General features: G+C 48.4%; 1 protein-coding gene across 4 annotated transcripts; it reads left to right on the forward strand.

Moving 5' to 3' along the window:
- Positions 1-9,781: 9,781 nt before the first annotated feature.
- On the forward strand, positions 9,782-78,909 carry LOC147098152 (urokinase plasminogen activator surface receptor-like). Of its 4 annotated transcripts, none has more exons than XM_085971345.1 (10): positions 9,782-9,884; positions 18,945-19,064; positions 20,045-20,182; positions 21,556-21,693; positions 43,267-43,410; positions 44,911-45,030; positions 45,612-45,749; positions 47,163-47,294; positions 75,457-75,591; positions 78,718-78,909. In XM_085971345.1, the coding sequence occupies exons 1-10, from the start codon at positions 9,836-9,838 to the stop codon at positions 78,771-78,773; spliced, it is 1,170 nt and encodes a 389-aa protein (XP_085827471.1). In that variant the 5' UTR covers positions 9,782-9,835; the 3' UTR covers positions 78,774-78,909. The 4 variants fall into 4 exon arrangements, with proteins under 4 accessions (XP_085827471.1, XP_085827470.1, XP_085827472.1 ...); XM_085971344.1 differs by lacking the exon at positions 9,782-9,884 and adding an exon at positions 14,062-14,189; XM_085971346.1 differs by lacking the exon at positions 9,782-9,884 and adding an exon at positions 14,062-14,189 and having other exon boundaries at positions 18,945-19,055.
- The last annotated feature ends 65,270 nt before the right edge of the window (positions 78,910-144,179 follow it).

Consider the following 144,179-nt stretch of genomic DNA (forward strand, 5'->3'; position numbering starts at 1 on the left):
GCGAAGACATACGGGCTATTGAAGCATCTTCTATCACCAGCTAAACCGGCGGATCAGACTTTCGCTAATATTGTTGCTGTCCTGAAGGATCATTTGAACCCCACACCGCTGATGTTGACGGAACGATTTAAATTTTATGCGAGAACGCAACTGAAAGAGGAAAGCAACGCGGAATACATGGTTGAACTGCGTAGGCTAGCGAAATACTGTCAGTTTGGGGAAAATCTGACAGAGGCACTGAGAGACAAGTTCGTGTGTGGGTTGTCGAAGGAAGGAACACAAAAGCGACTGCTCGAAGAGAATGATCTTACACTTGATAAGGCTGTCACTATTGCAGCATCGCATGAAGCCGCAGCGAGAGGCACTGCAGAAATGCAGCTGAAGACAGCGGTACTCAGCGTAGATCAAATGGCTTCGGGTACAACGAAATGTTATCGTTGTTGGGAGACAACACACGATCAGAACCAATGCTGGTTTAAAAACCAGGGCCTAGAAATTCAGTCGCGCCACTTTTGGGGCGCTAAAGTCGGGCGGGCGCTAAAGTTAGCGCCCGCCGGAAAGTGTAGGCCACTTCACCGAAATTCAGTAGATTTGTCCAAGGAGTTTGGGCGAGCGCTGAAACTGGCGTTGCACTCCTATCTTTAGGCGCTAAGCCGGCGGTGCGGACTGATAACGCCGAGGCCGGGCGCAGCACAGGTGCGGTCATGTTTTGATTGACAGCAGACACCCTGACGCCGGCCAGCTCTTAAAGGGGGTAGGGTCGACTTGGTCTGCTGCCACGCCCTGGATAGTGGAGCCCTGCAGCTAGGCCTGAACACTGCTGGTGGACCCAAATAGCGCCTGAAGCCATGCAGAAGGCCCGTGAACGAGCGCAGCGCTTCTCAGAGCATGCTTTGAGGGTGCTGCTTAAGGCTTTTGAAAAGAGAAGAGAGATCTTGTGCCCGGACAGTGGCAAGAAGGCTCCCAGGAGGCAGTACAGGAGAGCCTGGAGGGAAATCGCCCACAGGGTGTCATCCACCAGCGATGTCCCGAGGAGTGCGGGCCAATGCCGCAAGAAGTACAACGACTTCACTCGGATGGTCAAGGTGAGTACCCTTTCCAGTGTCCTCCTCATCCTTGCATGTGCACCTCACATTATGGGCAAAGGGACCTCAAAGGCCTAATGGCCAGCCCTCCTCCAGCAGCTATGGCACTGGCATGATCATCAATAGCACTTTCTGCACTTTACACACTGGCCAAGCTATTCGACCATGGGAGGCAGTGCACACAACAACAGGGCCCCACACTGGCCAAGCTATTCGACCATGGGAGGCAGTGCACACAACAACAGGGCAACACACTGGCCAAGCTATTCGACCATGGGAGGCAGTGCACACAACAACAGGGCAACACACTGTACTTAGAGGCCGTCCTTTCTCTTGCAGGCCAAGCTGGCGAAGGATATGAAGAGCCGGAATGTCACCGGGGGAGGCCGTGGCCAGTTCCAGGAGCTCAGCGACCTGGAGGAGCGCGTGGCTCGACTCATGCGTGGCCGGGTGGTTGGCCCCGCTGCTGTTGGAGATGCCGACCCTGTGCTGGGCCCCAATGGTAAGGACATGACCGTTTGGACCTCTTTCGTTCCCCTTGCGCTTCAGATCTACATCCTTTGCCACTGTCCGACCAATGCGCATAATGCCACCACTCATGCCTCCCTCGCTGACGCCCTGTCCTCACTCTAAAGCTACTCTTGTGCCTTCCTGCTTTCAGCTGGTGAGGAGGCGGTCCATGAAGCTGAGTGTGCCAGTCCCTTGGAAGAGGAGGACGTCGAGGGCCAAGAGGAAGGCGGCACATCGGGGGAACCCTCATCCGCGCCAGGGGATGGCAATGGAGGGGACACGTCTTGCCTGGAGGAGAGCCAGGGGGAAGTGTTGCAGGGGGGTGCAGCTCCTGGGCCCAGTGGCGTCCAGGCACGCGGGAAGGGTCGGGCAGCACGGCGGCCTTCACCCCAGAGGGGGGAAGTGTTGCAGGGGGGCGCAGCTCCTGGGCCCAGTGGCGTCCAGGCATGTGGGAAGGGTCGGGCAGCACGGCGGCCTTCACCCTAGAGGGGGGAAGTGTTGCAGGGGGGCGCAGCTCCTGGGCCCAGTGGCGTTCAGGCACGCGGGAAGGGTCGGGCAGCTCGGCGGCATTCTCCCCAGATGGAGAGTCCGCCCTCCAGTCCGGAGACAGTCCTCGCCCAGGAGGTGCGCCTCCTTGATGAAATGTCCGCGGCCTCCGAGCGGCGCCACAACGAGTTCATGGGGGTTGTGGGACAGTTGCCTCAGGCCATTGAGTCCCTGGCTCATAGTGTGGCCGCTTTCGGGGACTCACAGGCCAGGGGTGTGGAACAACTCGCGGCAGCACAGGCCAGGGGTGTGGAACAACTCGTTGCAGCACAGGCCAGGGGTGTCGACCAACTCGCGGCAGCACAGGCCAGGGGTGTGGAACAACTCGTTGCAGCACAGGCCAGGGGTGTCGACCAACTCGCGGCAGCACAGGACGCGAATCGTGAGTTCATGAGTGGTGCCGTGCAGACACTGGCTGATCTGATGCGGGCACAGAACAGGGCAGTTCGGGCACTCACTTCTGCCACACTCGCTGTGACACGGAAGCATCGACAGAGCACCCGCCGCCCTGCTGCAGCACAGCGGTCTGGCCTCCACCAGATTGCTGCGCTTGCTGCAGTGCCAGCCCGGCCGAGTGCCTGTGTCTCTGGCGACCAGCGAGCGCCTGGCATCAGCCAGCTTGCCCCCATTGCTGCAGCCGCCACTGCCACTCCCCCAGCCAAGGTGCGACGAGCTGCTGCAGAGACTGATGCTGCCCAGCCACAGCTGCAGCAGTCAGCAGCCGGCCCCTCCAGGGCCGGACCTCGTCTAGGCCGACCCCCAAGGGCATCTGCCGATACGCTTGGTGCCCCTCAGGAGCCTTCCCCCAGCCTTCCAACACCCACAGGGCCCAGGTTGAGGCGGAGCAACAGGTCGGGCAGGGGCCGGAGAAGCCTGCACAAGGACTCGCCCTCTCGGCACACCAAGTAGAGGGTGTGGCCAACTGTTTTTTTTATATGGGGGTGTTTGTGTTCTGGAGGGGGGGGGCTTATTTTGGAAAGGCCGAAGATGAAGGCCAATTGGATTGACAAGTTTTGTTATTCCTCCCCAGGTTGTGGGAGTGAGATATGTTTTTCACTGTTTTTTGGGGGTCTTGTCTGTTTTTCTGTTTCATGTGGGAATGGCCCTGAGTTTGTTAAATAAAGCTTTTTATTTATTCAGCTTGTCCAGGTGTCATGTTTCAAGTGGTTGTTGCGTTAACCGGCTGAGGGCTTGCGGAGCGGCTGCATTCAGGTGCGTTCATTGCCACAAGCCATTCCCTGACAGGGGGCCTAGAAGTGTCATTCAATAAGCCGCTGGCAGACGGCCCTTGGACCTTGTGGCTCCCTTCTGGGCTGGTACTCCTCATCCTCCTCCTCCTCCTCCTCATGGTCCTCGTGCTCGTCCTCCTGAGGTCGTGGCCCAACGTGAGGTGGCAGTGCCTGAGTCCTGCGGATAGCCAGGTTGTGCAGCATGCAGCAAATGACGATGAACTGGGAGGCTCTATCCGGCGAATACTGTAGAGATCCGCCGGATCGATCCAGGCAGCGGAGCCGTTGCTTCAGGACGCCAATCATTTGCTCTATGATGTTCCTTGTGGCTTGATGGCTTTCGTTGTATGCCTCCTTCGCAGGGGTCCTGGGCGCGCGGAGCGGGGCCATGAGCCATGTACACAAAGGGTAGCCCTTGTCCCCAATAAGCCATCCCCTTGGTGGAGGCTGTGCCTCGAACATGTCAGCCACGGTAGTCTGGCGCAGGATAAATGCATCGTGGCTGCTTCCTGGAAAGCGGGCATTGACAGCTAGGATGCGCTGCCTGTGGTCACACACCAGCTGTACATTAAGGGAATGGTAGCCCTTCCGGTTGCGGTAATCCTCGGCATTGTCGATAGGTGCCCGCATAGCCACATGCGTGCAGTCAATGGCGCCCTGCACCATGGGGAAGTTGGCGATCCTGGCAAATCTGACTGCATGCTGCTCCTGCCTCTCTAGGGTCATGGGGAAGGAGATGAATTGTTGTCTCCTTGCGAAAAGGGCATCGGTGACCTGCCGGATGCAGCGATGCATGGCAAACTGGGAGATGTTCGCTATGTCCCCAGCAGCGGCTTGGAAGGAGCTGCTTGCATAAAAGTTCAGAGCCACCGTGACCTTCACTTCCACCGACAGAGAGGTCCTGCACATCAGCTGTGGATGCAGATCTCTGTGAAGCAGCTGGCAGATCTCTGCAACCACCTCCCTTCTGAAGCGCAGCCTCTTAACACAATGCACGGCAGTCATGGTGAGATAGGACACCTGCTGCCGGTATTCCCTGAGTGGGTAAGGCCTACGTTGCCGATGCCTGATGGCCCCTCTGTGTCTAGGCATGGCTGGCACTCTCACACAGCATCTGCGAGCCCTTCGCACATAATGCTGGAACTGAGGGTTGGAACCCCATGCAGCCCCCATAATGAACTTGCAAACAGTGAAATCACAAAGAGTCAAATTTCCAAGCTCTGGCCAGAAGCCAAAAATACCTCTCCTATGTTGTCCCAAATCAGTAAGGTCTGTTCCTTGGTCTGTGTCCAGAAATCCAAAGCACTAAAGTCATTGCAGCAAAATGGCTGGCCTTTATAGTTCAGTGAAAGTGCCCTTTAATTAGCGCTCCCCGAGGCCCGCAGGGCCTCTGCTGCGTTCCACTTCACAGTTCTTAACAGCGCCACGCCTACATTGGGCGGGCGCCACTGAATTTCTGGGTTGGGGCGCACAAACAGCGTTGCACGACGAAATGACGTCATAAGCTGCGCGCGCAGCTGAGCGGGCGCTAACACTTTGCGCCGGCGCTAAATGTCAACTGAAGTTGGGGCGAGGCGCAGATCGCGCTGCGCCCGGGCGCTAAGCGCCTAGCGCTGGAAATCTACCCCTCTTATGGCATTAACGGCTGGCGAACGCAACTGAATTTCTAGGCCCAGGAATGTAGAAAATGTGGCAAGCTTGGTCACATAGCTAAAGTATGCCAGTCAGGAAAGAAGGTCAGCAACAAAAAGTCACCACAGAAAAAGTACAGAAAGGTACATAAGGTGGCTGTGAAGAGTTTGGATGAACAGAATTCGGACTCAGACTCCAACAGCAAGGAACTGGGTAGTCTGAAAATTCACACTGTGAGTAAGGAAACTGACCGACAAACTATCTGGGTCACACTGCAGATTGCGGAAGTCCAAGTGAAGATGGAATTGGACACCGGACCGGCGTTGACGGTCATGAATAAGCAAGATTACAAAACGTTATTCAAACATATTCCCCTACGGGACATGAAGATAGTATTGCAGACGTACACGGGGCAAAAAGTATACCCCATCGGAAAGATAAAAGTCAAGGTGAGACACAAGGGCAAAGAACACCAAGGAATGGACATATATGTACTACCCGAGGGAGGTCCACCACTTCTGGGACGGGAGTGGATCAGGAAAATAAATATGGACTGGCACTCCCTAAACGCAATAACGGTAGACTCCGGGAAGAAAGATGTCAAACCTGAACGATTGTCCAGAATATTGGATGAGGCTAAAGAGGTATTCCAACAGGGACTGGGAATACTGAGAGGAATTAAGGCGAAAATCAAGATTGCAGAACATGCAAACCCAAAATTTTTCAAAGCCAGATCGGTACCTTACGCGATACGACCTGCTGTGGAGGCTGAACTGGAAGAGCTTGAACGTTCAGGGGTACTGTCTAAGGTGGACTGGAGTGAGTGGGCCACGCCCATTGTTCCTGTCATGAAGCCTTCATCGAGTAACAAGCCAGGGGAACCGGGAAAGGTCCGCATCTGCGGAGACTTCAAGATCACAGTTAATCCGGTGCTTCACACGGTACAATATCCGCTTCCGCGGATTGAGGATATCTTTGCTTCATTGTCTGGCGGGAAACACTTCACCAAGATAGATCTGGCGCAAGCGTACTTACAGATGGAAGTTGAGGAAGAGTCGCGCCAGTATCTCACAATCAACACGCACAGAGGCTTGTATCGATATAATAGACTGGTTTTTGGAGTGGCTTCGGCTCCAGCAATTTGGCAGAGGGCCATGGAACAGGTCTTACAGGGAATTCCAAGCACTCAGTGTTACTTGGACGATATCCTAATTACAGGAGAGGATGAGGAGGAACACCTCGCAAATTTGAAACTGGTGCTCACCAGGTTGAAGGAATATGGCCTTCGAGTTAATCGCCAGAAATGTGAGTTCTTCCAGAAACGGATCTCGTACTGTGGTCATGTCATTGACCAAGAGGGGCTGCACAAGTCACCTGACAAGATCGAAGCTGTCGTGAAGGCCCCCGCTCCGGAAAATGTATCCCAGTTGAGGTCGTTTCTGGGGTTGATTAACTATTACCATAAGTTTCTGCCAAATCTATCCACGGTGCTGCACCCGCTGAATGCTCTGTTGCGGAAAGAAGTACCATGGAAGTGGAGCGAGGACTGTAAGAAGGCCTTTCGCAAAAGCAAGGCATTGATCACCTCTGAGGAAGTGTTGGCTCACTTCAACCCAACGCTACCTCTTCGTCTCGCTTGTGATGCTTCCCCTTATGGTATTGGAGCAGTACTCTCACACAAGTTGCCAAATGGCTCGGAAAGGCCAGTCGCATTTGCATCCAGATCATTGACCTCCGCTGAGCGCAACTATGCTCAGATAGATAGGGAGGCTCTCAGCCTTGTGTGGGGAGTGAAGAAATTCAATCATTACCTGCAGGGCAAGAAGTTTACACTGCTGACAGACCACCAGCCGTTGGTATCCATATTCAACCCTAACAAGGCCGTTTCCACTATGACAGCGCAAAGGCTACAAAGGTGGTCCATTTTCCTAGGGGCACACCAATATGACATCGAATACAAAGGGTCCAAACAGCATGGGAATGCTGACGGGTTATCGCGCCTACCGTTGCCAACGGTAGAAGAGGCGCCTACAGTGGACCCAGTGGAGATGTTCCACTCAACCATAGTGGAATGTCTACCAGTAACCAATTCTACGATCGAAAAGGAAACAAGAAATGACCCGACTCTCTCACGAGTCTACGATTTAACGGTGAAGGGATAGCCAGCACATGGCGAACCAATGTTGCCAGCATTTTCGCAAAGAAGAGAACAGCTGTCAGTGTGCCGAGGAACTTTGATGTGTGGATCCAGAGTGGTGATTCCACCCAAACTCCAGCATAAAGTGCTAAAGGAGCTTCACGAGGGGCATCTAGGTGGAGTGAAAATGAAGAACCTCGCCAGAGCGTTTGTGTGGTGGCCAGGTATCGATGGAGACATCGAAGAAATGACCAAGAGCTGTCTGGGATGCCAGAAGGTCCAAAACGCCCCACCACAAGCTCCTCTGCATCCATGGGAGTGGCCCTCATCTCCATGGCAAAGGGTACATATCGACTTTGCTGGTCCATTTATGGACTCAATGTTTTTAATCGCGGTGGATGCACACTCCAAGTGGCCGGAGGTAATAAAGATGTCCTCCACCACCACGGAAAAAACCATCACAGTATTAAGGACCATATTTGCCAGGAATGGGCTGCCGGAACAGATCTGTTCTGATAATGGACCGCAATTTGTGTCCGAAGAATTCAGGAAGTTCTTAAAAAGCAATGGGGTTAAGCACTACCCATACCATCCCGCTACCAATGGATTAGCTGAAAGGTTTGTCCAGACCTTCAAGAAGGCCATAAAGGCCATGGGTAATGAAGACATAAATCTACAACATAAGGTAGATAACTTCTTGTTGGCGTACAGGAATGCAACACATGCGGTCACAAACCAAAATCCCGCCATGATGTTTTTCAATAGAAGACTAAGATGCCGGCTGGATTTGATCAAGCCAAACGTCAGAAGGGACGTAGAGAACCGGCAATTTCAAGGCATGAATGAAAGGCCAACTAGAACCTTCCAGATAGGTCAACAAGTTTTGGCCCGGGAATACCGTACCGAGAAATGGCAGCCTGGAACTATTTGCACACGGCTAGGACCGCTGATGTATACCGTGGACATTGGTGAAAGCATAATAAGGCGCCATGTTGACCAGATCATAGAGTCATCCGAAAAGGGACAACCTACTCCACAACTCTATACGCCTAATGATGAAGCAGAGACACCCATAGTATCTACCTCCGATCCGGTGATACTGGAATCAGATGAACCCGACACTGGCATTCAAGCCGAATCGACCTTGCCAAAAGAACCTACTACACCACCGAAAACTACTACACCACCGAGGCGTTATCCGGACCGAGTCAGGAAGCCTCCAGAGAGACTGAATCTGTGAACTGTTTTTACATGAAGTTGTGTATATATGTTATGATGTTATATTTAATGGGAATATATACTGTTAACCTAAAAAGGGAGGATTGTAGTGTATGTAACGTTCCACCTTTAAGAGAACTATTTTAAGGGTTGCACTACTTTATCTTGGCTACTGTATACTGTAATACCGTGTAAGGATTTATTGGGCAGTTCCACCCTGACCTTCAACCAGTAAAGTCCTGTTAAAGTTTTCTCTTGTGGTCTGTGTAGTAATTCGCAATATAACACACAGTCTTAACACTGACCGTGCAGCGTTCCCTCAGTACTGGCACCTGGAGTATCTGCCTGGATTATGGACTCAAGTCTTTGGAGTGGGACTGCTAACCCACAACGGTCTGATTCTGAGGCGACAGTGTTACCCACTGAGCCAAGGCTGACACAGTTTTATTCCAATTAGAAACCTGCAGCTAAACAGGTGTAAACTCGAGGAAATAATCTCGATAGGGCACCAACACACTCCACGGCACTTCTCAGATTTCACTGAGCAAGGACAAGTCCCTTGTATCAGCTCCCATTCCCTGCATCAGTCCTATCCCTTGTATCAGATCCCATTCTCTGTATCAGATACAGCGTTGTATCCATCCCCAATCCCTGGAGGAGGGGGAGGAAGTGGAGGAGGAGAAAGTGGAGGAGAAGTGGAGGTGGAGGAAGTGGAGGAGGAGGAGAAAGTGAAGGAGGAGGAAGAGTATTAAGAAGAGGAAGTGGAGGAGTAGTAAGAGGAGGAGGAGGAAGTGCAACAAGAAGTGGAGGCAGTGGAGGAACAGGGAGAGGAAGGGTGGCTGCAATGTGGACAGCCCATTTCTGCCCGGACTCTGCGTGATCAGATTATTCACTCATCCAGTACCTGAATTGAGGTAACAGATATGTGGAGGGGCGAGGCCATAGAGCGATTTAAACACAAGGATGAGAATTTTAAAATTACCCACAATCTCAAGGCAGGAATAGAAAGAGTTAGACGGTCAGAACAGACCCTTCCAAGTTGGGGCATGAAGACCCTTAAAGTGGGGAATAGCACCGGCCACAATGCCGGTGAACTCTTTGTTTTACACACTGTCCCTTCAGGCTGTTCCAGGGCAGGAATGAGCTGGGTCCCACCCAGTGACCCCAATCTCCCAAGACAAGTGTCCCATTGCACCAGTGTAACTTTAATCTCTTGTACAATAACCAGCCCATGCTCTGGGTGAGTGAGGTAATCAGTACAGTAGTAAATTATTGTGATCTGATTTGAAGGGAGTTTGTTAATGATTACCCTAAACCACCTTGGCAAGAACACAAGGAAGTAATGGATTCTGGATGCTGGAGGCGGTGAACATTCTCACCTATATATTTACCGACTGCGAGACACAGTCTGTAGAGCTGTGAGGAGAAGAGGTTTGTGACACTGGTCTGCAGGAAGAACACCAAAAGTCAAAGCAAAGATGAAGTTGTTCCCTAGCATTTTCATCATTTCTGCTCTCATTACTGAAGGTGAGACTTTTTATTAAATGGGTCACTTATTAATCTCTTTCAGCCTGATTATGTCAATAGAACTGTTCGCTAGTGGTACCATATAAATATTTACAGCAAATAATGCTTGATTCCCATATGGGGTGTGTGTTACTGCAACGGCCGATGTGCCCTTGAAATACGGGTGATTTATTAACAGTAAATTCTAGGGATGTGGGCATCGCTGGCAAGGCCGGCATTTATTGCCCATCCCTAGTTGCCCCTTGAGAAGGTGGTGGTGAGCCGCCTTCTTGAACCGCTGCAGTCCGTGTGGTGAAGGTGCTCCCACAGTGCTGTTAGGGAGGGAGTTCTAGGATTTTGACCCAGCAACGATGAAGGAACGGCGATATATTTCCAAGTCAGGGTGGTGTGTGACTTGGAGGGGCCGTCTTTTGATGATACATTAAACCGAGGCCCCAGCTGCCCCCTCGGCTGGATGTAATGGTTCAAAAGCCACTGTTCAAAGAAGAGGAAAGTTTGATTTCCCAGTGTCCCGGCCAATATTTATCCCTCAACTAACGTCACCTATCTGGCCATTTATCTCATTTCCCTTTGTGGGACTCTGCTGTAGGCAAAGGCGGGTATATGGCGTTAGGTGACAGATCAGCCATGATCTCATTGAATGGCAGGACAGGCTCAAGGGGCTAAAGGGCCTCCTCTTGTTCCTATGTTCCTAAACTGACTATCGCCTTTCATACCAACATTAGAACAGAAGAAATAGGATCAGGAGTCGGCCATTTGGCCCCTCGAGCCTGCTCCGCCATTCAATAAAATCATGGCTGATCTTCTACATCACCTCCACTTTCCTATCTATCTCCATATCCCTTGGTTCCCTTAATATTCAAAAATCTATCAATCTCTGTCCTGAATAAATTCAACGACTGAGGCTCCACAACCCTCTGGGGTAGAGAATTCCAAAGATTCACCACCCTCTGTGTGAATAAATTTCTCCTCATCTCAGTCCTAAATGGCCGACCCCTTATCCTGAGACTGTGACCCCTGGTTCTAGACTCCCCAGCCAGGGGGAACATCCTCCCTGTATCTACCCTGTCAAGCCCTGCAAGAATGTTGTATGATTCAATGAGATCACCTTTCATTCTTCTAAACTCTAGAGAATATAGGCCTAGTCTACTCAATCTGTCCTCATAGGACAATCCGCCCATCCCAGGAACCAAATCAGTCTGGTGAACCTTCGTTGCTCTCCCTCTTTGACAAGTATATCCTTCTTTAAGTAAGGAGGCCAAAACTGTACACAATACTCCAGGTGTGGGCTCACCAGGGCCCTATATAATTGCAGTAAGACATCTTTACTCTTATACTCAAATCCTCTTGTAATAAAGGCCAACATACCATTAGCTTTCCTAATTGCTTGCTGTACCTGCATGTTAACTTTCAGTTAACCGCGCAGGCCACCGACCAGGACACGGCGGTGCTGCGGTGGCAGGGCACTGCGTGGAAAGTGGACACATTAATGAGCCGGCAGTGTTGGACGTCGATGGCGCAGAAAAAATCGGCCCCCAGGATGGCCTGTGAGACCTTGGCTGTAATAAAGTCGCAGACAAAACGTTTACCGTCCGTTTCCCGAACGTACGCATGGCCGCGCCATTTACTGCCATGAGGGAAGGCCCTTGGCTGCCGGATAGTAGGTCCAGCTTTGAAGCTGGGAGGATGCTGTGCCGCCTGTGTCGCACAGGAACCGGCGGCCCGTAACGGAATCCGTAACCTAAATGAGTTTGCCCGCTGAGCCCGCCGCCATAGCTAACTTGCTGTGCTTGTTGGACCTTGTCATCCGTCCGGGAGGACGCGGGCTTGTTGGAGTTTTTTGTTGTTGTTTTCTTGAGGGAATCTGTAAGGAGGCCGACAGCATCGAGCTTTGGCGCCAAAACGGGCGTGGTACGCGCACCATCCTGCTGGGGGCGGGCTGGTTTTCTCTCGCGTGGGGGAAAAGCGCCTCGCGGCTGCACAACATTGCTGAGTAACAGTAAATATCTTGTCTGCCTCTGCAGCGAGTTCAGCACCGTCTGTGATGGCAGTGTTGGCCAATGCCGCCTGAACCGGTTCGGGTAGCTGGCAGAGGAAAAGCTCACGGAATAAAAAACATTGGGGTTCCGCGCCCAACAGCGTGAGCATTTGACTCATCAGCTCTGACGGTTTTGAGTCCCCGAGGCCGGGCATGGAAATAAGCTTGCGTGCCCGCTCCGACTTATTAAGATCAAATACCTGTAGCAAACGGGCTTTAAGCGCTTCGTACTTGCCCTCCTTCGGTGGGCTGCCAAGGATGCTGACGACCCGCGAGGCCGTGGCACTGTCGAGAGCGGCAACCACATAATAATAACGGGTCGAATCCGTTGTGACCTCCCGGAGAGCGAACTGTGCTTCTGCCTGGAAAAACCATGCTGCTGGCTGCTGTTCCCAGAACTGCGGCAGTTTAAGGGCGACGGCGTTCGTGTTCATCCTCGAGGAAAGTTGTCCGACGAGATCGGGGTCACCAATGTAGGAACGGAGGTTCCTAGCTGAATAAAGTATTCGACTCGATGAATCAAATCAACAGGTTTTAATGAACAACGAAGTTAGCAGGGAAACTACAGGAGAAACGGTACACAGGTCTATACAGCTTGCGGGGCACTCGACGACTACTGGAAGATTCTGGAAGCTGACGTCATGACGTCATCACGTTCTTCGCGCCACTGGTGGTCACGTGAGCAGCGTCATGATGTCATCACGTGGAGTGCAGGAAAACACCATACAGTAATTTTAACAGGCAGTTTAAAGGTTCAGTCCGTGGTTGCACTACGCTGTAGTTAAAGGGATTATTAATAATTGTTCTGAGACCCTTGGTGGCTCTGCCACAAGAGAAAGACAAAGAGAAAGAAAAAAAATCCCACAAACAGCAAAGTGATAAATGACCAGATAATCTGTTTTAGTGATCTTGATTTAGGGATAAATATTGCACCAGGAACTCCCCTGCTCTTCTTCAAAATAGTGCCATGGGATCTTTTACGTCCACTTGAGAGAGCAGATGGGACCTCGGTTTAACGTCTCCTCCAAAAGACGGAAACTCTGACCGTGCAGCGTTCCCTCAGTACTGGCACCTGGAGTATCTGCCTGGATTATGGACTCAAGTCTTTGGAGTGGGACTGCTAACCCACAACGGTCTGATTCTGAGGCGACAGTGTTACCCACTGAGCCAAGGCTGACACGGTTTTATTCCAATTAGAAACCTGCAGCTAAACAGGTGTAAACTCGGGGAAATAATCTCGATAGGGCACCAACACACTCCACGGCACTTCTGAGATTTCACTGTGCAAGGACAAGTCCCTTGTATCAGCTCCCATTCCCTGCATCAGTCCTATCCCTTGTATCAGATCCCATTCTCTGTATCAGATACAGCGTTGTATCCATCCCCAATCCCTGGAGGAGGGGGAGGAAGTGGAGGAGGAGAAAGTGGAGGAGAAGTGGAGGTGGAGGAAGTGGAGGAGGAGGAGAAAGTGGAGGAGGAGGAAGAGTATTAAGAAGAGGAAGTAGAGGAGTAGTAAGAGGATGAGGAGGAAGTGCAACAAGAAGTGGAGGCAGTGGAGGAACAGGGAGAGGAAGGGTGGCTGCAATGTGAACAGCCCATTTCTGCCCGGACGCTGCGTGATCAGATTATTCACTCATCCAGTACCTGAATTGAGGTAACAGATATGTGGAGGGGTGAGGCCATGGAGCGATTTAAACACAAGGGTGAGAATTTTAAAATTACCCACAATCTCAAGGCAGGAATAGAAAGAGTTAGACGGTCAGAACAGACCCTTCCAAGTTGGGGCATGAAGAGCCTTAAAGTGGGGAATAGCACCGGCCACAATGCCGGTGAACTCTTTGTTTTACACACTGTCCCTTCAGGCTGTTCCAGGGCAGGAATGAGCTGGGTCCCACCCAGTGACCCCAGTCTCCCAAGACAAGTGTCCCATTGCACCAGTGTGACTTTAATCTCTTGTACAATAACCAGCCCATGCTCTGGGTGAGTGAGGTAATCAGTTCAGTAGCAATTTATTGCGATCTGATTTGAAGGGAGTTTGTTAATGATTACCCTAAACCACCTTGGCAAGAACACAAGGAAGTAATGGATTGTGGATGCTGGAGGCGGTGAACATTCTCACCTATATATTTACCGACTGCTAGACACAGTCTGTAGAGCTGTGAGGAGAAGAGGTTTGTGACACTGGTCTGCAGGAAGAACACCAAAGGTCAAAGCAAAGATGAAGTTGTTCCCTGGCATTTTCATCATTTGTGCTCTCATCACTGAAGGTGAGACTTTTTATTAAATGGGTCACTTATTAATCTCTTTCAGCCTGATTATTTCAATAGAACTGTTCGCTAGTGGTACCATATAAATATTTATAGCAAATAATGCTTGATTCCCATATGGGGTGTGTGTTACTGCAACGGCCGATGTGTCCTTGAAATACGGGTGATTTATTAACAGTAAATTCTCGGGATGTGGGCGTCGCTGGCAAGGCCGGCATTTATTGCCCATCCCTAGTTGCCCCTTGAGAAGGTGGTGGTGAGCCGCCTTCTTGAATCGCTGCAGTCCGTGTGGTGAAGGTGCTCCCACAGTGCTGTTAGGGAGAGAGTTCTAGGATTTTGACCCAGCAACGATGAAGGAACGGCGATATATTTCCAAGTCAGGGTGGTGTGTGACTTGGAGGGGCCGTCTTTTGATGATACATTAAACCGAGGCCCCAGCTGCCCCCTCGGCTGGATGTAATGGTTCAAAAGCCACTGTTTGAAGAAGAGGAAAGTTTGATTTCCCAGTGTCCCGGCCAATATTTATCCCTCAACTAACGTCACCTATCTGGCCATTTATCTCATTTCCCTTTGTGGGACTCTGCTGTAGGCAAAGGCGGGTATATGGCGTTAGGTGACAGATCAGCCATGATCTCATTGAATGGCAGAACAGGCTCGAGGGGCTAAAGGGCCTCCTCCTGTTCCTTTGTTCCTAAACTGACTATCGCGTTTCATACCAACATTAGAACAGAAGAAATAGGAGCAGGAGTCGGCCATTTGGCCCCTCGAGCCTGCTCCGCCATTCAATAAAATCATGGCTGATCTTCTACCTCACCTCCACTTTCCTATCTATCTCCATATCCCTTGGTTCCCTTAATATTCAAAAATCTATCAATCTCTGTCCTGAATAAGTTCAACGACTGAGGCTCCACAGCCCTCTGGGGTAGAGAATTCCAAAGAGTCACCACCCTCTGTGTGAATAAATTTCTCCTCATCTCAGTCCTAAATGGCCGACCCCTTATTCTGAGACTGTGACCCCTGGTTCTAGACTCCCCAGCCAGGGGGAACATCCTCCCTGTATCTACCCTGTCAAGCCCTGCAAGAATGTTGTATGATTCAATGAGATCACCTTTCATTCTTCTAAACTCTAGAGAATATAGGCCTAGTCTACTCAATCACTCCTCATTCGACAATCCCCCCATCCCAGGAACCAAATCAGTCTGGTGAACCTTCGTTGGACTCCCTCTATGGCAAGTATATCCTTCTTTATGTAAGGAAACCAAAACTGTGCACAATACTCCAGGTGTGGCTCACCAGGGCCCTATATAATTGCAGTAAGACATCTTGGCCTAGAAATTCAGTCGCGTTTGCGCCCACTTAGGGGCGAAAGAGTGGGTTGCGCCGGAAGTTTTTTAGTGCCCGAAATTAAGTTGGTCCCTAACAGCGGCATTAGCCGGTAGCGCTGCGCCGGCACTGATGACGTCATCAGTGTGCGCAGCGCCCCGGTTCCAACGCGATTCCGTGCCGAAGTCCAAATTCAGTTGCGGCCGCCTCGCCCGCAGCGGCCGCAAACAACGTTTGAAAAACGGGGCCTTGCAGCTCCGAGAGGCCGGCGCATAAAGGTGGAGGGGCGGCCGGCCGCTTTCGCGGCGGCCGCATGGCCGCACCTCCCTCCCCGGACTCCTGCACCACCCCCCCGCGGCATTGCTGTCTGACTCCTGCGAGCCCGGCACTTCTCCGTGGTGCCAGGCTCATTTGCCGGGGGAATCCAGCGGCGATCTCACGGCTGCAGGCAGCTCCTCCTTAAGAGAAGGAGGAGGCCTGCAGTACCCCAGCCTGCCGCACCGCATCGGGTGGCGCAGCGGCAGCTGGACGCCTGAAATAGACTTTCATCGCCCCAAGCGAGGCGGCCAAACCCTGCAATAGCGCCCGCCTCCGTCTTGGCCCGTCGCAACTGAATTTCAGGCGGGCGCTACGGGAATCCGGGCGAGCGCTAAATTTCGGGCGCTAAAGACCTGGCGGGGCCTTACTGAATTTCTAGTCCCTTTACTCTTATACTCAAATCCTCTTGTAATAAAGGCCAACATACCATTAGCTTTCCTAATTGCTTGCTGTACCTGCATGTTAACTTTCAGTGATTCGTGTACAAGGACACCCAGGTCCCTCTGAACACCAACATTTCCCAATCTCTCACCATTTAAAAAATACTCAGCTTTTCTATTTTTCCTACCAAAGTGGATAACTTCACCTTTCTCCACATTATATTCCATTTGCCATGTTCTTGCCCACTCACTTAGCCTGTCTATATCCCCTTGAAGCCTCCTTGCATCCTCCTCACAACTTACATTCCCACCCAGCTTTGTATCATCAACAAACTTGGATATATTACAATTGGTCCCCTCATCCAAATCATTGATGTAGATTGTGAATAGCTGAGGCCCAAGCACTGATCCTTGTGGTACCCCACTAGTTACAGCCTGCCAACCCGAGAATGACCCGTTTATTCCTACTATCTGTTTTCTGTCCGTTAACCAATCCTCAATCCATGCTAGTATATTACCCCCAATCCCATGAGCCCTAATTTTGTTTAATAACTTCTTGTATGGCACCTTATCGAATGCCTTCTGAAAATTCAAATACACCACATCCACTGGTTCCCACTTATCATAGAATCATAGAATCATAGAAAATTACAGCACGGAAGGAGGCCATTTCGTCCAACAAAGACAATCGTGGGGTTACACTTGCTACCTTCCTATCCGCGCGAACCATTCTGCAATCTATGGAATTTTGGAAACTGACAACCAATGCATTCACTATCTCTATTGCCACTTCTTTCAAAACCCTAGGATGTAGGCCATCAGGTCCAGGGGATTTATTGGTTTTCAGTCCCATTAATTTCTCCAGTACTAGTTTTTTACTAATACGAATTTCTTTCAGTTTCTCATTCTCGCTGGACCCTTGTGGGGGGGAAAAATTCAGTTGTTTGCACCTCCCATTAGCGCCTGAAGAGGGCGCTAATGGGGCGTAAAGCAACTAGTGCCCGGGCACGGTGATATTTGCGCCGCTCGCAAAATTAACTAGACATTTTGCGGTGGCGCTAAACAGTACCGCCATGATCTCCTGCGCCGGCACATCAGTCGAGTGCGCAACGCCCCGGTAGCACCCCGGAATGGATATTGAGTGGCACCCCCTGCCTTAGCGCCTGCCGCTAGCAACGACAGGTTGAGGGGAGCGTTTTGCAGTCAGGAAGGGACTGGGGGAGCGCTATTTAAAGGCGACTGCTTCCTGCCTTTTTTTGTTGGTGACATTTTTGTACCACGCATTCTGAGAAAGAGAGAGAGACTTCTGGAGAGATTCAATGCTGTGTGATTGAGTTTCGGGTACTGAGCAGCACTTTGCAGGTTCATTTTGATTTGCCCTTCCTTGCTTTGCCAGCGCTGTGAGATAGCGCCTCTCTCCTCGGTCTTTGTGCCTTAAGACAGATGTGAAGCACCTGATTTAGCGCTCCAATCACCTCCAGGGGTGATAAAAGCCAAGATTTCCATCGGAGGCAATAATTAGCGCCAGGCGCTAAACTTTGCGCACGGCCGATAATAGCGCCCCAAACAGGACGATACTGAATTTTTCCCCCATAGAGTCATAACGACCCATCGAGTCCGTGCCGGCTCTCTGTAGAACAATCCAGTCAGTCTCATTCCCCCAGTCTATCCCCATAGCCCTGCAAGTTTTTTTCCCTGCTTCCACCACTTCCGTCGGGAGCGAGTTCCAGGCCCTCACCACTCGCTGCGTAAAAAAGCTTTTCCTCACGTCTCCCCTGAATCTCTTGCCCAAAACCTTAAATCTGTGTCCCCTAGTCCTTTTACCATCAACTAGTGGGAACAGCCTTTCCCCATCTAGCCTATTCAAACCCGTCATAATCTTGTACACCTCTATCAAATCACCCCTCAACCTCCTTTGCTCTAATGAAAACAAATCCAGCTTCTCCAACCTGTCCTTGTAGCTAAGATCCCCCATCCCCAGAATCATTCTGGTAAATCTCCTCTGCACCATCTCAAGGGCCTTCACATCCTTCCTAAAGTGTGGTGACCAGAACGGGACGCAATACTCCAGTTGTGACCTAACCAGTGCTTTATAAAGGTTCAGCATAACTTCTCTACTTTTGTACTCAATACCTCAATTTATGAAGCCCATGATCCCATATGCTTTGCTAATCACTCTCTCAATGTGTCCTGCCACCTTCAGGGACCTATGCACAATAACTCCCAGGGCCCTCTGTCCCTGCACACTCTTTAAAACTGTGCAATTAAGTGTAAATTGCCTCTCCCTGTTCCTTCTGCCAAAATGTATCACCCCATACTCCTCTGTATTAAATTCCATCTGCCACTTGTCTGCCCATTCTGCTAGCCTTTCTATGTCCTGTTGCAGTAGATTGGTATCATCCTCACTGTTTGCCACAACCCCAAGTTTGTTGTCATCCGCAAATTTTGAATTTCTACTTTGTATTCCAATGTCCAGGTCATTTATATATATATTAAAAAAAGCACAGATGTATTTAAGGGGAAGCTAGATAAACACATGAGGGAGAAAGGAATAGAAGGATATGGTGATAGGATGAGATGAGGTAGGGTGGGAGGAGGCTCCTGTGGATCTGTTGGGCTGATTGGCCTGTTTCTGTGCTGTACTTTCGATGTAATATTCTGAGATTGTTAAATTAGGTCCGTTCAATGTGACTGGAACAGTGACTGATTGTTTCCCTTGTTTTGTTTGTTGCAGCCTTGGCTCTGAAGTGTTTCAGTTGTACGGGTCCACCTGGAAAATGTGAACAGAAGGAAGAAGTCTGCGAATCAGGATCGAAAGACATGTGTTCCACAGCGACATTAACCAGTACAGTTGGTGAATTTTCCTCTTTTCTTTGCCTCCGAATATATTTAATTTCTAGTGAGCTGGCATAGGAAGGACAGAGGCTTCCTGGAGAGGCGCTGAGGAACAAAATCCTAGGGGTAGAAATTCAACCTGGAAGGTAGCACAAAACGGGCGGTAACCCGTCACTCGCCTGTTAGAGACACCCCGCCCGATACTCATTGAAGTCAATGGCACGGAATATCGGGCGGGCGTATCACAGGCGGCCACTGGGACTCGGGCCAAGATGAACTCAGTCTGGCCCCTGGTCACTCTGGGCGGCTGGGTCCGTGTGGCCGGCTTGGTGTAAGGAGAAGCGAGGATCAGGTCGTCCAGGGCACTTGGATGTGAAGTGCGGGCGGGATTGGGGGACTGGGACATGGACAGGAGAGGAGGGAAGAACAGGAGAAACAATTTAAACATAACAGAAATGAGATGGATGGCGGGAGGGAGGCTGCGATAAATAAAGGAATGTCTGGATAAATAAAGGGATTGACAGTTAAATAAATAGATAACTAAATGCATAAAGTGTAGAATGAATAACATAGAAGCAGGAGTAGGCCATTCAGCCCTTCGAGCCTGCTCCGCCATTCAACGAGATCATGGCTGATCATCCAAACCCTAGCACCCGATCCCTACACCGACAGCCATCCCACCCAAACCCTATCCCTGTAACCCCGTAACCCCACGTATTTAATCCCCCCTAACACTAAGGACCAATTTTTATCATGGCCAATCAACCTAACCCACACATCTTTGGACTGTGGGAGGAAACCGGAGCACCCGGAGAAAACCCACGCAAACACGGGGAGAATGTGCAAACTCCACACGGACAGTCAGACAGACAGACAGACAGTCACCCGAGGCCTGATTTGAACCCGGGTTCCTGGCGCTGTGAGGCATCAGTGCTAACCACTATGCCACCGTGCCACTATGCCACCGTTAGAAGATGCAATATGTTCTCTCTGTTTCAGGTGGAAAGATTTACAACAGCTATTTGAAAGGCTGTGGAAATTGCTCTGAATCCTTTTCCTACAACTTCGGTTCTATGATGGAGAACCTGGAATGCAGTTCCTGCAGTTCCGATTTATGTAATAATCAGACTTTTCCAGGTAAGCTGAGACGCACAGTAACCGATTGAGGCGCTTAGGTGAATCTGGTTAATATCTCTATACGGTATATTCCTGTAACACTAAAATCCTCCTGGAACATCGCACTGAGTCTCTGCAAATTTAGGAATGATCCAAATTGTTTTTCCTATTGTGTTCACCAAAGGGAAATATTAATGCAGATGAATGGACCCCTCTCCCATTCCCGACATCATAAAGGACTCGGAGATGATCTTAGATGCTGAAAGCATAGTGCAATTTTGGTTTTCTACTGATAGGTCTCCTCCTGTCCCCTTGCTTTTCTTGCTGGGCTATTAGCTATTGGACTTGTAGCTATAAAACTACTGACGTTCTATTTTTTATTTTGTATTAATTATTTTTATTAACATTAATATTAAGTTTTAATGGAGTGGGGATAATTGGATCACTCTTTCACAGAGCCAGCAGAGGCGCGATGGGCCGAATGGCCTCCTTCTGTGCCGTGTCATTCTATGAGATTCTACCTCGCAGCAACATCAGTGTCCCATTTCCCATTAACACATCAGGCTCTTTATGACATCTCTCGCTGAGAGTCAGCTTAGTGTCAATTAGTGAGAAGTCTGAGGCAGAGTTGCGTTCAGGAATGGGGCAGGTGTCTTTCCCCAGGAGGGTTACGGTCTGGGAGAGAACAGATTCTCCCCACATCAGGACGGGATTTGTTCCAACCAAGATACCTGAGCTGGATCCGAATCCATTGCTCTGCATAAATCGCACTGCGTTGATTGATCATCAAGCTGAGCTTCTCATGGATCGATCTCAATTTCTACCAATCCCAGTGTGATTAAAATAACCCAGCTTCAGTTAGGTGGAGAGCGTAGAGAAGCTGGGATTGTTCTCCTTCGAGCACAGCAGGTTAAGGGGAGATTTGATAGCGCTGTTCAAAATTCTGAGGGATAGAGGAGACAGGGAGACACTGCCTCCACTGGCTGGAGGATCAGTAAGCAGAGGACACAGACTAAGATAATTTGCAAATGAACCAGAGGGGAGATGAGGAGAATTGTTTTAACAGCGAGTAGTTGTGATCTGGAATGCACTGTCTGCAAGGGCGGTGGAAGCAGATTCAATCCTAACTTTCTAAACGGAATTGGATAAATCCTGAAAAGGAAAGAAAATCAGTCCCATGGGGAAAGAGCAGATGGAGTGGGATTAATTGGAGAGCTGTTTCAAAGAACCAGCACAGACATGATGGGCCTCTTTCAGTGCTGTGTGATTCTAGGTAGCTACTTATTAATTGATTCATTATTAATGAAATTTAAAAATGCAATGAATCTGGAGATTCTTCATCTTCAAGTCAATGCTTTTGGGATCCTTAATATTCTGTGTTCATCTTTCATCAGAAAATCCCCCTCCCAATGGCCTAGAGTGCTTTGGATGTTATAATGATTCACCTGAAACCTGTGCCAGCAAATGGAGCATCGTGAAATGTGTCGGAATTCAGGATCGCTGCATCAGTGCTTCCTCTACACAGTCGTTTCGTAAGTTTAACTGGTAATATGTCATGGTAACAGCGGGTGTAATGTCCGTGTGTAATTGAGACACGGACTGCAGAAGTTGGTTATAACAGGTGTTTACTGAATGGAGACAAAACTGGAACTACTATACAAAGTTACTACACAGGCTTATATACAGGGGTGGTCACTATTGGTACTGCAGTATGTAAGGGGTTTTCCTCAAGAGGTTTCCCTGAGGTTTCTCTCTCTAGAGGCCTCTCTCTCTTGCACAGTAAAACTTTGAGTGGTTCGACCCACTCACCCCTTAGATTCTATAATCTGGACTTAGGTGCAGGAACTGCAATGCAGAGAAGACTGTTGTAGACCAAGTTTGATGAATAAAAATGAAATTTTATTGCAAATGGAAAAATATCAAATCAAATGCAACAAAGACAAGAGTACGGTACATGGGAGGGAAAAACAAATACAAACAAATCATAACGACATTATACTAACTAAGGCAAATATAGGCATCTTATAGTCTACAAAGATCATCATGAAATAAAGAAACACACGGAACATCGAGGGACAACAACTCATGTTAATTGTACCCTTAAATCCACCCCCTTATTAAACCTAACTAGATCTGATTGTGAAGGGCCAGAAACATGTTCACCAATCCCACTAGGAAGTGCAAGGTTTTGAAAACGAGACTGCTGGGGCTGCAACGACTGTCCGATTTTAAACTGTCCTTTTTCTCCGCTCTCTTTGTGACTGTCCGAGCTTGTTGATTCAAGCTTCCTCCAACGTTTCCTCCTCAAGTTGCGTTCCGGGGTGCTGCGTCCTGGTCCTGTGTCTCAACTCGTCCAAGCTGTCCCTGGGGTCGTTGCCCCTGTCGAGTCGTGTCCCACTGCTGTGTCCTCCAAGCTGCTTGTTCAACTTGCCTCGAGTGTCGCTTCCAACCCGGTGCTGTTAAGTCTGTGTGTTATAGTGAGAATTACTACACAGACCACAAGAGTAAATTTTAACAGGTCTTTACTAGTCGAAGGTCAGGGCGGAACTGCCCAATAAATCATTACACAGCACTTATATACCGGTGTGGTCACCACCGGTATTACAGTATACAGCAGCCAAGATAAAGTAGTGCAACCCTTAAAATAGTTCTCTTAAAGGTGGAACGGTTACATACACCACAATCCTCCCTTTTTAGCTTAACAGTATATATTCCCCATTAACATAACATAATAACATATATACACAACTTCATGTAAAAACAGTTCACAGATTCAGTCTCTCTGGAGGCTTCCTGACTCGGTCCGGATAACGCCTCGGTGGTGTAGTAGTTTTCGGTGGTGTAGTAGGTTCTTTTGGCAAGGTCGATTCGGCTTGAATGCCAGTGTCGGGTTCATCTGATTCCAGTATCACCGGATCGGAGGTAGATACTATGGGTGTCTCTGCTTCATCATTAGGCGTATAGAGTTGTGGAGTAGGTTGTCCCTTTTCGGATGACTCTATGATCTGGTCAACATGGCGCCTTATTATGCTTTCACCAATGTCCACGGTATACATCAGCGGTCCTAGCCGTGTGCAAATAGTTCCAGGCTGACATTTCTCGGTACGGTAGTCCCGGGCCAAAACTTGTTGACCTGTCTGGAAGGTTCTAGTTGGCCTTTCATTCATGCTTTGAAATTGCCGGCTCTCTACGTCCCTTCTGATGTTTGGCTTGATCAAATCCAGCCGGCATCTTAGTCTTCTATTGAAAAACATCATGGCGGGAGTTTGGTTTGTAACCACATGTGTTGCATTCCTGTACGCCAACAAGAAGTTATCTACCTTATGTTGTAGATTTATGTCTTCATTACCCATGGCCTTTATGGCCTTCTTGAAGGTCTGGACAAACCTTTCAGCTAATCCATTGGTGGCGGGATGGTATGGGGCGGACGTGTAGTGCTTAACCCCATTGTTTTTTAAGAACTTCCTGAATTCTTCGGACACAAATTGCGGTCCATTATCAGAACAGATCTGTTCCGGCAGCCCATTCCTGGCAAATATGGTCCTTAATACTGTGATGGTTTTTTCCGTGGTGGTGGAGGACATCTTTATTACCTCCGGCCACTTGGGGTGTGCATCCACCGCGATTAAGAAGATTGAGTCCATAAATGGACCAGCAAAGTCGATATGTACCCTTTGCCATGGAGATGAGGGCCACTCCCATGGATGTAGAGGGGCTTGTGGTGGGGCGTTTTGGACCTTCTGGCATCCTAGACAGCTCTTGGTCATTTCTTCGATGTCTCCATCGATACCTGGCCACCACACAAACGCTCTGGCTAGGTTCTTCATTTTCACTCCACCCAGATGCCCCTCGTGAAGCTCCTTTAGCACTTTATGCTGGAGTTTGGGTGGAATCACCACTCTGGATCCACACATCAAAGTTCCTCAGCACACTGACAGCTGCTCTCTTCTTTGCGAGAATGCTGGCAACAGTGGTTCGCCATGTGCTGGCCATCCCTTCACCGTTAAATCGTAGACTCGTGAGAGAGTTGGGTCATTTCTCGTTTCCTTTTCGATGGTAGAATTTGTTACTGGTAGACATTCCACTATGGTTGAGTGGAACATCTCCACTGGGTCCACTGTAGGGTCCTCTTCTACCGTTGGCAACGGTAGGCGCGATAAACCGTCAGCATTCCCATGCTGTTTTGATCCTTTGTATTCTATGTCACATTGGTGTGCCCCTAGGAAAAGGGACCACCTCTGTAGCCTTTGCGCTGTCATAATGGAAACGCCCTTTTTAGGGTTGAATATGGATACCAACGGCTGGTGGTCTGTCAGCAGTGTAAACTTCTGGCCCTGCAGGTAATGATTAAACTTCTTTACTCCCCACACCAGGCTGAGAGCCTCCCTATCTATCTGAGCATAGTTGCGCTCAGCGGAGGTCAATGATCTGGATGCAAATGCGACTGGCCTTTCCAAGCCATTTGGCAACTTGTGTGAGAGTACTGCTCCAATACCATAAGGGGAAGCATCACAAGCTAAACGAATAGGTAGCGTTGGGTTGAAATGAGCCAACACTTCCTCTGAGGTGATCAATGCCTTGCTTTTGCGAAAGGCCTTCTTACAGTCCTCGCTCCACTTCCATGGTATTTCTTTCTGCAAAAGAGCATTCAGCGGGTGCAGCACCGTGGATAGATTTGGCAGAAACTTATGGTAATAGTTAATCAACCCTAGAAACGACCTCAACTGGGATACATTTTCCGGAGCGGGAGCCTTCACAACAGCTTCGATCTTGTCAGGTGACTTGTGCAGCCCCTCCTGGTCAATGACATGACCACAGTACGAGATCCGTTTCTGAAAGAACTCACATTTCTGGCGATTAACTCGAAGTCCATATTCCTTCAATCTGGTGAGCACCAGTTTCAAATTTGCAAGGTGTTCCTCATCGTCATCTCCTGTAATCAGGATATCGTCCAAGTAACATTGAGTGTTTGGAATTCCCTGTAATACCTGCTCCATGGCCCTCTGCCAAATTGCTGGAGCCGAAGCCCTCCAAAAACCAGTCTATTATATCGATACAAGCCTCTGTGCGTGTTGATTGTGAGATACTGGCGCGACTCTTCCTCAACTTCCATCTGTAAGTACGCTTGCGCCAGGTCTATCTTGGTGAAGTGTTTCCCGCCAGACAATGAAGCAAAGATATCCTCAATCCGCGGAAGCGGATATTGCACCGTGTGAAGCACCGGATTAACTGTGATCTTGAAGTCTCCGCAGATGCGGACCTTCCCCGGTTCCCCTGGCTTGTTACTCGATGAACGCTTCATGACGGGAACAATGGGCGTGGCCCACTCACTCCAGTCCACCTTAGACAGTACTCCTGAACGTTCTAGCCCTTCCAGCTCAGCTTCCACAGCAGGTCGTATCGCATAAGGTACCGGTCTGGCTTTGAAAAATTTTGGGTTTGCATGTTCTGCAATCTTGATTTTTGCCTTAATTCCTCTTAGTGTTCCCAGTCCCTGTTGGAACACCTCTTTAGCCTCATCCAATATTCTGGACAATCGTTCAGGTTTGACATTTTTTTTTCCAGAATCTACCGTCATTGCTTTTAGGGAGTGCCAGTCCATATTTATTTTCCTGATCCACTCCCGTCCCAGAAGTGGTGGACCTCCCTCAGGTAGTACATATAAGTCCATTCCTTTGTGTTCTTTGCCCTTGTGTATCACCTTGACCTTTATCTTTCCGATGGGGTATACTCTTTGCCCCGTGCATGTCTGCAATACTATCTCTGTATCCCGTAGGGGAATATGTGCGAATAACCTTTTGTAATCTTGCTTATTCATGACTGTCAACGCCGATCCGGTGTCCAATTCCATCTTCACTTGGACTCCTGCTATCTGCAGTGTGACCCAGATAGTTTGTAGGTCAGCTTCCTTACTCACATTGTGAATTCTCAAACTACCCAGTTCCTTGCTGTTGGAGTCTGAATCCGAATTCTGTTCATCCGAACTCTTCTCAGCCACCTTATGTACCTTTCTGCACTTTTCCTGCGGTGACTTTTTGTTGCTGGTCTTCTTTCCTGACCGGCATACTGTAGCTATGTGACCAAGCTTGCCACATTTTCTACATTCCTGGTTTTTAAACCAGCATTGGTTCTGATCGTGTGTTGTTTTCCCACAACGATAACATTTCGTTGTACCCAAAGCCATTTGATCTACGCTGAGTACCGCTGCCTTCAGCTGCATTTCCGCAGTGCCTCTCGCTGCGGCTTCGTGCGATGCTGCAATAGAGACAGCCTTATCAAGTGTAAGATCATTCTCTTCAAGCAGCCGCTTTTGTGTTCCTTCTTTCGACAATCCACACACGAATTTGTCTCTCAGTGCCTCTGTCAGACTTTCCCCAAACTGACAGTATTTCGCTAGCTTACACAGTTCAATTAAATACTCCACGTTGCTTTCCTCTTTCAGTTGCGTTCTCGCATAAAATTTAAATCGTTCCGCTAACATCAGCGGTGTGGGGTTCAAATGATTTTTCAGGACAGCAACAATTTTAGCGTAAGTCTGATCCGCCGGTTTAGCTGGTGATAGAAGATGCTTCAATAGCCCATATGTCTTCGCACCCATTGAGTTTAGTAAGGTTAGTGCTTTATCTTCATCTGATATTTTATTTGCCTTACAATATATCTCTATGCGTTCTACATACGTGGCCCAATCTTCAACATCGGGATCGAAATCGTTGATGTTACCACGCTTAGGCATCCTCGCAATCTTCTTGAGAAACAAAAAGAAATTTTTCTTTTATTTTTTAAATTTTTTTTTTCAAAATGGCGGTTTCCCGCGCTTGACTTCTTCCCCCGCCTACGAAAATGGCGGCTTCCCGCGTTTGCCTTTCTCCCCCGCTGGCTGTAATGGCGATTGCCATATTGCTGCGTTCGCCCTCCCCAGCGGTTTTCAAATCGTGCCTCCCAGCCCCTCTTGCAGTCCGGTCCTTTCCCCCGGCTGCGGCTGAGTTCTCCGCGGTTTTTTTTTTTTCTCCCGCGCCTTACGCTGACCCGGTCGCTGCGCCTCGCGGCCTCGGTAGCTGCCCGGCCTTTTTCACCGGTCGCGGTCGAGCTCTCTCTCGACGCTGTTGCGTCTCCCAGCCCGCTTGCAGCCCGGTCTTTTACACCGGCTGCGTTTGCATTCACCGCGGCTCCCGTGCCTTACGCTGCCCCAGTCTCAGCGCCTCTGGCCCCGACTTCTGTCCGGCTCTTTTCCCCGGCCGTGGTCGAGTTCTCCGCCCTTATATCCTCCGTTTTTCCCTCCCCTACTTCACAGCCAACGTGGCCGACTTGCTGCTCGTCGCTGATCGGCTTACCCACCACTGTGATAGAAGGGATGATCACTGCCTGTTGCTGATGGAAGACTTCGTGTCAGGATTCTTCCTTTGCTCTTCAGACCTGCGTCTTTTCTCAGCAGGATGATGAGGGCGGATGCCTCCTCTCAACGCTCGTCAACTGCCTTGGATGTATCGCTGCCGCAGGGTAAGATCGTACTCGTCGCCACTGTTAAGTCTGTGTGTTATAGTGAGAATTACTACACAGACCACAAGAGTAAATTTTAACAGGTCTTTACTAGTCGAAGGTCGGGGCGGAACTGCCCAATAAATCATTACACAGCACTTATATACCGGTGTGGTCACCACCGGTATTACAGTATACCGCAGCCAAGATAAAGTAGTGCAACTCTTAAAATAGTTCTCTTAAAGGTGGAACGGTTACATACACCACAGGTGCTTCTGCTTGTCTCAACTGCTGAAAAGTCTCTTCAGTTATACCTTTCTTCCTGAGGCTTCACTTCCCGCCCAAAATCAGGTGAGTCTTTGTTTTAACTTTTGGTGGGCTTTGAGCACAGCGGGGCAGTTATTATATTTTAAATCATTTTAAGCGGCTGGTAACAGGCCCATCTCTGGTTTGAAATGGCTTTCATTGTTGTTAATTTCGTGCTGATCCTGTTACCGAGCCCTTGGTGTTGTCCTCATGAATATGTTATTGTCTCTTTTGTCTGGGTCAACATTTAGATGGCCTCTGTCTCCAAGCATCTAATCCATATGCATGCCTGTGGGTCTGGCTTTTTTTTTCTCTCAGAAAACAGCTTCCAGAACTTGCTATGGGTTCAATCCACATAGTTGTCTGAGGTTGTGCAGGAACCAGTTTAAAGTGTCCCAATAAGCTGGTCACATGATACGGTGGCCATTTTGTATGCCCCCCCTTTTCTGGGCTTCTTTTAAAACAGTCTTTAAAATCATGGCCTCTTCTGTCCATTGATCCTTATTAATATGAAATCCAATTTTGTGAATCCTACAAGTATACAGGGGCTGCAGAATATAGTTCCTTCTTCAAGGTACATGCACTACAATTCCTCCCCTTTTAGCTAAACAGTACATAACATTCGATTAATAATTAAATAACATATTTACAATTACAGTTGCTATATACATTAGCTGAAGTTAAGCAATTATAAATTCAGTCTTTGAGGAGGCTTCCTGATTCTGTCCGGATAACACCTCTTTGGGGTATCAGGTTCTTCTGGCAAAGTTGATTCGGGATCAACGTCGTTGTTTGGTTCGTCTGCTTCCAATATCACCGATTCTGAGGTAGATGCAATTGGTACTTCGGTTTCATCACCAGGTGTATAGGATCGTGGTGTAGATTTGACGTTTTCCAGTGACTCTAGAATCTGGGCAGCATGGCGTCTTACAATGCTCTCTCCAACGTCCACGGTATACATTAGAGGTCCTTGCTGTGTGCAGATCGTTCCTGGCTGCCATTTCTCAGTGCGGTAGTCCCGGGCCAAAACTGGTTGACCTATCTTGAAAATCCTGGTTGGCCTTTCATTCATATTCTGAAACTGCCTGTTCTCCACATCTCTTCTGATGTTTGGCTTAACCAAATCCAAGCGGCATCTTAGTCTTCGATTGAAGAACATCATGGCTGGAGTTTGGTTGGTAACCACATGTGTCGCATTCCGGTAGACAAACAAGAAGTTATCCACCTTGTGTTGTAGGGGTATCATTACACATTGCCTTGATAGCCTTCTTGAATGTTTGAACGAACCTCTCAGCCAATCCATTGGTGGCTGGATGATATGGGGCGGATGTGTAATGCTTAACACCATTGTTCTTTAAGAACCTCCGGAACTCTTCAGACACAAACTGTAGTCCATTGTCGGAGCAAATCTGTTCAGGCAACCCATTTCTGGCGAATATGGTTCGTAAGACTATGATAGTTTTTTCTGTGGTGGTTGAGGACATTTTTATTACCTCTGGCCACTTTGAATGTGCATCCACCGCAATTAAAAACATCGAGTCCATAAATGGACCAGCAAAATCAATGTGTACCCTTTGCCATGGAGATGAGGGCCACTCCCATGGATGTAGAGGGGCTTGTGGTGGGGCGTTTTGGACCTTCTGGCATCCTGTACAGCTCTTGGTCATCTCTTCGATTTCTCTATCGATTCCCGGCCACCACACAAACGCTCTGGCGAAGTTCTTCATTTTTACCCCTCCCAGATGACCCTCATGAAGCTCATTGAGCAATCTATCCTTCAATTTGGGTGGAATTACTACTCTGGATCCACACATGAAGGTTCCTCGGCACACTGACAGCTGTTCTCTTCTCGGCGAGAATGCTGGCAACAGTGGTTCGCCATGTGCTGGCCATCCCTTCACCGTTAAATCATAGACCCTGGAAAGTGTCGGGTCATTTTGTGTTTCCTTTTCTATGTTTGCATTCGTCACAGGTAGACATTCGACTGTGGTCGAGTGGAATATCTCCACAGGATCCACTGCAGGTGCTTCTTCCACCGTCGGCAACGGTAGGCGCGACAATCCATCAGCATTCCCATGCTGTTTAGTTCCTTTGTACTCGATGTCATATTGGTGTGCCCCTAGGAAAAGGGACCACCTCTGTAGCCATTGTGCTGTCATTATCGGGACGCCCTTCTTAGGGTTGAAAATGGAGACAAGAGGTTGATGATCAGTGAGTAGAGTAAATTTCTGTCCATGCAGGTAGTGATTGAACTTCTTCACCCCCCACACCAGGCTGAGGGCCTCTCTGTCAATCTGGGCGTAGTTACGCTCGGCTGCAGTTAACGAGCGTGACGCAAAAGCTATTGGCCTCTCTGAACCATCAAGGGATTTATGTGACAGTACCGCTCCAACGCCGTAGGGAGACGCATCACACGCCAGTCTTATCGGTAGTGATGGGTTATAGTGAGCCAATACTTCTCTTGAAGTGATCAGGCCTTTACACTTCTGAAAGGCCCGCTTACATTCATAGCTCCATTTCCATGCTACTCAGTTTGTAGCAGGGCGTTCAGTGGGTGCAGAATTGTGGACAAATTCGGCAAAAACTTGTGGTAGTAATTCACCAATCCGAGGAATGACCTCAGTTGCAATACATTTTCAGGCGCTGGAGCATTAACTACCGCTTCAATTTTGTCAGGGGACTTATGTAACCCCTCTTCATCAATCACGTGGCCACAATACGATATTTGTTTCTTAAAAAACTCGCACTTGGGGCGATTGGCTCGTAGCCCATGTTCTCTTAGTCTAGGGAGCACCTGCTCTAGATTGGCAAGGTGTTCACTGTCATTTGTGATGCTTTGGAGAGGGTGCAGAGAAGATTCACCAGGATGTTACCTGGGATGGAGCGCCTCAGCTATGAAGAGAGGCTGGACAGGCTGGGGTTGTTTTCCTTGGAGCAGAGAAGGCTGAGGGGGGACCTGATTGAGGTGTACAAAATGATGAGGGGCATAGATAGGGTAGATAAAGAGGAACTTTTCCCCTTAGTGGGGGGGTCAATAACAAGGGGGCATAGATTCAGGGTAAGGGGCAGGAGATTTAGAGGGGATTTGAGGAGGAACTTTTTCACCCAGAGGGTGGTTGGAATGTGGAACTCAATGCCTGAAAGGGTGGTAGAGGCAGGAACCCTCACAACATTCAAGAAGCATTTGGATGAGCACTTGAAATGCCATTGCATACAAGGCTATGGACCAAATGCTGGAAAATGGGATTAGACTGGACAGGGATGGATGGGCGGCGCAGACACGATGGGCCGAAGGGCCTCTTTCTGTGCTGTAAAAACTCTATGACTCTATGACTCTATTTTTACCTGTCACTAGGATGTCGCCCAAGTAACACTGAGTCCCCAGAATCCCTTGCAGGACTTGTTCCATCGCTCTTTGCCATATAGCCGGAGCTGATGCTACTCCGAATACCAGTCGATTATACTGGTAAAGTCCTTTGTGAGTGTTTATCGTGAGATATTTCCTAGAGGATTCTTCAACCTCCATCTGCAAATATGCTTGCGCTGGGTCAATTTTTGTAAAACGTTTCCCTCCAGATAGTGAGGCGAAAATATCTTCTATCCTCGGAAGAGGATACTGTAATGTGTGAAGGACTGGGTTCACAGTCACCTTGAAGTCCCCACAGATGCAAACCTTCCTTGGCTCCTCAGACTTATTGTTTAACGTTTTCTTCATGACAGGAACGATGGGTGTCGCCCACTCGCTCCAGTCTACCTTAGATAACACGCCTGCATTCTCCAGATTCTCCAGCTCTGCCTCGACGGCTGGGCGAGTTGCATACGGTACCGGTCTTGCTTTGAAAAACTTGGGAATTACATTCTCTTCTATTTTTATCGAGGCGGTTACGCCTTTAAGAGTTCCCAGTCCTTGTTGAAACACCTCTTTAGCGTTAGCTAAGGTTTTTTGACAATCGACCAGGTGTGACGTCGTCATCCTTTTTACCAGCCACAGTCAGTGCCTGAATGGAGTGCCAGTCTAAACTTATCTTTCTGATCCATTCACATCCCAATAATGGTGGTCCACCATCTTGCAGTATGTACAGATACAATTTCTGTATTTCCTTGCCGTTGTATTCGACAGGCACCCTTATTTTCCCTCTGGGGTATACTTTCTGCCTCGTATATGTCTTCAAGACAATGGATGTGTCTTTCAAGGGTATGTGTGAGAATAGCCGCTCATAGTCTCGTCGATTCATGACGGTCAGGGCTGATCCTGTATCCAATTCCATTTTGACTTGGGACCCTGCTATCGTGAGGGTGACCCAAATGGTTTGATGATCCTCTTTTGTGATTACATTGTGTAGTTTGAGACAGCTTAGTCTCTTGTTCCCGGATTCACTATCGCTCTTCTGGTCTTCGGAAATACTATCCGTCATCTTTTGTACTTTCCTGTACTTTTCCTTAGTAGTCTTTTTGTTGTCGTTAGTCTTCTTCCCGGACCTGCAAACTCGTGCAATGTGTCCCATTTTTCCGCATTGCCAGCATGTGGTCCTTGGACCAGCAGTCCTTCTGGTCATGGGTTGTTCTGCCGCAGCGATAACATTTTTCAAAACCCCGTGTCATTTCATGGGTGCCGTATTCCTGTGGCTTTTGCTGTATTTCCGCAGCTCCCCTTGCTGCTGCTTCATACGATACTGCCACGCTGAAAGCCTTATCTAGCATCAGCTCTTTCTCTGAGAGTAACCTCTTCTGGGTTCCTTCACTCAGGAGTCCACAGACAAATTTGTCCCGTAGGGTATCTGCCAGTCCTGCTCCGAACTGGCAGTGCTTTGATAGCTTGCGTAGTTCCGTAAAGTAATCAGCATTGCTCTCATCTTTATGCTGATTTCTCTTGTGGAATTTAAATCTTTCTGCTATCAGCAGCGGTGTAGGATTTAGGTGTTCCTGTAGGATATCAACAATTTCGTTAAAACTCTTCTCCATCGGTTTGACTGGAGTGATCAGGTTCCGCAATAGGCCGTACGTTCTTGCGCCCATTAAGTTTATTGTACCGATGCCTTTTTCTCATCGGCTACTTCATTTGCCTTGCAATATACTTCGACTCTTTCCACATACGTGGTCCAGTCTTCTATTGCATTATCGAAGGCAGTGATATTGCCAGTCTTCAGCATCTTGGAGATCTAAGATGGCGCCTCCCGCGCTTTGCCTTCTTCCCCGATTGAACAAAATGGCGCCTCCCGCGCTTTGCCTTCTTCCCCGCTGGCTTAAGATGGCACCTCCCGCGCTTTCTGTCTTTTCCGCTGCTGCCAGCGCTGTTGCTGGCGTTTTTATGCCTTGATGGCGACGCCCTATTGTCTTCGCGCACTTCCCCCCCGCGCTGCTGCCAACGCCACTCTCCGCGGTCCACGTGGCAATTTCTTTTTCTTTTATTTTAATTACTGTTCCCGTCGTCAGAGCAGACCCTATGGGACACTTCCCTCCCTCTTCTCGGGTCTGTACGCTGCCCGGCTTCGTAGCACCGGCCGCACCCTGTGTGCTCCACCCTCTCTCTCTCTCTCCTCTTCCCGACAACACTGCTCGGCCCCGTTGAAAAGCCACCAGATCGAGCTCTAGCCCGCCGCAGCCCAGGAAGGATCAGTGTACTACCTGCCACCAGCCCGATTAGCTGGAACACCATAGACTGGATAACCAAGCCCAGCTCTCGACAGCCTCTCCTGCAAATCTTCGAATTCGATGAATCAGAGGGTGGTTGCCCATGGTCGACGCCCATTTCTTCTGTTTGTTTGTTTTTGTTTTTTTTTCTGTTTGGATTTCTTCCTTCTGGCTTCGACCTCTAATAACTTCGCTTCAGGGATGGATCCCCGTGAGGTGATGCAGAACTGTAGGTAAGTTCGGATCTGTTCATCGCCAATGTAATGTCCGTGTGTAATTGAGACACGGGCTGCAGAAGTTGGTTATAACAGGTGTTTACTGAATGGAGACAAAACTGGAACTACTATACAAAGTTACTGCACAGGTTTATATACAGGGGTGGTCACTACTGGTACTGCAGTATACAGGGGCTGCAGAATATAGTTCCTTCTTCAAGGCATATACACTACAGCGGGAAATGTTTCATTGGTGTTAGGGGGATTCCTCGTTTGCTGAAACAGATCTCACGGTGAGATGAATGTAAATCAAATTCAGGTGGGATCTCCATGTCAGTTACAAAATGTAATTTCCAGTGTAGTTGTAAGGATGTTAATAAAATGCCTAAAATTTAGCTTGCACCTGATCCATCTCTCATTACCCAGTCCATCGCACATTACCAGTCCCACAAACAAACCAGTCATAGCATGGGCAGTGTACACGACTGAGTGAATTAGATAACATTCTCCTGCTGAGGGTCATCAGAGATAAAGACATGCACCGAAAAATTGAAACTAATATCACCTTGTTAACACATCCATTAAAACATAATTAATACACACAAAACCGATTTCACTTGAAACGTTGACTCTATTTTCTCTCCACGGATGTTGCCTGGCCTGCTGAGTTTTTCCAGCATTTTCTGTTGTTATTTCAGATTTCCAGCATCCGCGGTATTTTGCTATCGTATATATCCCACAGTATGTGCATATGTATATATCACAGTGCATATATGTAGACAAAAGCAAGGGCAGTATTTATTGACCTCCCCTAATTGCCCTTGAGAAGGTAGTGGTGAGCCGCCTTCTTGAACCGCTGCAGTCCGTGTGGTGAAGGTACACCCACAGTGCTGTTAGCTAGGAAGTTCCAGAATTTTGACCCAGCTGCGATGAAGGATCAGCGATATACTTCCAAGTCAGGATGGCGTGTGACTTGGAGTGAAACTTGGAGGTGGTGGTGTTCCCATGTGCCTGCTGCCCTTGTCCTTCTAGGTGGTAGAGGTCACAGGCTTTTGAGGTGCTAGGAGGCTAGAACAGATGAATGCGTGGCTGGAGAGATGGTGCAGGAGAGGAAGCTTTAGATTCCTGAGGCATTGGGACCATTTCTGGGGAAGGTGGGACCTGTACAAGCCGGACGGGTTACACCTCAACAGAGCCGGGACCAATATTCTTGCGGGGAGGTTTGTTAGTGCTGTTGGGGAGGGTTTAAACTAGCTTGGCAGGGAGATGGGCACCAGCATATAGGAGCAGAAAACAGAAATAAGGTGCATAAAAGAGTGATTGTGTTGGATTGTACTAGAGTGGGTAGTGCTAGAGGCGGCAGTAGTTCCATATTAGATAGGAGCAGACTAAGAAAGACTACGAAAAATTCAAAAATGTGTTTAGAATGCATGTACATAAACGCACAATGTGTGGTGAATAAGGTTGGTGAACTACAAGCACAATTAGCCGTGTGACAATATGATTTGAGGCAATAACGGAAACGTGGTTTAAAAACGGTGAGGACTGGGCACTTAATATTCAAGGGTACAAGGTGTTTAGAATAGATAGGGAAGGAAAAAAGGGAGGTGGGGTGGCAGTGCTGATTAAGGAAGATATTGTAGTGTTGGGAATGGAGGATGTTCTTGAGGGGACAAGGACAGAATCCATTTGGTTAGAGTTGAGGAGCAAAAAGGGTATGATCACGCTATTGGGGTTATTCTATAGGCCTCCAAATAATGAGAGGGAGGTAGAGGAGCAAATCTGCAGGGAAATCACAGAGATATGCAAGAGCTATAGAGTGGTGATATTGGGGGACTTTAATTATCCAAATATCAATTGGGATAATGCTAGGGTAAAGGGCAAGGAGGGGGAGGAATTTCTGAAATGTGTTCAGGGGAAGTTCCTTGACCAATATGTTATTGGCCCAACTAGGAAGGAGGCATTGCTGGATCTGGTGCTGGGGAATGAGGTGGGCCAGGTCGACCAAGTGTTTGTGGGAGAACACTTGGGTACGAGTGATCATCGTATCATAAGATTTATGATTAGCAATGGAGAGGAGCAAGGAACAATCTAGAGTGGATCTTCTAAACTGGAATAGGGCTAACTTCAGTGGGATACGAAAGGATCTAGCCAGGGTAAAATGGAACCAAAGACCGACAGGAAAAACTGTAACGGAACAATGGGTGATCTTTAAAGAGGAGATGTTCCAAATACCGGCTAGGTACATTCCAACAGGCAGGAAGGGTAAGGGAACCAAAACAATGTCTCCTTGGATGACAAGGGAGACAGAGAAGATGATGAAACAAAAAAAAGGGTGTATGATGAATGTCAGGTGAATTCTTCCAGGGAGAGCCAGCGCAAATACAATAAGTTGAGAGGGGATGTAAATATGAAAATAAGATTGGCAAAGAGAGAATATGAGAGTAGAATGGCAGTCATAAAAATCAACCCAAAAATCTTCTACCGGCATGTAAACAGTAAGCAAGCAGTAAGGACAATCCTAGTAACTACAGGCCGGTCAGTTTAACACCAGTGGTAGGTAAAGTTTTAGAAACAATAATCAAGGAAAAATTTACAGGCACTTGGAGAGGTTTAAGCTAATTAAGGAGAGCTAACACGGATTTGTAAAAGGCAGATCGTGTTTGACTAATCTCATTTAATTTTTTGATGAAGTAACAGAGAGGATCGATGAAGGGAATGCAATGGATGTTGTCTACATGGATTTTTGGAGGGCGTTTGACAAAGTACCACATAGAAGGCTGGTTAACAAAATTGAGGCTCATGGAATAAGTGGGTCAGTGGCAGTTTGGATAAGGAATTGGCTTAAGGACAGAAAACAGCGAGTTGTGGTAAATGGCTGTTTTTCAGACTGGAGGATGGTAGACAGTGGAGTTCCCCAAGGGTCAGTGCTGGGGCCACTGCTTTCTTTAATGTATATAAATGACCTGGATATTGGAATACAAAGTAGAATTTATAAATTTACCGATGGCACCAAACTTGGGGTTGTGGCAAACAGTGATGATGATACCAATCGACTGCAACAGGACATAGAAAGGCTAGCAGAATGGGCAGACAAGTGGCAGATGGAATTTAATACAGAGAAGTGTGAGGTGATGCATTTTGGCAGAAGGAACAGGGAGAGGCAATATACACTTAATGGCACAGTTTTAAAGAGTTTGCAGTGACAGAGGGACCTGGGAGTTAATGTGCATCGGTCCCTGAAGGTGGCAGGACATATTGAGAGAGTGGTTAACAAAGCATATGGGATCTTGGGCTTCATAAATTGAGGTATTGAGTACAAAAGTAAAGAAGTTATGGTGTATAAGATTATGACGGGTTTGGATAGGCTAGACGGGGAGAGGCTGTTCCCACTAATTGATGGTACAAGGACTAGGCGACACAGATTTAAGGTTTTGGGCAAGAGATGCAGGGGGGATGTGAGGAAAAACCTTTTACGCAGCGAGTGGTGATGACTTGGAACTTGCTGCCAATGGAAGAGATGGATGCAGAGACACTCAATGTTTTAAAGGGGAGACTGGATAGGCACTTGAGGGAAATAAACTTGCAGGGCTACGGGGATTGAGCGGGGGAATGGGACTGACTAGATTGCTCTACACAGAGCCGGCATGGACTCAATAGACAGTATGGTCTCCGCCTGTGCCGTTATGACTCTTTGTGGGAAAAATTCAGTTGTTTGCGCCTCCCGTTAGCGCCTTAAGAGGGCGTTAATGGGGCACCAAGCAACTAGCGCCCATGCACAGCGATGTTTGCTCCACTCACGAAATTATCTAGACATTTTGCGGCGGCGCTAAACACTACCACCACGATCTCTTGCACCGGCAGATCGTGATGTCAGTCGAGTGTGACCGGATATTGAGTGGCGCCCCCTGCCTTACCACCTGCCGCTAGCAACGACAGGTTGAGGGGAGCGTTATGCTGTCAGAAAGGGACTAGGTGAGCGCTATTTAAAGGCGAACACTTCCTGCCATTTTTTGTTGGTAACATTTTTGCACCACGCATTCTGAGAGAGAGAGACTTCTGGAGAGATTCAACGCTGTGTGTAGGAGTTTTGGGTACTGAGCAGCACTTTGCAAGTTCATTTTGATTTGACCTTCATTGCATCAATTTAGAAGAGACAGTGGGGGCTGCACTCTGAGATCTTTCCCTGGGCCTCTCCATTGTTCTTTCCAGCAGATTTGATGTACAGGTCTCTCCAGGCCGAGATTCAAGGCTGCAATGAGCAGGATGTGGATGGAGAGCAAGATCGACCCTCCCCTTTAAGAACTGACCGCCGCCAGTATGTCTGTGTTCCATTGCTGACTGACATCACATGAGCTTCACCAGTGCTCTGAGGTAGTGCCTCGCTCCTTGGCCTTTGCGCCTTAAGAGAGGTGTGTAGCGCCTGATTTAGCACTCCAATCACCTTCAGGGGCGATAGAAGCCAAGTTTGCAGTCGGAGACGATAATTAGCGTCAGGCACTAAAGTTTGCGCACGGCCGATAATTGCGCCCCAAACAGGGCGATACTGAATTTCTCCCCCTTTGACACTAAGCCTTGGCGAGTTGCTGCAGTGCATCTTGTTGATGCTACACACTGCAGCCACGGTGCACCGGTGTTGGAGGCAGTGAATGTTTAATGTGGTGGATGGGGTGCCAATCAAATGTGCTCATTTGTCCTGGATGGTGTCGAGCTTCTTGAGTGCTGTTGGAGCTGCACTCATCCAGGCAAGTGGAGAGTATTCCATCAGATTCCTGACTTATGCCTTGTAGATGGTGGAAAGGCTTTGGGGAGTCAGGAAGTGAGATACTCGCCGCAGAGTACCCAGCCTCTGACCTGCTCTTGTAGCCACAATATTTATGTGGCTGGTCCAGTTAAGTGTCTGGTCAATGGTAACCCCCAAGGATGTCGATGTAGGGGGATTCAGTGATGGCAATGCCATTGAATGTCAAGGGGCGGTGGTTAGACTCTCTCTTGTTGGAGATAGTCATTACTTGGCACTTGTGTGGCGCGAATGTTGCTTGCCACTTATCAGTCCAAGCCTAAATGTCGTCCAGGTCTTGTTGCATGCGGGCATGGACTGTTTCATTATCTGAGGAGTTGCGAATGGAACTCAACACTGTGCAATCATCAGCGAACATCCCCACTTCTGACATTATGATGGAGGGAAGGTCATTGATGAAGCAGCTGAAGGTGGTTGGGCCTAGGACACTGCCCTGAGGCAGCTTCTATGGGCAAGAAATTCGTATATTTACTGCCACATGTTAGCAGCAGCTTCTCGAGAAAATGGCGGCCGCCGCTCTTGCACCAATTGGAGGTGGTCCCCGCTGTGGCCGCCATATTCATGGGGCCCTTTGCGCTGCTGGTAACCGGCAGCGTCCTGTAACAAAAAATTGCGAGCTGGTGACTTAACGTCACCTACGTGAACTTCAACCCTAGTGCTCAATTCAGCGCTGGGTCCTAAGCACGCCAGGTTAACGTGGCCTAACGTGGCCTGCAATCAGACTGACAGACGCTGGCAGGGGTGAATTCTGCAGCTGTTAAAGGGACACACACATCAATCAGGTAAGTTTGAAGGGTTTGGACTTGGTTTTTTTGGACTTCAATGAAGTGGTAACTTGCTGCAATATAGGTGAAAAGTTTTTTAAGTGTTTTGGGAGTGCTGCTGGATGCTTGCAAGGGCTCGGATGGTAAGTGATCTCCTTTGAAAAGACAGAACATGCTGCGAATACTCAGCAGGTCGCGCTATATCCATGGAATTCACATCTCAGGTCGACATGCTGCCTGACCAACTGAGCATTTGCAGCATCTTATGCTGTAATTTCACATTTACAGCATCCGCTTGCAGTGGGAAGAGGAAGACCCAGAAGTGGAGGAAGCCGAAGAGGAGGAATTAGCCGGAAGGATGTATCCCAGAGAACCCGTTTGTGGCCGGGATATCCGGGATGGAATCATCCGCCTGCGGTCCCACTGGCTGGGCAGGCTACCTCTTCCTGTTGACCCACTGGCTGCATTTCTTGTGTGTGTGAAATGAGGAAGACACAAGGGTGGAGTTGTGGTGATGGGAGGGCAGGAAAACAAGAGGTGCAGGCCAGGAGGATAATGTATGAGGATTCCAGCATCTTTTATCCTTTCAGCCCTGCCGCTGGCCAAGGGCTCAGCCATGCCCCTGCCAAGAATGTCCTGCACCTTCTCCTCCAAGGGGGTGAGGTGAGGCTAGGAATGGGAGGTGTGCCTTGTGATTGGTGCAGATTGTTGGTAGGTGAGTGATTGGGGGTGGGGGTCGTGCATTGAGCAGTGTGTGAGGCTATTGGTGCAGTTGGTAGGAGACGGCTTTTGAAGATGCATTCACTGACCTTGACCACTGGTCTGAGGTCATGAAGCTTCTTTGGGCACTGGAGCCAGGTGGTGGGGGCGACACTGCTGGCAGTGACAGCCTTGGTGATGTGGTCCCATATCGTCCTTTCTGGAGGCCTTCCTGGCCCCTGTGGGTCGAGGCCTGTCTTGCAGTGTTGACCCCCTGCACAAAGCTGGAGTGCTGCATGTGAGACCCTGGGTGCCCCTTCCCTGGCTTGTTGGGCTATTTGTGTTAATGCTGAGGCAGTTTCCCATTTGTTCAGTTTAGGAAGGTAAATTCAGCTATAAGAACTGAATACTCACATTTGGAACTTCTTTAAAATATTGAATATTTGTAAAAAAAAAAGGCAGGAATTGCTGAAAATGTATTGAATCAGTGCAATTTATTTTGCCTTGCTTCAATGTGTATGGCCCCTTTAAATTTCAGAGGCCATCACTGCCCACAATGCATTGCAAGCATCACAGCCTCGCACACAGACGCTCGGGGAAGCAGCAACGTTAAACCAGCACAACCAATTAGTCCCGGATCCCTCGTGCAACACCATCAGGATGTGGCAGCGCCTAAGGTTAGCGCTGCGCCCCCTAACTCCATGCCCACCCACCCACCCCCTCCACCCACACCAATTTAGGTCGGTTAGCGCTGCGGCCATTTCGGGCAGCCGTTAACGTCAGTTGGCGGTGACACCGACTGCTTTGCTGGCAATCACCAATTTTTACTGATATAATTTCATGATATCCCACAGAGTGTGTTATAAATACATCTATCTATTATTATTATTTGTTTATATATAAAAGGATTGTGGTGTCTGTCTGTGTGTATGTCCGGACTTAACTCAAAAGTTATAGAGTGTACCTACACATATGTTATATCAAAAGAAAGCTTATGATTAGGGGAGTGTCATAGGCATATGTACTTTTTGGTCAGATAAAAATTGTTCAGACAGTATACAAAAAACATTCAAAAATCCGCTCATTAGCGGTTGGCCAATCATACGGGGGAAAATCCATTCATTAGCATTGAGTGACGTGAAGGTTGACCAATTCTATGGGGGGAGCGTGCTGCGTCATGGGGGGCATTTCATGGCATGTGTGGGCGGGGCCTAATCCTTCAAACTGCCGTTAGTGCGGGAGCGGGAGCTGAGCTGAGGTGAGTGGCGGCCATTAAAGACCGGCCAGGCCTGAAGCTAAATAAATGGTAATGGAGGTGAGGAAATTGTTGGTTCCTTAGTATTGATTCAGGAATTTCTCTCTCTCTCTCTCTCCTTCCCCCCCCCTCTCTCTCTCTCTCTCTCCTTCCCTCTCTCTCTCTCTCTCTCCTTCCCCCTCTCTCTCTCTCTCCTTCCCCCTCTCTCTCTTGCTGTGAGTGCGGGACCGGGGAAAACTGGGGCTTTCCAACGAGCCGTCCCCGACCGAAAGCGGACACGGGAGTCCGGAGTGAAAGGCGTTCGACTGCCGCCCGGCCAACCGGGTCCAAAGGCCCGCCTGGTTAAACATGGGGAACCCCGGGTTCGCTTCGCAGCGATGGGCACCCGGCCTCCCGGTGTCAGACTGACTCCGTTCTGGTACCCAGGTGAGTCGGGCCGGGCCTGAGGCACTAGGCCGCGCACGGGGGCTCGGGCTAGAGCGGGAGCTCAGTTGAGGTGAGTCGGGCCGGGGCCTGAGGCGCTAGGGAGGGAGAGGGGGAGGGAGGGAGAGAGAGGAAAGGAGGGAGAGACAGGGGGAGGGAGAGAGAGAGGGGTAGGGAGGGAGAGAGGGAGGGAGAGGAGAGGGGGAGAGGGAGAGGAGAGGGGGAGAGGGAGAGAGAGGGAGAGGGGAGGGAGGGAGAGAGAGGGAGGGAGAGGAGAGCGGGGAGGGAGGGGGAGAGGAGGAGAGAGAGAGGAGAGAGAGGGGCAGGGAGAGAGAGGGGGGGGGAGAGAGAGGGGAGAGAGAGAGGGAGAGGGAGAGAGAGAGGGTGAGGGAACTTCCCGCCGACCTCACAAAATTGCGGCCACCCTTCTTCACCCGCCGGGCTCTGAGTCCAGCCCCTTCCCCGGGGTGTCTTCCTCTCTTCTCTATCTCCTTCCCTCACTCTCTCCTTCCCTCTCTCTCTCTCTCTTGCCTTCCCTCTCTCTCTCTCTCCTTCCCTCTCTCTCTCTCCTTCCCTCTCTCTCTCTCTCTCCTTCCCCCTCTCTCTCTGTCTCTCTCTCCTTCCCTCTCTCTCTCTCTCCTTCCCTCTCTCTCTCTGTCTCTCTCTCCTTCCCTCTCTCTCTCTCTCTCCTTCCCCCTCTCTCTCTGTCTCTCTCTCCTTCCCTCTCTCTCTCTGTCTCTCTCTCCTTCCCTCTCTCTCTCTCTCCTTCCCCCTCTCTCTCTTTCCTTCCCCCTCTCTCTCCTTCCCCCTCTCTCATGGCAGAGGTTTCTTCATTTCCTGAGATTGTATCTTTTATTTCCCTATTCAACTCATACACTGAAACTTTGTGAATAATGTAATATCACTCCTGGGTGCTTGGGAAGAGTTCTTCAATCCCAACAGTTTCATAAACAGTTTTATAAACATTGCACAGTTTTCATTTCCCTCGGCACCGTTGGGCACTCCAGCTAGTATTTATATATATCCGACAGTGTGTGTGTAATTATATATAAATATCCAACATTGTGTATAATACATAAATATCACACAGTATGTATACATATATATATCTCACGGTGTGTATATATGTAAATATATATCCCACATTATACAATATATATGATATCAGTGATCTGAGCAATTCGCCTCCAGGTTAGTGGCCTCTCTGGGGTCAGAAACCCATTGTTCTGCTATACTAAGAGCAGGGCTGTCCTGTAAGTTTGTATCCAGTTTGACATGAGTAGAAACCCGGACAAATTTATTTCAGGTGGGAGGTTTGCACGGAGTACTGAGGGGGGTGACTTGTCCTGTAAGTGTGTACCGGGCCTGTACCCCAATCCCAGTCATTGGAGTTTGTGTTAAAATAAGTAAAGGTTTCAGTTGTGTGCTTGGATACTGTGCAACGTCTATAATCACAATTCCACAGGGGAGGTGTGGTGAGTCGATGCTCTATTACACAGACATACAATAAATGACCTGTGTCTTTCTGTTAACAGCACCTGCTCCACTGAATGTCATCAAAGGTTGTGTATCCAAGAAAATTTGCGAATCTGATAACCCAATTGATTGGGGGATCCCAATCGCTCCTAACTCCACCTGTTGTAAGGAAAAACTGTGCAACAAGGGCACAAGGCTTCCAGGTAACAATAACGGGCAGAGCAATCCAGTCAGTCCCATTCCCCCGCTCTATCCCCGGAGCACTGCACGTTTATTTCCCTCAAGTGTCTATCCAGTCTCCCGTTGAAAACATTGCGTGTCTCCGCTTCCACCACTTCCGTCGGCAGCGAGTTCCAGGTCATCACCACTCGCTCTATAAAAGTGTTTTTCTTCACATCCCTCCCAAATCTCTTGCCCAATACTTTAAATCTGTGTCCCCTAGTCCTTGTACCATCAAGTAGTTGGAAAAGCCTTTCCCTGTCTAGCCTATCCAAACCCGTCATAATCTTGTACACCTCTATCAAATCACCCCTCAACCTCCTTTGCTCTAATGAAAACAAATCCAGCTTCTCCAACCTGTCCTTGTAGCTAAGATCCCCCATCCCCAGATCCATTCTGGTAAATCTCCTCTGCACCCTCTCAAGGGCCTTCACATCCTTCCTAAAGTGTGGTGACCAGAACTGGACGCAATACTCCAGTTGTGACCTAACCAGCGCTTTATAAAGATTCAGCATAACTTCTTTACTTTTGTACTCAATACCTCGATTTATGAAGCCCAAGATCCAATATGCTTTGCTAACCACTATCTCAATATGTCCTGCCACCTTCAGGGACCTATGCACATCAACTCCCAGGTCCCTCTGTCCCTGGTCATCACCATTGGCTGCATAAAAGGTTTTTCCTCACATCCCCCCTGTATCTCTTGCCCAAAACCTTAAATCTGTGTCCTATAGTCCTTGTACTATCAACCAGTGGAACAGCCTTTCCCCGTCTAGCCTATCCAAACCCTTCATAATCTTATACACCGCTATCAAATCACCCCTCTGTGGCCTAAGCAGTTCTTGATAAAGGTTCAGCATAACTTCTTTAGTTTTGTACTCAATACCTCTATTTATGAAGCCCAAGATCCCATATGCTTTGTTAACCACTCTCTCAATATGTCCTGCCACCTTCAGGGATCTATGCACATTAACTCCCAGGTCCCTCTGCCCCCGCACACATTAAAACTGTGCCATTAAGTGTAAATTGCCTCTCCCTGTTCCTTCTGCCAAAATGCATCACCTCACACTTCTCTTTATTAAATTCCATCTGACACTTGTCTGCCCATTCTGCTAGTCTTTCTACATCCTGTTGCAGTAGATTGGTAACATCCTCACTGTTTGCCACACCCCCAAGTTTGTTGTCATCCGCAAATTTAGAATTTCTACTTTGTATTCCAAAATCCAGGTCATTTATATATATATTAAAAAAGCACAGATGTATTTAAGGGGAAGCTAGATAAGCACATGAGGGAGAAAGGAATAGAAGGATATGGTGATAGGATGAGATGAGGTAGGGTGGGAGGAGGCTCTTGTGGATCTGTTGGGCTGATTGGCCTGTTTCTGTGCTGTACTTTCAATGTAATATTCCGAGATTGTTAAATTAGGTCCGTTCAATGTGACTGGAACAGTGACTGATTGTTTCCCTTGTTTTGTTTGTTGCAGCCTTGGCTCTGAAGTGTTTCAGTTGTACGGGTCCACCTGGAAAATGTGAACAGAAGGAAGAAGTCTGCGAATCAGGATCGAAAGACATGTGTTTCTCAGCGACATACTGGTGTACATTTGGTGAATTTTCCTCTTTTCTTTGCCTCCGAATATAATTAATTTCTAGTGAGCTGGCATAGGAAGGACAGAGGCTTCCAGGAGAGGCGCTGAGGAACAAAATTCTAGGGGTAGAAATTCAACCTGGAAGGTAGCACAAAACGGGCGGTAACCCGTCATTCACCTGTTAGAGACACCCCGCCCGATACTCATTGAAGTCAATGGCATGGAATATCAAGCGGGCGTATCACAGGCGTCTGCTGGGACTCGGGCCAAGATGAACCCAGTCTGGCCCCTGGTCACTCTGGGTGGCTGGGTCCGTGTGGCCGGCTTGGTGTAAGGAGAAGCGAGGATCAGGTTGTCCAGGGCACTTGGATGTGAAGTGCGGGCGGGATTGGGGGACTGGGACATGGACAGGAGAGGAGGGAAGAACAGGAGAAACAATTTAAACATAACAGAAATGAGATGGATGGAGGGAGGGAGGCTGCGATAAATAAAGGAATGTCTGGATAAATAAAGGGATTGACAGTTAAATAAATGGATAACTAAATGCATAAAGTGTAGAATGAATATTAGAAGATGCAATATGTTCTCTCTGTTTTCAGATGGAAAGATTTCCAAAAGATATTTGAAAGGCTGTGGAAATTGCTCTGAATCCTTTTCCTACAACTTCGGTTCTATTATGGAGAACCAGGAATGCAGTTCCTGCAGTTCCTATTTATGTAATAATCAGACTTTTCCAGGTAAGCTGAGACGCACAGTAACCGATTGAGACGCTCAGGTGAATCTGGTTAATATCTCTATACGGTATATTCCTGTAACACTAAAATCCTCCTGGAACATCGCACTGATCTTCATTCTCTCTCTTCACAACGCATTGAGTCTCTGCAAAGTTAGGAATGATCCAAATTGTTTTTCCTATTGTGTTCACCAAAGGGAAATATTAATGCAGATGAATGGACCCCTCTCCCATTCCCGACATCATAAAGGACTCGGAGATGATCTTAGATGCTGAAAGCATAGTGCAATTTTGGTTTTCTACTGATAGGTCTCCTCCTGTCCCCTTGCTTTTCTTGCTGGGCTATCGTTTCATTTGGACTTGTAGCTATAAAACTACTGAAGTTCTATTTTTTATTTTGTATTAATTATTTTTATTAACATTAATATTAAGTTTTAATGGAGTGGGGATAATTGGATCACTCTTTCAAAGAGCCAGCAGAGGCGCGATGGACCGAATGGCCTCCTTCTGTGCCGTGTCATTCTATGAGATTCTACCTCGCAGCAACATCAGTGTCCCATTTCCCATTAACACATCAGCCCCTTTATGACATCTCTTGCTGAGAGTCAGCTTAGTGTCAATTAGTGAGAAGTCTGAGGCAGAGTTGCGTTCAGGAATGGGACAGGTGTCTTTCCCTAGGAGGGTTACGGTCTGGGAGAGAACAGATTCTCCCCACATCAGGACGGGATTTGTTCCAACCAAGATCCCTGAGCTGGATCCGAATCCATTGCTCTGCATAAATCGCAATGTGTTGATTGATCATCAAGCTGAGCTTCTCATGGATCGATCTCAATTTCTACCAATCCCAGTGTGATTAAAATAACCCAGCTTCAGTTAGGTGGAGAGAGTGGTGAAGCTGGGATTGTTCTCCTTCGAGCACAGAAGGTTAAGGGGAGATTTGATAGCGCTGTTCAAAATTCTGAGGGATAGAGGAGACAGGGTGACACTGCCTCCACTGGCTGGAGGATCAGTAAGCAGAGGACACAGACTAAGATAATTTGCAAACGAACCAGAGGGGAGATGAGGAGAATTGTTTTAACAGCGAGTAGTTGTGATCTGTAACGTAATGCCTGAAAGGGCGGTGGAAGCAGATTCAATAGTAACTTTCTAAACGGAATTGGATAAATCCTGAAAAGGAAAGAAAATCAGTCCCATGGGGAAAGAGCAGATGGAGTGGGATTAATTGGAGAGCTGTTTCAAAGAGCCAACACGGGCACAAGGGGCCGAATAGCCTCCTTCTGTGCTGTGTGATTCTATGTCACTATTTATTAATTGATTTGTTATTAATGAAATTTAAAAATTCAATGGATCTGGAGATTCTTCATCTCCAGGTCAATGCTTTTGGGATCCTTAATATTCTGTGTTCATCTTTCATCAGAAAATCCCCCTCCCAATGGCCTAGAGTGCTTTGGATGTTATTATGATTCACCTGAAACCTGTGCCAGCAAATGGAACATCGTGAAATGTGTCGGGATTCAGGATCGCTGCATCACTGCTTCCGGCACACTGTGTAAGAGGTTTTTAGTTCTTTTGGACCGGCTTAAATTGACGACAAGGTCACTGATTTATGACAAGTTGGAGAAGTTTATTAAAGATACAAATATATATATCTGAACAAAACTAGGCCGCAATTAACTCGTTCAGACAGGCTTTGCTTCCCATATATAGCTTTGGACGGCGAAGTGCGCTGACTCGACTTGGTGCCTAGTGATGATTCCCCATTCTTCCCGAGCTCCTTATTCCCCATTTCTCCTTTCTCCGCTGTGCCTGCCAGCACGCGGCTGCTTCTTTTGTTCAGTCTCCAGTGCCTGGCCCCCTTGTACACAATCCTGTTGAGCCCGGTGATTGGTTCCCAAGCTGCATGATCACCCTCCGATTGGTTCTCCTTGCTCCGGCACCGACCTCGTCCAATGGCGTCCTTCCAGGGGAATTTCAAAGGCAAGCTCGCCTCCTTTGTTCTAACCATGCTGTCTCCAGCACGGACTCCTTCAAAGCTCACAGTTCACAAGTTCATATTCGAGAGCCTGTCTATCCTCATACATGCATTCCTAAACAGTAATTCATCAGCCAGTTTCTACACATAAACTTTGATTAATTAATAAATTCCTACGCAAATTAATTAATTCCTAACCACACTCACAACAGATACTTTGTAAGTTTAACTGATAATATGTCAAGAACGACAAAGGAATTCTGCCCCCCTTGAATTCTACTTAATTAAATTGGGCGGAGATTAACCCTTCCCCATCTAACGTTAATAAAATGCCTAAAATTTAGCTTGCACCTGGGAGGGGAGGGGGAGGGGGAGGGGAGGGGGAGGGGAGGGGGGGAGGGGGAGGGGAGGGGAGGGGGAGGGGAGGGGGACGGAGGAAGGGGAGGGGGGAGGGGGATGGAGGAAGGGGAGGGGGGAGGGGGAGGGAGGAAGGGGAGGGGGAGGAAGGGGAGGGAGGAGGAAGGGGGAGGAAGGGGAGGGGGAGGAAGGGGGGAGGGGGGAGGAAGAGGAGGGAGGAAGGGGAGGGGAGGAAGGGGGGAGGGGGGGAGGAAGGGGGGGAGGGGGAGGAAGGGGGAGGAAGGGGGGGAGGAAGGGAGGGGGGGAGGGGAGGGGGAGGAAGGGAGGGGGGAAGCGGAGGGGGAGGGGGGGAGAGAGGGGGAGGGAGGGGAGGGAGAGGGGGGGAGGGGAGGGGGAGGGGTGGGGAGGTGGGGGAAGGAGAGGGGGAGAAAGGGAGGGGGTGAGCCAGCAGACCCTCTCCCCTCTGCCGCCCCATGCCGAGTGCAGCGCCCCGGTGAGCCCGAGCCCCGCCCTCCCGAGGCCGGGCTTGAGACGGCCGATTGCGGCTGGCCGGGCCCGGTTGCCTTGGTAACCCTCCTCCCCTCTCCGCCTCCCGATCTCTGGGACCGGGCCTGGGCCTGAGCGGCTTGAGACGGCCGATTGCGGCTGGCGAGCCCGCGAGCCGATTGCGCGTGCGCCGTGCAGCGCGAGCGCGAGCGTGAATGAAGCGCGAGGAGCTTGCAGTGAGCCCAGCCAGCCTTTACCAAGATGGCTGGCTGCTGGTTCGGAATCGGGCCCAGCGGGATGGCCGGTGCGTAGCTCGGGCGTGGCTGGGCAACAGACGCCCAGGCTTCGAGGCCTGCCTGCAAAAACAGTGAAAGGTAGGAAAATTATAGAGGTTAGAAAAAAGATTTGCAAATGAATTAACTTTTTTAAAAACAATTTGTGTTTTAAAAGCAACTTTTTTTGGGTGGAAATGTAGATTTGAAAAGAAACACGCAGAAAGCGGGAAAAAGAAATGAAAAGTTTGGAATCAAGATGGCGGCGACTCACCTCAGTTCAGAACGATAAGGCCCGCCCACACACGCACCGATTGGTCGACCATCAGGTCACCGAAGCGTAGGATTGGTCAATCGTCCCGTCACTCGACTCTAGGGGGGCCCGCCCGCACGCGCCAGGAACCTGCCCCCGCCACGCAGTGATTGGTCGACCGTCGGGTCGCTAGACCGTACGATTGGTCGACCTCGACATCACTCAATGCTAACGAGCAGATAATGAGCAGAATTTTGAAAGTTTTTTGGATACCGCGGGCACAATTTTTGTCTCACCGAAACGTAAATATGCTTACGACCGTTCTGGAATCGTAAGCTTTCTTTTGATGTAACACACGTGTAGGTGCGCTCTATAACTTTAGAGTGTATAGCCGGACAGACAGACAGACAGACAGACGGAATGACAGACAGAAGAACCGCCATATATATATAGATAGATAGATGTGTGTATGTATATATCACAGTGTGTATATGTACACAAAAGCAAGGCCAGCATTTTTATTTCCAATCTCTAATTGCCCTTGAGAAGGCGGTGGTGAGCCGCCTTCTTCAACCGCTGCAGTCCGTGTGGTGAAGGTACTCCCACAGTGCTGTTGTTAAATCCGTGAATCTTGAGGTATGGTGTTCTTCAATAAATAGACGGAGACGGCAGATGAACAATCAACAGGTGTTTACTGGATGAGGGTATTCTAAAAACTAACAGTACAGATCCCTACTCAGGGTTTATATACAGGTGTGGTCACTGCCGGTACTACAGTATACAGGAGATGTAAAAGTAGTTCTCCTCTTAAAGGTACATACACTACAATTCCTCCCCTTTTAGATTAACAGTACCATAACATTCACTTAACAGTTAACACTTTTAACATGCACATTAACTGAAATAGTCCATTTATAAATTCAGTCTTTAGGGCGGCTTCCTGATCCTTTCTGGATAGCGCCTTTCCTGAGTGTCTTGCTCTTGGTGCGGAGGCGATTCTGGCCCCCTGTCGTCGGTTAGTTCATCAGCTTCCTATGCTACTGTTTCTGGGGTAGATGCTACCGGTATGTCGGGTTCATCACCAGGTACGCGAGACATGGGGTTGACTCGTTCCTGTGACGCTAGGATCTGGTCGACATGGCGTCTCACAATGTTCTCCCCAACATCCACTGTGTACATTAGTGGACCCCGGCCGTGTGCATATCGTTCCTGGTTGCCATTTCTCTGTTCGGTAGTCGCGGGCTGTGGTAAACCACTGTCATACCTGTCTGTGTCTGTATGTGTATTCCACTAGGTACAGGTCTGGACATGCCTCGGCTGACTCCTCCCACTATTCCAGGTATATAAGTGACTACCTCCCAGTCCCTTAGTATTCTGGACGGGTCGACCACTCGAGACTAGACCTTCATTCTTTAGTTAATAAAAGCCTGATTGTTACTCGCTCAACTTCAGTCTTTTGAGTAATTGATGGCGCATCACGGGCCAAGACTGGTTGTCCTACATTGAAGCTCCTTGTCGGCTTCTCATTGATGTGCTGGAATTGCTTATTCTCAACATTTCTTCGTACATTTGGTCTAAGCAAATCCAGACGAGATCTCAACCTTCGGTTAAAGAACATCATGGCCGGGGTCTGGTTGGTAACTGCCTGTGTCGTATTTCTGTAGGCTAACAGGAAATTGTCCACCTTATGCTGCAGTGGAATGTCGTCATCGCACATGGCCCTTAATGCCTTTTTAAAGGTTTGTACGAACCTCTCAGCCAATCCATTTGTGGCTGGATGATACGGGGCGGATGTGTAATGCCTTAACCCATTCCTTCTCATAAATTTCCAAAACTCTTCGGACACAATCTGTGGTCAGAGCAAATCTGCTCTGGCAAGCCGTTCCTGGCAAATATGGTCCGTAGGACTGCAATCGTTTTCTCCGTAGTGGTGGAGGACATTTTGATCACCTCAGGCCATTTCGAGTGCGCATCCACTGCTATTAAAAACATTGAGTCCATGAATGGACCAGCAAAATCAATATGCACCCGTTGCCATGGAGAGGAGGGCCACTCCCATGGGTGTAGAGGGGCATGTGGTGGTGCATTTTGGACCTTCTGGCATCCTGAGCAGCTCTTTGTTAGGTCCTCGATTTGTTGATCGATCCCCGGCCACCACACATAAGCCCTAGCAAGGCTTTTCATTTTCATCCCTCCCAGATGGCCTTCGTGAAGCTCATTGAGCACTCTCTCCCTTAACTTGGGTGAAATTACCACTCGGGATTCACACATCAATGTCCCCTGGCATATTGACAGCTGGTATCTTCTGGATGAGAATGCTGGCAACAGTGAGTCGCCATGTGTTGGCCATCCCTTCACCGTCAAATCATATACCCGAGACAGTGTCGGATCATTTCGGGTCTCCTTCTCTATATCCGCGTTAGTTACTGGCAAGCGTTCAATTATAGTTGAATAAAATATTTCGACAGGGTCCACTGCTGGTACTTCCTCCACAGTAGGCAGTGGCAGGCGTGATAGCCCATCAGCGTTTCCATGCTGTTTCGTGGCCTTATACTCTATTTCATATTGGTTCGCCCCTAGAAAAAGGGACCATCTTTGTAGCTGTTGCGCAGTCATCACCGGAACGCCCTTCTTTGGATTAAAGATGGAGACAAGTGGTTGGTGGTCAGTCAGCAAGGTGAACTTCTGCCCATGCAGATAGTGGTTGAACTTTTTCACTCCCCACACTTGGCTGAGAGCCTCCCTGTCAATCTGGGCGTAGTTGCGCTCGGCTGAGGTTAGTGACCGAGACGCAAAGGCTACTGGCCTCTACAAACCGTCCGGGAATTTGTGCGACAGCACCGCTCCAATACCATAGGGTGATGCATCACATGCCAACCGAATTGGTAGTGCTGGGTTGAAATGAGCCAACACCTCTTTTGATGTGATCAATTCTTTGCACTTCTGGAAAGCTCATTCCACTTCCATGGTACCACTGTTTGCAGTAGGGTGTTCAGTGGGTGTAATACTGTAGACAAATTTGGTAAGAACTTATGGTAGTAGTTCACCAGCCCGAGGAACGACCTCAGTTGTGACACATTTTCCGCTGCTGGAGCCTTGACTACTGCCTCAATCTTTTCAGGGGACTTATGTAACTCCTCTTCATCAATAACGTGGCCACAATACGAGATCTGCTTCTGGAAAAACTCGCATTTGTGGCGATTAGCTCGGAGCCCATATTCCTTCAATCTAGTGAGCACCTGCTCCAGGTTGGCGAGGTGATCACTGTCATTTTCGCCCGTGACCAGGATGTCGTCCAAATAACACTGGGTCCCTGGAATCCCTTGCAGGACTTGATCCATTGCCCTTTGCCAAATAGCTGGAGCTGATGCTACCCCGAACACCAGCCGGTTGTATTGGTAGAGACCTTTGTGAGTGTTGATCGTGAGGTATTGTTTTGAGGCTTATTCTACCTCCATTTGCAGGTACGCCTGGGCCAGATCAATCTTAGTGAAGCATTTTCCTCAAGATAGCGAGGCGAAAATATCTTCAATCCGCGGAAGCGGATATTGTACTGTGTGAAGGATTGGGTTCACTGTCACCTTAAAGTCCCCACAGATGCGAACCTTCTTTGGTTCCCCAGGCGTATTACTCAATGACCTCTTCATTACAGGAACGATGGGTGTAGCCCACTCGCTCCAGTCCACTTTGGACAGTACTCCTGAACGTTCCAAACCTTCCAGCTCTGCTTCAACGGCTGGGCGGAAGGCCTTAAAAAACTTTGGGCTTGCATTTTCCTCTATTTTGATCAAATTATGTAGTTTCAGACAACCCAGCTCCTTGCTTCCGGAGTCTGTATCAATTTTCTGTTCGTCTGAACTACTCTCCGTCACCTTATGTATCTTTTTGTACTTCTCCTGTGGAGATTTCTTGCTGCTGGTTTTCTTTCCCAACCTGCAGACTCTTGCTATGTGTCCTGCTTTTCCACACTGTCTGCACACTTGGTCCTTGAACCAACAATCCTTCTGATCGTGTGTTGTTCTGCCGCAGCGATAACACTTCACTGCTCCATATGACATTTCATTGGTGCCATATTCTTGCGGTCTCCGTTGTATCTCTGCAGCGCCCCATGCGGCTGCTTCGTGTGATACTGCCATGCTGAAAGCCTTGTCCAGCGTAAGATCCTTTTCTGATAGAAGCCGTTTCTGGGTTCCTTCACTTTGAAGCCCACACACAAACTTATCCCTTAACGTATCTGCTAGTCCCATTCCAAACTGGCAGTGTTTCGATAGCTTGCGCAGTTCCATTAAATACTCAGCATTACTTTCGTCTTTATGCTGGTTCCTTTTGTGAAACTTAAATCTTTCTGCTATCAGCAGCGGTGTGGGGTTTAAGTGGTCCTGTAGGATTGCCACTATGCTTTCAAAATCCTTATCCACTGGCTTCTCTGGGGTTACTAGGTTTCGCAGTAAGCCATACATTTTTGCACCCATGGAATTCTACAATACCAGTGCTTTCCTGGCATCTGGCACTTCATTCGTCTTGCAGTACACTTCAATGCGTTCTACATATGTCGCCCAATCTTCGATTTCATTGTCGAACGCTGTGACACTGCCACTCTTCGGCATCCCTGGGTGTGGTTAGACTGGCTAAAATGGCATCTCCCGCGCTCTCCCTTCTTCTCCGCTGGCTCAAAATGGCGTCTCCTGCGCTTCCCTTTCTTCCCACGCTCGCCCTTCTTCTCCGCTGCGGCTTCAAAAATGGCGTCTCCCGCGCTCTCCCTTCTTCTCCGCTGTGGCTCAAATGTCGTCTCCCGGGCTTCCTTTCTTCCCCCGCGGATGCTGCTCAGCCCTTGAGCACTGGCTGCGCTCTGCGCATTTTCCTGCTCGCCCCTCTCATTGACGCCGCTCGGTTCTGAACCCCAGCTGTGCTTTACCCTCTCTCTCTTTTTGTTTTCCGTCAACGCCGCTCGGTCTTCAACCCCCGGCTGCGCCCTGTGCGCTTTACCCTCTCTCTTACCCCGTCGATGCTGCTCGGCCTTTTCTGTGCCGTCGGTCGGCTCCAGCTGCCACTGTCCGGGAAGGGTCTGCACCGTACCTGTTGCCAGCCTGTTGCGCTGGATCATCGTGACTGGAGAACCAAGCCCAGCTCTCAACAGCCTCCCCTGCGATGCTCAATCTCTGCTGGATGACTGGGTGGTTGCTCGTGGTCTACGCCCGTGCTTCTGGCCTCGACTTTCTTCCACTGTCCTCCAGGAGTGAATCCCTGGGAGGAAATGCAGAGTTGCAGGTAGGTTCGAATCTGCCTCGTTGCCACTGTTAAATCCGTGAATCTTGAGGTATGGTGTTCTTCAATAAATAGATGGAGACTGCAGATGAACAATCAACAGGTGTTTACTGGATGAGGGTATTCTAAAAACTAACAGTACAGATCCCTACTCAGGGTTTATATACAGGTGTGGTCACTGCTGGTACTACAGTATACAGGAGCTGTAAAAGTAGTTCTCCTCTTAAAGGTACATACACTACAGCTGTTAGGGAGGGAGTTCCAGGTTTTTGACCCAGCGATGATGAAGGAACGGCGATATACATCCAAGTCAGAATGGTGTGTAACTTGGAGGGGAACTTGCAGGTGGTGGTGTTCCCATGCGCCTGCTGCCCTTGTCCTTCTAGGTGGTAGAGGTCGCGGTTTTTGAGGTGCTGTCGAAGAAACCTTGGCGAGTTGCTGCAGTACACACTGCAGCCACGGTGCAGTGGTGGTGGAGGAGTGAATGTTTAATGTGGTAGATAAGGTGCCATTCAAGTGGGCTGCTTTGTCCTGGATGGTGTTAAGCTTCTTGAGTGCTGTTGGAGCTGCACTCATCCAGGTAGAGTATTCTATCACACTCCTTACTTGTGTCTTGTAGATGGTGGAAAGGCATTGGGGAGTCAGGAAGTGAGATACTCGCCACAGAATACCTTTACTCTGACTTGCTCTTGTTGTCACAGTATTTATGTGGTTGATCCAGTTAAGTTTCTGGTCAATGGTGACCCCCCAGGATGTCGATGTAGGGTATTCGGTGATGGTAATGCCGTTGAATGTCAAGGGGCGCTGGTTAGACCCTTGTTGGAGATGGTCATTGCCTGGCACTTGTGTGGCGGGAATGTTGCTTGCCATTTATCAGCCCAAGCCTGAATGTCGTCCAGCTCTTGCTGCATGCGGGCACGGATTGCTTCATTATCTGTGATTGGAACTGAACACTGTGCAGTCATCAGTGAACATCCCCACTTCTGACTTTGTGATGGAGGGAAGGTCATTGATGAAGCAGCTGACAGTGGTTGGGCCTAGGACACTGCCCTGAGGCAGCTTCTATGGATGATAAATCATATATTTACCGCCACCTGTTCGCACCAGCAATTCTCGAGAAAATGGCAGCTGCCGCTCTTGCGCCAGCTGGAGGTGGTCCCCACGGTGGCCGCCATATTCATGGGTCCCTTTGCGCTGCTGCAGCGCCCTGTAAAAAAAAATGGCATGCAAGCAGGCTGACAGACGCTGGCAGGAGCAATATCTGCAGCTGTTAAAGGGACACACACATCAATCGGGTGAGTTTGAAAGGTTTGGAACTTTTTTTTAAATTTATTGAAGTGGTGGCTTGCTGCAATATATGTGAAAAGTTTTTTGAGTGTTTTGGGAGTGCTGCTGGATGCTTGCAAGGGCTCGGTTGGTAAGTGAATGCCTTAGAAAAGACAGAACATGCTGCGAATACTCAGCAGGTCATGCAACATCCGTGGAGTTCACAACTTAGGTCAACATGCTGCCTGGCCAACTCAGTATTAGCAGCATCTTATGCTCTAATTTCACATTTATAACATCCGCTTGCAGAGGGAAAAGGAGGAAGCTGAAGAGGAGGAATTAGATGCAGGGATGCATTCTAGACAGCCCCTTTGTGGCCAGGATATCCGGGATGGAATCATCCACCTGCAGTCCCACTGCTTCGGCAGGCTACCTCTTCTTGTTGACCCACTGCATTTCTTGTGTGTGTGAAATGAGGAAGACACAAGGGTGGAGTTGTGCTGACGGGAGGTTCTGGTTAATAGTCAGAGACAGGACGGTGTGACTGCAATTCAGGCAGGTAAGCGGAACCCAGGTGCAGTGCTGAGGGAGCCTCAGCCTTTGCCCTTGTCCAACAGGTATGAGGTTCTTGCTGCCTGTGTGGATGAGGGAAAAGCCTGCAGGATGGATAAGCAAGCTGACCATGGCACCATGATGCAGGAGGCCATTCAAGTGGGTGGAGTGAAAGGGAATGTAGTTGCGGTAGGGGACAGTATAGTCAGGGGGCTAACCCTGTTCTCTGCAGCCGTGACCAAGCGTTCCGAAGATTGTGTTGCTTGCCTGGTGCCAGGGTTAAAGACATATCCTCGGGGCTGGAGGAGAATTGAAGTGGGAGGGGTAGGATCCAATTGTTGTGGTCCACATAGGAACCAACGACATAGGTAGAACTAGGAATGAGGTTCTGCTGAGGGAGTTTGAGGAGCTAGGTCCCAAATTAAAAAGCAGGACCTCAAAGTTAATATTCTCTGGATTGTTTCCTGAGCCACATGCACATTAGCATAGGGACAAACAGATTAGAGGTTTAAATGCGTGGCTCAAAGAGTGGTGCGGGAGGAAGGGGTTTCGGTTCATGGGGCAATACCAACAGTACTGGGAAAGATGGAGCTGTTCTGTTGGAACGGGCTTCACTTAAACCGGGCTGGGACCAGTGTCCTGGTGAACCGTATAACTATGACAGTAGATAGGGCTTTAAACTGATAACGGGGGCGGGGCGGGGCGGGGCGGGGGGATTCAGGAAAGAGTAAATTTAAAAGCAGCGAGAGCAATGTCAAGGCTCTGGAGCAGAGTAGAGTTTTGCATCAAAATAAACAGCGTGGGTCAGGGAGGGACAAAGAGTAATAAGACAGAGAGTAACAAAGATAATAAACATAGAAGATAGGAGCAGGAGTAGGCCATTTGGCCCCTCGAGCCTGCTCTGCCATTCAATGAGATCATGGCTGATAATTCAAATTCAGTACCCTGTCCCTGCCTTCTCTCCATGTCCCTTGATCCCTTTAGCCTTAAGAAATACATCTAACTCCTTCTTGAATATATTTAATGAATTGGCCTCTACTGCCTTCTGTGGTAGAGAATTCCACAGGTTCACCACTCTCTGGGTGAAGAAATTCCTCCTCATCTCTGTCCTTATCCTTAGAATGTGACCCCTGGTTCTGGACTCCACGACCATCGGGAACATCCTTCCTGCGTCTAGTCTGTCTAGTCCTGTTAGAATTTTATAAGTTTCAATGAGATCCCCTCTCATTCTTCTAAACTACAGCAAGTATAAGCCCAATCGACCCAATCTCTCCTGATAAGTCATTCCTACCATCCCAGGTATCAGCCTGGTGAATCGTCGCTGCACTCCCTTCATGGCAAGAACATCCTTCCTCAGGTAAGGCGATCAAAACTGCACACAATACTCAAGATGTGGTCTAAACAAGGCCCTGTACAACTGCAGCAAGACATCCTTGTTCCTGTACTCAAACCCTCTCGCTACGAAGGCCAACATACCATTTGCCTTCTTAACCGCCTGCTGCACCTGCATGCATACGTTCAGCGACTGGTGCACAAGGACACCCAGGTCTCGTTGCACTTCCCCTTCTCCCAATCTATCGCCATTCAGATAATAATCTGCCTTCCTGTTTTTGACACCAAAGTGGATAACCTCGCATTTATCCACGTTATATTGCATTGGCCATGATTCTGCCCAATCAGCCAACCTGTCCAAATCATACTGGAGTTTCTCGGCATCCTCCTCACAGCACACACGCCCACCCAGCTTTGTGTCGTCTGCAAACTTGGAGATATTACATTTAGTTCCCTCGTCTAGATCATTAATATATATTGTGAATTGTTGGGGTCCTAGGACCGATCCCTGTGGTACCCCACTAGTCACTGCCTGCCACTCGGAAAAAGACCCGTTTATTCCAACTCTTATTCCAACTGTCTGCCAACCAGTTCTCTATCCAAGTCGATACCTTGCCCCCAATCCCATGTGCCTTAACTTTACACGCTAATCTCTTATGCGGGACCTTATCGAAAGCCTTCTGAAAGTCCAAATACACCACATCCACTGGTTCTCCCTTATCTATTTTACAAATTACATCCTCAAAAAATTCCAGCAGATTAGTCAAGCTCGATTTACCTTTTGTAAATCCATGTTGACTTTGTCCGATCCTGTCACTGTATTCCAAGTGCTTTGCTGTTACATCTTTTATAATGGACTCTGGCATTTTCCCCACTACCGATGTCAGGCTATAATTCACCGTTTTCTCTCTACCACCTTTTTTGAATAGTGGGGTAACATTAGCTACCCTCCAATCCATGGGTACTGTTCCAGAGTCTATCGAATTTTGGAAGATGACCAGCAATGCATCTACTATTTCTAGGGCCACTTCCTTAAGTACCCTAGGATGTAGATTATCAGGCCCTGGGGATTTATCGGCCTTCAATCCCATCAATTTCCTTAACACCATTTCCCTACAAATACTAATTTCTTTCAGTTCCTCCCTCTCATTGGACCCTATGTTCCCTGACATCTCTGGGAGGTTATTTGTGTCCTCCTTTGTGAAGACAGAACCAAAGTATGTATTTAATTGGTCTGCCATTTCTTTGTTCCCCATTATAAATTCCCCTGATTCTGACTGCAAGGGACCTACACTTTACTTCACCAATCTTTTTCTCTTCACATATCTATAAAAGCTTTTACAGTCAGTTTTTATGTTCCCTGCAAGCTTACTCTCATACACTATTTTCCCCCTCTTAATTAATCCCTTTGCTGACTCATAAACTGCTCCCAATCCTCAGGTTTACTGCTTTTTCTGGCCAATTTATATGGATCTTATGCTATCCCTAATTGCCCTTGTTAGCCACGGTTGAATCACCTTTTTTGTTTTATTTTTATGCAAAACTGGGATGAACAAATTCTATAGTTCATCCATGCGATCTTTGAATGTTTGCCATTGCCTATCCACCATCAACCCTTTGAGTGACATTCCCCAATCAATCCTACCCAACTCACACCTCATACCATCGTAGTTTCCTTTATTTAAATTCAGGACCCTAGTCTCTGAATCAACGACTTCACTCTCCATCTAAATGAAGAATTCTATCATATTAGGTCCTTGCACAACAAGATTGCTAATTAATTCTTTCTCATTACATAATACCCAGTCTAAGATGGCCTGATCTCTACTTGGTTCCTCGACATATTGGTCCAGGAAACCATCCCGTATACACTCCAGGAATTCCCCCTCCACAGTATTGTTACTAATTTGGTTAGCCCAATCTATATGTAGATTAAAGTCACCCATGATAACTGCTGTGCCCTTATTGCACACTTCTCTAATTTCCCATTTAATGCCATCCCCAACCTCCGCATTACTGTTTGGAGGTCTATATACCACTCCCACTAACGTTTTCTGCCCCGTGGTATTTCTCAGTTCTACCCATACAGATTCCACATCATCAGAGCTAATATCCTTCCTTACAATTGTGTTAATCCCCTCTTTACCCAGCAATGCTACTCCACCTCCTTTTCCTTTTTGCCTATCTTTCCTGAATATTGAATACCCCTGGATGTTGAGTTCCCAGCCTTGGTCACCCTGGAGCCATGTTTCCGTAATCCCAATCATATCATATTCATTTACCTCTATTTGCACAGCTAATTCATCCACCTTATTATGAATGCTCCTCGCATTAAGACACAAAAACCTTCAGGCTTGTTTTTTTAATGCTCTTAAACCTTACAGAATTATTATGTACTGTGGCCATGTTTGATTTAAACCCTTGATTTCTCTGACTGCCATCTTTGTTTTTCTCCTTCCTGTCTTTTGCTTCTATCCTTGTTTCCCTTTCCTCTGTCTCCCTGCTCAGGTTCCCAACCCCCTGCCATTTTTGTTTAAACCCAGAGCACTAGCAAACACTCCCCCTAGGACATCGGTCCTGGTCCTGCCCAGGTGAAAACTGTCCGGTTTGAACTGGACCCACCTCCCCCAGAACCGGTTCCAATGTTCCAGGAATTTGACTCCCTCCCCCTTACACCATTCCTCTAGCCATGTATTCATCTGAAATAACCTTCTATTTCTACTCTGACTAGCACATGGCACTGGTAGCAATCCTGAGATTACTACCTTTCAGATCCTATTTTTTAATTTACCTCCTAACTCCCTATATTCAGCTTCTAGGACCTCATCCCATTTTTTACCTATATTGTTGGTACCTATATGCACCACGACAACTGGCTGTTCACCCTCCCCTTCCAAAATGTTCTGCAGCCGCTCCGAGACATCCTTGACCCTTGCACCAGGGAGGCAACACACCATCCTGGAGTCTCATTTGCAGCCACAGAAATGCCTATCTATTCCCCTTACAATGTAATCCCCTATTACTATAGCTCTACCCCTCTTTTTCCTCCCGTCCTATGCAGCAGAACCACCCCTGGTGCCAGGAAGTTGGCTGCTGCTGCCTTCCCCTGATAAGCCATCCCCCTCAACAATATCCGGTATATCTGTTTGAGAGGGGGATGACCACAGGGGACTCCTGCACTACCTGCCTGCGCCTACTACTCTGCCTGCTGGTCACCCATTCCCTTTCTGCCTGGGCAACCTTTACCTGTGGTGTGACCAATTGATTAAACGTGCTATCCATGATGTCCTCAGCATCGCAAATGCTCCAGTATGTATCCATTCGCAGCTCCAGCACCACAATGCGGTCTGCCAGTAGCTGCAGCTGGATACACTTCCTGCACACATGGTCATCAGGGACACAGGAAGTGTCCCTGATTTCCCACATAGCGCAGGAGGAGCATACCATGGGGTCGAGCTCTCCTGCCATGACTTAACCTTCAATTAATTTAAATTAAATCAATTAAATAGTATACTCAAGGGCCCTTGTTTACCAACAGTCCCCGCTACACCTCAGAGAGCTTAGAAACTATAAACCACAGAAGAAAGAGAGATATACTCACCAACCAATCAATTACCTGCTTTCTGGTGACATCACACTTCGATTACTGTTTACTTCTCTCGCTCCCGCTCTGAGAGTGGTAAACCTACCTGCTGCTGCTGCCTCGGTTTAAGTTAGCTCCGCCGCCGCCGCCGCTTTACCCATGTCCGCCACCGCTGTGGGGCCTACCTGCTGCTGCCGCCTCGGTTTAAGTTAGCTCCGCATAAAAACAGAACATGCTGGAAATACTCAACAGGTCAGAGAGAAAAACAGAGTTAACATTTCAGGTCGATGACCCTTCGTCAGAACTGGAAAAAGCTGGAGATGGAACAGGTTTTTAAGCAAGTGCGGGGGCAGGTTTTTAAGCAAGTGCGGGGGCAGGGAAAGGGGGAGGGGAGGAAAGAACAAAGGGAGAGTCTGTGATAGGGTGGAAGGCAGGAGAGATGGTGCAAGGTAAAAGGAAATGGTAATGGGACAAGTTAAGAAATAAAGGATGGCTCTAGATGAAGTGTAAATTGCACTGGCTGAATGAAAGACAGCTGCCATGTGAGAGAGGAAAAAACAAATTGGAAAAAAAAGATAGGGGTCTGAAAAGTTATGATCTGAAATTGTTGAACTCAGTGTTGAGTCCGGAAGGCTGTAAAGTGCCTAATCGAAAGAGGAGGTGCTGTTCCTCGAGCTTACGTTGAGCTTCATTGGAACAGTGTAATAGGCCGAGGATGGTGAGGTCTGAGTGGGAGTGGAGCGGAGAATTAAAGTGACAGGCGACCGGAAGCTCGGGGTCACCCGTACAGACTGAAAGGAGGTGTTTCGCAAAGTGGTCACCCAATCTACGTTTGGTTTCCCCAATGTAGAGGAGACTGCATCGTGAGCAGCGACTACAGTTACTAAATTGCAAGAAGGACAAGTAAATCGCTGTTTCACCTGGGAGGAGTGTTTGGGGCCCTGGGCACTCCTCCCAGGTGAAACAACGATTTACATATAATGCTGCCAAAAAGAATAGTAAGTCTGAGGATTGGGAGGATTTTAGAATTCAGCAAAGGAGGACCAAGAAAATGATAAAGAAAGGGAAAATAGAATATGAGAGTAAACTAGCGAGAGACATAAAAACAGACTGTAAAAGCTTTTATAGGTATGTAAAAAGGCAAAGATTAGCAAAAGTACATGTGGGTCCCTTTTAGGCTGAGACAGGAGAAATTATAATGGCAGTGAAATTAAACAAATATTTTGTGTCTGTCTTCATGGAAGAAGACGCAAAAAACTTCCCGGAAATAGTGGACAACCAAGAGATTGAGGAACTGAAAGATGTTCGTATTAGTAAAAAACTAGTACTGGAGAAATTAATGGGACTAAAAACTGATAAATCCCCTGGACCTGATAACCTACATCCTAGGGTTTTGAAAGTGTTGGCTATAGAGATAGTGGATGCATTGGTTGTCATTTTCCAAAATGCCATAGATTAAAGAACATATTGAAAAGTAGCAAATGTAACCCCACTATTTAAGAAAGGAGGGAGAGAGAAAATGGGGAACTACAGGCCAATTAGCCTGATATCATAGAAATATAGAAACATAGAAGATAGGAGCAGGAGAAGGCCATTCGGCCCCTCGAGCCTGCTCCGCCATTCAATGCGATCATGGCTGATCATCCAAATTCAGTTCCTGGTCCCTGCTTTCTCCCCATACCCCTTGAGCCCTTTAGCCTTAAGAAATATATCCAACACCTTCTTGAATATATTTAATGAATTGGCCTCTACTGCCTTCTGTGGTAGAGATTTCAACAAGTTCACCACTCTCCGGGTGAAGAAATTCTTCCTCATTTCTGTCCTAAATGGCCTACCCCATATCCTTAGACTGTGACCCCTGGTTCTGGACTCCCCAATCATCGGGAACATCCTTCCTGCATCTAGTCTGTCCAGTCCTGTCAGAATTTTATGTTTCAATGAGATCACCTCTCATTCTTCTAAACTCCAGCGAGTACAAGCCCAATCGCCCCAATCTCTCCTCATACGTCATTCCTGCCATCCCAGGTATCAGCCTGGTGAATCTTCGCTGAACTCCTTCCATGGCAAGAACATCCTTCCTCAGATAAGGCGACCAAAACTGCACACAATACTCAAGATGTGGTCTCACCAAGGCCCTGTAAAACTGGAGCAAGACATCCTTGTTCCTGTACTCAAACCCTCTCGCTACGAAAGCCAACATACCATTTGCCTTCTTAACCGCCTGCTGCACTTGCATGCTTACCTTCAGCGACTGGTGCACAATTCAATTCAATTCAATTTTATTTGTCATATATGCAGCAGACGTGTGTACTGCACAATGAAATGTTGATTTTTACGAGTCCTCCCAACATTGGAATAAATATGGCATAACAATGATAAAAATACTAATAGAAATACTAATAGAAAGACAGTAATAATAAATAAAACAACAGTAATAAATAATAATAAATTAATCATTCATGAGTCTTATGGCCTGGGGGTAGAAGCTGTTTCAAAACCTGTTCGTACGAGACCGTATGCTTCGGTATCTCTTACCGGACGGGGGCAGGGTGAAGAGGTTGTGGCTGGGGTGACTCGCGTCTTTAATGATTCTCAGGGCCTTCCCCGGCACCTCTTGGGGTAGATATCCTACACAGCAGGTAGTTTAATTCCTATAGTGTGTTGTGCAGGAGACCCAGGTCTCGTTGCACTTCCCCTTCTCCCAATCTATTGCCATTCAGATAATAATCTGCCTTCCTGTTTTTGCCACCAACGTGGATAACATCACATTTATCCACGTTATATTGCATCTGCCATGCTTCTGCCCAATCACCCAACCTGTCCAAATCTTCCTGGAGTTTCTCGGCATCCTCTTCACAGCACACACGCCCACCCAGCTTTGTGTTGTCTGCAAATTTGGAGATATTACATCTAGTTCCCTTGTCTAGATCATTAATATATATTGTGAATAGCTGGGGACCAAGGACTGATCCCTACGGTACCCCACTAGTCACTGCCTGCCACTCAGAAAAAGACCCGTTTATTCCAACTCTTTGTTTTCTGTCTGCCAACCAGTTCTCTATCCAAGTCAATACCTTGCCCCCAATCCCATGTGCCTTAACTTTACGCGCTAATCTCTTATGCGGGACCTTATCGAAAGCCTTCTGAAAGTCCAAATACACCACATCCACTGGTTCTCCCTTATCTATTTTACCAGTTACATCCTCAAAAAATTCCAGTAGATTAGTCAAGCACGATTTACCTTTTGTAAATCCATGTTGACTTTGTCCGATCCTGTTACTGTTTTACAAGTGCTCTGCTATTACATCTTTTATAATGGACGCTAGCATTTTCCCCACTACCGATGTTAGGCTTACCGGTCTGTAATTCCCTGTTTTCTCTCTACCACCTTTTTTGAATAGTGGGGTAACATTAGCTACCCTCCAATCCATGGGCACTGTTCCAGATTCCATCGAAAGTTGGAAGATGATCAGCAATGCAACTACTATTTCTAGGGCCACTTCCTTAAGTACCCTAGGATGTAGATTATCAGGCCCTGGGGATTTATCAGCCTTCAATCCCATCAATTTCCCGAACACCATTTCCCTACAAATACTGATTTCTTTCAGTTCCTCCCTTTCATCAGACCCTATGTTCCCCGGCATCTCTGGGAGGTTATTTGTGTCCTCCTTTGTGAAGACAGAACCAAAATATGTATTTAATTGGTCTGCCATTTCTTTGTTCCCCATTATAAGTTCCCCTGATTCTGACTGCAAGGGACCTACGCTTGACTTCACCAATCTTTTTCTCTTCACATATCTATAAAAGCTTTTACAGTCAGTTTTTATGTTCCCTGAAAGCTTACTCTCATATTCTATTTTCCCCTTCTTAATTAATCCCTTTGTCCTCCTTTGTTGAATCCTAAACTGCTCCCAATCCTCAGGTTTACTGCTTTTTCTGGCCAATTTTTATGTCCTCTCCTTGGATCTTATGCTATCCCTAATTGCCCTTGTTAGCCACAGTTGAGTCACCTTTTTTGTTTTATTTTTATGCCAAACTGGGATGAACAAATTCTGCAGTTCATCCATGCTATCAGTGAATGTTTGCCATTGCCTATCCACCGTCAACCCTTTGAGTGACATTCCCCAATCAATCCTACCCAACTCGCGCCTCAGACCACCGTAGTTTCCTTTTTTTAAATTCAGGACCCTAGTCTCTGAGTCAATTACTTCATTCTCCATCTTAATGAAGAATTCTATCATTTTATGATCGCTCTGACCCAAGGGGCGTCGTACAACAAGATTGCTAATTACTCCTTTCTCATTACATAATACCCAGTCTTAGATGGCCTGATCTCTGGTTGGTTCCTCAACATATTGGTCCAGGAAACCATCCCGTATACACTCCAGGAATTCCTACTCCACAGTACTGTTACTAATTTGGTTAGCCCAATCTATATGTAGATTAAAGTCACCCATGATAACTGCTGTGCCCTTATTGCACACTTCTCTAATTTCCCTTTTAATGCCATCCCCAACTGCTGCATTACTGTTTGGAGGTCTATATACCACTCCCATTAACATTTTCTGCCCCTTGGTATTTCTCAGTTCTACCCATACAGATTCCACATCATCAGAGCTAATATCCTTCCTTACAATTGTGTTAATCCCTTCTTTAACCAGCAATGCTACCCCACCTCCCTTTCCTTTTTGCCTATATTTCCTGAATATTGAATACCCCTGGATGTTGAGTTCCCAGTCTTGGCCACCCTGGAGCCATGTTTCCGTAATCCCAATGAAATCATATTCGTTTACCTCTATTTGCGCAGCTAATTCATCCACCTTATTACGAATGCTCCTTGCATTAAGACACAAAGCCTTCAGGCTTGTGTTTTTAACGTGCTTAGACCTATTAGAATTATTATGTACTGTGGCCATGTTTGATTTAAACCGTTGATTTCCCTGATTGCCACTTTTGTTTTTCTCCTTCCTATCTTTTGCTTTTATCCTTGTTTCCCTTTCCTCTGTCCCCCTGCTCAGGTTCCCAACCCCCTGCCATTTCTATTTAAACCCTCCCCCAGAGCACTAGCAAACACTCCCCCTAGGACATCGGTCCCAGCCCTGCCCAGGTGCAAACCGTCCGGTTTGAACTGGTCCCACCTCCCCCAGGACCAGTTCCAATGTCCCAGGAATTTGAATCCCTCCCCCTCGCACCATTCCTCTAGCCACATATTCATCTGAAATATCCTTCTATTTCTACTCTGACTAGCACGTGGCACTGGTAGCAATCCTGAGATTACTACCTTTGAGGTCCTATTTTTTAATTTACCTCCTAACTCCCTATATTCAGCTTTTAGGACCTCATCCCGTTTTTTACCTATATCGTTGGTGCCTATATGCACCACGACAACTGGCTGTTCACCCTCCCCTTCCAAAATGTTATTCAGCCGCTCCGAGACATCCTTGACCCTTGCACCAGGGAGGCAACACACCATCCTGGAGTCTCGTTTGCGGCCGCAGAAATGCCTATCTATTCCCCTTACAATAGAATCCCCTATTACTATAGCTCTACCCCTGTTTTTCCTCCCGTCCTGTGCAGCAGAGCCACCCCTGGTGCCAGGAAGTTGGCTGCTGCTGCCTTCCTCTGATAAGCCATCCCCCCCAACAGTACTCAATGTGGTGTATCTGTTTGAGAGGGGGATGTCCACAGGGGACCCCTGCACTACCTGCCTGCGCCTAGTACATTGTCTGTTGCTCACCCATTCCTTTCTGCCTGTCCAAACTTTGCCTGTGGTGTGACCAACTGCTTAAACGTGATTTCCACGATGTCCTCAGCATCGTGAATGGTCCAGTATGTATCCAATCGTAGCTCCAGCACCGCAATGCGGTCTGCCAGTAGCTGCAGCTGGACACACTTAGAGTCATAGAGTCATAGAGTTATACAGCACGGATAGAGGCCCTTCGGCCCATCGTGTCCACGCCGGCCATCAAGCCCTGTCTAATCTAATCCCATATTCCAGCATTTGGTCCGTAGCCTTGTATGCTATGGCATTTCAAGTGCTCATCCAAACGCTTCTTAAATGTTGTGAGGGTTCCTGCCTCCACAACCCTTTCAGGCAGTGAGTTCCAGACTCCAACCACCCTCTGGGTGAAAAAGTTCTTTCTCAAATCCCCTCTAAACCTCCCGCCCTTTACCTTGAATCTATGCCCCCTAGTTATTGACCCCTCTACTAAGGGGAAAAGCTCCTCAGCATCCATCCTATCTATGCCCCTCATAATTTTGTACACCTCAATCATGTCCCCCCTCAGCCTCCTCTGCTCCAAGAAAAACAAACCCAATCTGCCCAGTCTCTCTTCATAGCTGAAGCGCTCCAGCCCTGGTAACATCCTGGTGAACCTCCTCTGCACCATCTCCAACGCGATCACATCCTTCCTGTAGTGTGGCGACCAGAACTGCACACAGTATTCCAGCTGTGGCCTAACCAGTGTTTTATACAGCTCCATCATAACCTCCTTGCTCTTATATTCAATGCCTCGGCTAATGAAGGCAAGTATCCAATATGCCTTTTTTACCACCTTATCCACCTGTTCCGCCGCCTTCAGGGATCTATGTACTTGCACACCCAGATCCCTCTGACCCTCCGTCTTGCCTAGGGTCTTTCCATTCATTGTGTATTCCCTTGCCTTGTTAGTCCCCCCAAAGTGCATCACCTCGCACTTTTCCGGGTTAAATTCCATTTGCCACTGTTCCGCCCATCTGACCAACCCATCTATATCATCCTGCAGACTGAGGCTACCCTCCTCGCTATTTACCACCCTACCAATTTTTGTATCATCCGCGAACTTACTGATCATACCTTTTACATTCATATCCAAGTCATTAATGTAGACCACAAACAGCAAGGGACCCAGCACCGATCCCTGTGGTACCCCACTGGCCACAGGCTTCCAGTCACAAAAACAACCTTCGACCATCACCCTCTGCCTTCTGCCACTAAGCCAGTTTTGTATCCAATGTGCCAAGGCACCCTGGATTCCATGGGCTCTTACCTTCTTGACCAGTCTCCTGTGCGGGACTTTATCGAAGGCCTTACTGAAATCCATGTATACCACATCCACTGCGTTACCCTCATCCACACACCTAGTCACCCCCTCAAAAAATTCAATCAAATTAGTCAGACATGATCTTCCCTTGACAAAGCCATGTTGACTATCCCTGATTAATCCTTGCCTCTCCAAGTGGAGACAAATTTTGTCCCTCAGAATTTTTTCCAATAATTTTCCTACCACTGATGTTAGGCTCACTGGCCTGTAGTTCCCCGGTTTTTCCCTACTTCCCTTCTTGAATAACACATGGTTGTCAGGAACACAGGAAGTAGTAGGGAAAATGCTAGAATCTATTAATAAGGACTTGGTAACTGGGCACTTAGAAAATTATATTAAGATTGTGCAGATTCAACACAAATTTATGCAAGGGAAATCGTGTTTGACAAATCTGTTCGAGTTTTTTGAGGTTGTAACTAACAGAATAGATAAGGGGGAACCAGTGGATGTGGTGTGACGTAATAAAACTCACTACACACTTGGTTTGAGCATAAAGCAAGGTTTTAATCAACTTGTTTCAGAACATGGAAGTCTAGTTGTATTTCACTTGCTCCTTGTCTTACAAAATGTCCCTGAATAGCTGGGGCCCACGCCCGAGTATTTATGCTCCTTGGATGGTGCCACCAGCTGGCCGTCCAGCGTTATTTCATAAGTAGTTTCATGATGATGAGATTTATAACATGGTGTATTTGGATTTTCAGAAGGCATTGGATAAGGTGCCTCACAAGAAGTTATTAAACAAAATTAGGGCTCATGCAATTGGGGGTAATATACTAGCATGCGTTGTCCTAGTGGGAGTGTTTGCTAATGCTGTTGGGGAGGGTTTATACTAAAGTGGCAGGAGGTTGGGAACCTGTGCAGGGAGACAGAGAAAAGGGAAACAAGGATAGAAGCAAACGATAGGAAGGAGAAAAGCAAAAGTGGAAGGCAGAGAAATCAAGGGTGTAAATCAAACAGGGCCACAGTTAAAAATAATTCTAAAAGTGTTAAAAAAACAAGCCTGAAGGCTTTGTGTCATAATGTGAGGAGCATTCGTAATAAGGTGGATGAATTAGCTGCACAAATAGATGTAAACGGATATGATATAATTGGGATAACAGAGACAAGGCTCCAGGGTGACCAAGTCTGGGAACACAACATCCAGGGGTATTCAATATTCAGGAAGGACAGGCAAAAAGGAAAAGGAGGTGGGGTTGCATTGCTGGTTAAAGAGAAGATTAACGCTATAGTAAGGAAGGATATTAGCTCTGATGATGTGAAATATGTATTAGGTAGAGATGCGAAATACCAACGGGCAGAAAACATTAGTGGGAGTTGTATACAGACCCCTAAACAGTAGTGGTGAGGTTGGGGATGGCATTAAACAGGAAATTAAAGATATGTCCAATAAGGGCACAGCAGTTATCATGGGTGATTTTAATCTACATATAGATTGGGCTAACCAAATTAGTAACAATACTGTGGAGGAGGAATTGCTAGAGTGTATACGGGATGGTTTCCTGGACCAATATGTTGAGGAACCAACTAGAGATCAGGCCATCTTAGACTGGGTATTATGTAAGGAGAAAGGATTAATTAGCAATCTTGTTGTGCAAGGTCCCTTGGGGAGGAGCGATCATAATATGATAGAATTCTTCATTAAGATGGAGAGTGACGTAGTTGACTCAGAGACAAGGGTCCTGAATTTAAATAAAGGAAACTATGATGGTATTAGGCGCGAGTTGGCTAGGATGGATTGGGGAGCGTTACTTAAAGGGTTGATGGTGGATAGACAATGGCAAACATTTAAAGATCACATGGATGAACTACAGAATTTGTTCATCCCTGTTTGGCATAAAAAGAAAACAGGAAAGGTGATGCAACCGTGGCTAACAAGGGAAATTAGGGATAGCATAAGATCCAAGGAGAGGGCATATAAATTGGCCAGAAAAAGCAGCAAACCTGAGGATTGGGGGCGGTTTAGGTTTCAGCAAAGGAGGACAAAGGGATTAATTAAGAGAGTGAAAATAGAGTATGAGAGTAAGCTTGCAGGAAACATAAAAACTGACTGTAAAAGCTTCTATCGATATGTGAAGAGAAAAGGATTAGTGAAGTTAAGCGTAGGTCCCTTGCAGTCAGAATCAGGGGAATTTATAACGGGGAACAAAGAAATGGCAGACCAATTAAATTCATGCTTTGGTTCTATCTTCACAAAGGAGGACACAAGTAACCTCCCAGAGAGGTCAGGGAACATAGGGTCTAATGAAATTGAGGAACTGAATGAAATCAATATTTGTAGGGAAATGGTGTTAGTGAAATTGATGGGATTGCAGGCCGATTAATCCCCAGGGCCTGATAATCTACATCCTAGGGTACTTAAGGAAGTTGCCCTAGAAATTGTAGATGCATTGCTGGTTATCTTCCAAAATTCTATAGACTCTGGAACAGTTCCCATGGATTGGAGGGTAGCTAATGTTACCCCACTATTCAAAAAAGGTGGTCGAGAGAAAACGGGGAATTATAGACCGGTTAGCCTGACATCGGTAGTGGGGAAAATGCTAGAGTCCATTTTAAAAGATGTAATAGCAGAGCACTTGGAAATCAGTGACAGGATTGGACAAAGTCAACATGGATTTTCAAAAGGTAAATCATGCTTGACTAATCTACTGGAATTTTTTGAGGATGTAACTGGTAGAATCGATAAGGGAGAACCAGTGGATGTAGTGTATTTGGACTTTCAGAAGGCTTTCGACAAGGTCCCGCATAAGAGATTAGCATGCAAAGTTAAAGCACATGGGATTGGGGTTAAGGTACTGACTTGGATAGAGAACTGGTTGGCAGACAGGAAGCAAAGAGTTGGAATAAACGGGTCTTTTTCCGAGTGGCAGGCAGTGACTGGTGGGGTACCACAGGGATCGGTGCTAGGACCCCAGCTATTCGCAATATATATTAATGATTTAGAAGAGGGAACTAGATGTAATGTCTCCAAGTTTGCAGATGACACAAAGCTGGGTGAGCGAGTGTGCTGTGAGGAGGATGCAGAGAAACTCCAATATGATTTGTCAGGCTGGGTGATTGGGCAAATGCATGGCAAATGCAGTATAATGTGGATAAATGTGAGGTTATTCACTTTGATGGCATAAACAGGAAGCAGATTATTATCTGAACAGCAGTAGATTGGGAAAAGGGGAGGTGCAATGAAACCTGGGTGTCCTTGTGCACCAGTCGCTGAAGGTAAGCATGCAGATGCAGCAGGTGGTTAAGAAGGCAAATGATACGTTGGCCTTCATAGTGAGAGGATTCGAGTACAGGAGCAAGGATGTCTTGCTGCAGTCGTACAGGGCCTTGGTGAGACCACACCTTGAGTATTGTGTGCAGTTTTGGTTGCCTTCTCTGAGGAAGGATGTTCTTGCCATGGAAGGAGTGCAGCGAAGATTCTCCAGACTGATATCTGGGATGGGAGGGATAACGTATGAAGAGAGATTGGATCGATTAGGCTTATACTTGCTAGAGTTTAGAAGAATGAGAGGGCATCTCATTGAAACTAATAAAATTCTAACAGGACTAGACAGCCTAGATGCAGGAAGGATGTTTCTTCACCCAGAGAGTGGTGAACATGTGGAATTCTCTACCACAGAAGGCAGTTGAGGACAAATCATTAAATATATTCAAGAAGGAGTTAGATATAGTTCTTAAGGATAAAGGGATCAAGGGATATGGGGAGAAAGCAGGGACAGGGTACTGAGTTTGGATGATCAGCCATGATCTCATTGAATGGCAGAGCAGGCTTGAAGAGCCGAATGGCCTACTCCTGCTCCTATCTTCTATGTTTCTATTGAGGATTGGTTAACGGACAGAAAACAGAGAGTAGGAATAAACGGATAATTTTTGGGTTAGCAGGCTTAACTAGTGGGGTATCACAAGGATCAGTGCTTTTACCTCAGCTATTAACAATCTCTATCAATGATTTGGATGAGGGGATCAAATGTTATATATCCAAGTTTGCTGATGATACAAAGCTGGGTGGGAATGTAAGTTGTGAGGAGGATGCAAGGAGGCTTCAGGGGGATATAGACAGGCTAAGTGAGTGGGCAAGAACATGACAAATGGAATATAATGTGGAGAAATGTGAAGTTATCCACTTTGATAGGAAAAATAGTAAAGCAGAGTATTTTTTAAATGGTGAGAGATTGGGAAAGATGGACATGGATTTGGAAGGCAACAACACATTCAAGGACTTTGGAGAGGAAAGGGAGGTTGGAGTTGGGGCGGTGCTTTGCAAGGACGGAGGGATCGAGGTTTGGTTTTTTGAGGAGAGTGGTGATGACTGCAGATTTGAGGGAGAGGGGGATGGCACCTGAGGAGAGAGAACCGTTAACAATGTCAGCTAACATGGGAGCCAGAAAAGGTAGTTGGGTGGTCAGCAGATTGGTGGTAAGATGGCAGATGCAGTATAATGTGGATAAATGCGAGGTTATCCACTTTGGTGGCAAAAACAGGAAGGCAGATTATTATCTGAATGGCAATAGATTGGGAAAAGGGGAAGTGCAATGAGACCTGGGTGTCCTTGTGCACCAGTCGCTGAAGATAAGCATGCAGGTGCAGCAGGCGGTTAAGAAGGCAAATGGTATGTTGGCCTTCGTAGCGAGAGGGTTTGAGTACAGGAACAAGAACAAGAACAAATGACATCCTTTGTGACTGTGACAACGGTAAACTATCCCTCCTTGTCCTTCTTGACTTGTCTGCAACCTTTGACATGGTTGACTACTCCATCCTTCTCCAACGCCTCTCCACCGCCGTCCAGCTGGGAGGGACTGCACTCGCCTGGTTCCATTCTTATCTATCTAATCATAGCTAGATAATCACCTGCAATGGCTTCTCTACCCACTCCCGCATCGTTACCTCTGGTGTCCCCAAGGATCTATCCTTGGCCCCCTCCTATTTCTCATCTACATGTTGCCCCTTGGCGACATCATCCAAAAACACAGCGTCAGTTTCCACATGTACGCTGACAACACCCAGCTCTACCTCACTACCACTTCTCTCGACCCCTCCACGGTCCCTAAATTGTCAGACTGCTTGTCCGATATCCAGCACTGGATGAGTAGAAATTTTCTCCAATTAAATATTGGGAAAACCAAAGCCAAATGTATTCGGTCCCTGCCACGAACTCTGTTCCCTAGTCACTGACTCCATCCCTCTCCCTAACATCTGTCTGAGGCTGAACCACACTGTTCACAACCATGGTGTCGTTTTTGACCCTGAAATGTGCTTCCGACCAAATACCCGCAGCATAACTAAGACCGCCTATTTCCACCTCTGTAACATCGCCCATCTCCACCCTTGCCTTAGCTCATCCGCTGCTGAAACCCTCATCCATGCCTTTGTTGCCTCTAGACTTGACTATTCAAATGCACTCCTGGCTGGTCTCCCACATTCCACCCTACGTAAACCTGAGGTGATCCAAAACACGGCTGCCTGTGTCCTAACTCGCACCATGTTCCGATCACCCATCACCCCCTGTGCTCGCTGACCTACATTGGTTCCCAGTTAAGCAACACCTCGATTTCAAAATTCTCATCCTTGTTTTCAAATGCCTCCATGGCCTCGCCCCTCCCTATCTCTGTAATCTCCTTCAGCCCCACAACCCGCCTCCCCCCCCCCACCCCGAGATATCTGCACTCCTCTATTCTCCCCTCTTGAGGATCCCTGATTATAATCGCTCAGCCATTGGTGGCCGTGCCTTCTGTTGCCCAGGCCCTAAGCTCTGGAATTCCCTGCCTAAACCTCTCCGCCTCGCTACCTCTCTTTCCTCCTTTAAGGCGCTCCTTAAAACCTACCTATTTGACCAAGCTTTTGGTCACCTGCCCTTATTTATCCTTATGTGGATCGGTCCAAATTTTGTCTTAAAATAATCCTGTGCAGCGCCTTGGGACGTTTTACTACATTAAAGGCGCTATATAAATACAAGTTGTTGGTGTTCAGAGGGACCTGGCTGTCCTTGTAATGAATCACTGAAAGTTAACATACAGGTACAGCAAGCAATTAGGAAAGCAAATGGTATGTTGGCATTTATTACAAGAGGATTGGAGTATAAGAGTAATGACATCTTACTGTAATTATGTAGGGCCTTGGTGAGACCACACCTGGAGTATTGTGTACAGTTTTGGTCTCCTTACCTAAGGAAGGATATACTTGCCATAGAGGGAGTGCAATGAAGGTTCACCAGACTGGTTCCTGGGATGGGGGGATTGTCTTTTGAGGAGAGATTGAGTAGACTAGGCCTGTATTCTCTCGAATTTAGAAGAATGAGAGGTGATCTCATTGAAACATACAAAATTCTTACAGGGCTTGACAGGGTAGATGCAGGGAGGATGTTTCCCCTGGCTGGGGAGTCCAGAACCAGGGGTCACAGTCTCAGAATAAGGGGCCGGCCATTTAGGCCTGAGATGAGGAGAAATTTCTTCACTCAGAGGGTGGTGAATCTTTGGAATTCTCTACCCCAGAGGAGTATATTCAAGACAGAAATCAATAGATTTTTGAATATTAAGGAAATCAAAGGATATGAGGATAGTGCAGGAAAGTGGAGATGAGGTAGAAAATCAGCCATGATCGCATTGAATGGCAGAGCAGGCTCGAAGGGCCGAATGACCTACTCCTGCTCCTATTTCTTATGTTCTTAATGTGCATGACCCCTTTAAATTTCAGAGCTCCTCACTGCCCACAATTTATTGTGAGCATCACAGCCTCGCACACAGATGCTCGGGGAAGCAACAACGCCGCGCCAGCACAACAAATTGGTCCCGGATCCCTTGTACAACTCCACCAGGATGGCGCAGCGCCTAAGGTTAGCGCTGCACCACCTAACTCCATGCCCACCCCACCCCCCACATCAATTCAGGTCAGTTAGTGCTGCGGCCATTTCGGGCGGCCATTAACGTCAGTTGGCGGTGACACCAACTGCTTTGCTGGTGATCATCAATTCACCTCTCAGGGGTCAGAAATCCATTGTTCTGCTATACTAGGAGCAGGGCTGCCCTATAAGTTTGTATCCAGTTGGACGTGAGTTGAAACCCGGACAAATTTATTTCAGGTGAGGGGGCGACTCGTCCTGTAAGTGTGAACCGGACCTGAACTCAAATCCCAGTCTTTGGAGTTTGTGTTAAAAAAGTAAATGTTTCAGTTGTGTGCTTGGATACTGTGAAACGTCTATAACCACAATTCCACAGGGGAGGTGTGGTGAGTCGATGCTCTATTACACACTATTATACAACAGACATACTATAAATGACCTGTGTCTTTCTGTTACCAGTACCTGCTCCATGGAATGACATCAAAGGTTGTGTATCCAAGAACATTTGCGAATCCATTAATTTTGGGCTTCCAATTGCTACTAAACCCACCTGTTGTAAGGACAAACTGTGCAACAAGGGTACAAGGCATCCAGGTAACAATAACAGGCACGGATACAAGGTCCACATTCCCAATAGCATGTTATTTAGTGTGATTCTCCGTAGTGTGTGTAAGTTGACCGACCCACCAACCCCTGTCCCACCAACCCCTGTCCCAACTAACCCAAGGCCCAACGTCACTGTCCCACCCATAGGTATCAACAACCCCTGTCCCACCCAGCTATCCCACTAACTCCTGTCTCACCTACCTGTCCCAACAACCTTTGCACCGCTAACCTCTGATGCCCCCAGCAATCCTGACCCCCAACCCCTGACCCCACCAACCTTGTCCACTCACACCCGCACCCCCACTCCTGTCCTCCCATGCCTGCCACACCACCACTGTCGCCCCACCCGACTCCCCAAGTCTTTCCCAAACCCTGTACCCCAGTAGAGTGAGCATACTCCCTGCCGTGTTATTGTTTGACAATTATATTCTGTGCAATATTGGAAATGATCGCAGCACCGAGTTTGGGCCAACTAAGTGGTGCTGGATTGTGAAATAAACCCCCAATGTGGGCACTGGACTGAGAAATAAACCCCCATGTGGGCACTGGATTGAGAAATAAACCCCCATGTGGGCACCAGATTGAGAAATAAACCCCCATGTGGGCACTGGATTGAGAAATAAACACCCATGTGGGCACTGGACTGAGAAATAAACCCCCATGTGGGCACTGGATTGTGAAATAAACCCCCAATGTGGGCACTGGATTGAGAAATAAACACCCATGTGGGCACTGGATTGAGAAATAAACACCCATGTGGGCACTGGACTGAGAAATAAACCCCCATGTGGGCACTGGATTGTGAAATAAACCCCCATGTGGGCACTGGATTGAGAAATAAACCCCCATGTGGGCACCAGATTGAGAAATAAACCCCCATGTGGGCACTGGATTGAGAAATAAACACCCATGTGGGCACTGGACTGAGAAATAAACCCCCAATGTGGGCACTGGATTGTGAAATAAACCCCCAATGTGGGCACTGGATTGAGAAATAAACCCCCAATGTGGGCACTGGATTCAGGAATAAACCCCCAATGTGGGCACTGGATTGTGAAATAAACCCCCAATGTGGGCACTGGATTGAGAAATAAACCCCCAATGTGGGCACTGGATTGTGAAATAAACCCCCAATGTGGGCACTGGATTGTGAAATAAACCCCAATGTGGGCACTAGACTGAGAAATAAACCCCCAATGTGGGCACTGGGTTCAGGAATAAACCCCCAATGTGGGCACTAGACTGAGAAATAAACCCCCAATGTGGGCACTGGATTCAGGAATAAACCCCCAATGTGGGCACTGGATTGTGAAATAAACCCCCAATGTGGGCACTAGACTGAGAAAGAAACCCCCAATGTGGGCCCTGGATTGTGAAATAAACCCCCAATGTGAGCACTGGATTGAGGAATAAACACCCACATGGGCACTGGTTTCAGGAATAAACCCCCATGTGGGCACTGGATTCAGGAATAAACATCCATGTGGGCACTGGATTCGGGAATAAACCCCCATGTGGGCACTGGATTCGGGAATAAACCCCCATGTGGGCACTGGATTCAGAAATAAACCCCCAATGTGCGCACTGGATTGAGAAATAAACACCCATGTTGGCACTGGATTCGGGATTAAAGCCCCATGTGGCCACTGGATTCAGAAATAAACACCCAATATGGGCATTGGATTCAGGAATAAAGCCCCATGTGGGCACTGGACTGAGAAATACACCCATGTGGGCACTGGATTCGGGAATAAACCCCCATGTGGGCACTGGATTCAGGAATAAACCCCCATGTGGCACTGGATTCAGGAATAAACCCCCATGTGGGCACTGGACTGAGAAATACACCTATGTGGACACTGGATTTGGGAATAAACCCCCATGTGGGCACTGGATTCAGGAATAAACCCCCATATGGGCACTGGATTCAGGAATAAACCCCCATGTGGGCACTGGATTCAGGAGTAAACATCCATGTGGGCACTGGATTCAGGAATAAACCCCCATGTGGGCACTGGATTCAGGAATAAACCCCCATGTGGGCACTGGATTCAGGAATAAACCCCCATGTGGGCACTGGATTCAGGAATAAACCCCCATGTGGGCACTGGATTGGATGGTTTCCCGACTACAAATTTGAGTTTCTGGGAGTAAGAAGAATGGAATCATTTTTCAAGGCTCTGCCCCCTCATCCGGTTCCTCCAGAAATATGGATGAGAGAGGCTGTTCGATTCAATCTAGGTCACCCTTGCAGAAATACCTTAACCCTGCCTGCCTCCATTACAGGATCCAATAGATTCTTAAATTATTGTAAGGTCTTCAACTGGCTCCCAAAACCCAGCCTCCAGTTCCACGGCCTCGCCACTCCCTATCTCTGTAACCTCCTCCAGCCGTACAACCCTCCGAGATTTCTGCAATCCACTAATTCTGGCCTCTTGTGCATCCCCCGATTTCCATCGCTCCACCATTGGCAGCCGTGCCTTCAGCTGCCTGGGCCCTAACCTCTGGAATTCCCTCCCTAAACCTCTCCGCCTCTCTTTCCTCCTTTCAGACGCTGCTTAAAACCTACCTCTTTGCCCAAGCTTTTGGTCACCTGCCGTAACATCTCCTAATGTGGCTCGGTCAAATTTTGTTTGATTTATCAAATCAAAATCAAATCAACTTTATTGTCATTGTTAGTGCACAAGTGCAGTACAACAAAATGTAGGCTTGCGGCTCCCGAGAGTGTACATTTGGATTAAGACATTTAAACATTCAACATACATTTGGCTTGTAGTATATTAACATAAACATAACCATAATAAAGTGCATTGGCAGATGTGCAGGCTTTAGAGTTTATTTGTGGAGTTCAGTAGGATGACAGCCCTGAAAAAGAAGCTGTTCCTAAATCTGGTCGTTCGGGTGCGAATGCATCTGTAGCGTCTCCCAGATGGCAGGAGGGCGAACAGACTCTGGCTCCTGTGCTCCTTTATGCTCCTGTGGAGCACTTTGGGTCGTTTTCTACATTAAAGGCGCTATGTTGCAATTCGGGTTGTTTTTCTGTTTTACACTTATAGAGAGATTTATTTTCATTTGCTGCTTTCAAATAATAATTAATGTATTTATTTCTCACAGGTAGTGGGATTTCCCTTCTCCTCCTGGTGGTTCTGGTAGTCAGGACATTGCTGTGAATGGCGATATTATACAAACACGTCCCCCAAAACAGCAGATTCCACCTCCACTGTCTGACCTGAGCGGCTCATCCTCCTGACTCATGAGTTTTCATTCCTTACAACAGCATTAATAAATCTAATCCAAAACCTCTAATTGCATCGCGCACCGTTATTTCCAGACTACTATTGTGCTTTGATTCAGCGTGGACTGTTCCTGCGGATTGTAACTGAGGTACATCGGGAATAAACAGGTGTGAATTATATTGTGTTACAGTGCAATATTTCACTCCAGGCTGTAATGTACAGATTCACTTGTAATTTCTCAGCACTGAATCAATGTGTCTTCGTTTAATTTGAAATATTGGACTGTTTATTATTGCCAGCGATACTGTGTGTGACACATGCCTGTGACGGTGACCAATGTCTGATCTTCTCTATGGGAGGTCCTGCTGCTTGTCAGACCTTGGCCAGTTAACCCATTCTTTGTGTCTTGCCCTGGATAGAAAGGTGTGATTGGCTTCTTGGCCATCAATGCTCAATGTCTCGATCCATTTCCCAAACACAGTCAATTAGCAATGAGCTTGAGCAGCTAGGGAACAGGAATGGGAATAGTGACTGGTGAAGAAAGAAAGGAAAGAAGGTAGAAAGAAAGAAAGAAAGAAAGAAAGAAAGAGAGAAAGAAAGAGAGAAAGAAAGAAAGATAGAATGAAAGAAAGAGAGACAGAAAGTAAGAGAGAGAAAAAGAAAAAGAGACAGAGAAACACAAAGAGAAAGCAAACAAATCCCACAAACAGCAAAGTGATAAATGACCAAATAATCTGTTTTAGTGATGTTGATTTAGGGATAAATATTGGCCCAGGACACTGGGGAGAACTCCCCTGCTCTTCTTCAAAATAGTGCCATGGGATCTTTTAAGTCCATATGAGACAGCAGACGGGACCTTGGTTTAACGTCTCATCCATAAGACGGCCCCTCCGACAGTGCAGCACTCCCTCAACACGGCCCATCTGACAGTGCAGCACTCCCTCAACACTGCCCCTCTGACAGTGCAGCACTCCCTCAACACGGCCCATCTGACAGTGCAGCACTCCCTCAACACTGCCCCTCTAACAGTGCAGCACTCCCTCAACACGGCCCATCTGACAGTGCAGCACTCCCTCAACACTGCTCCTCTGACAGTGCAGCACTCCCTCAACACGGCCCCTTTGACAGTGCAGCACTCCCTCAACACGGCCCCTTTGACAGTGCAGCACTCCCTCAACATGGCCCCTGTTGTATCCGTGTGTTAATGGAGACACGGAATGCAGGAGTTGGTTTCACAGGTGTTTACTGAACAAAGTCTGGAGGTGAACTAACAGATACAAGACACTATACAGGCTTATATAGCCTGAGTGGCCATTACCGGCATTACAGTACACAGGGGCTCTTAAAGGCACATACACCACAATTCCTCCCCTTTTAGACAACCAGTACATAACATTTTAAGTAATCATTAATCAACATATTACAAGAACAATAAACTACACATTTGCTGCAGTTAATCAATTATAAGTCAGTCTCTCTGGAGGCTTCCTGACTCGGTCCGGATAACGCCTCGGTGGTGTAGTAGTTTTTGGTGGTGTAGCAGGTTCTTTTGGCAAGGTCGATTCGGCTTGAATGCCAGTGTCGGGTTCATCTGGTTCCAGTATCACCGGATCGGAGGTAGATACTATGGGTATCTCTGCTTCATCATTAGGCATATGGCCTAGAAATTCGGTTTTGGCGCAGCGAGGGCTTAGCGCCGGAAGTTAGTGCCGGCGCTAAGTCCCCCTGCGCGCGCCAAAAATTCAGTAGCGCCGCGCCCAAACGGCTGCCGGCGCTACTGAGGGGTCTCAGCGCCTCAAAACTGGCGCCATGCGCCGCATTGCAGCGCTATTCCGGCGCTGCGGCGCCCGCTGCAGTGCGGCAGGCTCGGGAAGTGCAGGCCTCCTCCTTCCGTTAAGGAGGAGCTGCCTGCACCCGGCCGCGGCCCGCGATAATCTTTTTAAAAATGAGCCCGGCACCTCGGACAAGTGCCGGGCTTGCTTCTGTTCTGGGGGGGGGGGGTGGGGGGAAGTCCGGGGAGGGAGCTGCGGCCAGGCGGCCGGCGGGAAAGCGGCCGGCCGCCGCGGGGCCTTTAATGCGCCGGCGCAAAGTTCTGTAAGGCACCTCTGCCAGAACGTTGCTTGCGGCTGCCACGGGCGAGGCGGCCGCAACTCAATTTCCGAGTTCGGGCGGGTTACCATGGCAACCGGGACGCTGCGCACACCGATGACGTCATCGGTGCCGGCGCAGCGCTACCGGCCTAACGCTGATTTAGGGCCCCTGTCAATTTCTAAACTGGCCATAACTTCGGCGCTAGGCCCTCTAGCGCCTCAAAAGCGGCGCTAAGGCCAGTGAATTTCTAGGCCATAGAGTTGTGGTGTAGGTTGTCCCTTTTCGGATGACTCTATGATCTGGTCAGCATGGCACCTTATTATGCTTTCTCCAATGTCCACGGTATACATCAGCGGTCCTAGTCGTGTGCAAATAGTTCCAGGCTGCCATTTCTCGGTACGGTAGTCCCGGGCCAAAACTTGTTGACCTATCTGGAAGGTCCTAGTTGGCCTTTCATTCATGCCTTGAAATTGCCGGTTCTCCACATCCCTTCTGATGTTTGGTTTGATCAAATCCAGCCGGCATCTTAGGCTTCTATTGAAGAACATCATGGCAGGAGTTTGGTTTGTAACCACATGTGTTGCATTCCTGTATGCAAACAAGAAGTTATCTACCTTATGCTGAAGATTTATGTCTTCATTACTCATGGCCTTTATGGCCTTCTTGAAGGTCTGGACAAACCTTTCAGCCAATCCATTGGTGGCGGGATGGTATGGGGCGGACGCGTAGTGCTTAACCCCATTGTTTTTTAAGAACTTCCTGAATTCTTCAGACACAAATTGCGGTCCATTATCAGAACAGATCTGTTCAGGCAGCCCATTCCTGGCAAATATGGTCCTTAATACTGTGATGGTTTTTTCCGTGGTGGTGAAGGACATCTTTATTACCTCCGGCCACTTGGAGTGTGCATCAACCGCGATTAAGAACATTGAGTCCATAAATGGACCAGCAAAGTCGATGTGTACCCTTTGCCATGGAGATGAGGGCCACTCCCATGGATGTCGAGGGGCTTGTGGTGGGGCGTTTTCGACCTTCTGGCATCCTAGGCAGCTCTTGGTCATTTCTTCGATGTCTCCATCGATACCTGGTCACCACACAAACGCTCTGGCTAGGTTCTTCATTTTCACTCCACCCAGATGCCCCTCATGAAGCTCCTTTAGCACTTTATCCTGGAGTTTGGGTGGAATCACCACTCTGGATCCACACATCAAAGTTCCTCGGCACACTGACAGCTGTTCTCTTCTTTGCGAGAATGCTGGCAACAGTGGTTTGCCATGTGCTGGCCATCCCTTCACCGTTAAATCGTAGACTCATGAGAGAGTCGGGTCATTTCTCGTTTCCTTTTCAATGGCAGAATTTGTTACTGGTAGACATTCCACTATGGTTGAGTGGAACATCTCCACTGGGTCCACTGTAGGTGCCTCTTCTACCGTTGGCAACGGTAGGCGCGATAAACTGTCAGCATTCCCATGCGGTTTTGATCCTTTGTATTCTATGTCATATTGGTGTGCTCCGAGGAAAAGGGACCACCTCTGTAGCCTTTGCGCTGTCATAATGGGAACACCCTTTTTAGGGTCGAATATGGAGACGAGGGGTTGATGGTCAGTCAACAAGGTAAATTTTTGTCCGTGTAGGTAATGGTTGAATTTCTTCACTCCCCATACCAGGCTGAGTGCTTCCCTGTCGATCTGGGCATAGTTACGCTCAGCTGAGTTCAATGAGCGTGACGCAAAAGCTATCGGCCGCTCCGAGCCATCAGGCAATCTATACGATAATACCGCTGCTACGCCATAAGGGGATGCATCGCACGCCAGTCTGATTGGCAGTGATGGGTTGTAATGAGCCAAAACTTCCTTGGACGTGATCAAGCCTTTGCATTTATGGAAGGCACGTTTACAGTCTTCGCTCCATTTCCAAATTACTCCCGTTTGTAGCAGTTCGTTAAGAGGGTGCAGAAGAGTTGATAAGTTCGGTAAAAATTTATGATAGTAATTTATCAATCCCAGGAACGACCTTAATTGTGAGACATTTTCAGGTGCTGGGGCTTTTATGACCGCTTCAATTTTTTCAGGTGACTTATGCAACCCTTCCTCATTAATTATGTGGCCACAATATGATATTTGTTTCTGGAAAAATTCGCACTTGGGGCGATTTGCTCGTAGGCCCCGTTCTCTCAGCCTAGTGAGCACCTGCTCTAAATTGGCAAGGTGCTCGTTGTCGTTTTCTCCTGTTACAAGGATGTCGTCTAGGTAGCATTGAGTCCCCGGAATCCCTTGGGGAATTGCTCCATAGCTCTTTGCCAGATAGCTGGAGCTGATGCTACTCCGAAAACCAGTCGATTGTACTGGTACAGGCCTTTGTGTGTATTTATCGTGAGATACTTTTTAGAGGCCTCTTCAACCTCCATCTGTAGATATGCCTGTGCCAAGTCAATTTTGGTGAAACGTTTCCCTCCGGATAGTGAGGCGAAAATATCTTCTATCCTCGGAAGAGGATACTGTACCATGTGAAGGACCGGGTTTACAGTCACCTTGAAGTCCCCACAGATGCGAATTTTTCTCTGTTCTTCAGATTTATCATTATTCAACGTTTTCTTCATGACCGGGATGATAGGTGTTGCCCACTCGCTCCAATCTACCTTGGATAATACGCCTGCTTTTTCCAAATTCTCCAGCTCTGCCTCGACTGCTGGACGAATTGCGTATGGCACCGGCCTTGCCTTAAAAAACTTGGGAATTGCCGCATCTTCCACTTTTATTGAGGCGGTGATGCCTTTCAAGGTTCCTAGTTCCTGTTGAAACACTTCCTTGGCATTGGCCAAGATGTCTTTTAATCGTTCAGGTATGACGTCATCATCATTTTTTTTCTTACTGGTCACCGTCAGTGCCTGAATGGAGTGCCAGTCTAAACGTATCTTCCTGATCCATTCACGTCCCAACAGCGGTGGACCACCATCTTGCAGAACGTATAAATACAACTTCTGTATTTCCTTGCCGTTGTATACAACAGGCACCTTTATTTTCCCTTTGGGTTATACTTTCTGCCCCGTATATGTTTTCAAGATAATGGATGTGTCTTTCAAAGGTATATGCGGAAATAGCCGCTCGTAATCCCGTCGACTTATGACGGTCAGAGCTGATCCTGTATCTAGCTCCATTTTAACTGGGGACCCCGCTATCGTAAGGGTAACCCAAATGGTCTGGTAATCTTCTTTGGCAATTACATTATGTAATTTGAGACAGCTTAGTCTCTTGTTTCCGGAGTCACTATCGCTCTTCTGGTCTTCGGAGCTACTGTCCGTCATCATTTGTACCTTCCTGTACTTTTCCTTATTGATTTTTTTCCTGTCCGTGGATTTTTTGTGTCCAGATCGGCATACACGTGCAATGTGTCCAATCTTTCCGCATTGCCTGCATGCTTTGTCCTTGAACCAGCAGTCCCTCTGGTCATGGGTGGATCTGCCGCAGCGATAACATCTCTCGAAACCCTGTGTCATTTCATGGGTGCCGAAGTCCTGTGGCTTTTGCTGTATCTCTGCAGCTCCTGTTGCGGTTGCTTTGTATGACACAGCCATACTGAAAGCCTTGTCCAGTGTCAAATCTTTCTCAGAAAGTAACCTTTTCTGTGTTCCTTCACTTAGGAGACCGCAGACGAATTTGTCTCGAAGAGAATCTGCCAGTCCTGCCCCGAATTGGCAGTGCTTTGACAGCTTCCTTAATTCGGTGAGGTAATCAGCATTACTTTCATTCTTGTGCTGATTCCTCTTGAAGAATTTGAATCGTTCCGCTATCAGCAGCGGTGTTGGGTTTAAGTGCTCCTGTAGGGTATCAACAATCTCCTTAAAATTCTTGTCCTTTGGTTTGGCTGGAGTGATTAAGTTTCGTAACAGCCCGTATGTCCTTGCGCCCATTAGATTTAGAAGTACAGGTAGACTATCCTTTATCCGAAAACCTCGGGACCAGCCGAGTTTCGGATAAAGGAGAATTTCGGATTTCGGAAGGTGGGTCGGCGGGGGTCCATGGGGGGGGTCGGCGGGGGGTCGTGCGCACGACTTACGCTGACGCTCAGCGTAAGTCAGTCGGGGTCGGCGGGGGTCGGGGCCGGCGGGGTACGCGGGGGGGGGTCGGCGGTTGTCGGGGCTGGCGGGGTCCGCGGGGGGTCGGCGGTTGTCGGGGCTGGCGGGGTCGGCGGTTGTCGGGGCTGGCGGGGTCGGCGGTTGTCGGGGCTGGCGGGGTCCGCAGGGGGGTCGGCGGTTGTCGGGGCTGGCGGGGTCGGCGGTTGTCGGGGCTGGCGGGGTCGGCGGTTGTTGGGGCTGGCGGGGTCCGCGGGGGGGTCGGCGGTTGTCGGGACTGGCGGGGTCGGCGGTTGTCGGGGCTGGCGGGGTCCGCGGGGGCATCGGCGGTTGTCGGGGCTGGCGGGGTCGGCGGTTGTCGGGGCCGGCGGTGTCCGCGGGGGGGTCGGCGGTTGTCGGGGCTGGCGGGGTCGGCGGTTGTCAGGGCTGGCGGGGTCGGCGGTTGTCGGGGCTGGCGGGGTCGGCGGTTGTCGGGGCTGGCGGGGTCGGCGGGGGGTCGTGTGCACGACTTACGCTGAACGAAAAAACCTTCGGTTTTTAGAGGGTTTCGGTTTTCGGAAGTCCGGATAAAGGGTAGTCTACCTGTACTGATGCCTTTTTATCATCTTCTAGTTCATTTGCTGTGCAATATATCTCCACTCTTTCCAATCCTCTATATCACTATCGAAAGCATTAATATTGCCAGCCTTAGGCATCCTGAAAAAAAAAATGGCGCCTCCCGTGCTTTCCTTTCTTCCCTGCAGAAAAAAATGGCGCTTCCCGCGCTTTCCCGCCGCTGCTGCTGCTGACAACGCTTTTCTCCGCGGTTTTTATTTACATCGGTTTTTTTTTCAATAGGTGGAGATTCGTTCCCGCCAGACTCTCTGGGACTTTTCCCTCCCTCTGCTTGGTCCGAACGCCGACCTGCTTTGCAGCGCCGGCTGTCTCCCGAGTGCTCCCCCACTCTGTCTCTGTTTGCTTCCGCCTTCGCTGCTCGGCCCCGCTGCAGAGCTAGCCGATGGAGCACCAGCCCGCCACCCAGGAAGAATTATTGCAGTACCTGCCACCAGCTCGGCTAGCTGGTGAAACCACAGTTTTTCTTTTTTCGTTTTTCTTTCTTGTTTTTCTTCGATATCCTTGAGGTGCTGCCGAATTGCAGGTAAGTCCATTTCCAATTCGTCGCCACTGTTGTATCCGTGTGTTAATGGAGACACGGAATGCAGGAATTGGTTTCACAGGTGTTTACTGAACAAAGTCTGGAGGTGAACTAACAGATACAAGAGACTATACAGGCTTATATAGCCCGAGTGGCCATTACACACAGGGGCTCTTAAAGGCACATACACCACAGCCCCTTTGACAGTGCAGTGCTCCCTCAACATGGCCCCTCTGACAGTGCAGCACTCCCTCAACACGGCCCTTCTGACAGTGCAGCACTCCCTCAACACGGCCCTTAGACAGTGCAGTGCTCCCTCAACACGGCCCCTTTGACAGTGCAGCGCTCCCTCAACACGGCCCCTTTGACAGTGCAGCGCTCCCTCAACACAGCCCCTTTGACAGTGCAGCACTCCCTCAACACGGCCCCTTAGACAGTGCAGCGCTCCCTCAACACGGCCCCTTTGACAGTGCAGCGCTCCCTCAACATGGCCCCTTTGACAGTGCAGCGCTCCCTCAACACGGCCCCTTTGACAGTGCACCGCTCCCTCAACACGGCCCCTCTGACAGTGCAGCACTCCTTCAACACGGCCCCTCTGACAGTGCACCACTCCCTCAACACTGCCCCTCTGACAGTGCAGTGCTCCCTCAACACGGCCCCTCTGACAGTGCAGCGCTCCCTCAACATGGCCCCTTTGACAGTGCAGCGCTCCCTCAACACGGCCCCTTTGACAGTGCAGCGCTCCCTCAACACGGCCCCTTTGACAGTGCAGCGCTCCCTCAACACGGCCCCTTTGACAGTGCAGCGCTCCCTCAACACGGCCCCTTTGACAGTGCAGCGCTCCTTCAACATGGCCCCTCTGACAGTGCACCACTCCCTCAACACTGCCCCTCTGACAGTGCAGTGCTCCCTCAACACGGCCCCTCTGACAGTGCAGCGCTCCCACAATGTGGCCCCTCTGACAGTGCAACACTCCCTCAACACTGCCCCTCTGACAGTGCAGCGCTCCCTCAGTACTGGCATTCGGATTATCGGCCTGGATTATGGACTCAAGTCTCTGGGTGTGAACCCACGACCTTCTGATTCTGAGGCGACAGTGCTACCCACTGAGCCAAGGCTGATACTGTTTTATTCCACTTAGAAACCTGCAGCTAAACAGGTGTAAACTCGGGGAAATAATCTCGATAGGGCACCAACACACTCCACGGTACTTTCACTGAGCAAGGACCACATCCCTTGTATCAGCTCCCATTCCCTGTATCAGCTCCCATTCCCTGTATCAGCTCCCATTCCCTGTATCAGCTCCCATTCCCTGTATCAGATCCCATTCTCTGTATTAGATATCATTAGCTGTATCCAACCCCATTCCCTGGAGGAGGGGGAGGAAGTGGAGGGGGAGGAAGTGGAGGAGGAGGAGAAAGTGGAGGAGGAGGAAGAGTATTAAGAAGAGGAAGTGGAAGAGTAGTAAGAGGAGGAGGAGGAAGTGCAACAAGAAGTGAAGGCAGTGGAGGAACAGGGAGAGGAAGGGTGGCTGCAATGTGGACAGCCCATTTCTGCCCGGAATCTGCGTGATCAGATTATTCACTCATCCAGTACCTGAATTGAGTTAACAGATATGTGGAGGGGTGAGGCCATGGAGCGATTTAAAAACAAGGATGAGAATTTTAAAATTACCCACAAACTCAAGGCAGGAATAGAAAGAGTTAGACGGTCAGAACAGACCCTTCCAAGTTGGGGCATGAAGACCCTTAAAGTGGGGAATAGCACTGGCCACAATGCCGGTGAACTCTTTGTTTTACACACTGTCCCTTCAGGCTGTTCCAGGTCAGGAATGAGCAGGGTCCCACCCAGTGACCCCAATCTCCCAAGACAAATGTCCCATTGCACCAGTGTGACTTTAATCTCTTGTACAATAACCAGCCCATGCTCTGGGTGAGTGAGGTAATCAGTTCAGTAGCAATTTATTGCTATCTGATTTGAAGGGAGTTTGTTAATGATTACCTTAAACCACCTTGGCAAGAACACAAGGAAGTAATGGATTCTGGATGCTGGAGGCGGTGAACATTCTCACCTATATATTTACCGACTGCTAGACACAGTCTGTAGAGCTGTGAGGAGAAGAGGTTTGTGACACTGGTCTGCAGGAAGAACACCAAAGGTCAAAGCAAAGATGAAGTTGTTCCCTGGCATTTTCATCATTTGTGCTCTCATTACTGAAGGTGAGACTTTTATTAAATGGGTCACTTATTAATCTCTTTCAGCCTGATTATTTCAATAGAACTGATTGCTAGTGGTACCATATAAATATTTATATCAAATAGTGTTCGCTTCCCATATGGGGTGTGTGTTACTGCAACGCCCGATGTGCCCTTGAAATACGGGTGATTTTTTTCAAATAACTTCTCGGGATCTGGGCGTCGCTGGCAAGGCCGGCATTTATTGCTCATCCCTATTTGCCCCTTGGGAAGGTGGTGGTGAGCCACCTTCTTGAACCGCTGCAGTCTGTGTGGTGAAGGTGCTCCCACAGTGCTGTTAATGAGGGAGTTCTCTGAATTTGACCCAACGACGATGAAGGAACGGCGATATATTTCCAAGTTAGGGTGGTGTGTGACTTGGAGAGGCCGTCTTTTGATGATATGTTAAACTGTAAGGGGTTTTAGATCGCAGAGGTTTCTCTCTCTAGAGGCCCCTCTTTCTTGCACAGTAAAACCTTGAGTGGTTCGACCCACTCGCCCCTTAGATTCTGTACTCTGGACTTTGGGGCAGGAACTACAATGTAGAGAAAACTCTTGTAGACCAAGTTTGATGAAACGAAATGAAATTTTATTGCATATGGAAAAATAAATCAAATGCAAACAGATAAGAGAGTACATGGGAGGGAAAAACACAAACAAATCATAACGACACAATACTAACTAAGGCAAATACAGGCATCTTATACTCTTCAAAAATCATCATGAAATAAGGAAACACACGGAACATCGAGGGACAACAACTCATGTTAATTGTACCCTTAAATCCACCCCCTTAAACCTATCTAGGTCTGATTGTGAAGGGCCAGAAACATGCTCACCAATCCAACTAGGAAGTGCAAGGTTTTGAACCAGTCTGCGTTTGGTCCTTTCAGGCGTTCCGTCTCCACGTGGATCGTGGAGCCCCAGCGAGCTGCGCCACACCTCTCTCCTGAGGTGGGGGTCGGGGGCGGCTGGACACCGGCTGGCTCTGGATGTCGGTGGGGTCGGGGATCGTCGGCTCGACCCCGGTCAGAGGAGCCTTGGGCTGGCTCCCATCGTTTCTTCAGTTTGTTTTTGTCTCTTCTCCCGAGTTGGGAGAGGGCCTCTCGTTTTCGTCAACGGCCCGGGGTTGGTCGATGATCTCCCGATGTTTGACCCCGGGGCGGGACACCGGCTCGAATGGTCTTCTTGATGGCGGCTTAGTCTTCTTCGTCTTCCTCCGATGGTGGAGAGGAGTTCGCTGATCTTCTCCCGAAGCGACTCCTCTTCACCCAGCTCAAAAGCTGGGCAGGCCTGCAAGCTGGAAAGCTGGAAAGCCAACCAACTGACTGAATTCCTCCCGAGTGTCTTCCAATTATACTTTTCCTTCAGAAGCTTCCACTTCCCGCCCAAAATCAGGTTAGTCTTTGTTTAACTTTTGGCGGGCTGGGAGCACAGCGGGGTAGGTATTATATTTTTAAATATTTTAGATGGCCAGTAAAGGCCCATCTCTGGTCTGGAATGACCTTCATTGTTTTTAATGTCCTGCTGATCTCATTATCTAGTCCTTGGTGCTGTTCTCATGAATATGAAGTTGTCCCCTTTTGTCTGGGTCAACATTTAGATGGCCTCTGTCTCCAGGCCGATCTTGACTGGATCTGCATCTAATCCATATGTATACGTGTGGGTCTGGTTTCGTTCTCTCAGAAATGGCTTCCAGAACTTACTGTGGGTTGAATCCACAAAGCTGTCTGAGGTTTCGCAGGAACCATTTAAAAATGTCCCAATAAGCCGGTCACGTGGTATGGTGGCCATTTTGTATGCCCCTTTTTCTGGGCTTCTTTTAAAACAGTCTTTAAAATCATGGCCTCTTTTGCCATTTGACCCTTTATAATGTAAAGTTTAATTTTGCAAATCCTACAGTCCCCCTTGATGTTACTGTAACTTGCTTGAAGTATCATAATTCTGGGTGAGCAAAATTTTCTGACTTTCCACAATCAAACCATCCCCAGTATTTACCTATCTATGACCCCACGACACATGCATTTCCCATTTCAGAAAAACCTAGTGTACATTAAACATCTATAGATGGCAATACCTTGGAGTTAAAATCTGACAAGTTACTTCCAGGCGTGGAGGGGGGCCTTATACCCCTACATCACCTAGTGCATACACATTACCCTTTTAATAATAACCACACATCTAATTCAAATGCAATGAGAAAATAAAATACACACACGAAAAATCAAAATGCACATGAATACATATCAAAAATAATACAGAGGAGGGAGGGAAAGTTTTATCTTTATACAAAGCAGCAAAAATCTAAACGGGTGTCTCTTCTTCTTCCCGCGCATAATGCTCCCTCCATTCCCCTCTATTCTCATACTTTTGTGAATGTTTGACCTTTTTACAGTGTACAAACAGTAAATAAACTACAATGATAACCTGGCACACATCAAGAATGTGGGAGGCTATCCTAATCCAAGAAGGGACTTCTATATTAGTGAACAGGTCCCACCACGGTGCGGTCACTATGTCCAATATGTCTGCCCCTATCTCTAAAGTCTTCTGCTCCAGTGTGTAGAAGTGTTTCTGTGAAACAACAACGGCTTTTAATATCTTGGTGAGGTGTTCAGGGAGAGGGGGAATGAGATACCCAAAATGTGCAACGAATCACTAGAGATCGGTGAAATTCTCTTTAACAGTGATGTGAACAGTGGAAGGTTCAGGGATGGGGACAATTTGTTCTTGGGCCACTTGACCTTCTGCCCTGGACAGAAGCTGCTGTCACTGACCGGACGCCAACCGTGCTGTCCATGTTGGTAGTGGGGCACTGCAGTGGTGACACAGTATGTCCCACCTCCTATATATGCCACCTGTGGGGTAACATGCCCTTGTGCCATTGCCTCAATGGTGCAATTTATAGGCTTCGCGCCAGCAGTTCTGAACCCGCACTGTGGTTTTGAATGGGCATTCAAGTGCTGGGGACACAGGATGATGTGTGCTCCCCGGCTCCGGCACCCCGAGAGGTCGGTACCCGTCATTGCATGCTCCCATCGAATGACGTAAGGTGGGACCCCTGTGTAGCGAATGTGCACACCCCCCTGAATGACTCTGAAAGGGTTAAAAGCAAATCCTCTCAGTGTTTAAAATGCAAAGCAAACAAATTACAAAGGAAAGAGAAAGGGGTTATGTGCAAAATCACTAAGAGCTGAGGAGAAGCCAGGTGGCTAGATAAAATGTCGGCCCAGCTCAAGGACTTTATACAATGGAGCCTTACAAGAATAAGATAAGGCATAGCCACCAAGCTACACACAGCTAATGCTGAACTGTGAGAAAGATTTAATAAAATCAGCTAAACTTAAAGTAGTAACATAAAGAAACAAAATGGCTTGCGTAGATTATTAAAGAAACCTCAGCCTAGCAACTGTAGAACCAGACGTCATAACACAGGTGGCAGAGATAAGGAACAGAACAGAAAGAATGGGCTCAGTTACAAACGAGTTGTTGATACTGTAACCTATGACCTGCAGCCCAGTATTGCAGACCAAGAAGGGTCACGAGGGCTTAACCGCCAGAATCATTGCAGGGGAGGATTAATTAGCTATTGTATTGAAGGGGTTAAATTGAACCTCTCTGTTAAGTCTGTGTGTTCTAGTTGTATTTAAGATTAATTACTGACACAGACTACAAGAATAACGTTTCAACAGGTCTTTACTAGTTGGAGGTCAGGGCTATACTAACAGCAATATCACTACACAGTACTTATATACCGGTGGTCACCACCGGTATTACGTATACAGCAGCCAGAGAAAGTAGTACATCTCTTAAGGTGGAACAGGCTTAAGTTCTCTTAAGGTGGAACAGGTTACATACACCACAATCCTCCCTTTTTAGCTTAACAGTCATATCCCCATTTAACATAACATAATAACATATATACATATATAACTTCAGGTATAAACAGTTCAAAGGTTCAGTCTCTCAGGAGGCCTTCTGATTCGGGTTGGATAACGCCTTTCAGTGGTCTCTGATTCTTGTTGCTGAGGTGACTCCTCTAGTTGGTTTCCTATGTATTGGACATCATCATCAGGTACATTCCCTGCCGAGGTAGATGCTTTAGGTTCATTAACGTCTTCCACAGTTGTCTCTGTCGCAACCATGGGTTCGACCCTTGCTCTCGATTCTACCAGTTGATCCGCATGACGCCTTATCACATTGTTACCAATATCTACTGTGTACATCAGAGGTCCTTGTCTGGCCTGAATTGTTCCGGACTGCCATTTTTCGTTTCCATAGTCCCTTGCCAACACTGGTTGTCCTACGTCGAAACTTCGAGTGGTCTTGTTATTAATATGCCGGAACTGTTTGTTTTCCACTTCCCTCCGCACATTTGGTTTTAACAAGTCCAACCTGGACCGCAACCTCCTGTTATAAAACATCATGGCAGGACTTTGGTTAGTTACTGCATGAGCGGCGTTTCGATATGCCATTAGGAAATTGTCCACCTTATGTCTGATCATCGTTCATGGCATTTATTGCCTTTTTGAATGTTTGGACAAATCTCTCGGCCAACCCGTTTGTCACCGGATGATATGGGGCAGAGGTATAATGTTTCACCCCATTCTTCTTTAAGAATTTTTGGAATTCTTCTGACACGAACTGTGGTCCGTTGTCCGAACATATCTGTTCTGGCAATCCGTTCCTTGCGAATATTGTTCTTAATTGTCTTTTCTGAAGTAATGGTATTCATCTTGATCACTTCTGGCCATTTGGAATGTGCATCCACCGCAATTAGGAACATGGAGTCCATGAATGGACCAGCAAAGTCAATATGTACGCGTTGCCATGGGGCTGAAGGCCATTCCCATGGGTGTAGCGGTGCGATCAGAGGTGCATTTTGCACTTTTTGGCACCCAGCGCAGCTTTTCGTCAACTCCTCTATCTGTTGGTCAATACCCGGCCACCCACATAAGCCCTAGCAAGACTTTTCATCTTAACTCCCCCCAGATGACCTTCATGCAGTTCCTTTAGAACTCTTTCCCTTAACTTGGGAGGAATAATCACTCTTGTCCCGTACATCAAAGTACCATGGCAGACGGACAGCTGGTCTCGCCTTGCCGAGAATGCCGGTAACAGAGGATCACCATGTGTTGGCCATCCCTTCACTGTCACCTCGTAGACTCGGGACAGTGTCGGGTCGTTCCTGGTTTCTCTTTCAATACTTGCATTGGTGACTGGTAAACACTCGATGATGGTCGAATGAAATAACTCAACAGGGTCAACTTTCGTCGTCTCTTCTTCTTCAGGTAGTGGCAGGCGCGACAGCCCATCAGCATTGCCATGCTGCTTTGTGCCATTGAATTCTATTTGATATTGATGTGTCCCTAGGAAAAGGGACCATCTCTGGAGTCTCTGTGCTGTCATCACCGAAACACCCTTCTTAGGGTTAAAAATGGATACCAACGGCTGATGGTCTGTCAGAAGTGTGAATTTTTGGCCCTGCAGGTAATGATTAAACTTCTTCACTCCCCATACAAGGCTGAGAGCCTCCCTATCGATCTGTGCATAGTTGCGCTCAGCGGAGGTCAATGATCTGGATGCAAACGCGACTGGCCTTTCCGTGCCATTTGGCAACTTGTGTGAGAGTACTGCCCCAATACCATATGGAGAAGCATCACAAGCCAACCGAATAGGCAGTGTCGGGTTGAAGTGAGCCAACACTTCCTCTGAGGTGATCAATTCTTTGCTTTTGCGAAATGCCTTCTTACAGTTTTCGCTCCATTCCCATGGTACCCCCTTCTGTAAAAGAGCGTTCAGCGGGTGCAGTACCGTGGATAGATTCGGTAGAAACTTATGGTAATAGTTAATCAATCCTAGAAACGACCTCAACTGAGAGACATTATCCGGAGCGGGAGCCTTTACAACTGCCTCTATCTTGTCAGGAGACTTATGAAGCCCCTCCCGGTCAATGACATGACCACAGTACGAGATCCGCTTCTGAAAGAACTCACATTTCTGCCGATTAACTCGAAGTCCATACTCTTTCAGTCTGTTGAGCACCAGTTCCAAGTTTGCGAGGTGTTCTTCATCACCATCTCCTGTAATCAGAATATCGTCCAGGTAACATTGTGTGCCTGGAATTCCCTGTAATACCTGCTCCATGGCCCTCTGCCAAATTGCTGGAGCCGATGCCACTCCAAAAACCAGCCTATTATACCGGTACAAACCTCTATGCGTGTTGATCGTGAGGTACTGGCGTGACTCTTCTTCAACCTCCATCTGCAAGTACGCCTGCGCCAGGTCTATCTTGGTGAAGTGTTTCCCGCCAGACAACGAAGCAAAAATATCCTCAATCCGCGGAAGCGGATACTGCACCGTGTGAAGCACCGGATTAACGGTGATCTTGAAGTCTTCACAGATGCGAACCTTCCCTGGTTCTCCTGGCTTGTTGCTCGAAGGACGTTTCATAACGGGAACAATGGGCGTAGCCCACTCACTCCAATCTACCTTAGACAGTACACCTGAATGTTCTAGCGCTTCCAGTTCCGCTTCTACAGCAGGTCGAATTTTGGGTGTGCATGTTCATCAATCTTGATGTTTGCTGTAATTCCTCTCAGTGTTCCCAGTCCCTGCTGGAACACCTCTTTAGCATCATCCAATATTCTGGACAATCGTTTAGGTTTGACATCTGTTTCCCCGGAATCTACCGTTAGTGCCTTTAAGGAGTGCCAGTCCATATTCATTTTCCTAATCCACTCCCGTCCCAGTAGTGGTGGACCTCCTTCAGGTAGCACATATAAGTCCATTACTTGGCTTTCTTTGCCCTTGTGGACCACTTTTACCTCTATCTTTCCGATGGGGTACACTCTTTGCCCCGTGTATGTTTTCAATATAATCTCCGTATCCCGTAGGGGAATATGTTGGAATAACCTTTTGTAATCTTTCTTATTCATGACCATCAATGCCGATCCAGTGTCCAATTCCATCTTTACTTGGACTCCTGCTATCTGAAGAGTGACCCAAATTGTCTGGAGATCTGCATCCTTACCAACGTTGTGTACTCTTAAGCTACCCAGTTCATTACTGCTGGCGTCTGAATCTGACTTCTGTTCGTTCAAACTGTTCTTTGTCACCTTGTGTACCTTTATGTATTTTCCTTGCGGTGACTTTTTGTTGCTGGTCTTCTTTCCTGACCGGCATACTTTAGCTATGTGGCCAAGCCTGCCACACGTTCTGCATTCTTGGTTTTTAAACCAACACTGGTTCTGATCGTGCGTTGTCTTTCCACAACGATAACATTTTACAGTACTCAAAACCAATTGATTTGTACTGAGTTCCGGTGACCGTAGCTGCATTACTGCCGTGCCTCTCGCTGCGGCTTCGTGTGATGCTGCCATAGTGACTGCTTTCTCAAGCGTCAGCTCATTCTCCTCGAGCAGTCGCTTTTGTGTATCTTCTTTTAATAATCCACACACAAATTTATCTCTTAGCGCATCTGTTAGTCCCGTTCCAAACTGACAGTACTTTGCTAGCTTACGCATTGCTTTCATCTTTCAGCTGCTTTCTGCTGTAAAATTTAAATCGTTCCGCTAGCATCAGCGGCGTGGGGTTTAGATGATTTCTTAGGACAGTAACAATCTCCTCGAACGTCTTCTCCGCCGGTTCATCTGGTGATAAAAGGTGTTTCAATTGCCCGTATGTCTTCGCACCCATTAAGTTTAATAAAGTTAGTGCTTTCTCATCATCTGGGATTTTATTTGCTTTACAATAATTTTGTATGCGTTCTACATACGTGGCCCAATCTTCGATGTCGCTATCAAAGGTATTAATGTTCCCATGTTTAGGCATCGTTGCAATTTTTTAGCGATTTCCCTTTTTCCAAGATGGCGGCTTCCCGCTCTTGTCTTCGTCCTCCGCCTACAAAATGGCGGTTTCCCGCGCTTGGCGGTCTTTCCCGCGCTCGCCTTCTTCACCCGCTGGCTGCAATGGCGTTTGGCGTGCCGCTGCTGCTCCCCTTTCCCAGCGGTTAGTAACTCCCCCGACGCTGTCTCCGCTTCACCGCGGCTCCCTCGGGCATTCGCAGTTCCCTGATGTCGCGCCTGTTAAGTATGTGTATTGTATTGAACAATTAACACAAAGACTTAAACGTATAACTCAAACAGGTCTTTACTGGTTGGAGGTAGGGACTGCATGTAGGTCTTTACTTCAGGCCCACAGGCGGGAACTGAGGGGAGATCAGTACCCACAGTACTATTTATACCCCTATGGCCAGGAGTGGTACTGCGTATCACAAGTAGTGCAGTCCTGTCCATAGGTTCAAAGTAGCACACATATTACATACACAACATTCCTCCCTTCTTAGCTTTACAGTCATCTCCCCATTTAACATAACGTAATAACATATATACATAGATACATAGATACATATATAACTTCACGTTTACATAACAGAATAACATAGATACATAGATAACTTCATGTCAAAACAGATCACAGATTCAGTCTCTGCGGAAAACAGTTCACAGATTCAATCTCTGTGGTGTAGTCGGTTCACGTTGCTGGAGTGACTCATTCAATAGTCCTTCCATGGATTTAACAGTTTGAACTTCCGAACTGAATTGGCTCCGTTCGGAGGGACCACGTGTGTGATCTGGTAGAGGTAATAATGGTTCAGATGGGTCATCTTCTGTTTCGACTTTTCCTTTTCTGCTTCTTGGAGACTCTCTGGGCTCCACTGTCAGCTGCCAGCTGCATGCGCAGTTCCTCCTTCTCTTCCTCCTTTTTCCGTAGTAGAGCCACCTTCTCCCGATGTTCCGTAGACTTTCGGTGCTCCTCCATGATTTCTGTATGGTGGGAGTCGAAGTTACAAGTTGGGCAGGACAGGACATAGTAATATTCGGTGTCGTCCTGATCTAGGCCAGCGAGAGGGTCTTCTATTTCCTCCATACCCAGCTGGGCGTTAGCCAGCTTTTGTTCCAAGTCCAGACATCTTTCCTGAAGAGACTTCTTCATGCGTACCTCTTCATCCAGCTTTTTCTGGGCTTTCAGCAAGTCGTTTACTAATGACCTCATTTGAGATTTTACTACTTCAACTTCTTTTGGAGATTGATTGATCGGACTATTCAATCCCTCTACCGGAGCAGCTGTTTCAGCGGTCTGTTGTTCTACGTTGACGTGAGTCAGCGTACCTTTGGCATCCAAGGGCTGCTCTGTTGCAGTCATCTCAGTCTGTGTTGCCACCTCAGCTCTTCCAATAACCTTTGAGAGCTCCGAACCCCTTTCGTTTGAATATTGAAGTTCGTGTTCAAGTTTTTCCCATTTCAGAGTCCTGTCCTTCAGCATATGCAGGAGTTGGCTGACCGTTAACTCCTCTGACATCAGACGTTTTGTGTGCTCCTGCTCCATTTTCTCCATCAGCTGCTTCTGTTGTCTTTCCAGATTCTCCAACTCTATATCAAAGAACTCTTTTGTTGCATTCAACTCTTGCTCAAAACGGCGAAGCATTTGTTCTAATTGCTGTTGTAGTTTGAAATGGAGTTGAGTTCGAGCCCGGTGTCCCTCAGAAATGGGCACATCAGTAGACTTGCCAGACTCAGAATCCACAGTTAAACTATGTTGTTGTTGCTCAGTGGAATTCTGTGCTGAAACTTTGTCTTTTGCACCTGAGTTGGGCTTACCATCATCCGTTCCAGAGTCTGGGCCGACTATCTTCACCGAGTTCTCACTCGTTATTGTTTGTAGGAAATGCCAGTCCATATTCATTTTCCTAATCCACTCCCGTCCTAGTAGTGGAGGACCTCCTTCAGATATCACATATAAGTCCATTATTTGACTGTCTTCGCCCTTGTGGACCACTGCAACATCTATTTTCCCGATGGGGTACACTCTTTGCCCCGTGTATGTTTTCAATATAATCCCCGTATCCTGTAGGGGAATATGTTGGAATAACTTTCCGTAATCTTTCTTATTTATGACCGTCAATGCCGATCCAGTGTCCAATTCCAGTTTTACTTGGACTCCTTCTATCTGAAGAGTGACCCAAATTGTCTGGAGGTCTGCACCCTTACCAACGTTGAGTACTCTTAAGCTAGCCAGTTCATTACTGCTAGCGTCTGAATCGGACTCCTGTTCGGTCACCTTGTGTACCTTTGCGTATTTTCCTTGCGGTGACTTCTTGTTGCTAGTCTTCTTCCCTGACCTGCATACTCTAGCTATATGTCCAAGCCTACCACAAGTTCTACATTCTTGGTTTTTAAACCAACACTGGTTCTGATCATGCGTTGTCTTTCCACAACGATAACATTTGCCAGAACTCACACCCAATTTGTGTGCACTGAGCTCCGGTGACCGTAGCTGCATTACTGCCGTGCCTCTCGCTGCGGCTTCGTGTGCTGCTGCCATAGTGACCGCCTTCTCAAGCGTCAGCTCATTCTCCTCGAGCAGTCGCTTTTGTGTATCCTGTTTAAATAAACCACACACAAATTTGTCTCGTAGTGCATCTGTCAGTCCCGTTCCAAACTGGCAATATTTCGCTAATTTACGCAATTCCAGCAAATATTCAGCATTGCTTTCATGCTGTAGCTGCCTTCTGTCATAAAATTTAAATCGTTCCGCTAGCATCAGCGGCGTGGGGTTTAGATGATCTTTCAGGACAGTAACAATCTCATCGAACGTCTTATCCGCCGGTTCATCTGGTGATAACAGGTGTTTCAATTGCCCGTATGTCTTCGCACCCATTAAATTTAATAATGTTAGAGCTTTATCTTGGTCACGAATTTTATTGGCCTTACAATAATTTTTTACTCTTTCAACATATATGGCCCAATCTTCGAGGTCACTATCAAAGGTGCTAATATTCCCGTGTTTAGGCATTGTAGATTTGCAATTTCTCAGATTTTATTTTCTTTACTTGTTATCAAAGATGGCGGCTTCCCGCTCTTGCCGTCGTCCTCCGCCCACAAAATGGCGGTTTTCCCACGCTTGGCGGTCTTCACCCGTCCCCCGACGCCGTCTCCCTTCAGCCCCCGAGTGCGGCCCTTATCTTCGCCGCGATCGCCCGAGTGCGGCCCTTATCAGCGGATGCGATCGCTGGATCGCGAAGTGGCTCCCGACCGAAGCTGCTCTCGGCCCTTATCTTCTGTGCGATCGATAGCCCGCGCTGTGCACCGCGGCTCTCGCACCTTGAGCTTCTGCAGCTGCCGCGCCTTTCAGTCCGAGTGCGGCCCTTATCTTCGGTCCCGATCGCTGGCCCGCGCTGCGCCTCGCACTTGAAGCGGCTCCCGGCCTCTGGCTCACCCGCTCGCGCGGCTCTTGCTCGCTCCCTCCCGGGCTCTGGCTCACCCGCTCGCGCGGCTCTTGCTCGCTCCCTCCCGGGCTCTGGCTTACCCACGAGGTTATGGAGGCTTCAGGGTCCTAATGCCTGTCGCTTCCAGTCGCTGGAAGCTGTCAGGATTTCTGCTGCCCTTCAGTTTTGAGTGGGGTGTTGAGGATTGAAACCTCTCTTCAACGTCCTGTCTTTGGACGAAGCCGCCGTGGAATAACTGCCGCAGGGTTCGAACCGACTCGTCGCCAGTGTTAAGTATGTGTATTGTATTGAACAATTAACACAAAGACTTAAACGTATAACTCAAACAGGTCTTTACTGGTTGGAGGTAGGGACTGCACGTAGGTCTTTACTTCAGGCCCACAGGCGGGAACTGAGGGGAGATCAGTACCCACAGTACTATTTATACCCCTATGGCCAGGAGTGGTACTGCGTATCACTACGCCCTACAAGTAGTGCAGTCCTGTCCATAGGTTCAAAGTAGCACACATATTACATACACAACAGCGCCTCGCAGCCCTTCTTGCAGCCCGGTTATTAGCACCGGCTGCGTTCGCCTTCACCGCGGCTCTCGCGCCTTCAGTCGCCCCAGACGCTGCGCCTTTTTGGCCCGAATGCGGCCCGGCCCTTATCACCAGCCGCGATCGATGTCCCCGCGCTGCGCCTTTTGGCCCGAATGTGGCCCGGCCCTTATCTCCGGTCGCGATCGATCTCACCGCCCTTATTCCTCCATCTTCCCTCCCCGTCTGTACAGCCAACGCGGCCGACTTTCTGCTCGCGTCGCTGACCGGCTTACCCGCCACCGAGGTAGAAGGAAGATAGCTGACTGCCGCTGATGGAGGCTTCGAGTTCAGGATATCTTCTGTACTCTGGGTTCTCGATGCCTGTCGCACGGCATGTCTTCCAGCAGGGTGATGAGGGTGGATGCCTCTCTTCGACGCCCGTTCTGTGGACGAAGCCGCCGTGGATATAAACTGCCGCAGGGTAAGAATCGGACTCGTCGCCACTGTTAAGTCTGTGTGTTCTAGTTGTATTTAAGATTAATTACTGACACAGACTACAAGAATAATGTTTCAACAGGTCTTTACTAGTTGGAGGTCAGGGCTATACTAACAGCAATATTACTACACAGCACTTATATACCGGTGGTCACCACCGGTATTACGTATACAGCAGCCAGAGAAAGTAGTACATCTCTTAAGGTGGAACAGGCTTAAGTTCTCTTAAGGTGGAACAGGTTACATACACCACACTCTCAGAATTCGGACAGCCGAGGTGACCACTACTTAAGTGATGCCAGCAAAATTAAACTCAGAACAAAGGAGTGGGGTCATGTGAAAGTGAATAAGATAAGAAATATCACAATAAAAATTGACTTACGTAAAGAGGCGAAACTAAAACAAAGAACAATGTGAGAAGCTTCGAAAAATCAAGATAGGACGCAGTTGTGGGACCAGACAGAATATGTGCGTTTTGCGTAAGCAATAAGGAATATGCTGCTTTAGCTAAAAATTGTAGACACAGCAGAATATAGGGGTCATGGGAATTTGACCTGTAACCAAAGGCATAGTAAGATGTAACTAACCTTTTTTAATACTGAACAGAATCCAAATGTGATCAGGTGATTATTGTAATACAATGTGATCAGGTGATTATTGTAATACAATGTGATCAGGTGATTATTGTAATACAATGTGATTGGATGAAAATAGAATAAAAAGCTGTACCAACCAAGAGAGAACGAGAAGGTGCTCGCACAGACCGTGGGGTCTGAGACTCTTCTCCCAGAGCTCTGATAATAAACTGCATCTTTTTACTTTTACATGGTTTAGATGTGAATTTATTTCCACCCCAACAACTCCAATGTTCTCCACCCTGTATACCGGGGCAGGTTTAGCTGTCTTTCCCATCACCGGCATTCTTACCACTATACCCATAATGGTGTGATTAGACCGTCCACATTCCACTGGGACTGGGTAGGCCTCTGAAGCTAGTCTGAGCTGGCACGGACTCAATGTATTCTCAAAAGGGTGGAGGGCTGTGAGGTGCTTGTTGCTGATACAGGAGGGGACTAAACCCTTGCTTTAAATCCTCCAGATTACTGCGGCCCTCACCCAGTAACCACACCCCGTATAGCACACAAGCTTCGTTCTGCGCAGCCTGATCGGACGCATTCCGATCCTCCCTGATGAGAGCATTTACCGTTCTGGCGTGTTTCTCCAGTTCAGCTATTATCTCTTTTAAGTGTAGTGTCATGGCCTGGTCCTCATGTAGCTCAGAACCCACTACCTTATTCTCATCAGTCAGTATCTTTTTTAACTGTGTTTTAAACCATTGATCTGGGTTTGCAGCTCCACATCATTCAGTGTGTTGATGACGGAAATCCCTGTGTTAAAAGCTGTGAAAATATCATTTACTGCACCCCTTCTTTGTCTCCCTACTCTGTCCAAGACCTCATGTGGTGTGGTGTACAATTCGGCTCTGTCGACATCGGCAAAGTCAAATTCGTAAAACTGTTTAAACATGTTTGTTAACAGGACCTGTTATAATTGCTCCATTTCCCTGGGGCACCACTCTGGCAATCGTACCTCGGTGAGGTTTAAAATCACCGAAGCCACCGCGTAGTGCACCCCTTGGTACAGTACCTGATCTGTGGGTACCAATACCAATCCGTTCCCGGGTCCCTTTGTTGTGGTGGGGCACCCTTCCTTGAGGGCTTTAGCTACCGGAATTGTGGGCAGGGGCTTGCGGGGTCGGGTGATGAGCTCAGTGGCGTTTACTGGGATCTGAGAGTATGGGACTCCGCACGCCCGTGTGCTGACGTCCCACCTCATTCCTTGTCCAGCATCCTGCCACTGTCTTTGGAAAAAGATGGAGACGCCTGTGGGGCAAGCGCGTTCTGAACCCCACATACAGATGTAGATCCCCTCGGCTGGTTCCCACCATTTGTCCCAACAGACACTCAACCCCCCATGAGTTCCCGTAATTGTCCGATGGGTGTTGTTACCCAGTCTCTCCCACTCCACAGTGGAGTTCTTCATGGTGCTGCTCAACTTGCGCAGCCACCACCAACGGTCCAAAAGTACATGTCCCAGACAGTTCAAGCAAATCTTCTTTCCCACGGTGACGCTGATCCTGGGTGCAATGATCCGCACCCTGGGGTACATCAGAGACGTTTCTCTGTACGCAAACCCCGTCTGGCTGGAGTATTCAGTAGAGTTCGACCCCAGCCAGCCTGGCCATCTTCCTTCATGGAAGTAGGCAGCAGTCTCTTCAGCGTCCCATGGGCCGGTTCCATCAGTTGCGATGGGGCCTCTGTTGCCGGAGCACCCGTATATGGTAGAATCCTTAGTGCGGCCCCGATAGGCCCAGCTCCACCCAATCGTCACGAACGCGACGAGGATCCCTCTCATCTTTCTCCTGGTTCCTGCAACAAATCACACAATATAGCCAGGCTCCCGAGAGATTCTGGCTTAGGTGACGGCATGATCGGGTCTTTCGACCTCAATCCAAAACAACACACATACTGGGCAGATTTAAAACTACTTAAACCCTAATTATTTTAATATTTACACACCTTAAACTTAAACTTAAACTTAACTTATGCACAGCGCCGCCCGTCCCCGGCCTAATTCCTGATTGGACTGCAGCTCGCCGCTCCCTGTGACAGGGCTGCAGTGACCTGTGGCTTGGGTTCACCGCAGCCTTTTGCTGTTAATCGGGGACTGTGTTTTGTCAAGGATTTCTCAAGTCGGCGTTTACTGGGAGCGGGGGACTCGGGCCAAGGTTTTACTGGCTGAGGCGTTCGGGTCGACCTGCGAAAAGGTACTTTGGGCGTGGCTCCCTTAGCGAACGGACCTTCGGGTGGGACCTTAGCTCTCAGCCCGTGGCTCTTCCACGACTCTGGGCTTCGACTCCCTTCCCTCAGGCTCCGTCCCTTTGGGATTCGGGCAGGCTCCCTTGGCGAGTGGACCTTCGGGCGGGACTTTAGCCCTCACAGCCCGTGGCTCTTCCACGACTGTGGGCTTCGGCTCCCTCCCCTCAGGCTCCGCCCCTTTGGGATTTGGGTCTGTGGCAGATGACTCCTCCTCACCTGTCCCTACAGGTGGAGGATCTCCGCCCCCAATTTCTACCTCCCCCACGCTCGAGTCGAGGGCGGGACCTCCGTCCTCCGGCTCCACCTCCTCCAGAATCGTGTCGAGGGCGGGAACTTGTTGTTCGGGCCCCTTCTCGTCCGAGTCCCAGGCCATCGGGGAAACCTCCCCCCAGGTGGGTGGGACAGCTTCTCCTTCCAAGCAGGCTACAACGCCAGCTTGTGTGGTCTGTGACTCATCGCGCGCCGCAGGCTGAGGATCTTTACCCTCAGACCTGGCTTCGGTTGCTGATGCTCTTGCACCCGGTTTAAAAAGTTTGCACTGATTGATGTGAAACCATTTAGTGCGCCGGGGCAACTTCACTGCGTGACTGGCGTGGACCGGTGGATTTTTCACCGATTCCAGTCTATCCTTCTGGTCTACGGCTCCCTTGCCAGCGCATAGGGTTAGGCCCAAGAATTTTACTTCTCGCCGGCCAACCCGTGCCTTCATTGGGTTTTCCTTAACACTTCCTAGCTCCTTCACACTCGTACCCGCTCCCCAGAGACAATGATTTCTCAGGTCCACGTGGATCCTGTGGGCCACCAAGAAATCAGACCCCAGGACTCCCGTTCCACCTCCCACCTCCCACTTCATTAGTGTGCACTTCCACATGGTGCGGAGTGGTCCTAAACGAATGGAGAGGGGAAGGGAATGTGCACCAGCCTGTTCTTCGCCCGTAAAGCCCGACAGAAGGTATGGGACCCCGGTGGACAGAAGCGAGGCGGTGGGGTTATCTGCGTGGATTACGGTGCACGATGCTCCCGTATCCAACAGATAGGTCCCTTTCACCTCCTCCACTTCCATCTCCACGAGGGGTCGTCTCCATACATCATATCACAGCACACACAGGTAGATGGGCTGTGCCGACTCTAGTCATTTGGGCACAACGGTCGGGGTTTCGGGCATGACAAGACCGGTGGTGACAGCTATCCTCCCCTGTGAAATCATCAGAGACCGCATTGTCTCTATGATCGATTCAATCGCAGCGGGATCCATAACTGCACCAGCTCCTTGTGCTGCGGCAGGAGCTACGGCTTGGGTTTGGGCTGGTGCTGGGGCGGCGGTCTGGGCTTGGGCTTGGGCTGCGGGAAATTTTCCCTTATTATCCTTCCACGGATTTCTACAGTCCTTGCGCCAATGTCCATCCTTCCTGTGATGAAATATATGCCTTCATCAGCCCCTGTGTTTTACCTGCTTTGTATTGTGTGTTCCGCCCCCTTTTTCCTATTGTGTGTATTGGCTACGCCCCTGTCTTTTGTCATATAAAGGTCTCAAGAGCTGTATGAGTCATTCTATCAGACGAACCCGATGTGTAAAGACCTGCAATGTTCTTAGTGATTAAAAGCCTTTAGTTGAATCCTTTAAGCTCCTTGTCTTTGAGTTATCGATGGCACATCACTTCCCACACCCGTATCAATTGAGCTTGGCCTGGACAGGGCGAGTCCCCTCCTGACGCCACTCCTTCTTGCTTGGGGCTGCAGGTTTTGCCTCATGCACCTTTCCCTTCTGGGGAAGTGTTTCCTGACCTCTACAATTCTTGTACGCAAAATTTAGCTGACGGAGCACCGTCTCCTCCGTGACACCGGGACCTTGGGGATCAAACCAAGATCTGGCTAGGGCCTGTATCTCTGGCAAGCTGTTGGTAACCAAGCAACGGAGCCAATGAACCCGCTGTTCGTCGCTCATTGCAGCCCATTCAGGCATACCTGGACAGCTTTGTCGATACACTGGCCACAGCCCTTCTGCGAAAACCCGTGGGGGTTCTCCAGATAGCTGCACAGTCCCTTCTACACGGTCGAACGGACTACCATCGTCCACTCCCATCACTTCTGAAACTTCCTCCCTGAGATCCACATACCCTTTCCGTCCCCTCTTACTATCCTCTGAGAGGCACTGAAGGATTGTGCAATCCAGGGAGAAAAGCAACAGTTTCACCTGTTCCTGATCATCACAGTCATTAATGGCTGCTGTTTCCTCTATCTCCCTGAAATGAATCGAGGGATCTCCCTTTACGGTGAGTCGTGCGAGGTGGCTCACCATGGACCTTAATTGCGGGCCAGCGTAGGGCACCACAAGCTGGTTCTGGTGGGGTCCGATACCGCCATCGGCAGCGTTGGAACCGAACCTCTGGTGCCGAGCGGGACACATTGGTGCTGGTCCCGGCTTTGCTACCAGTGGTTCTTCCTCACACTCCACCTCGGCTACCTCCTCTTTCACTACCCCCTCCTTTTCCGGCCAAGTCTCACTATAGCTAGGCGGTGCTGAGGGCTCGGTGGAATCGGCTGTTTTGATTCCTTTAAAAAGTCCATGTGACTAGCTTTCGGGCTGACGAGACACACCATGCCTTTTGCCTTTACCAGGGCCGTTCTTAGGTCCTCTATGGTCTTTTGGCAGGGGCCGTGGTCTGTGCTCTCAAACCCGTGCTCGAGGGCTAGCTTGTAAGCTGCCTTAACCTCCACTACTCTCTCCTCCTGCGTTCTTAGCTGTTGTGTGAGGCGGGCGTTTCTCTCCCGTATCCTCGTTTCATTAATCTTTGCCTCAGTAATCTGGCACTCCAGGTACTCTATCCTAGCCTGATGTTGACTAGCTACCACTTGGCGTTCCTGATTCAGCGCGTGAAGCACTGTGATGAGTTTTTCCCCTCCCATGGCCTTTTCCTCTATCTCTGCTGCCTGGGTTGTGATCTTGGCTGCCTGTGCTGCAACAACCCTGGACCTGCTTCTTGTAACACATCAGCCACACTGCCTTCTCCACTGATGTAAAGTCTGTGTGTTGTATAGCGAATTAATACACAGACTACAAGAGTAAACTTTAACAGGACTTTACTATTCGAAGGTCAGGGCGAATCTGCCCAATCACTCATTACACAGCACTTATATACCGGTGTGGTCACCACCGGTATTACAGTATACAGCAGCCAAAATAAAGTAGTGCAACACCTAAAATAGTTCTCTTAAAGGTGGACGGTTACATACAATAGTTCTCTTAAAGGTAGAATGGTTACATACACAACAATCCTCCCTTTTTAGCTTACAACATATTTATTCCCCATTAAACATAACATATATCCAACTTCATGTAAAACAGTTCACAGATGTAGTCTCTGCGGGAAAACAGTTCACAGATTCAGTCTCTGCGGAAACAGTTCACAGATTCAGTCTCTGTGGAGGCGTCTCCTGTGCTTCCTGACTTGGTCCGGACAACGCCTCGGTGTTGTAACAGTTCCCTGTGGTGTAGTCGGTTCACGTTGCTGGAGTGACTCATCCAATAGTCCTTCAATGGACTTAACAGCTTGAACTTCCGTCACTTCTGAACCAGCATTGCTGACTTCTAAAAGCTTGAGTACCTTGGAAAGTTTTTCTACTTCCGAACTGATTTGGCTCCGTTCGGAGGGACCACGTGTGTGATCTGGCAGGTGATAATGGTTCAGATGGTCATCTTCTGCTTCGACTTTTCCTTTTCTGCTTCTTGGAGACTCTCTGGGCTCCACTGTCAGCTGCCAGCTGCATGCACATTTCCTCCTTCTCTTCCTCCTTTTTCCGTAGTAGCGCCACCATCTCCCGGTGTTCCTTAGACTTTTTGTGATTCTTCATGGTTTCTGCACTTTGGGAGTTTTCATCACAAGATGGGCAGAACAGGTCATCGTAATATTCGGTGTCGTCCAACAGGTCATGGTAATATTCGGTGTCGTCCTGAGCTAGGCCAGCGAGAGGGTCTTCTATTTCCTCCATACCCAGCTGGACGTTAGCCAGCTTTTGTTCCAAATCCAGACATTTTCCTGAAGAGACTTCTTCATGTGTTCAGCTTCATCCAGCTTTTTCTGAGCTTTCTGCAAGTCTTTTACTAATGACCTCATTTGTGATTTCAATACTTCAACTTCATTCGGAGATTGATTGATCGGACTATTCAATCCCTCTACTGGAGCAGCTGTTTCAGCCTTCTGTTGTTCTACATTGACGTGAGTCAGCGTACTTTTGGCATCCACGGGCTGCTCTGCTGCAGTCTTCTCAGTCTGTGTTGTCACCTCAGCTATTTCAATAACTTTTGAGAGCTCTGAAACCCTTTCCTTTGAAGATTGAAGCTCGTGTTCAAGTTTTTCCCATTTCAGAGTCTTGTCCCTCAGCATATGAAGGAGTTGACTGATCGTTAACCCTTCTGACATCAGACGTTTCCCAGTATCGTCATCCTGTGTTTTTGACGGATAGGCTACAGGGCTGTTGGTAACCTTGCACTGGGGTCCCTTTGCTGCTTCTAATTCTCCATCATCTGCAGCCTCCACCATTCGAATTTCAACAAATGAATCGTTCGGTGGTGTTGCACCCAACTTCAGTAGGAGCTCGGAATTCATGGCAACCAAATCAGCCTTTTCTGCCTGCAACCTGCTAACAAGCGCCTTCAGTTGCTGAACATCTTGCTCCACCAGATTAGGGCACGCCCCTTCAGAACCCGAATCAGCTTTGATTCATTTGGCCTCCTCGCGCAGACGGTTTGTGTGCTCCTGCTCCATTTTCTCCATCAGCTGCTTCTGTTGTCTTTCCAGATTCTCCCACTCTGTATCAAAGAACTTTTTCGTTGCATTCATCTCTTGCTCAAGACGGTGAATCATTTGTTCTAATTGTTGTTGTAGTTTGAATTGGAGTTGAGTTCGAGCCCGGTGTCCCTCAGAAGTGTGCATGTCTGTAGGCTGGACAGACTCAGAATTCTCTGTCAAACTATGTTGTTGTTGCTCAGTGGAATTCTGTTCTGAAACTTTGTTTTTCCAACATTAGTCTGCAAGTCCATTTTAGCCTTGTCTTTTGCACATGGGTTGGTCTTACCATCATCAGTTCCAGAGTCTGGGCTGATTATCTTCACCGAGTTCTCACTCTTTATGGTTTTTAGGAAGTGCCAGTCCATATTTATTTTCCTGATCCACTCCCGTCCCAGAAGTGGTGGACCCCCCTCAGGCAGTACATATAAGTCCATTCCTTGGTGTTCTTTGCCCTTGTCTCTCACCTTGACTTTTATCTTTCCAATGGGGTATACTCTTCGCCCCGTGTATGTCTGCAATACAATCTTGGTATCTCTCAAGGGAATATGTGAGAATAGCCTCTTGTAGTCCTTTCGGTTTATGACTGTTAGGGCTGATCCTGTGTCCAATTCCATTTTCACTTGGACTCCGGCTATTTTGAGTGTGACCCAGATAATTTGTAGGTCAACTTCCTTACTCGCATTGTGAATTCTCAGTTCTTAGCTGTTGGAGTCTGAATCCGAATTCTGTTCATCTGAACTCTTCTCAGTCACCTTGTGTACCTTGCTGTGCTTTTCCTGCGGTGACTTTTTTTTGTTGCTGGTCTTCTTTCCTGACCGGCATACTTTAGCTATGTGACCAATCTTGCCACATTTTCTACATTCCTGGTTTTTAAACCAGCATTGGTTCTGGTCGTGTGTTGTCTTCCCACAACGATAACATTTCGTTGTACCTGAAGTCATTTGATCCACGCTGAGTACCGCTGCCTTCAGCTGCATTTCTGCCGTGCCTCTCGCTGCGGCTTCGTGCGATGCTGCAATAAGGACAGCCTTATCAAGTGTAAGATCGTTCTCTTCAAGCAGTCGCTTTTGTGTTCCTTCCTTCGACAACCCGCACACGAACTTGTCTCTCAATGCCTCTGTCAGATTTTCCCCAAACTGACAGTATTTCGCTAGTCTACGTAGTTCAACCAAATATTCCGCGTTGCTTTCCTCTTTCCGTTGCGTTCTTGCATAAAATTTGAATCGTTCCGCCAATATCAGTGGTGTGGGGTTCAAATGATCCTTCAGGACAGCAACAATATTAGCGAACGTCTGATCCGCCGGTTTAGCCGGTGATAGAAGATGCTTCAATAGCCCGTATGCCTTCGCCCCCATTGAGTTTAGTAAGGTTATAGCTTTATCATCATCTTCTATTATTTGGCCTCACAATATATCTCAATGCGTTCTACATACGTGGCCCAATCTTCTACCTCGGAATCGAAATCGTTGATGTTACCACGCTTAGGCATCTTCACAATCTTTCTAAGAAACAACAACGACGTTTCCCTTTAACTTTTTTTTTCTAAAATGGCGGTTTCCCGCGCTGATCTTCTTCCCCGCCCACTTTCAAGATGGCGGTTTCGCGCTTGTCTTCTTCCCCGCCTAACTGGCGGCTTCCCGCGTTTCTTCCTCTGGTGGGAGGGGTAAGCTTTGCCCTCGGGCGACGACCGCTGGTTTACGGGGTTTGCAGCCTGCGCGCCGGCTTCAGTTTATTCTGAAGCGCGCGCGAGAACAGCCGATCGCGTTCCCTTTTTCGGCAGGGGCAACCGGCGCTGGGAACAACCAGTTGGCGTCGGACAGCTCCAGCTCCCGGTCCTTCACGGCAGCCGCTGTAAGCCGCTGGCCGGAACCTCACTCGGCCCCGCTCCCCCCTCGCTCGGGCTCTGTCTCTCCCGCTCGCCGGCACGGTCTCGCTCGCTCTCTCTCTCGGGCTCCGTCTCTCCCGCTCGCTCAGCTCTCCCAGACCTCCCGCAGTCCGGTCCTTTCCTCCCCCGGCTGCGGCCGAGTCCCTCGCGGTTTATTTATTTATTTATTGCCTCCGCGCCTTATGATCCCGGTCACAGCGCCTCGCGGCCTCGGTAGGTGCCCGGCCTTTTACCCGCTGCGTTCCCGCTTGTAGTCCGGTCTCTCACACTGGCTGCGTTCCCTGCACTGCGGCTGCCGTGCCTTACGCTGCCCCAGTCTCAGTGCCTCTGGCCCCGACTTCTGTCCGGCTCCTTTCCCCTGGCCGTGGTCGAGTTCACCGCCCTTATCCTCCGTTTCTTTTTTATTTTTCCCCCTACTCACAGTCAACGTGGCCGACTTGCTTCTCGTGGCTGATCGGCTCACTCACTACCGTGACAGAAGGGACGATTACTGCCTGTTGCTGATGGAAGGCCTCGTGTCAGAATTCTTCCTTCTTCCTTGCTCTGCAGACTCGAGTCTTCTCTCAGCAGAACGACGAGGGCGGATGCCTCTTCTCGACGCTTGTTAACTGCTTCGGATGTATCGCTGCCGCAGGGTAAGATCGAACTCGTCGCCACTGTAAAGTCTGTGTGTTGTATAGCGAATTAATACACAGACTACAAGAGTAAACTTTAACAGGACTTTACTATTCGAAGGTCAGGGCGAATCTGCGCAATCACTCATTACACAGCACTTATATACCGGTGTGGTCACCACCAGTATTACAGTATACAGCAGCCAAAATAAAGTAGTGCAACACCTAAAATAGTTCTCTTAAAGGTGGACGGTTACATACAATAGTTCTCTTAAAGGTAGAATGGTTACATACACAACAACTGACATCTTATGCTCTTTGCTCTCTGTCCACCGGACGCCCATCCAGCAAGAGATCGGAAATCCACTGTTTAGTGAGATTTACCTTGCCAAAGACATAATCCGCTATCCTCTCATCCATTGCATTTCGACCAATCAAACTTGGATCTACTACATTGCAATCCTGCTGCCAGAGTCCTGCCACAGTCGCCATTTTCCGTAAGGGGTTTTAGATCGCAGAGGTTTCTCTCTCTAGAGGCCTCTCTCTCTTGCACAGTAAAACCGTGAGTGGTTCGACCCACTCGCCCCTTAGATTCTATACTCTGGACTTTGGGGCATGAACTACAATGTAGAGAAAACTCTTGTAGACCAAGTTTGATGAAACAAAATGAAATTTTATTGCATATGGAAAAATAAATCAAATGCAAACAGATAAGGGAGTACATGGGAGGGAAAAACACAAACAAATCATAACGACACAGTACTAACTAAGGCAAATACAGGCATCTTATACTCTACAAAAATCATCATGAAATAAGGAAACACACGGAACATCGAGGGACAACAACTCATGTTAATTGTACCCTTAAATCCACCCCCTTAAACCTATCTAGGTCTGATTGTGAAGGGCCAGAAACATGCTCACCAATCCAACTAGGAAGTGCAAGGTTTTGAACCAGTCTGCGTTTGATCCTTTCAGGCGTTCCGTCTCCACGTGGTTGGTGGAGCCCCAGCGAGCTGCGCCACACCTCTCTCCTGAGGTGGGGGGTCGGGGGCAGCTGGACACCGGCTGGCTCTGGATGTCGGCGGGGTCGGGGATCGTCGGCTCGACCCCGGTCAGAGGGGCCTTGGGCTGGCTCCCATCGTTTCTTCAGTTTGTTTTTGTCTCTTCTCCCGAGTTGGGAGAGGGCCGCTCGTTTTCGTCAACGGCCCGGGGTTGGTCGATGATCTCCCGATGTTTGACCCCGGGGCGGGACGCCGGCTCGAATGGTCTTCTTGATGGCGGCTTAGTCTTCTTCGTCATCCTCCGATGGTGGAGAGGAGTTCGCTGATCTTCTCCCGAAGCGACTCCTCTTTACCCAGCTCAAAAGCTGGGCAGGCCTGCAAGCTGGAAAGCTGGAAAGCCAACCAACTGACTGAATTCCTCCCGAGTGTCTTCCAATTATACTTTTCCTTCAGAAGCTTCCACTTCCCGCCCAAAATCAGGTTAGTCTTTGTTTAACTTTTGGCGGGCTGGGAGCACAGCGGGGTAGTTATTATATTTTTAAATATTTTAGATGGCCAGTAAAGGCCCTCTCTGGTCTGGAATGACCTTCATTGTTTTTAATGTCCTGCTGATCTCATTATCTAGTCCTTGGTGCTGTTAGAAACATAGAAACATAGAAGATAGGAGCAGGAGTAGGCCATTCGGCCCTGCTCCGCCATTCAACGAGATCATGGCTGATCATCCAAACCCTAGCACCCGGTCCCTACACCGATAGCCATCCCACCCAAGCCCTATCCCCGTAACCCCACGTATTTAATCCCCCCTAACACTAAGGGCCAATTTTTATCATGGTCTATCAACCTAACCCGCACATCTTTGGACTGTGGGAGGAAACCGGAGCACCCGGAGAAAACCCACACAAACACGGGGAGAATGTGCAAACTCCACACAGACAGTCACCCGAGGCCGGATTCGAACCCGGGTCCCTGGCGCTGTGAGGCAACAGTGCTAACCACTATGCTACCGTGCTGCTGTTCTCATGAATATGAAATTGTCCCCTTTTGTCTGGGCCAACATTTAGATGGCCTCTGTCTCCAGGCCGATCTTGACTGGATCTGCATCTAATCCATATGTATATGTGGAGGTCTGGTTTTGTTCTCTCAGAAACGGCTTCCAGAACTTACTGTGGGTTGAATCCACAAAACTGTCTGAGGTTTCGCAGGAACCATTTTAAAGTGTCCCAATAAGCCGGTCACATGGTATGGCGGCCATTTTGTATGCCCCTTTTTCTGGGCTTCTTTTAAAACAGTCTTTAAAATCATGGCCTCTTCTGCCATTTGACCCTTTATAATGTAAAGTTTAATTTTGCGAATCCTACAAACCAAGACCCCATCTGCCCCCTCGGTTAGATGTAATGGTTCCAATGCCACTGTTCGAGGAAGAGGTAAATTTGATTTTCCAGTGTCCCGGCCAATATTTTTCCCTCAACTAACGTCACTTATCTGGTCATTTATCTCATTTCTCTTTGTGGGACTTTGACTTCGCAAAGGTGGTTATATGGAGTTAGGTCACAGATCAGCCATGATCTAATTGAATGGCAGAACAGGCTCAATGGTCTAAAGGGCCTCCTCCTGTTCCTATTCTATTATGTTCCTAAACTGACTATCGCCTTTCATAGCAACATTAGAATATAAGAAATAGGAGCAGGAGTCGGCCATTCGGCCCCTCGGGCCTGTTCCGCCATTTGAAAAGATCGTGGCTGATCTTATACCTCATCTCCACTTTCCTACACTATCCCCATATCCCTTGGTTCCCTTAATATACAAAAATCTATCGCTCTCTGTCTGAATGTACTCAACGACTGAGCCTCCACGGCCCTCTGGGGTAGAGAATTCCAAAGATTCACCACCTTCTGAATGAAGAAATTTCTCCTCATCTCAGTCCTAAATGGCCGACCCCTTATTCTGAGACTGTGATCCCTGGTTCTAGACTCCCCAGCCAGGGGGAACATCCTCCCTGCATCTACCCTGTCAAGCCCTGTAAGGATTTTGTATGCTTCAATGAGATCACATCTCATTCCTCTAAACTCCAGAGAATATAGGCCTAGTCTACTCAATCTCTTCTCATAGGACAATCCCCCCATCCCAGGAACCAGTCTGGTGAACCTTCGTTGCACTCCCTCTATGGCAAGTATATCCTTCCTTAGGTAAGGTGTCAAAAACTGTACACAATACTCCAGGTGTGGTCTCACCAGGGCCCTATATATTTGCAGTAAGACATCTTTACTCTTATACTCAAATCCTCTTGTAATAAAGGCCAACATACCATTAGCTTTCCAAATTGCTTGCTGTACCTGCAAGTTAACTTTCAGTGATTCGTGTACAAGGACACCCAGGTCCCTCTGAACAGCAACATTTCCCAATCTCTCATCATTTAAAAAATACTCTGCTTTCTATTTTCCTACCAAAGTGGATAACTTCAGCTTTCTCCACATTATATTCCATTTTCCATGTTCTTGCCCACTCACTTAGGCTGTCTATATCCCCTTGAAGCCTCCTTGCATCTTCCTCACAACTTACATTCCCACCCAGCTTTGTATCATCAGCAAACTTGGATATATTACATTTGGTCCCTGTGATGAAATAACTCTGTGTTCTGGCATTTGTATTGTCTGTTGTTGTTGTACTTGTTAATGTCTGGAATGTTTTACAGGTGTAACCACTAATGCTCCTCCCTAGTTCCGCCCCTCTGGATCCTCCGGATTGGTGTGAGTCTTACTTATAAGAGCTGGGTCTTACTCATAAGGGCTGGGTCAGTGATGAATGATGGTTGCCCTGTGTTAACTTGATGCCATGTTCTTACTTAATAAAAGCCTTTGGCCTAGAAATTCAGTTGATTGCGCCAGCCGCTAGCGCCTTAGGAGGAGGAGATGTGGGGCGCTAGGCGGCTAGCGGCAGGGCGCAGCGCGATCTGCGCCTCTCCCCAACTTCAGTAAAGATTTAGCGGCGGCGCAAAGCCTTTGCGCGCGCTCAGCTGCGCGCGCAGATCCTGACGTCATTTCATCGTGCAACGCCCTTTGTGCGCCCCGAACCGGAAATTCAGTGGCGCCGCCCTTCTTTGCACCTGGCGCCCCCAGCGACTGGTAGAGGGGAACGGTTCCCAGTCGCTGCGGGGCGCGGGGGGCGCTATTTAAAGGGGACTCCTCCTGCAGTATAAGTGGCAGCCATTTTGTGCCAATCCCTCTGTGTGAGAGACGGATATTTGGAGAGAGACAAAGGCAGAGAGCTTTCTGCTTTGACTCAGCGCTTGCACAGGTACTTGTGGCTTCAGGCCAGAGCTTTGCACTTGGATTTCACTTTCAGTGCCATAGCCTTGAGTCGCCACATATAGTGGGGGCTGCAATGGGTGGAAACGTTGGCTTTCTGCATTGCATTCAAAGGGATCAGAGACGCCGTGAGAGAGTGCCAGTCATGGCCAGACGGAGATTGGCCAACAGGCGTCGGCACAGGAGGCCTTACCCACCCAGGGTATACCGCCAGCAGTTCTCATATCTGAGCATGTCTGAGGAGCAGTGTGCTCGGAGGATGTGATTCATAAGGGAGGTGGTCACTGAGATCTTCCACCTGCTTCGCAGAGATCTGCAGCCACAGCTGAGGAGCAGGACGTCTCTGTCAGTGGCAGTGAAGGTGACGGTGGCTCTCAACGTCGATGCCACTGGCTCCTTCCAATCCGCTACTGGGGACATTGCCAACATCTCCCAGTTCGCGGTACATTGCTGCATCCGCCAGGTGAACAATGCCCTTTTCAGAAGGAGACGTCAGTACATCTCCTTCCCCATGACCCTGGACAAGCAGCAAGAGCGTGCAATCGGCTTTGGAAGAATAGTGGGCTTCCCCATGGTTGAGGGCGTAGAACTGATGAACCAGCAATGGTCAGGCCTTGCTTCAGGGCTGCAGTGTGCAGGGCATGGCAGCCAAACAAGTCGACCCTTCCCCTTTAAGAGCTGACCGGCGCCAGCGTGTCTGCCTTCATTGAGCAACTCGCCGCTCCTGCGCTGCGCCCGTCCTCGGTGTTAGCGCCCCGGATCGCCGGCTTAGCGCCTAATGATAGTCGTGCATCGCCTGCTTTAGCGCAGCAGCAACCTCTTGGGGCGGTGCAACTGAATATCGGCGAAGGTGGCGCGAAGTTGCGCCGGGCGCAAACTTTAGCGGCCGCCCGGCTGTAGCGCCCCAAACGTGGCTATACTGAATTTCTAGGCCTTTAGTTTTTGCACATCAATTTTATTAAGTAACAACTTTTGGAAGATGGATCGATTTTTGAAACCAGAGCATCTGGATATCGATCCCCATTCGGCAGACGCGTCGAAGAAATTTACGCATTGGCTTCGATGTTTTGAACACTTCATTGCATCGATCGACCCGACGGTTAACAAGTTGGGTCTTCTAACCAACTTGGTAAGTCATCAAACTTACTCTATAATTGAAGATATTACTACATATGAAGAGGCCCTCGCAGCCCTTAAGGCCCAGTACCTTAAGTCGGTTAACGAAGTATACGCCAGGTATCTTTTGTCTACTCGCAGGCAATTACCCGAGGAATCCCTGGACGATTTCCTGCAAGACCTTAAGGCTTTGGCTAAGGATTGCAACTACAAGGCTGTCTCTGCCATATTGTATCAGGAAGAAGCCATCCGCGATTCTTTCATATCTGGCCTCCGATCTAATTATATTAGACAGAGACGCTTCGAGAATGACTCGTTAGTTTTAAAAACGGTCGTCGCTACTGCTCGATCATTAGATGAAGCCCAGAAGAATTTAGAAGTGTATGCATCAGCCCATGCGTCTCTCTCGGCCTCGTGTGTTCCGAGCATGGAGGCATCCATAACGCCAATGGAGCCGCCACTCAATCCTATTGTTGCGGCTGTACCCCATGGATCTAAGTGTTATTTTTGTGGCCAATCTAAACACCCCAGGCAAAGATGCCCAGCCAGAGAGGCTACCTGTTTTAAATGTAAGAAACGGGGACATTTTAGTAAAGTGTGTAAGGGTAATCCTGTACCCGATGTCTTCTCTGCTGCCGCCTATCGTTTTACTCTAGCCTCGGTTACGGTTGACCAGACCATACCGTGTTCCTTGTCAAAATCTATGATGGACATCAAGCTTAATGGTCGTCCTACTGGGTGTTTGATAGACTGTGGCAGTACTGAAAGTTTTATACACCCCAACCTTGTTAACTCCTGTTCATTGAAGGTGTATCCTACTCGAAGTGAAATCATGATGGCATCCAAGTCCCTTACTTCGGAGGTAACTGGATATTGTAAAGTCACATTGACCGTTAAGGATACGGAGTATAAGGACTTTTAACTCCTCATATTGCCTCAGTTGTGTGTGAACTTAATTTTAGGCTTGGACTTCCAGTGTCAGCATGAGAGTGTCACCCTTAAGTATGATGGATCCCAGCCTCTGCTCACAGTCTGCGGCCTTTCTACTTTAAAAGTAAGTCTGCCTTCTTTGTTCGTGAACCTTGCTCCTAATTGTAGACCTATAGTGACTAAGAGTCGACAGTATAGTTCAGAAGATAAAAAATGTATAAAAGAGGAAGTGGAAAAGCTTCAACAGGAGGGAATCATCGAACACAGTAATAGCCCATGGCGTGCCCAGGTGGTGGTGGTTAAAACTAATGAAAAGAAAAGACTTGTGGTCGATTATAGCCAGACTATAAACTTGTATACCCAATTAGACGCCTATCCTTTGCCTCGTATTTCTGAGATGGTGAACCAGATAGCTCAGTACCGCGTGTTCGCCACCATTGATTTAAAGTCTGCCTATCATCAACTCCCCATTAAAATAGAAGACCGACCTTATACGGCCTTCGAAGCTAATGGGCGCCTGTACCAATTCCTTCGGGTGCCCTTTGGAGTGACGAATGGGGTATCCATCTTCCAATGGGAGATGGATCGTATGGTGGATGAATACGCATTGGAAGCAACATTCCTGTACCTGGACAATGTTACTATCTGTGGGCGCGACCAACGGGAGCATGATCAAAATCTCGCGAAGTTCCTAGAGACTGCAAAGAGGTTAAACCTGACCTACAACGAAAACAAGTGTACCTTCAATACTACACATTTGTGTATTCTTGGTTGCGTTGTGGAGAATGGGGTAATCGGGCCAGATCCTGAAAGATTACGCCCGCTTAAGGAATTACCTTTACCTCACACTGTAAAAGCTTTAAGAAGGTGTCTGGGATTCTTCTCATACTATGCCCAGTGGATGGCTAGCTACTCAGATAAAGTCCGACCTCTTATTAAGTCGACATCTTTTCCGCTATCGGCGGAAGCTCAGGAGGCTTTCCTTAATATCAAACGGGACATTGAGAAGGCAGTGGTATGTGCCATGGATGAGATGATCCCTTTTCAAGTGGAAAGTGATGCATCTGATTTTGCGTTGGCAGCAACTCTTAACCAAGCTGGTAGACCAGTAGCTTTCTTCTCTCGTACATTGCAAGGACCAGAAGTTCGACATTCTTCAGTGGAAAAGGAGGCACAGGCGATTATCGAACCAGTCAAGTATTGGAGGCATTATCTCGCTGGCCAACATTTTACGCTCATTACTGACCAGCGATCTGTGGCCTTTATGTTCAATACTAAGCAGAGAGGCAAGATCAAAAATGATAAGATTTTAAGATGGCGAATAGAACTGTCAACATATGACTATGATATCCAGTACAGGCCTGGAGTATTCAATGAGCCATCGGATGCTTTGTCATGAGGAGTATGTGCTAGTCTAGGTATAGATAAGCTTCAAAGTCTCCACGATGCACTCTGCCACCCTGGGGTTACCAGAATGAACCACTTCATTAAGTCCCACAATCTACCCTACTCCATTGAGGAGGTCCGGACAATGACCAGAACCTGTCGTGTTTGTGCTGAATGCAAACCCCGCTTCTATAAGCCATCCAAGCCAGCTCATCTTATTAAAGCAACTCGACCATTTGAGTGTTTGAGTCTTGATTTTAAAGGTCCCCTTCCATCGAGTGACCGTAATGTCTATTTTCTTAATATTATAGACAAGTACTCTCGGTTCCCTTTTGTTATCCCCTGTCTGGATGTGACTAGTGCTGTTGTAATTAAATGCCTCTGCCAACTGTTTTCCTTGTTTGGCATGCCTAACTATATACATAGTGATAGGGGTTCTTCCTTTATGAGCGAAGAATTGCGACAGTTTTTGCTATCGAAAGGGATTGCAACGAGTAGAACTACCAGCTATAACCCTCGTGGTAATGGGCAGGTCGAGAAAGAAAATGCGACAGTGTGGAAGGCTATCGTACTGTCTCTGAAGTCACGAGGCCTGCCGGCCTCTCACTGGCAGGATGTCCTGCCAGACGTGTTGCATTCCATAAGGTCTCTTTTGTGTACAGCGACGAATGCCACCCCTCATGAAAGGATGTTTAGTTTTCCAAGAAAAGCTACTAATGGAGTATTGTTACCCACATGGTTGATGACCACGGGCCCTGTGCTGTTGCGCAGACATGTGAGAGGCCACAAGACTGATCCACTGATGGAGGAAATACAACTCCTCCATGCTAATCCCCAGTATGCGTACATTCAATATTCGGATGGGCGAGAGGATACGGTCTCTATTAAAGATCTTGCACCAGCTGGAGCTCAAAGAGTTCGACTCTGCGAGTAGAGTTTTCAATCGTGGTATTGGACCTTCAGAGACACAAACCCTCAGTGTGGAAAACACTGATGATTCTGGGAATTCGAATGAACCGGAGTTAGTACTCCAGGAGGAGCCTCAGCAAGAGTTACGTCATTCCCAGAGGACTATCAGGCCTCCTGACAGACTGAATCTATAGCAGGGGGTGAATGTGATGAAATAACTCTGTGTTCTGGCATTGGTATTGTCTGTTGTTGTTGTACTTGTTAATGTCTGGAATGCTCTACAGGTGTAACCACTAATGCTCCTCCCTAGTCCCGCCGCTCTGGATCCTCCGGATTGGTGTGAGTCTTACTTATAAGAGCTGGGTCTTACTCATAAGGGCTGGGTCGGTGATGAATGATGGTTGCCCTGTGTTAACTTGATGCCATGTTCTTACTTAATAAAAGCCTTTAGTTTTAAGCTTTAACCTCTTGGATTCAGGCCGTTATTTGGCACATCAGTCCCCTCATCCAAATCATTGATATAGATTGTGAATAGCTGAGGCCCAAGCACTGATCCTTGCAGTACCCCACTAGTTACAGCCTGCCAACCCGAAAATGACCCGTTTATTCCTACTCTCTGTTTTTTGTCCGTTAACCAACCGTTAATCCATGCTAGTATATTACCCCCAATCCCATGAGCCTTAATTTTGTTTAATAAGTTCTTGTGTGGCACCTTATTGAATGCCTTCTGAAAATCCAAATACACCACATCCACTAGCTCCCCCTTATCTATTCTGCTAGTTACAACCTCAAAAATCTCTAACAGATTTGTCAAACACGATTTCCCTTTCATAAATCCGTGTTGACTCTGCCCAATCCTATTATTATTTTCTAAGTGCGCTGTTAGCACATCCTTAATAATAGATTCCAGCACTTTCTCTAATACTGATGTCAGGCTAACTGGTCTGTAGTTCCCTGTTTTCTCTCTCCCTCCTTTCTTAAATAGTGGGGTTACATTTGCTACTTTCCAATCTGCGGGAACCATTCTACAACCTATGGAATTTTGGAAAATGACAATCAATGCATCCACTGTCTCTATAGCCACCTCTTTCAAAACCCTAGGATGTAGGCCCTCAGGTCCAGAAGATTTATTGGCTTTCAGTCCCACTAATTTCTCCAGTACTATTTTTTTACTAACACTAATTTCGTTCAGTTCCTCATTCTTGCTAGACCCTTGGTTCTCCACTATTCCCAGGAAGTTTTCTGCGTCTTCTTCCGTGAAGACAGGCACAAAGTATTTGTTTAATTTCACTGCCATTTCCTTATTCCCCATTATAATTTCTCCTGTCTCAGCCTGTAAGGGACCCACATTTACTTTCGCTAATCTTTTCCTTTTTACATACCGATAGAAGCTTTTACAGTCTGTTTTTATGTCTCTCGCTAGTTTACTCTCATGTTCTAGTTTCCCTTTCTTTATCAATTTCTTGGTCCTCCTTTGCTGAATTCTAAATTCCTCCCAATCCTCAGGCTTACTAATCTTTTTAGCAACATTATGAACCTCTTCCCTTGATCTAATATGATCTTTAACTTCTCTTGTTAGCCACGGTTGGACCACTTTTCCTGTGGGTTTTTTGTGCCTTAAAGGAATGTATATTTGTTGTAAATGATTCTTTAAATGCTAGCCATTGCTTGTCTACCATCATACCTTTTAATGTATTTTCCCAATCTACCTCAGCCAACTCATGCCTACATAGCTTGTTTTTTTTTTGATTTAAGACCCTAGTTTCGGATTTAACTAAAGCACTTTCAAACTCAATATAAAATTCTATCATATTATGGTCACTCTTCCCTAAAGACCCCTTTACTACAAGGTGATTAATTGGCCCTTTCTCATTGCACAATTCTAGATCTAAAATAGCCTGTTCCCTAGCTGGTTCCTCAACATATTGATCTAGAAAACTATCTTGCATACATTCCATGAATTCGTCCTCTACACTACTCTACACTACTACTGCAAATTTGGTTTGCCCAGTCTATATGTAGATTTAAATCCCCCATGACTTCTGTATTACCCTTCCTACATTACAACAATGACTACACTTCAAAATTACTTCGTTAGCTGTGAGGACATGCCAAGCGCCCTGTCACTATCTGTATAGCGTGATGTAATGCATTTCAGTTGCAGGAATAAGGAGGCCACATACCCCTTGAAAATAAGTGTCTAAATGGGGTAGAGGAGCAAAGGGAATCTACAGGTACAGATTCATGAATCATTAAAAGTAGCGACACAAGTTAACAAGGTCATAAAACGTTCAAACAAAGCACTGGGGTTCATTTCGAGAGGAATATAATTGAAATTCAGGGAAGTTATGTTAAACTTCTATTGAACCTTGGTTAGACCACACTTGGAGTAGTGTATGCAGTTCTAGTTACCATATTATAAAAAGGATATAGTGACACTGGAGAAGGTCCAAAATAGATTTACAAGGGTTGATACCAGGTCTGAAAGGGGGAGACCAGAACTCGGGGCCATAAATATTAGATAGTCACTGATAAATCCAATAGGCAATTCAGGAGAAACTTTACCCAGAGGGGGGTGAGAAGGTGGAACTCGCTACCACAGGGAGTGGTTGAGGTGAATAGCATAGATGTATTTAAGGGGAAGCTAGATAAACACATGTGGGAGAAAGGAATAGAAGGATATGTTGATCGGATGAGATGAAGAGGGGTGGGAGGAGGCTGCTCTGGAGCATAAACACCAGCATTGACCAGTTGGGCCGATTGGCCTGTTTCTGTGCTGTACATTCGATGTAATATTCCGAGATTGTTAAATTTGGTCCATTCAATGCGACTGGAACAGTGACTGATTGCAATCTAGTATACTGTATTCGCTGCTCACGATGCGGTCTCCTCTACATTGGGGAGACCAAACGCAGATTGGGTGACCGCTTTGCGGAACACCTCCGGTCAGTCCGTAAGGGTGATCCCGAGCTTCCGGTCGCCTGTCATTTTAATTCACCGCTCCATTCCCACTCAGACCTCACCGTCCTTGGCCTCTTGCATTGTTCCACGGAAGCTCAATGTAAACTCGAGGAACAGCACCTCATCTTCCGATTAGGCACTTTGCAGCCTTCCGGACTCAATATCGAGTTCAACAATTTCAGATCATAACCTCAGCCCCTATTACATTTTTACTTATATCTTTTATCTACCCCTTTGTTTTGGTTTTTCCCTCCCCCCCCCTTTTTTCTCTCCCACATGGCAGCTGTCTCCCATTCTGCCAGAACATTTCACACCTAATCTGAGCTGTCTTTTGTCTCCACTAGTCCTACCACCATCTCGTCTCGTTTTGAATACCTCTTAATGTCTCTTCACATACATAGATACATAGATACATAGAAGATAGGAGCAGGAGTAGGCCATTCGGCCCTTCGTGCCTGCTCCGCCATTTAATGAGATCATGGCTGATCCTTTAATTCAGTATCCCGTCCCCGCCTTCTCTCCGTAACCCTTAACCCCTTTTGCCCGTAGAAATATATCTAATTCCCTCTTAAATATATTTAATGAGCTGGCGTACACTGCCCTCTGTGGCAATGAGTTCCACAGGTTCACCACTCTCTGAGTGAAGAAATTCCCCCTCATCTCTGTCCTAAATGGTTTAGCCCTTATCCTTAAATTATGTCCTCTAGTTCTGTTCTCACCCGCCAAGGGAAACATTCCTTCTGCATCCAGTCTGTCTAGACCTGTCAGAATTTTATACACTTCTATGAGGTCCCCTCTCAATCTTCTAAACTCCAGTGTGTACATCCCTAAACTACATAGTCTCTCCTCATAGGTCATTCCCGCCATTCCTGGTATCAGCCTGGTGAATCGCCGCTGCACCCCCTCCATGGCAAGAACATCCTTCCTCAGATGAGGCGACCAAAACTGTACACAGTACTCGAGGTGTGGTCTCACCAGTGCCCTGTACAGCTGCAGCAAGGTATCCCTGTTCCTGTATTCTAACCCTTTTGCTATGAAGGCCAGCATACCGTTTGCCTTCTTGACCGCCTGTTGCACCTGCATGCTCGCCTTCAGTGACTGGTGTACAAGAACACCCAGGTCTCTCTGTACTTCCCCCTCTCCCAATCTATTGCCATTTAAATAATAATTTGCCCTCCCGTTCCTGCACCCAAGGTGGATAACTTCGCACTTGTCCACATTATAGTGCATCTTTTGTTCTCTCCCAGCCCTGCCTTTCGATCTATTTCATTTCCTTTCCAGTTTTGAAAAAGGGTTAGACCCGAAACGTTGACTCTAATTTCTCTCCATGGATGTTGCCTGGCCTGCTGAGTTTTTCCAGCATTTTCTGTTGTTATTTCGGATTTCCAGCATCTGCAGTATTTTGCTATCAGACTGATTGTTTTCCTTGTTTTGTTTGTTGCAGCCTGGGCTCCGAGATGTTTCCATTGTGAGAGTTCATCTGGAAACTGTAAACAGCCGGAAGAGTGCAAATCAGCAATGAACAAATGTTTAACAGTGACAGCCACCAGTACATTCGGTGAATTTTCATCTTTTCTTTGCCTCCGAATATATTTAGGAGGAAAAATTTGGTTGCTTAGCGCCTCCCATTAGCGCTCCGGGAGGCGCTAGGAAGTTAGCGCTTGAGCACGGCGATTTTAGCGCCGCTCGCGAAATTGATCAGACATTCTGCGGCGACGCTAAACACTACCGCAACGATCTCCTGCGCCCGCAGATCGTGATGTCAGTCAAGCGTGCAATGCCCGGGTAGCGCCTCAGACCGGATATTGAGTCACGTCCCCTGCTTTAGCTCCTGGTGCTAGGAACGACAGGTAGAGGGGAACTTTTTCAAGTTGGGAAGGGGCTGGGGGAGCGCTATTTAAAGGCGGGCACTTCCTGCCATTTCTTGTCGGCAACATTTTTGATTTTAACGCTGTCCTAAGGAATTTTGGCCCTCAGCACCACTTTTGAGGTTCCTAAGCGCCGAGCTCTTTCCCTGAGCCCCTCCATTAGTGTTTCCAACGCAATTGTTTTTGAGGTCTCTCCAGGCCGAGATTCAAGGCTGCAATGAGCAGGGAGTGGCTGGCCAGCAAGATGGCCCCTCCCCTTTAAGAACTGGACGGTGCCAGTCTGTCTGGCTTCCATGGTAACGGACATCACCTGAGCTTCGGTAGCGCTCTGAGGTAGCGCCTAGCTCACTGATGTTTGCACCTTAAGAGAGGTGTGTAGCGCCTGATTTAGCGCTCAAATCACCTCCAGGGGCGACAGAGGCGAATTTTGCTGTTGGAGGATAATTAGCGCCGGGCGCTAAACTTTGCTCCCGGTCGATAATAGTGCCCCAAACATAATAAAGAAATTCACAGCCTGCACTCCCTGTAATAACACCACACCGACCCCAGTGAGATCAGGATTATTAATATAATATAATAACTCACAGCCTGCGCTCCCTGTAATAACACATTGGCCTAGAAATTCAGTTAAGGCCCGCCAGCAGGCTAACGCCCAAAAGTTAGCGCTGCGTGCGGAGCCCGCTGCGACCACCAGAAATTCACTTTTAGCGCCCCAATTCGGAACCGGGCGCTGTTCCAGGGTGTGCCCGCCTCCGCTTGGGGCGCTGAAAGTGAATTTCCGCGCTCCAGCTGCTGCTGCGCCACCCGATGTGGTGCGGCAGGCTGGGGTACTGCAGGCCTCCTCCTTCTCTTAAGGAGGAGCTGCCTGCAGCCGTGAGATCGCCGCTGGATTCTGCCGGCAAATGAGCCCGGCACCACGGAGAAGTGTCGGGCTCACGGGAATCAGCCACCAATGCCGCGGGGGGGTGGTGGAGGAGGCCGGGGAGGGAGGTGCGGGCAGGCGGCTGCCGAAAAAGCGGCCGGCCGCACCCCCACCTTAAAGCGCCCCAGTAGCGCAGCAGTACGGCCCCGTTTCACGAACATTCTTTGCGGCCGCTGCAGAAGAGGCGGCCGCAACTAAATATGGGGTTTGGGCCGGAAGCGGGGCGGTACCGGGGCACTGCGCACACCGATGACGTCATCGGTGTCGGCGCAGCGCTACCGGCTACCGCCACCATTACCGCAGTGCTGAATATCAGCGCAACCTCTTATACTGGCGCAGAAACCCTCTTTAGGCGCCAACTGGGCGCAAAGCTTGCAGCGCCCAACTGAATTTCTAGGCCATTGAGCCCTGAGCTTACTTTGTTTGAGAAAGAATTGCAGTGAAATGAAGATCATTTTGAAGAGATATTTGTTTACCTGCATTGAACTGAACAGTTTCTGTTAATGGTTTTACAATCTCTCCAGCGTCTCCTGCTCTCCTCCATGCACATTCCATATTCCCAGCGAAGTGGTTGAGTGGAAAGCACCACATCCATTCTGTTTAATTTAACAGTATTCATCAGGAATAAATACAGAAAATGCTGGAAATACTCAGCAGGTCCGGCAGCATCTGTGGAGAGAGAAACAGAGTTAACGTTTCAGGTCGCTGACGTTTCATCAGTATTGATCAGAACCGTCCATCAGGAGGTTAAATGTAATGGGATAAAGTTCATAAGAACATAAGAAATAAGAGCAGGAGTCGGTCACACGGCCCCTCCAGCCTGCTCTGCCATTCAATAAGATCATGGCTGATCATTGACCTCAACTCCACTTTCCCGCCCGATCTCCATATCCCTTGATTCCCCGAGAGTCCAAAAATCTATCGATCTCAGGCTTGAATATAATCAAAGACTCAGCATTCACAGCCCTCGGGGGCAGAGAATGCCAAAGATTCACCACCCTCTGAGTGAAGAAATTCCTCCTCATCTTAAATGGCCGACTCCTTATCCTGAGACTGTGCCCCCTCGTTCTAGGCTCTCCAGCCAGAGGAAACAGCCTCTCAGCATCTACCCTACAATCCCCCTCAGAATCTTGTATGTTTCAACGAGATCACCTCTCATTCTTCTAAACTCCGAGAGTATCGGCCCAATCTACACAATCTCTCCTCATAGGACAACCCTCTCAACCCAGGGATCAATCTAGTTCATGATGCTCATGGCCTTGGAGGAGATGCTGGTTTCGGGGTGAACCTGCTTCATCACTTTGTAGATGTCGATGGATTAACTCTCCTTCCTTGAGGTACTGCGCTTCTTACCGCTCTTCGCTGGCGCTTTAGTAATGGGTTTCTTGGTGCCCTTCTTGGCAAATGTTTTCTTTTCATCAACCATTCTCAAACTTGGTTTCAGATACACAATGGTGGCATCTCAACATTACAACGGTTACAACACTTCTTCATTGGCTGCAAAGCGCATTGGGACGTCCAATGGTCGTGAAAGGCGCTATAGAAATGGAATTCTCTCTGTCTGTGTCAAATACTCCAGAACTTTTCCCTTTATGGTGCCTTTTTCTCCCTTCCCCTCTGCTGAAGATGCTGACTACACAGGGAATAAGGTAAGACAAGCGGGGCAGGCGCCTCAGACACTGAAATTGGTCAGTGACAATCACAATCTCACAGCGTTTGAAAATGCCACAGTTTTGAGTTAGGGATTGTGCTCCTCTTGCTCAAGGGTCACTCTCAGCCCATCCCGATCCCTCTTACTCTCAAATCAGGCCAAGCCGAGAGGAAAGGGTAAAGACACAGTTTTCCTTTAAACTTTGGTGCTGACAATAAGTTCTGGTGGGTGTGTAATTGTTTACTGCCTGCCCGGCCTCACCCTCAGCTCCTGCTATTAGTGTCACACACATGGTCTACCGAAGATCAGATTCCCTCCACACTTCCCCATAAAAAACATCAGGGCAGGTACAGCACGGGTTAGATACAGAGTAAAGCTCCCTCTACACTGTCCCATCAAACACTCCCAGGGCAGGTGCAGCACGGGTTAGATACAGAGTAAAGCTCCCTCTACACTGTCCCCATCAAACACTCCCAGGGCTGGTACAGCACGGGTTAGATACAGAGTAAAGCTCCCTCTACACTGTCCCATCAAACACTTCCATGGCAGGTACAGCACGGGTTAGATACAGAGTAAAGCTCCCGCTACACTGTCCCATCAAACACTCCCAGGGCAGGTACAGCACGGGTTAGATACAGAGTAAAGCTCCCTCTACACTGTCCCATCAAACACTCCCAGGGCAGGTGCAGCACGGGTTAGATACAGAGTAAAGCTCCCTCTACACTGTCCCATCAAACACTCCCAGGGCAGGTACAGCACGGGTTAGATATAGAGTAAAGCTCCCTCTACACTGTCCCATCAAACACACCCAGGGCAGGTACAGCACGGGTTAGATACAGAGTAAAGCTCCCTCTACACTGTCCCATCAAACACACCCAGGGCAGGTACAGCACGGGTTACATACAGAGTAAAGCTCCCTCTACACTGTCCCATCAAACACTCCCAGGGCTGGTACAGCACGGGTTAGATACAGAGTAAAGCTCCCTCTACACTGCCCCATCAAACACTCCCAGGGCTGGTACAGCACGGGTTAGATACAGAGTAAAGCTCCCTCTACACTGTCCCATCAAACACTCCCAGGGCAGGTACAGCACGGGTTAGATACAGAGTAAAGCTCCCTCTACACTGTCCCATCAAACACTCCCAGGGCAGGTACAGCACGGGTTAGATACAGAGTAAAGCTCCCTCTAGACTGTCCCATCAAACACTCCCAGGGCAGGTACAGCACGGGTTAGATACAGAGTAAAGCTCCCTCTACACTATCCCATCAAACACTCCCAGGGCAGGTACAGCACGGGTTAGATACAGAGTAAAGCTCCCTCTACACTGTCCCATCAAACACTCCCAGGGCAGGTACAGCACGGGTTAGGTACAGAGTAAAGCTCCCTCTCCACTGTCCCATCAAACACTCCCAGGGCAGGTACAGCACGGGTTAGATACAGAGTAAAGCTCCCTCTACACTGCCCCATCAAACACTCCCAGGGCTGGTACAGCACGGGTTAGATACAGAGTAAAGCTCCCTCTACACTGTCCCATCAAACACTCCCAGGGCAGGTACAGCACGGGTTAGATACAGAGTAAAGCTCCCTCTACACTGTCCCATCAAACACTCCCAGGGCACGTACAGCACGGGTTAGATACAGAGTAAAGCTCCCTCTACACTGCCCCATCAAACACTCCCAGGGCTGGTACAGCACGGGTTAGATATAGAGTAAAGCTCCCTCTACACTGTCCCATCAAACACTCCCAGGGCAGGTACAGCACGGGTTAGATACAGAGTAAAGCTCCCTCTACACTGTCCCATCAAACACTCCCAGGGCAGGTACAGCACGGGTTAGATACAGCGTAAAGCTCCCTCTACAGTGTCATGGGTTAGATACAGAGTTAAGCTCCCTGTACAGTGTCATGGGTTAGATACAGAGTCAAGCTGCGCTACATTGCCTAAAATCAGATTACCCCGACAGCACAAGTATAATGTTTTATTCACACGCCAGAAATCCTGGCCTAGATTTATCTTCAGTATAATAGAATGAGCTTCACCCACTGGGAGTTTCGATTGAAAATGTGGGTCAGCATTGCAGACGTTTTGTTGTCCATTAAAGTTTGATGGGAACTGATGAACAACTTGTGCCCAAAATTCTGATAGGCAGTCCTAGCAGGAAAATGTCTTATTCATGGGTATTTAAGATGATACTCTAAGGCCCCTGTAACCTGTTTGAGTTGAGATTGTCACTAACACTGAACTAGAGCAGTTTTAAGCTGAGAGAGTTGTGGTGAGAGTGTTCACACTAGCTTTGAATAGACCATTGCAGACAACAGTTAGGAGAAAGCTTCAGCCTATTAGTCGAGGTTGGATATGAATCCAAGAGATGAATGACTAGTGTCGGTCTAACCCACTCCAGCCCGATAGATCCAGCAATGAATCAGAGCATTATTGATTGAGAAATTCTGATGTTTTTTCTGACACTGGCTGTACAGGTGATGGGTTGGAAGGGTCAGAATGAGCTAATGAATATTAATGGTCATGTAACTTTGATTCTCATCATTGGCAGTGGGCAAAATGCCATTAAATCAGCCACAAATTTTAAATCAGCAGATTTGGGGCACTGAAAATGTAGAAATCTGTTTTGGATGGTAGTGCAAAATGTACAATAGTGAATCCGCGGCCCGTTTTACACACCATCACATTGTCTTTTCCATTGAGCTCCATGAGTCAGTGAGGGTGAGATGAAATAAAATATTGCCTGTTTTGCTCGACAGCTGAAGTCCAATTTGTACCCCAATGAATGCAGTGTGACAGAGACTCCGACACTGTGGCATCGTCTCAATATGCCGTCTGTTCCTGCAGCTTGTGACGGGGAAGCTGATAGTCCCTCCAGATCATTACAGAATGGGAATTCCCTTGAGGCACTGGTTTCACTTGAAAATGCCCTGAATTGCTGCTGGAATAGATAATCCAGATTAGACCACTAGTCAATCAGAGCACGGCTTGGCCAAGACCAGCGGTTCACAGAAATCACAGAAACTCCACAGTGCAGATAGAGGCCATTTCGGCCCATCGAGCCTGCACCGACACACATCCCACCCTATCCCTGTAACCCCACGTATTTAATCCCCCTAACACTAAGGGTCAATTTATCATAGCCAATCAACCTAACCCGCACATCTTTGGACTGTGGGAGGAAACTGGAGCACCCGGAGGAAACCCACGCAAACACAGGGAGAATGTGCAAACTCCACACAGACAGTCACCCGAGGCCGGATTCGAACCCGGGTCCCTGGTGCTGTGAGGCAACAGTACTAACCACTATGCCACCGTTACCGGGACAAGTGTTCAATCCAAACTCATGCATAGTATTCAAAGCTGAGCTTCATCCTGTGATAAACGCAGTGGCTTTACAATGTCTCCCCCTGTAGGAGGAGTTTTACATTCCCTCATTAATCGGGTTACAAACATTGGGGGTGAAGTTGGAGCGTGAAGCTCCTGATGTGGACCAATAGAGAATGGGTAGCCCGGTTTATACCGCCTCCCATTTTCTTTTCTCTTGATTGAATTGGAGAAGAGAATGGGGCGCGGTGTAAAACAGGCGGCCCATTCGCTAAGAGCCAGTTTCACGTGACTGGTGTGGACCAATCTCACCCCAAATGAATCAAAATCCAAATACTGCGGGTGCTGGAAATCTGAAATAAAAACTAAAAATGCTGGCAATACTCAGCAGGCTGGGCAGCATCTATGGAGAGAGAAACAGAGTTAACGTCTCAGGTCGATGACCCTTCGTCAGAACTGATTCCAATAGTTAGAGTCATAGAGCCATAGAGTTTTACAGCACAGAAAGAGGCCCTTCGGCCCATCGTGTCTGCGCCGCCCATCCCTCCCTGTCCAGTCTAATCCCATTTTCCAGCATTTGGTCCATAGCCTTGTATGCAATGGCATTTCAAGTGCTCATCCAAATGCTTCTTGAATGTTGTGAGGGTTCCTGCCTCTACCACCCTTTCAGGCAGTGAGTTCCAGCTTCCAACCACCCTCTGGGTGAAAAAGTTCCTCCTCAAATCCCCCCTAAATCTCCTGCCCCTTACCCTGAATCTGTGCCCCCTTGTTATTGACCCCCCTACTAAGGGGAAAAGTTCCTCTTTATCTACCCTATCTATGCCCCTCATCATTTTGTAGACCTCAATCAGGTCCCCCCTCAGCCTTCTTTGCACTTCAGGCACATCTCACAGCTCTTCAAATATGTGGGGCATCACACACACACAAACAAGCCTGCCAACATACGCATTCACACTCTTTCTCTTCCAGGACAAGGTAGCACATAACAGGCACCAGCAGGACCTGACCGGGAGAGGGGAAGCACAACTGCATGAGATCACTCCCCTTGAGGAGAGTGGTAATCGGGAGGGGAGTGGCAGATGCTGTGGCCACAGGCAGAGCAAGGGACATATCGACTAGAGGTATATGGCCACTCCAGCTTCCTTACAGATCCTCAAATATTCCTGATCCCTAATCCCCCAAACCTATCCTCACTCACAATGGTCTCATTACACATATCCTCCTATAGTGGCCACACGCGCTTGTAAGATTTGCAAAATTTCTACATTTCCCCAAAGGTTGTTATTAATAAACGGGACCCTGCGTGGACATTTTAAATCAAAAAGGGTACCCAAGATGGCGCCCGTGCCTCATGGCAGAAAGCCTGTGGGATTTTTAAATGGACTCTGCAACGCAGACAGTTTGTGGGTCGAAACCAAAGCTGCAGTGTCTGTGAAGAGGGACTTTGTATTTTGAAACCAGGCAGGACTTTGAATTATTCATTAGACCGAATTGGAGACAAATCTAAATTCAGTTTAGGCCTATAGTTAAGGCCATCAAGCAGTCTACATATATAATCGCAAACAGATTGAGAGAGCCATCGAGGCTGGACAGACCCATCAAGGAACTTTCATGAAAATGCAAGTCACTTATCGGGCCGGTAGATGCGATTACCGGCCATCTAAAAACAGTTAGTATGGATTGCTACCATTATTTAAAATAGCCCGCCAAGATTAAGACAAAGAACTAACCTGATTTGGCGCGCAGATAAGGGTTTTCAAAAAGAGTATAATTGAAGGTCCCCGCGTAGCAATCGCTCTCTTCTCTTCTCTCTCCGCTCTTCGGCCCCTCGCCCTCGTGGCTGTTGCTCTTTCCCCATCCCGCGCTTACTCCCTGGCCTTTGCCCGTGCCTTTCCCCACTCCATCTGGAATCGCCCCGGCACCGTATCGGGCGGACATGGACAATTCAGGCCAGGCGAGGCGGGACACGATGAGGGGAGGAGGGAAGACCACCGGAGGGAAGACCACCTGAGGAAGACCAACTGAGGTGATGAACTGAGGAGACGAACTGAGGGGAGTCTTCGAATTATCGGGCCTTCAGCCTTAGTCGACCTGCGAATATCTGCACACCAACTCAAACTGTCGGCTGACGACGAAGTATCATCCCAGCAAGGTAAAGTGCCCAAACAGAGACTTTAACTTTGGGGTACTCGAACCTGGACAATGCCCTTGCAGCGCCCAGAGACCACGTGATGACGGCAGGCTCCAGAGAGCACCAAGAGCGAACCCCGAACCTGTTATGTCCGTGTATCTTAATGTTGTGTCCTTCAATAATCAGACAACAGACTGCAGGGAACGATTCAACAGGTGTTTACTGAATGAGGGTTACTCTAGAACTAACTGTACAGATCACTACTCAGGGTTCATATACAGGTGTGGTCACTGCCAGTACTACAGTATACAGGAGCTGTAAAAAGTAGTTCTCTCCCTTAAGGTATATATACATTACATACGTTACAATTCCTCCCCTTTTAGATTAACAGTACCATAATACTCATTTAACAATTAACATTTTTAATATACAATGTTATATGAAAATAGTCCATTCATATATTCAGTCTCTGGGGAGGCTTCCTGATTCTTTCTGGATAATGCCTTTCCCGAATGTCTCGCTCTTGGTGCGGAGGCGATTCTAGTACCCTGTCGTCAGTTGATTCATCAGCTTCCAATGCTATTGCTTCTGAGGTAGATGCGACCTGTACGTCGGGTTCCTCACCAGGTACGTATGGCCGAGACATGGGGTTGACTCGTTCCTGTGACTCTAGGATCTGGTCAGCATGGCGTCTCACAATGTTCTCCCCAACATCCACTGTGTACATTAGTGGCCCCTGCCGTGTGCATATCGTTCCTGGCTGCCATTTCTCTGTTCGGTAGTCGCGGGCCAAGACTGGTTGCCCTACATTGAAGCTCCTTGTCGGATTCTCATTGATGTGCTGGAATTGCTTACTCTCAACATCTCTTCGTACATTTGGTCTGAGCAAATCCAGATGAGATCTCAACCTTCGGTTAAAGAACATCATGGCCGGGGCCTGGTTGGTGACTGCATGTGTCGCATTTCTGTAGGTTAGCAGGAAATTGTCCACCTTATGCTGCAGTGGAATGTCGTCATCGCACATGGCCCTTACTGCCTTTTTTAAAGGTTTGTACGAACCTCTCAGCCAATCCATTTGTGGCTGGATGATACGGGGCGGATGTGTAATGCCTTACCCCATTCCTTTTCATAAATCTTCGAAACTCTTCGGACACAAACTGTGGTCCGTTATCAGAGCAAATCTGCTCTGGCAAGCCGTTCCTGGCAAAAATGGTCCGTAGGACTGCAATAGTTTTCTCCGTGGTGGTGGAGGACATTTTGATCACCTCAGGCCATTTCGAGTGTGCATCCACAGCTATTAAAAACATTGAGTCCATGAATGGACCAACAAAATCAATATGCACCCGTTGCCATGGAGATGAGGGCCACTCCCATGGGTGTAGAGGGGCATGTGGTGGTGCATTTTGGACCTTCTGGCATCCTGAGCAGCTCTTTGTCAGGTCCTCGATTTGCTGATTGATCCCCGGCCACCACACATAAGCCCTAGCAAGGCTTTTCATTTTCACCCCTCCCAGATTACCTTCGTGAAGCTCATTGAGCACTCTCTCCCTTAACCTGGGTGGAATTACCACTCGGGATCCACACATCAAGGTCCCCTGGCATACTGACAGCTGTTCCCTTCTGGATGAGAATGCTGGCAACAGTGAGTCGCCATTTGCTGGCCATCCCTTCACCGTCAAATCATATACCCGAGACAGTGTCAGGTCATTTCGGGTCTCCTTCTCTATACCAGCATTAGTTACTGGCAAGCATTCAATTATAGTCGAATAAAATATTTCGACAGGATCCACTGCTGGGCAGTGGCAGGCGTGATAGCCCATCAGCGTTTCCATGCTGTTTCGCGGCCTTATACTCGATTTCATATTGGTGCGCCCCTAGAAAAAGGGACCATCTTTGTAGCCGTTGCGCAGTCATCACCGGAACGCCCTTCTTTGGATTAAAGATGGAGACAAGTGGTTGGTGGTCAGTCAGCAAGGTGAACTTCTGCCCGTGCTGATAGTGATTGAACTTTTTCACTCCCCACACTAGGCTGAGGGCCTCCCTGTCAATCTGGGCGTAGTTACGCTCGGCTGAGGTTAGTGACCGAGACGCAAAGGCTACTGGGCTCTCCGAGCCGTCCGGGAATTTGTGCGACAGCACCACTCCAATGCCATAGGGCGATGCATCACACGCCAACCGAATTGGTAGTGCTGGGTTGAAATGAGCCAACACCTCTTTTGATGTGATCAATGCTTTGCTCTTCTGGAAAGCTTGTTTACATTCGTCACTCCACTTCCATGGTACCCCCGTTTGCAGTAGGGTGTTCAGTGGGTGTAGTACGGTAGACAAATTCGGCAAGAAATTATGGTAGTCGTTCACCAGCCCGAGGAACGACCTCAGTTGTGACACATTTTCCGGTGCTGGAGCCTTGACTACTGCCTCAATCTTTTCAGGGGACTTATGTAACCCCTGATGGGACTTCAATAACCACAAAACTAGAAGTTATAGACTTAAACAAGTTGGCTTTTAATCACTAAGATCAGAGCTAACATCTCAACACGCCGACTGGTTCACAGGAATGAGTCATACAGATCCTGGGATCTTTATGTAAGAGAAGTCAGGGGTGGAGCCAAGAGCCAAGACCTGGAACCTCCCAGGTTAGTCGGGAAAGAGGAAGTGAAACTATACACAGTGGGGGAGGGTAATATACATGAGTGCAAAACGAATACAGGATCAAGACAAACAGATTTCAATCCATTCACCCCTTCTATAGATTTAGTCCATCGGGGTGATGTTTCTTAAAAGTTGGTATAAGTGAGTCTGTCAGGAGGTTTTGCAGTTCTCAGTGATCGGCACAAAGCCGGTTGGGGTGCCTCTAGGGGTGTGGATTCTGGTTCCTCCGCTGTCCGGGCCTCCGCAGTGTCTTCCAGGTTATCTGCAGTGTCCTCCAGGTTAAAGTTGGGTGCTGATACCTCTGGGCGTCCTGTCTCTTTGTAGTGTAGGTCTTCATCGGGTAGTCTCCCATCATTCTCTCCACTCCCCGAGGGAGCAAGGTCTTTTATGGAAACAGTGTCCTCTCGCCCGTCAGAGTATTCGATATAGGCGTACTGAGGGTTTGCATGGAGGAGCTGTACCTTTTCCACAAGGGGGTCCGTTTTATGGCCTCTCACGTGCTTCCGCAATAGTACTGTCCCCGGAGACGTCAGCCACGCGGGTAGAGATATGCCCGAGGTGGATTTCCGGGGGAAAACTAACATCTTTTCGTGAGGGGTAGCGTTACTGGTAGTACATAACAGAGACCTTATGGAGTGGAGCACGTCTGGGAGGACTTCCTGCCAGCGGGAGGTCGGAAGGCCTTTTGACTTTAAGGCTAACGTGACAGCCTTCCAAACAGTAGCATTCTCCCTTTCCACTTGCCCATTACCCCGGGGGTTGTAGCTAGTGGTTCTGCTAGTGGCTATCTCCTTCGAGAGCAAGAACTGGCGCAGCTCGTCACTCATGAATGACGTCCCCCTATCGCTGTGTATGTCGTTCGGCATGCCAAACATGCAGAATAGATTACCGAGACACTTGATGACCGTGGCACTGGTCATGTCTGGGCAGGGAATGGCGAAGGGGAAGCGGGAATATTCATCAATGATATTGAGGAAGTATACATTACGGTCGGCAGAGGGAAGGGGTCCCTTGAAGTCCAGACTTAGGCGCTCAAATGGCCGTGTGGCTTTGATAAGGTGTGCACGGTCAGGCATGTAGAAACGAGGCTTGCATTCCGCACAGATGCGGCAGGCTCTGGTCATTGCCCTGACCTCCTCGATGGAGTGGGGCTTTATAAAATGGTATAGTCGGGTGACCCCTGGGTGACAGAGGTCGTTGTGGAGACCCTGTAATTTGTCCGTATGAATGCTGGCACACATTCCCCGCGATAGGGCGTCTGGGGGTTCATTATGGGCTCCCGGCCTGTACATAATATCATAGTCGAACGTGGATAGTTCGATCCTCCACCTGAGTATTTTGTCATTCTTGTTATTAAACATGAAAGCCACCGACCGCTGGTCGGTGAGCAGGGTGAAACGTTTGCCAGCTAGGTAGTGTCTCCAGTGCCGCACTGCCTCCACTATAGCCTGTGCCTCCTTCTCAACAGAAGAGTGCCTGATTTCAGGTCCCTGAAGGGTTCGGGAGAAGAAGGCCACAGGTCTCCCAGCCTGATTGAGGGTCGCAGCTAAGGCAAAGTCTGACGCATCGCTTTCGACTTGAAAGGGAATGCATTCGTCCACTGCACACACTGCAGCCCTTTCAATGTCCTGTTTAATACTGGTGAAAGCCTCCCGAGCTTCAGCTGATAGTGGGAGGGACGTCGATTTAATGAGGGGTCGGGCCTTATCAGAGTAATTGGGCACCCATTGGGCATAATACGAAAAAAATCCCAGGCACCTTTTTAAGGCTTTGGGATTGTGTGGCAGGGGCAGTTCCTTTAGGGGGCGTAATCAGTCAGGGTCCGGTCCAATTACCCCATCTTCCACCACACAGCCGAGGATACAGAGACGGGTTGTGTTGAAGACACATTTGTCTTCGTTGTAGGTTAGATTCAGCTTTAGGGCAGTTTTTAAAAATCTCGCAAGATTTAGATCGTGGTCTTGCTGGTTGTGCCCGCAGATAGTGACATTGTCCAGATAGGGGTAGGTAGCTTGTAGTTTATTCTCGTCAACCATGCGGTCCATCTCACGTTGGAAGACCGAGACCCCATTTGTTACTCCGAAGGGCACTCTGAGAAAATGGTAGAGGCGCCCGTTCGCCTCAAAGGCGGTGTATGGGCGGTCCTCCGTTCTAATGGGGAGCTGGTGATACACGGATTTGAGGTCGATAGTCGAGAAAACTCGGTATTGCGCAATCTGGTTGACCATTTCTGATATGCGGGGTAAAGGGTAGGCGTCCAGCTGGGTATAAATATTAACAGTCTGGCTGTAGTCAATTACCATCCGTTTCTTTTCGCTATTTTTAACTATGACTACTTGGGCACGCCACGGGCTGGTACTGCATTCAATAATGCCTTCCCGCGGGAGTCTGTCCACTTCCGCCTTGATAAAGTGTCTGTCTTCCAGACTGTACCGTCTACTTTTGGTCGCTATGGGCCTACAGTTCGGAGCGAGATTAGCGAATAAAGAGGGCGGGCTGATTTTTAAGGTTGATAGGCCACAGACTGTGAGTGGCGGCTGGGACCCGCCATATGCTAGCGTGACACTTTCGTGGTGGCACTGGAAGTCCAGGCCCAAGATTACATTAACACAGAGTTCTGGCATCACGAGGAGTTTAAAATCCTTGTAGTCCGTGCCTTTTACAGTCAGTGTTACCACACAGTAGCCCAAAATGTCCGAAGTGTGGGGCTTAGCAGCCATAGCAATTCTGCTCCGTGTAGGGGTTACCGTTAATGAGTGCCGCCGTACCAGGCTAGGGTGGATAAAACTCTCGGTACTCCCACAGTCAATTAAACATTTCGTTAAATTCCCGTTTACCTGTATGTCCATCATGGATTTTGTCAACGGGTGTGGCCTGGATTGATCCACCGTGATCGAAGCCACTGTTGGGCCCTGGGCGGCCGTTGAGTCGGGAAAAGATGGCGGATCCCAAGATGGCGGCCCGCACGGCACGCACGAGGCGGTGACGGAGTTGGAAATCAGATTCCCCCTGCAGACTTTGCTAAAATGCCCCTTTTTCTTACATTTGAAGCACGTAGCGTCCTTCACTGGGCATCATTGTCTGGGGTGCTTGGCCTGGCCGCAGAAGTAGCATTTCGGGCCTCGAGACATTGCCGCTGTAGTAGGACTCCTGGGTGAACTTCTGTGTGGGGACTCCGGCGGCGTAGAGCTGGTCTGAGACCTGGATGGGGAAGATGGCTGATTCCAAGATGGCGGCCCCCCTTGGCGCGCACGAGGCGGTGAGGGCCGCATGACCGGAAGAATAAGAGTCAGAGTTTTTCTGGGCCACGTCCAGCGATTGCGCAGTGGCCTCTGCCTTTTTTAAGTCCAGGACCTCCTTCTCCAGCAGTCTCTGCCGGCTATAATTCGATTTGAGGCCCGTGATGAAGGAATCGCGGACCAATTCATCAGAGTACGCATTGGCCGTCACGGCCTTGCAGTTACAGTCCCGGACCAGGTCCTTTAGGCCCTGTAAGAAATCGTCCATTGATTCCTCTGGTCACTGCCTGCGTGTAGCCAGCAGATGTCTGGCGTACACTTCGTTTACCGACCTCTGGTATTGGGCCTTCAGGATAGTGATGGCCTCCGTGTAAGAGGTGGCGTCCCGGATGAGCGAATAAATCCGATGACTTACGCGAGTAGTCAGTAGACTCAGTTTATCTACCTCGCTAGCGGATGAGGCCCCCGCGAAGAGTTCGAAGCATTTGAGCCAGTGTCCAAATTGATTTGATGCTTCAGCAGAATGTTGATCCAAGTCCAGATGCTCTGGTTTTAGGAGTCGATCCATCCTAGTATTCTTTAGTGATTAAAATTGATGGGCCTTCAATAACCAAGTTGAACCAACAAAACTAGAAGTTATAGACTTAAACAAGTTGGCTTTTAATCACTAAGATCAGAGCTAACGTCTCAACACGCCGACTGGTTCACAGGAATGAGTCATACAGATCCTGGGATCTTTATGTAAGAGAAGTCAGGGGCGGAGCCAAGAGCCAAGACCTGGAACCTCCCAGGTTAGTCGGGAAAGAGGAAGTGAAACTATACACAGTGGGGGAGGGTAATATACATGAGTGCAAAACGAATACAGGATCAAGACAAACAGATTTCATTACAACCCCTCTTTATCAATAACGTGGCCACAATACGAGATCTGCTTCTGGAAAAACTCGCATTTGTGGCGATTAGCTCAGAGCCCATATTCCTTCAATCTAGTGAGCACCTGCTCCAGGTTGGCGAGGTGATCACTGTCATTTTCGCCCGTGACCAGGATGTCGTCCAAATAACACTGGGTCCCTGGAATCCCTTGCAGGACTTGTTCCATTGCCCTTTGCCAAATAGCCAGAGCTGATCCTACCCCGAACACCAGCCGATTGTATTGGTAGAGACCTTTATGAGTGTTGATCGTGAGGTACTGTTTCGAGGCTTCTTCTACCTCCATTTGCAGGTACGCCTGGGCCAGATCAATCTTAGTGAAGCGTTTCCCTCCAGATAGCGAGGCAAAAATATCTTCAATCCGCGGAAGCGTATATTGTACAGTGTGAAGGACTGATGCGAACCTTCTTTGGTTCCCCAGGCGTATTACTCAACGACCTCTTCATTACAGGAACGATGGGTGTAGCCCACTCGCTCCAGTCCACTTTGGACAGTACTCCTGAACATTCCAAACCTTCCAGCTCTGCTTCGATGGCTGGGCGGATCGCATAAGGTACCGGTCTGGCCTTAAAAAACTTTGGGCTTGCATTTTCCTCTATTTTGATCATCGCTGTTATGCCTTTTAGTGTTCCGAGTCCCTGCTGGAACACTTCTTGTGTGTCAGTTAGCATTTTTGACAGTCGTCCAGGTGTGACGTCATCATCCTTTTTGGCATCTACAGTCAGTGCTTGTATGCAATGCCAATCTAGCTGTATCTTCCGGATCCATTCATATCCTAGTAGTGGTGGTCCTCCATCTGGCAATACATATAGGTCGATTTTTGGTGTTTCCTTGCCGTTATATATAACGTTCACCCTTATTTTTCCTTTGGGGTAGACTTTTTATCTCTCAAGGGTATATGTGAGAATAGCCGCTTGTAGTCCCTTCGGTTTATGACTGTTAGGGCTGATCCTGTGTCCAATTCCATTTTCACTTGAATTCCTGCTATCTTGAGCGTGACCCAGATAGTTTGGTGATCCTCCATTTTGATCACATTATGTAGTTTCAGACAACCCAGCTCCTTGCTTCCAGCTTAAAATGGTGTCTCCCGCGCTGCTGCCAACGCCGCTCTCGGCGGTCCTCATGGCAAATGGCGATGCCCTGTGGGTTTCGTGCGCTGCTCCTGCGCTGCTGCCAGCACCGCTCTCTGCGGTCCTCGTGGCAATGGCAGCGCCTCGCGTTTTCCTGCGTGCCTCTTTCCCACGTTGACGCTGCTCGGCCCTTGACCACCGGCTGCGCGCTGCTCTCTCTCGTCTCTCTCCCCCATTGACGCCGCTCGGTCCTGAACACCAGCTGCGCCCTGTGCGCTCTGCCCTCTCTCTCTCCCCCGTCAATGCTGCTCGGCCTTTTTCTGTGCCGCTCGGTCGGGTTCTAGCCCGCCATTGTCCGGGAAGGGTCTGCGCAGTACCTGTTGCCAGCCCGTTTTGCTGGACCACCGTGACTGGAAAGCCAAGCCTGGCTCTCGACAGCCTCCCCTGCGATGCTCATATCTCCGCTGGATGACTGGGCGGTTGCCCGTGGTCGACGCCCGTGCTTCTGGACTCGACCTTCTTCCACTGTTCTCCAGGAGCGAATCCCTGGGTGGTGATGCAGAGTTGCAGGTAGGTTCGAATCTGCATCGTCGCCAATGTTATGTCCGTGTATCTTAATGTTGTGTCCTTCAATAATCAGACAACAGACTGCAGCGAACGATTCAACAGGTGTTTACTGAATGAGGGTTACTCTAGAACTAACTATACATATCACTACTTAGGGTTTATATACAGGTGTGGTCACTGCCGGTACTACAGTATACAGGAGCTGTAAAAAGTAGTTCTCTCCCTTAAGGTTACATAGATTACAGAACCCTGCCGCTGTTTTGAGTCCAACAAACCCTTTGATTGGTGAGCATGAAGTTCTGACCCCTCATAGCTTAACCTAGTTAGGTATAGGGGATGGGACAAGGATAAGGGGATTGTTAAGATAGTTGTTTTCCCTCGATGTGCCGTGTGTTCCCCATTCCCTGTATAAGTATAGTTATTCTTTTGTATTTTTGCCTGTAGAAGTGTACACTAGTAATTTTCCAAAAGATTGTATCAATTTTTCCTCTTCAATAAAATCTTGGTTTTTGTTTACATCCAACCACCTGTCTACTCGAGTCTTCTCTGTATCGCCACCTGTACCTAAGTCCGGTGTCTAGAACCCGTGGGAGCGATTCGAACCGCTCACAAAACTGTCAGAGGCATAACCGTCTGGGCGCACGCGCCAAACACCACCGCACGCCACCCCCTACAGAAATGGCGACTGTGGCAGGACACCAGCAACAAGGTTGCGATACAGTAGACAGTGGTTCGGATGAGCGAACCGTGATGGAGGAAAGGATTTCTGATTACGTGTTTAGCAAGGTGAATATCACTAAGAAGTGGATCACCACTCTGTTAAGGGCTGGGCGTCTGATAGATGCAGCAGCTAAGTGTGTTAAGTCCGTGAATGATTTAGACACGGACTAGCAGGAGAGAAAACAAACAGATGTTTACTGGTGGAAGTCCATAACGAATCTAAACAACAGAGGCTCTCTAGCGCCTTTTATACAGGGGTGGTCACTGCCGATACTGCAGTCTGAGACCAGTTATTCTCTTAAAGGTACATACACAAGAAAGTGGACAGAGGGAAAGGAACACAGGAAGTCCTTAGAGAAGTCAGTTTGGCTGATGTGCTTTAAAAAGCAGGTCCAGCTCTTGGACGGGCTCGTTGCAGCACAGGCAGTCGAGTTAAGGGAGTCAGCCCTGGAGATCCAGGATAATGCTCTCGCAGGGGAAAAGTTATTAGTAGCTTTGCAGGCTTTGAACCAAGAGAGAGTGCACCCAGTGGGAGAACACAAGGCCCAGTTGGAGTACCTACGGTGCCAAGTCACCGAGGCCAAGGGAAATTAGTTAAGGTTGCGGGAGAAGAACGCCTGCTTGGCAAGGCAGATTAGGGAACAGGAAGAGAAAGTACAGGAGGTAAAAGCCGCTTACAAGCTAGCGAGTGAACAGGAGTCTGAGCCGGGCCCTCCGGAAGGCAAAAGGCATGGTATGCCTCATAAGCCCAAAGGCAGGCCAGGCAGATTTTCTGGGAAACGAGGGGAGGACAGTTCCAACGTCACTGGTAGTGCTTAGGGACGACCCGGTTGAGAGAGAGGAGACCTCACGGCCACCACCCGTAGCGTCAAGTTTCAGCGAGGTTTGGCAGCAAGGGGGGGTGGAACCGGGGGTGGAACCCGAAGTGGAGCCAGAGGTGGAGGCGGAGGTAGAGCAAACCCCACCCGAGAGGCCGGAGCCGGGAACAATGTGCCCAGTGCGGCATCGGAGGTTCGGCCCACCCACCAATGGCGACAATGAGGGAGCCCTCCAAAACCAGTTTGTGTTACCCTTTAACACCCAACAGCTCAGGGTTATGGTCAACCATATCCCGAAGCTTTCCGCAAAAGGAGACCCCTCGATCCACTTCAGGGAAATAGAGCAGGCTGCCAGCATCAACGACTGTGATGATGCTGAGCAGGCCAATATGCTGCTATTCTCCCTGGAGAGTAATCTCCTCCAATCCCTCTCTGACGAGGGGCTGTGGTGGAAAGGGTGGACAGCTTTAAGTTCCTCGGAGTCCACATCACGGAAGACCTCTCCTGGTCCCTCAATACCTCCTCTCTGGTGAAGAAGACCCAGCAGCGCCTATATTTCCTAAGGAGGCTGAAGGGATGTAACGTGTCACCCCTGATCCTCTCTAACTTTTACCGCTGCACAATAGAGAGCATCCTGACGAACTGTATCACAGTATGGTATGGCAGCTGTAGCTACTATGACCGGAAAGCCCTGCAGCAGGTAGTCAAAACTGCCCAACGCAGTCCAAAGATGTGCAGGTTAGGTTGATTGGCTATGATAAATTGACCCTTAGTGTTAGGGGGATTAAATATGTGAGGTTACGGGGATCGGGTGGGATATGTGTCGGTGCAGGCTCGATGGGCCGAAATGGCCTCTATCTGCACTGTGGGGTTTCTGTGATTCTGTGTGATTCTGTGATTACCGGCACCCGGCTACCGACCATAGAGCACATATACCAGATACGCTGTTTACGAAGGTCACGGTCCATCATCAAAGACCCTACCCACCCCAGCCACAGTCTGTTCACCCTCCTGCCATCTGGGAGATGCTGCAGATGCATTCGCACCCGTACGGCCAGATTTAGGAACAGCTTCTTTCCCAGGGCTGTCATCCTACTGAACTCCACAAATAAACTCTAAAGCCTGCACATCTACCAATGCACTTTATTATGGTTATGTTTATGTTAATATACTACAAGCCAAATGTATGTTGAATGTTTAAATGTCTTAATCTAAATGTGCACTCTCGGGAGCCGCAAGCCTACATTTCGTTGTACTGCACTTATGCACTAACAATGACAATAAAGTTGATTATGATTATGATGACGAGTGTAAAAGGGGGCAGAGCGGGTACGAGGAGCTTAGAGATGCGGTTCTAGAGGCCATGGGGATGGATGAGGGAAGCCCTTTCTCCCGCGTGGAGAAGATGATCCAGCTTTCTGGGGAAACCCCGCAGGCTTTTGCGGACCGGCTGTGGCCGGTGTACCGGAAGCCTTGCCCGGGGACGCCGGACCGGGCGTTCCTGAACGGGGATTCCCTGATGCATTGGCTCCGTTGTCTGGTGGCGAACAGCTTGCCACAGGTCCGGGCCAAGGCAGAAGCCTGGTTCGACCCCAAATATCCCCAGACCACAGAACTCACGGTAATTAGGCAGCTAACCCTAGCCTACAAAAATGGCAGGGGAACCGATGCACACCCGCCCAAGGGGAAGGTGCATGAGATTAAACCAGGAGTGCAGAGTAGAAAGGAATGGCATCAGGAAGGGAATCACCCTCCCCACGCAAAGACCAATTGTTACGGGTGTGGGAAGGATGGTCACTGGCGGAAGGAGTGCAAAAACCCTTGGAA

The sequence above is a fragment of the Somniosus microcephalus genome, chromosome 30 (assembly GCF_052327205.1).
Source record: "Somniosus microcephalus isolate GS21.2 chromosome 30, FLI_Smic_1.0, whole genome shotgun sequence".
Lineage (NCBI taxonomy): Eukaryota > Metazoa > Chordata > Chondrichthyes > Squaliformes > Somniosidae > Somniosus > Somniosus microcephalus.

Coding starts and splice junctions, on each gene's coding strand:
- LOC147098152 (XM_085971345.1), top strand. CDS start 9,836: ATGAAGTTGTTCCCTAGCATTTTCATCATTTCTGCTCTCATTACTGAA. Junction 19,065..20,044: donor GACATTAACCAGTACAGTTG/GTGAATTTTCCT, acceptor TCTCTGTTTCAG/GTGGAAAGATTTACAACAGC. Junction 45,031..45,611: donor GACATACTGGTGTACATTTG/GTGAATTTTCCT, acceptor CTCTGTTTTCAG/ATGGAAAGATTTCCAAAAGA.